Source organism: Ahaetulla prasina, chromosome 7 (genome assembly GCF_028640845.1).
Source record: "Ahaetulla prasina isolate Xishuangbanna chromosome 7, ASM2864084v1, whole genome shotgun sequence".
Taxonomy (NCBI): Eukaryota; Metazoa; Chordata; class Lepidosauria; order Squamata; family Colubridae; genus Ahaetulla; species Ahaetulla prasina.
The window spans coordinates 86647540-86785093 of NC_080545.1; the positions used below are offsets into that span (position 1 = coordinate 86647540).

Sequence of the window (137554 nt, forward strand, 5' to 3'; positions counted from 1 at the left end):
TCCTGTGGATTTACAATTTTCAGCCTTCCTTGTTGATAGTAGCTTGGCATTTCAAATCTTACCTCCTACGTGGTCGCACATTGATAAAATGCCCTGCCTGTCTACTAACAGGCATTTTAAGGTTTCTTTGCGCTAGTGCCTGAAGGGTATGTTAACAGGTTTTGGAAGCACCTGGCTTTTGTTAATCAAATGTTATAACTGCCAAAATGCCTCTATATCGGTGATGGCGAACCTACAGAAGGTGTGCCAGAGGTGGTATGCAGCACCCTCTCTATGGGCACACGGGCAGTCGCCCCAGTTCAACTCTACTATGCATGTGTGCGCACCTCCTGCCAGCCAGCTGGTCTTTGGCTCTCTGCTACATGGGGGGGGGGGGGCAGGACGCATGCGGGGAATGAGATGCACACGGTGGGATGGAGTGCATGTGTGGGGGCCGTGCGCGCATTTCATTTTTGGGGTTTGGATGCACACGCACGCACGCACGATTTGGGAACTTGGTCTGGAAAAGGTTAGCTCTCACTGCTCTATGTAATAATTTGAAAAAGGTGAAGTCGAGCAAGTTGCAGTTGTTAGTGGAGGTTCACCAAGACCAATAACCTTGCAGAAATAGATTGAGAAATGAATATGTCATATACTCCGCTGCTCAGTCTCTGGAAGAAATAGCATCTAAGTGCAAAAGCATACGAAAGTTAAGGAGTTTTGAATAAGGTTACTACTTTAGTAGAAGATCTCCAGAAAATCCCACGGTCATAGGCTAAACTGAGAATGGGTAAAGCATTCCATTTGCAAATTAATTCCAGACTATTGCCCAAAAAACTCTATGGAGGCATTTATGTAGTCAGTGAAACTTAAATTCAGGATTCAATCTGGGTTGGTCACTGGGACTAAAGTTATAGTCTTCTGAGCTATCCTCAGAGAAGTTCTCTCTAGCAGAATTTGTTACATGTATTCTGGAATGTGTAAAACTGAAGATGGGATCCCGCACGAGTCCGAAGATCCAATTCAATCCTGCAACATTATTCTAGGATACATGCCTTTATTCATGAGGCTTAAATTCAGTTTGAAGGAGATGCTATCCTCTCTTTTTATGGTTACAAAAATACATCGGAAACCTGTGCAGGGAGCCTGTGAAATTCCACATTTGGTTAACAGCAAATATACATAGAAAGATTATACAGGTATTCTTTGATCTACGATCATTCATTTACCAATGGTTTGAAGTTACCATTGCCTCCGAAAAATAACTTACAAGCTCTCCTCAAAGCTTTATCTTTTGCACTACCTCTACAGTCATGCGATTACAATTTGGATGTTTGCCAACCGGCTCACATTTATGACGGTTACAGTGTCTTGTGGTGATGTGATCGCCATTTGCTGGTTTCCTCAGCTGGCTTCAGACAAAATTCAGAGAATTGAGGACGCTGGATTTGCTTAACAACCATGTGATTCACTGAACTGTGGTAAAAAAGGTGGTAAGAGCCGTGATGGAGCAGTGGTTAGAATGCAGTATTGCAGGCTCACTCTGCCCACAGCCAGGAGTTCAATCCTGATAGAGCTCAAGGTTGACTCAGTCTTCCATCTTTCTGAGGTCGGTAAAATGAGGACCCAAATTGTTGGGGGACAATATGTTGACTCTGTAAACCACTTAAAGAGGGGCTGTAAAGCACTGTGAAGTGGTATATAAGTCTAAATGCTATTGCTAAAAATGGTTGTAAAAATCAGGTTCAGTCACGTGGTGATTTGCTTAATCACATGATTTATTGTCATTCCCAGTCCGAAAGGATTCTCAAACAGTTTTTCAGGGGAGTGTTTACAAATACCCACATTATCTCCCTTGGAGTGCTGCCAGATAACTAATTACCACACGCGGAGCAAGGCCAAACTGAGAACAGAGTCAAACAGAACTTTTCCAAAGCTTTTACCGACCAGGTGAACTATTTATTTATTTATTTATTTTGTCACAACATCATACAAAAAGATTATATAACATATAAACATATATATGAATAAATATTAGGAGGTATGAGCATATATATATATAGGAAGAAGAAAAGAAAAACAATAGGACAGGAACAGTAGGCACGTTTGTGCGCTTATGCACGCCCCTTATGGTCCTCTTAGGAATGGGATGAGGTCAATAGTAGAAAGTTTTTGGTTAAAGCTTTTAGGATTATGGGAAGAGACCACAGAGTCAGGTAAAGTATTCCAAGCACTGATGATTCTGTTACAGAAGTCATATTTTCTGCAATCTAGCTTAAAGCGGTTAACATTAAGTTTAAATCTATTGGTTGCCCTTGTATTATTGCAATTAAAGCTGAAGTAGTCTTTGACAGGAAGGACATTACAATAGATGATTCTATGAGTTAAACTTAGGTCTTGTCGAAGGCGACGGAGTTCCAAGTTTTCTAAGCCTAGGATTTCAAGTCTGGTGGGATAAGGTATTTTGTTGTTTTCAGAGGAATGGAGAACTCTTCTTGTAAAATATTTCTGGACACGTTCAATTGTATTGATGTCAGAGATGTGGTGAGGGTTCCAAACAGGTGAGCTGTATTCTAGAATTGGTCTAGCAAATGTTTTATATGCTCTGGTTAGTAGTGTGGTGTTTTTGGAAAAGAAGCTACGCAAAATTAGGTTTACAACTCTTAGAGCTTTTTTTGCTATGTAGTTGCAGTGGGCTTTGGCACTTAGATCATTTGACATGAAAACTCCAAGGTCTTTAACGGGATGGGGGTCGTCTGTAAGGTAATGTCCATCTAGTATGTACTTAGTTTTTGGGTTCTTTTTTCCTATATGTAAGACTGAGCATTTGCTGGTTGAAATTTGGAGCTGCCAATTTTTAGACCAAGCGGATAGATGATCAAGGTCGTTTTGAATGATAGAAGTATTGTCTGTGGGGTTAAATAGTTTGACATCATCAGCAAAGAGAACACAATTATTTATTTATTTATTTATTTATTTATTTATTTATTTATTTGATTTTTATACCGCCCTTCTCCCGAAGGACTCAGGGCGGTGTACAGGCAAAAGTAAAAAAAAAAAAAAATTACTTGAGATGTGGTCACAAAGATCATTAATGTATAGTATAAAGAGTGTTGGTCCAAGGACGCTGCCTTGAGGAACGCCACTCTTGACAGGAACAGGATTTGATAAAGCATTGCCAATTTTGACCACTTGTTGTCTGTTAGACAGAAAAGCAGATATCCATTTGTGGAGGGGTCCTGAGATGCCATAGGATGTTAGCTTTAGGAGAAGTTTATCGTGTACTACTGAGTCAAAAGCTTTGCAGAAGTCTATGTAGATTGCATCTATTGATTTGCCTTGATCGAGATTTGAAGTCCATATGTTTTTGCAGTGGAGAAGTTGTAAGTTACATGATAATTTTTTCCTGAAACCAAATTGTTTGTTGGAGAGTAGGTTGTTAGTTTCTAAGTGTGAGGTAATGGATTGGTTGATGATAGATTCCATGACTTTGCAGGTGACGCAGCAAAGGGAGATCGGTCTGTAGTTTTCGACTAAGCTGGGGTCTCCTTTTTTGAAGATAGGGATGACTGTGGCTAGTGACCAAAGTTTGGGAAGAGAACTGGTAGTGAAAGCTTTATCAAAGATAATACTTAGGGGTTCAGCTATATTAATGGAAAGTTTTTTTAACTACTTGCTTCCTGCAAAAGCTCACGTCCCATTTGCTTCTCTTTTATGTCTCATGGGAGGGGCCAATCATCTCCAAGCCTTACTCCCAAGTCGACCCTGTTTTCTTAATTGTTCCTGTCTTCTGGCAGCTCTGTGCATGTGCACACAGGGAAAAGGCTCCCACTGTTCTTCTGCCTCACTGATGTCAGACTCTGGAGACTCCGGAGGCAGCAAAGAACTACCAGATGGCCTTGGCCCCGTCTCTGCCTCCGACTCAGAGCCCTCCTGCGAGCCTTCCCCAGACTCCAGGACTGGCCCACATTCCTCCCCAACCTCCTCACTGTCCAAATCTGTTGCCAGCTCTGCTGGTCACTGGTGGGACACAACAACAGCAGGATTTCTCGCTAACCAAAAAATGGTCAAGGAGAGATACAATAAGAATTCACTGTTCCTGAAATGAAAATAGAGGAAATACACAATTTCCACTATAATGTGCTACTTTTCAAGCTGACTGATTTATGCAGAAAAATATACTTGTACAGGCAGATCATTCAAGGACATCTCCCCAGCAGAGAGGAGGGATCCTATGAGACTTTGAGAGACGTTTTCTCTCTTTGTCAACTAAGACTAAACCATTTTATAAATGCTAATTATTTTTTCCATGGTGAACTGTCACTCAACCACAACTTCTATTACCCATTTGTATTTTAAATAATCAAGTTACTATAGTAATGGCATCGAAAAAGCAACAGTCCTGGTTATCAACTTGGGGTAAATGCAAAACTTGCAGTTCTCTTTGCTTCCAGCTGTATTCTTTCCCACCCACAATTAAATTTTATACAGGAAAATGGCAACTTCCTGTGATGGAAATTAATTAAAATACATAAGAAACGCATTGTAGCCATGACTTCCTTTGCTGCTTCCTGTATTATTGATATATTTAGGCTACAAATTGCTGTTATGGTCAACTCAATATATATAGATAGATAGATAATAAACAGGGCTGGGGTTTGAAGAGCTGGTTCCATCTGACAGTGTTTTGAGCAAAATACCCCTTTGAAGTGGTTTTTCAAAGCAATGCAGACTTTTCTCTGGAAAGCGAAGCTAAAGTAAATGCACAGCAGCCTTGAAGTATTGGAGAAGTCTTCAGAAGGCATTCAAAAGTGTCCAGGGAGTTAAATCACAGCATTGCCATAGTTTGCAAGTACCCGCTAGAATAAATGTTCACATTGACACATCTTGGCGGGCTTCCATTTGTCAGTGGAAATGAAACAGTTCAAAACCCTTTTGAATTCATAGAGAAACTGGAGATGTGGGTGCTGAATCTGAGGTCAAAATCCAGAAAATGTGGTTTAAAAATCTTAACTAAGTCACTGATCCTAAGATAAGCTATGATGGGATACAGAGCAGAAGCAGGTAAACTCAAATAGGGTGATGTTCAGGGGTAAAATGCTCCCGGTTCGGACCGGATCTGGCGATCCGGTAACAATGGCAGCAGGTGGTTCGGAGAACCGATAGCAAAAATCCCTGCCCATGCCCACCCAATGCCTGGTCACCGCTTCCCTGCTTGCCGCTTTTAAAAAATGCTTTTAAAAGGTTAAAAAAAAAAGGCTCTGACAATCACAGCTGAGTCGTGCGATCATCAGCCTTTTTTTTTACTTTTAAAAGCATTTTTACAACCTATTCGGCCGAATAGGTTGTAAAAAATGCTTTTAAAATGTAAAAAAAAGATTGTGCGCCACAGCTGATCACCCCCCCTGCGCGCTGTTTTACTTACCCCATGCCTCCTTTTGGCACGCACTATGCGTGCACGTACCTTGCATTTGGTCGTGGTGTGCATTGTGCATACGTGTGCACAGCGCGCATGCACAACCAGCAAACCAGTAGTAAACCGGTTCAGATTTCACCACTGGTGCTGTTCCAACATAATGTGTCATTCAGTGGCCAATCAAATGTACTTCAGAAGCTCACTAAGGTTTTCCACTGTCACGTCCCAGCAAACATGTATTGAAACATGTGTCCATGGGGAGGAGGGGCCTAAGGACACAAGTGCCACCATGTGCATCATGGTGTCATCATTCAAATGGTATGGATTATGTATGTATTCATACCATTTTCAAGTTACAGTAAATATTACATAATTCACATCATCAAATGTTAGTTACACAATTACTGTTGAATTAGGATATGATGTCCATCATGTCCTCTCATGGGTGCTTGTATGTATTTAAGATACATGGTCTACAATTTTAGGAAGTAGCAAACAACCATCAAGAATATGGAACCAATAATCACCCGGTTCTTTTTCGAAACCAACTGAAATTGGTGTGTAAATGCCAATTTAATGATAGCAATGGTTTATGGCTTAGCCAAATGCATTAGCCAAGCTACTATGGGTCATCCGATGAATCATAATCAAAACAGGCTAAATTTACTATGTAACATATAAACCCAGTTATAATCTCGCTTGCCACTGAAAAATTAAACATGAACAAAACCCACTGACACTTTAGAATTCAAGATAGGATACAAAGACCCACAATAATACCACAAATCTCAATTTTTTGTTCCTACACTGAGCCTAATGTTCCTTTTTCCCTGCTGCCAGAAACTCCAACTAATCCATCTTACAAAAACAATTTTCAGAGCTCTAGCAAGCTCTCCTGCAATTAGTTTTATGTACAGTAGTGGCCAAAATTACGGAAACCTTTCGAGAAAAGTGTATTTTCTAAAACTAGCTAATGACACCACTTTTTTTGGAGTAGTACCATAAAATTATATATCAATGGAAAGATAATTTAATCAAGAATGTAATGCAATCACTTTTATGAAGGATTTGCTATTAGAATAGCAGTTATAGTATAAAGAAGTGAAAAAATGAGATATACAAAAATTATCACTGTAGAAAAAAACGAGACATACAAAAATTATCACCCTGTCAGTCAATACTTAGCTAGGTAACTTTTAGCATGAATTACAGCCTTACAATGTCTTCCCATGGAGTGAATCAAGTCTTTTAGTTCTGCAGCTGTTCTAATGTGAAACCAAGATTGAAGGATTGCTTCTATTAACTGGGTTTTATTGCTGGGTCGCTTCTGACTAACAAGTTTCTTTAGTTGGCTCCATAGATTTTCAATTGGGTTAAGGTCTGGGCTATTCCCAAGCCATTCCAACAGTGGAATATGATTATCTTGAGACTCCAAAAAAAAAAAAAGTGGTATTATTAGCCATCAAATCTCAAAAATACACTTTTCCCAAAAGGTTTTCACAATTTTGGCCACTACTATAAGTAACTATTCAAAATCCAGCTTGATTCTTCTTTAGCATCCTAGAAAAGTCCTAAGAGAAAACACCTGGAGCACCTCGAGTGGCACCGATGTTGGGTAACAGCTCATTATTGTTAAAAGCTCACCTTTTGTTTCAGCAGGACAGCCTCTGCTGAAGAGTCAACTTTGGTATTCCTTGCCAAGGAAACTATCAGACAATTGCGCTGAGAGAAAACAAGTCCCTTGAGAAGATAAACAGCGAGGTAGGCACTGTGAACCAGAGGCTGAAAAGGGGACCGGCTTAATAGATGTCAGAGAGGTGTGTCAGTCCAGATTCTGACATCATTTGTCCTCCCATAATCACATCGTCATCATCATCATCAAGAGCCTGGATTTTGCTCCTCTCTCTCACCAGCAGTCCTGCATAAAGAGGGATTTTGGTCTTCTAAATAGCTCAGACGTGGGAAGTCTTAGAATCAATTTTTTTACACTAACAGTTAAAAAAACCCGGCTGCTGGTGATGAGGAAACGTTCTGCTGAAGACGGAAGAGCTACTACTACCCAGTACCACAGACTGGATGGATAAATCAATAATAGTAAACTAAAGAGGTAAATTATCTGATAAGCTTTAAAGCTGATAGACATGGTATACTTAGCCCTGGATTCCATCAAGAATAACTTACTGGAAGCTGGATTCCATAACATGCTCAATTCAAAATCTACCCTCTAGTTCCCCGAAGCATTTCTAGCTCTCACTAAAGAGGCTTAAGTATTTCTATTTTCGTCTTAGGTGCTCTTGACTAAGTGCAAAAAACTCATTGTTAGGGCTTGGAACGTACCAATTTCCTTCCAGAACAAACCACACTGGTTGTTCTGCAGGTAGGTAATATATCTGTTTGTGTGTTTGTGTGTGTGTGTGTGTGTGTGTGCGTGCGCACACACACATGGAAGGTTTTACAATGCTCTTGATATGGTCCACTCCTGGAGCAGAGTTTTGCACAGTCCTAGTCTTGAATAACTCTAGAATTTCCTTTATCATTTCACCCGGGTGCTGCTGTGTTTCCTATTACATATCCTTCTCCCAACTTTACATTCACCTGGACTGACCCTGCTTTCTGATCTGGGAAAAAACCAAAACCAAACCAAACCATGGAAGGAGCTCCTTTCAGATTTACCAAGGTGGCAAGTCCAGGAGGTTAAGAATGCCAGAGAAATGATTATACAAAGAAAACGTTCTCACAAAACTCTTATGTATTATGGTCAATGCATGTGGTTGCAAACTATTTTCACAACAATAAACCGATGAATTGTTGCTATGGTCAACACATCCCCACCTACGAATGCTTGACTTAAGTGTACTTCTCCTTTAAAAATGAAAATTCAGAAGCCATTTATTTTTCAGCACATTGAATAGGATCAGTGAACCATGCCAAAGCAATATTCAATCCAGCAGTTAAGGAAAGTTGCTTCATGTGCTTTGATTTTACCTTTCTCTCTGCCGTTTTCTGCTAAAACAGGAGAGAATTGGATGAGCACTCATCTCTGTTTTTCAGACTGCCATTATATGGATGCCATGGTTTAGCACAGGGGTCTTCAACCTTAGCTTTGCTGGCTGGGGAATTCTGGGAGTTGAAGTCCTCCAGGCTTAAAGTTGACAAGGTTGGAGACCCCTGGTTTAGCATATTTTCAAGCAGTCAATCCAGAATAAGGTCCATGAGTAGGGGGTTTGTGCAGAGATCCCTGGCTTTAATGGTCTTTCAAATGTCACCCCCACCTTTGGATGGATGTTGAGACAGATGGCTAGGTCGGCATTCCCTCTTTGCAAGTCTGCACAGACCAACTTTCTGAAGCGGGCTTGTAAAGTGGTTGAGATGCACAGACTGGAGTGCAAACGAAGACAATCTCATCCAAGACATGACAAACCAGAAGGTGATACACCATGCCCCAAGGGCCATTTCATAACCGCTTTCCATATTAAATCAAAGAATTCTTATTTTACAAGCTTCTTTGGCTCCATAATTTATTAAGTAAGGATTATTTCAGCATAATATTAAGTTGGTAAACAAAGCTTCTGTTCAAAACGTTTGAAGGAACCAAAGTTAATGAACACTGATTGATTTAACTCTGATATAGCATTTCAGGTAGTTGCATTCCACCACTAGCTGCAACATCTTCTATCCTTTGGACTGACTGGCTTGTATTAAGTCTTGTCTTATAACTCAGAATTTAGAATTAGAATTTTTTTTTTATTGGCCAAGTGTGATTGGACACACAAGGAATCTGTCTTGATGCATACGCTCTCAGTGTACATAAAAGAAAAGATACCTTCATCAAGAATCATAAGGTACAACACTTAATGATAGTTGTAGGGTACAAATAAACAATCAGAAAACAATATCAATATAAATCGTAAGGATACAAGCAACGAGATACAAGCAACAGTCATACAATCGTAAGTGGAAGGAGATGGATGATGGGAACGATGAGATTAATAGTAGTGCAGACTTAGTAAATAGTTTGACAGTGTTGAGGGAATTATTAGTTTAGCAGAGTGATGGCGTTCTGGGAAAAAATGTTTTTGTGTCTAGTTGTATTAGTGTGCAGTGCTCTATAGCATTGTTTTGAGGGTAGGAGTTGAAACAGTTTATGTCCAGGGTGTGAGGGGTCTGTAAATATTTTCACAGCCCTCTTTTTGACTCGTGCAGTATACAGGTCCTCAATGGAAGGCAAGTTATAACTCAGCAGGTCTTCTCTTTAAGCTGTATTTGAAATTAAATGCCTTGGAAGTCTGTGCTATTTTATTAATATTTAATTAACTTAATTTGCTCCTTGGATTGAGCCAGAAGCAACACGAGGGAAGAGTCATGGCATCTCCTGAAAGTTAATTATGTTAACTAGAAATGCCTAATGAATTGTTTGGGCTTTTTCTGCAATGGCTAATTGTCTAGAAATTACCAACCTGCAACAGGATACCTCTTTTGAAGGAATCAACACATTAAAAATGCTTCTACTTGTATCTGAATTATGCAACAGTAAATAGGGGCAGAAGCAGCGAGAATATGACAATGGTCATCCGATGACGGATATGGCACAAGAAGAAGATAAGAGAGAGTGAAGAGGTACTGCAGTTTGAGACTTGCAAGACTGATATCAGTCCTTTGAGGTACCGTGCTTTTCGGAGGATAAATTGCACTTTCCCGCCCCCCCCTCCCCAAAGAGGGTGGAAATATTGGTGTGAATTATACACTGAATACAGCCAGTTTTGGCCTCCGGAAACCGCCCCATGTATCCCGTTTTTGCCAAAAAAAGGCCTGTTTTTTTGCAAAAATGGGATGTGCAGAGTGTTTGGGAGGCCTGCAGAGTGTTCCTGGGGGCTGGGGAGGGCAAAAATGCAATGCATGGAGGGTTTGGGAGGCCAAAAACGGGCCCATTTTTTGCAAAAACACGGTGCGCAGAGGCTTTGGGAGGCCTGCAGAGTGCTCCTGGGGGCCGAGGAGGGCAAAGACTTTTTTTTCTTGTTTACCTCTTTGAAATCTTGGTGCGTCTTATACACCGGTGCATCTTATACGGTAGTTAAGATGCACCAACGCTACCTTTATTATATGGATAAAATAACAGAATCTTACAAGTCGGAAAGTACATTTGTGGGCTAAGCTGCCTCTTATCTGTCTGTTGCCCATTCTGCAGTTTCTCCTTCTCCTCCTCTTCCTCCTGTCTGCCAAGGAACTTCTCACAGACTATGACCAGATTTTCCTGTTGTTCAATACATATGGACAAGACAGATGGGATCATGGTGTACTAATCATATCCATCCCCTTTAATCATACATTAAGGGAAGGATATCAGCCATTTACCGTATAATAATAAAAGGTTGTTTTTCATTCTTCTTGATCTCCCTAGGCACTTTTGTAAAACAGGAAAGTTTCCATCTAGGTATTCAACAATAGGGGATGCGGTGGCTCAGTGTCTAAGACACTGAGCTTGTCGATCGAAAGGTTGAAAGTTCAGCCGTTTGAATCCTTAGTGCTGCGTAATGGGGCAAGCTCCCATTACTTGTCCCAGCATCTGCCAACCTAGCAGTTTGAAAGCATGTAAAAAATGCAAGCAGAAAAATAGGGACCACCTTTGGTGAGAAGATAACAGCGTTCCGTGCACTTTTGGCATTTAGTCATGCTGGCCACATGACCATAGAGACGTCTTCGGACAGCACTGGCTCTTTGGCTTTAAAACAGACATGAGCACCACCCCCTAGAGTCGGGAACGACTAGCACATATGTGCGAGGGGAGCCTTTGCCTTTTTATTCAACAATATTAACCACTTACAAATGTTTTAGCTCCCACGTGGGGCTTCCATAAGAAATAGCCAATTTTGGCAGCAACAACTATTACAGCTTCGCAGCTTAAATGCTCTTTTTGACTGATGTAGACAAAGTCTCGCCTGGACTACTGCAATGCTCTCTACATGGGGCTCCCCTTGAGGAGCACTCGGAGGCTTCAGTTGGTCCAGAATGCAGCTGCGTGGGTGATAGAGGGAGCCACTGGTGGCTCCCATATAACACCAATCCTGTGCAGGCTGCACTGGCTACCTGTGGTCTTCCGGGTGCACTTCAAGGTGTTGGTTATCACCTTTAAAGCGCTCCATGGCATAGGACCGGGATATCTTCGGGACCGCCTTCTGCTACCACATGCCTCCCACCGACCGGTACGCTCCCATAGAGAGGGTCTCCTCAGGGTGCCGTCAGCCAAACAGTGTCGGCTGGCGACCCCCAGGGGGAGAGCCTTCTCTGTGGGGGCACCTACCCTCTGGAATGAGCTTCCCCCAGGACTTCGACAACTCCCTGACCTCCAGACTTTTTGCCGCGAGCTGAAGACGTACCTATTCTTCCGAGCAGGACTGGCTTGATAGGGGTTTTTAATTCGTTTTTAAATGGGGTTATTTTATATTATGTATTTTATATCTAAATTTAGGCCACATTGAATTAGTTTTTTAAATATTTTTTATTGTAATATACTGTATTGTTTTTACTTGGCTGTTCACCGCCCTGAGTCCTTCGGGAGAAGGGCGGTATAAAAATTAAAATATTAAAAAAAAATATTAAAAAAGTGAAAGCACAGTATTTACAGATTTAAGGACAGATGAGCAGTTTCGTGATATTTAAGGCCAAGACTTCTGAAGCCCCGGAGATCAACGTGCCAAAATTCAGCGGCAAATTAGCTAATGTTTAACAGTGTAATTCTGGAGTCAAGCATGATAAAATAAAGATGGAAAAGAGAGTAAGATTTAGGTATGTATATACAGTACATATATTATATTCCCAACCTTACCTCCCTGTCAAATATCCATCTCTAAAAATCCTGATCATTTCACTGGAAGCTTTCTTGAGAATGGGCAGGCATGAGGAAGGTATGTCATGCCTCTAGCTTAGAAAATCTGTACTTCTGTTTCAAACTACGGCTCCATTATCTCTGACCCAATAGCAAGGCTTGTTGGGGCTCATGGGAGTTTTAGTTCACTAAATTGCCTTCCTTTGGACTACAGCAGTATTTTCAACTATGGCCACTAGAACAGGGGTCTCCAACCTTGGCAGCTTTAAGACTTGTGGACTTCAGCTCCCAGAATTCCTCAGCCAGCTTTCATGTTGCTACTAGAAATGGTCTACAACACCACGTGGGTGATTGATTGACTGTATGCTGTCAAGTTCATGCCGATATTTAGTAATCAAATAGACAGATGCATGCAGCTTTGCTGGCTGAGGAATTCTAGGAGTTGAAGTCCACAACTCTTAAAGTTGCCAAGGTTGGAGATCCCTGCAATAGAAGATATGTGGACTTCAAGTCTCAGAGTGCCCAGCCACCACATATTCTGGGAAAGTTTAAATGATTTATGTTTGTTTCTTACAGAAAATTATTTAGGATGAAGGAAGCCAAAGAAGAGGGACATTGTAGATAAGATAGACAGGTGAGATGAAAGGAATTAATGGGATGCCCTTGAAAAGATTCATGTTGCTACTAGAAATGGTTTACAACACCATTTGTGGGTGATTGATTGACTGTGTGCTGTCAAGTTCATGCCGACATTTAGTAATCAAATAGACAGATGCATGCAGTTCTCAGGAGTCAAATCTAACTCATTGATACCTGCTTGCAAAGCATAGAGTAACAATAACCATCTGTTTCAGAACTGATCTGTTAACTTGATCAACGTAGATTAGCTAAAAGTGTCAACTTCACAAGAGGGATTTGAAATAAAAGTTCCACATCTACAGCTACAAGTAGAAACCAAGGCACCAAAAGAGCAGCATAGCATGAGGTTCGCGCATAGATTATCCAAAATTCACTTCTCAGCATTTCCAAAGAGGATTTGGAATGTAGTTAGTTACATCCTGCATTTTTATCGATAGTACCAAATCTTCAGCCTCCAATATCAAAAAAATCACTTTCAAAAGGAAGAAATTATATTGATCTAGAGTAGACCAATTCTCCTAGCCAACCAGGGAATTCTGGAAAGTACATACACCTTAAATCTACCAAGATTGAAAAACACTATCCTAGACCCATGATTCATAGACTTACCAACTTCTAGATATATGGATTAATTCTCAGCTAAGAATTCTGGGAGTTAGTCCCCTATCTGGAAATTGCTCAGGTTGGAACATAGGAACACAAGCAGTGCCCTGCCGGATCACAGCTTGGCCCATCTGATCCAGCAATCAGTTCTCCCAATAGCTGCTGATTCCCATGGTCTCCATGAATTGATTCAAACCTTTTTTTGAAGCCAGACAAGCTGATATCCAGGACATCTTATAGTCAATGGTGGGCTGCTGCCAGTTTGTACCGGTTTGGGCGAACTGGTAGTTCCGACGATCAGCTGGCCCCACCAACTGGCCCTTGCCCTATCCTGCCCTATATTTCCTTCTTTCTGGCTCAACTGATTTCCGTGCCTCTGTTGTTCTACTAACCGGGACCACCTTAGAAGGTGAGCAGCTGAGGTTCAAATTGTTGTATTTTGAATACTGCACGCCAGCGTGTTAGGTGTGCGCGCTCACAGAACTGGTTGTTAAACCGGTTACAGCTCACCACTTCTTATAGTAACCAATTCCGGAGGGTAATCACAAATTACATCTAAAAAAAATTAAAGAGATTTTGTCTCTCCTCATTCTTCAAGGATTCTATTTCATTGCGTGGCTTCTGATCCTTGAACTATTAATCCAGTTTAGGATCTAGCAAAAATCTGCAGGTTGTCTTGGGAAGAGGTAGCCTTATTTCATGTGTTTTAAGCTCTGTAAATGGGCTGGCTATGAATGCCAATGTAAAAATCGATTCAGTTATGAAAGATGTATCTGTATATAGACACAGTGACTTTTTTCTCTCCTTAAAAATGCTTTTAAAACCCAAAATGTAAAACTATTGATCCAAGGCCCTGATACTTGAATACAAAATACCACACTGGAAATTATGCTGATATAATCTTGTTGTGTTTAGGTCTTGAACATTCATTTGCAGGCTGTTAAAGATGCATAAACCACTGTGCCACCAGGAGACCTGGTGGTTAGAATGCAGTATTGCAGGCAAACTCTGCCCACAGTCAGGTGTTCGATCCTGATGGGGCTCAAGGTTGTCTCAGCCTTCCATCCTTCTGAGACCAATAAAATGAGGACCCAGAGTGTTGCGGGCAACGTGCTGATGATTTAACCCACCCAGAAAAGCACTTTGGGGCGGTATATAAGCCTAAATACTATTACTATTGCTATAAACATCAAAATATAATTTAGTTAAGATTACAATATCCTGGGACGTCACTGTATCTTTTAAGCATGGACAACATTCAGAAGGCCACCTCCTATAGCATAGATGACTACAGTAGCTCATCTCAAAAAGGATCCAAACCGCTACTCTGGAGACCATAATTAACCATTTGACTGAATGGATAAACATGTGTCTGAAGTGGTGTAGGGTTTCCTACCTGGGCAGAGGGTTGGACTAGAACAGGGGTCTCCAACCTTGGCAACTTTAAGACTTGTGGACTTCAACTCCCAGAATCCCTCAGCCAGCAAAGCTGGATGAAGAATTCTGGGGGTTGAAGTCCACAAGTCTTATAGTTGCCAAGGTTAGAGACCCCTGGACTAGAAGGCCTTCAAGGTCCCTTCCAACTCTGTTATTATTATTAATTATTATTAATACAGCACAAACTACAATTTCTGTGAATCCTTTTATTATTTCATTTACCCAGTTGCTGCTGCTGCTGTTGTTGTTGTTGTTGTTGTTGTTGTTATTATTATTATTATTATTATTATTATTATTATTATTCCCATTGCCCTGATCAAGCTGGCCAGAAGAAAGAGTTGCAAATAATACAATAATTATTGTATTATTTGTTGTATTATTTATTATTATTTATTAGTATTATTTATTATTGTTATTGTATTATTATATTATAATATAATTATTGTTGCAATAATACAAGAGCAACCAATAGATTTAAACGTAATGTTAACCGCTTTAATCTAGACTGCAGAAAATATGACTTCTGTAACAGAATCATCAGTGCTTGGAACACATTACCTGACTCTGTGGTCTCTTCCCATAATCCCAAAAGCTTTAACCAAAAACTTTCTACTATTGACCTCACCCCATTCCATAAGACCATAAGGTATGACAAATAAAAAATAAATAAATAAAATAAATACCTTGCTAGAACAGCAGGTATTCGTGCTTGCATAAAAACCGAGGTTAATCAGTTCAGCTTTTCTACTCAGGAGAATGAAGATGTCACACGTATAACAGCAGCTCATTCAGCCCCATGGCAACCACACCAAACAAAAGGAGAAATCAATTCAAGGAGTCCTGTTCTTTCGATGAAAAGGACAGGAGGAGGAAGTCTGTCTCTTCCAAAGCCATCCTGTCCAGCGCTGGCTGCCCTCTTGGCCGGCCTGTTTAGGGAGAGGGGCAGTTAATGTAAAGGGATCCCTGAGCAGTAATTGTAGCTGTCAAGCATTTGCCATTTGCCAAATGCACGTTAATTCAGCGGAAAGAAGGAGATACAGCTGCCTATTAAGATTTATTTATTTATTTATTTATTTATTTATTTAGTCACACAGTATATATAAGCATAAGCATGAAATAACTATACAATATATAAGCATATATATGAGTATGGGAATGTAATAACTATATTAATTGGATATAATCAAAGGGAACATTAGGACGGGAACAGGAGGCACACTGGTGCTCTTATGCACGCCCCTTACAGACCTCTTAGGAATGGGGTGAGGTCAATAGTAGATAGTTTTTGGTTGAAGCTTTTGGGATTTTGGGAAGAGACCACAGAGTCAGGTAGTGTATTCCAAGCATTAACAACTCTGTTACTGAAGTCATATTTTCTGCAATCAAGATTGGAGCAGTTAACATTAAGCTTAAATATATTGTGTGCTCGTATATTGTTGCAATTGAAGCTGAAGTAGTCTTTGACAGGAAGGAAATTGTAATAGATGATTCTATTACATTAGATGACGGGTTAGTGGGCTGCTACTGTTTTATGCTGACCTGATTTGCAAGTCATAAGGTGGTTAAGGACCACAGCGGTGTCTAAAACCAGGCTGTGGGTTCAAGTGTGTGGTTAACACTTGAGGTCTGTGGTTTGTGGTAAGTTTACTCGCCTACATCACAGTCATCCCAAGTCAGATGGTCAATTAACTTCTCCTTCGGGTTTCCTGACGGGGAAATGAGGAGAGGTGAAACTGAACGCTGCCATTTGTTTCTTATTTTGGTCGCCATGATGTAAAAAAGATGTTGAGACTCTAGAAAGAGTGCAGAGAAGAGCAACCAAGATGATTAGGGGACTAGAGGCTAAAACATATGAAGAACGGTTGCAGGAATTGGACATGGCTAGTCTTATGAAAATAAGGACTAGGGGTGACGTGATAGCAGTGTTCCAATATCTCAGGCACTGCCCCAAAGAAGAGGGAGCCAAGCTATTCTCCAAAGCACCTGAGGGTAGAACAAGAAGCAATGGGTGGAAACTGATCAAGGAAAGAAGCAACTTAGAACTAAGGAGAAATTTCCTGACAGTTAGAACAATTGATCAGTGGAACAACCTGCTTCCAGAAGTTGTGAATGCTCCAACACTGGAAGTTTTGAAGATGATGTTGGATAACCATTTGTCTGAAGGGGTGTAGGGTTTCCTGCCTAAGCAGGGGGTTGGACTAGAAGACCTCCAAGGTCCCTTCCAACTCTGTTATTCTATTCTATTCTATTCTATTCTATTCTATTCTATTCTATTCTATTCTATTCTATTCTATTCTATTCTACCCTACCCTATCCTACCCTACTCTACTCTACTCTATTCCTGATTCTGATTCTGATTCTGATTCTGATTCTAATTCTAATTCTATTTGTTAGAGTTACATTCCACATTTTCTCCAGAAAGTTAAGAAAGCATACATGATCTTATTTTGCTCTATTGCATCAATCCTGTGAGGTCAGCTTTGCTGAGAGTGACTAGACCAAAGTCATCTGGGCTTGGAACTTGGATGATCCTAAGGCCTAGGTCCAAACCTTCACTGCTATATTACAAGGGTTCTTGATGGTACCATCCAGCTGCAGGATGGCCACTCTCCCTTGGTATTTACTTCCTCATCATCACAGTGTGTTGAGAGTAAAATTTTCAAAATATCCAAATAGCACATCCCCTGATCATAAGTGAGCATTAGGCACCATGGCGAAAGGTGGCCTGGAGTTAGAATGCAGTATTGCAGGCTAATTCTGCTGAATGCCAGAAGTTCGATTCTCACCAGTTCAAGGTTGCCTCAGGCTTCCATCCTTCCAAAATTGGTAAAATGAGGACCCAGATTGTTGGGGGGCAATAGACTGACTCTCTAAACCACGGACAGAGGGCTGTAAAGCACTGAGAAGCGATGTACAAGTCTAAGTGCTATTGCTATTAGGTGCTGTGGTCCCAACATATGGAGATGGTGCCAAGTTTCCTAACTCTGTTTTAACATTGTGCAATTTCCTTCTGGATGAGAACTCTGCAAAGCTGGTTAGTCTGATTATTGCTTCAGGGGTATTGCCAGAGACTGTGATTTAAAAATAAATAAAAATAAAGTTGAGGTAGAATCTTGGCTAAAGCTAGCAAAGAAAAGTGTGGATTTAGGTGGGGAAAGCAAGGGGGCATAGTATTTTATTACTGCTACTTGCAATAGACCTTAATAATACATTGTTCCCTACTCCATGCAAACCAAAGTTTATTTTGCCTATAAAAAAAAACATTTCTTGTAACAGAATAGCTTCTTCTTCTTTGTAATGAAGGAGACACTGAAGTTAGTGAGTTACAGGATTTGCTGGAAAATCTTGCCTTCTAGAGCTGAACTGCACACCCAAGGCCATAAAAGTATTGCTCTATTAAGCAGATTCGTTATCTGCAACATATCCTTGATGCGTCAGCTTACAGACTGATGGCAAAACTTTCCCTTTTCAACCTCTAAACGAAGCAGCATTTTAGCATGTCTCCTTATATAGCAAAAAATGTTGGGAGCTTGTTTGTGTTTGGCCAAGAGACGATGCTAAAAAGCACAACTATGTACAAAAGAAAAAAAAAAGATGAAGGAGAATAGCTAATGATGACAATCAACAGCCGCCTGCAACGTAGGATCATCTGGCCATAATCCAAAGTGTACAAAAGTTTCATACATGCCTTGAGATGTTGCGCTAAGTACAAAAAAGGAGGAGGAAACGCTTTTGATTTGGGAAATAATACAACTTTAGTGCACAGGAAGACATCCGTCTCTGTGAAAACTTTATTAGCTGTTAATTATGTGTGTATGACATACTAGAAGCCCCAAGATCTTCCCCTTGAGTGTTTATAGCTTTATAAGTTGTATTTGCGACTACAAGTGGCAAATTTAACAAGATTTACCAACATTTTCCCTTATGAATGTGTACCTTGGAGTGATAAGGATATTCCGTCTCTTTTATTTAGACAAGTGCTATCTAGCGTTTTATAAATAGATTGGTATTTAGCTTTGTTTGTTTATGGAAAAAATAATAATCCAGCCGCCGAATTCTTTCATGCTACTGAATGAGGAAGAAGAATTCTTTAGAAGTCTATTACTCAATCGGAATAATGAAGAAATTATTCTGAAAGAATTTGGTTGCTGGATTTTTTTTTCTTCCATAAACAAACGTAAATACAACTCTGTCTGAGGTCATAGGTTGAGGACCACCTGGAGATCAGAGTAAGGCAAAGTAAATCCAAGATCATGTGAATTGTTAATACCACTTCATAATGCCTTGGTAAGGCCACACTTGGAATACTGCATTCAGTTTTGGTCGCCACGATGTAAAAAAGATGTTGAGACTCTAGAAAGAGTGCAGAGAAGAGCAACAAAGATGATTAGGGGACTGGAGGCTAAAACATATGAAGAATGACTGCAGGAACTGGGTATGTCTAGTTTAATGAAAAGAAGGACTAGGGGAAACATGATAGCAGTGTTCCAATATCTCAGGGGCTGCCACAAAGAAGAGGGAATCAAGCTATTCTCCACAGCAGGGGTCTGGGAGTTGAAGTCCACAAGTCTTAAAGTTGTCAACGTTGGAGACCCTGCTCCAAAACACCCAAAGGCAGGACAAGAAGCAATGGGTGAAAACTAATCAAGGAGAGAAACAACTTAGAACAAAGGAGACATTTCCTGACAGTTAGGACAATTAAACAGTGGAACAACTTGCCTCCAGAAGTTGTGAATGCTCCAATACTGGAAGTTTTTAAGATGATGTTGGATAACCATTCGTCTGAAGTGGTTATAGGGTTTCCTACTTGAGCGGGGGGGGGGGGGGGGTTGGACTAGAAGACCTCCAAGGTCCCTTCCAACTCATCTATTCTATTCTGTTCTGTTCTAATTCTAATTCTAATTCTAATTCTAATTCTACTTCTAATCCTAATCCTAATCCTAATTCTATTCTGACAGCTAAATTGCCAAGGTGTATCTGTGACACAGATTCAAGGGGAGAAAATCTCCAACCAAACTAAGGCAAAGAGGTAGCTTTGACATTTGTTTTCAGAAATCCAGAGAAACAGCTAACTCTCTAGAGACCAATTAAGCCAATACCAAATCATGTCCAATAGGACTGGAGTTTGTTTATACAACAGCAGTTTACTCTTGGGCATGTGAAAACAAACACCTTTCCTGGCTGCTCGGTTTTGCTAAGAGTGGTCCTTATAACGCAAATATGTCTGGAGACCTTTTCTGCATATCAGAGAGGAAAAGCTGAAAAACTGACTGTTACTTTAGGGCTGTCCTGCTTTTCGTATGTTCAGATATCCCTACGTCTACTGAATTCGGATCTTTCCTCACACATATCTTACACGGATCAGAATGAAAGACTCGACCTTTTTCTCCAGAGGCGCAAATCACAATTCACACTCACCAGGTTATTTACAGATAGTCTTGGCTTAATTGTTGCCCTGTTTACAGACTGTTTGAAGTTATGGTGGCTCTGAAAATGAAACTTTACAACCCTGTTCTCGCACATACAACTTTTGCAGCATCCCATGGACATTTCAGAAGAGGCTTCCAACGAGCAATGGAGTCAATGTAGAAATCAGCATTGAAATTGCAAGGTGTGGTCATATGATGTCTCACTTTATTTATTATTTATTATTTAAATTTCTATACCGCCCTTCTCCCGAAGGACACTTAACACCTGGAGGTGCTTTGCTTAACAACCACAGTGGAAAGTGAGGTCATAACAGAATAACAGAGCTGGAAGGGACCTTGGAGGTCTTCTAGTCCAACCCCCACCCCCACCCCCGCTCAAGTAGGAAACCCTATAACCATTTCAGAGAAATGGTTGTCCAATCTCTTCTTAAATATCTCCAGTGATGGAGCACCCACAACTTCTGGAGGCATTAATTGTTCTAATTGTCAGGAAATTTCTCCTCAGTTCTAAGTTGCTTCTCTCCTTGATCAGTTTCCACCCATTGCTTCTTGTCCTGCCTTCAGATGTTTTGGAGAATAGCTTGATTCCCTTTTCTTTGTGGCAGCCCCTGAGATATTGGAACACTGCTATCATGTCTCCCCTAGTCCTTCTTTTCATTAAACTAAACATATCCAGTTCCTGCAACCATTCTTCATATGCTTTAGCCTCCAGTCCCCTAATCATCTTCTCTGCACTCTTTCTAGAGCCATAAGACCACTGCAATCATGAAACGTCTCACTCAACGATTGTGTCATTTAGTGAGGGAACTGCTGGTTGCAATTGTGCTTGTGAAGTGAGGACTATCTGTACCTTACAGCTTAGTGCTAGGCATGCAGCCATGAACCCGTCTCTCTGCTTATCAAACCAATACAGTCTGCAAAATTTGACACACAGTGACACAGCAGCAATATCTGCACCAGACTTTGTTTGACAAGGCTTTGCTTGATGCTGAGGTTGCATTAAACTAGGAATGAAATATTGTTGTGGCCAAATGCCACATTTATACATTCCGCGGATGAGGGTCAAGAGTTGCAAAGTGGAAAGCGTGTTTATTTATCCATCAATCATTAGATTTACATCCTGCCTCTATTTTCTACAACTCAAGGCAGTGGACAATATGCTCTGTGTCTTTTTCCTCACAGAACCAACTCCATGAGGAGAGCTGGCCTGAGAAACAGGGACTGCCTGAAAGTCAGCCAGGTACGTTTCATCATTAAGGAAGAACTAGAATTCACAGTCTCCCAGTTTTTAACCCAGCACCTGAACCACCACACCAAACTGGTTCCACCTTTATAGGAGCAAGGAGAAGTAATTGGGGTGTTCTTGGTTTGATTTCCAATTCCAATATCCCTATTTTAAGCTAAATGCTCAAGTATCATGAGAGCTGTGGTGGTGCAGTGGTTAGAATGCAGTACTGCAGACTGCTACTGCTGACTGCCGATTACCGGCAATTTGGCAGTTTGAATCTCACCGGGCTCAAGGTTGACTCAGCCTTCCATCCTTCCGAGGTGGGTAAAATGAGGACCCAGCTTGTTGGGGGCAATAGGCTGACTCTGTAAACCGCTTATAGAGGGCTGGAAAGCATTGTGAAGCGGTATATAAGTCTTACGTGCTATTGCTAAGTGCTGTCATAAGTTTCTCACCTCCAAACAACTGGAAAATCTGCTGTCATATTTTAACAATCATGGGGTCCAGAGTGGAAATATTGGGGTTTATAACCTGGGGGCCTCAGGTTATCTGTCATGCCTTAAATCAATTTATTACAAAGCCCAAATTTTAAACCTGCTTCAAATGAGAGGGCATATCAGAGTTTAAGCAATCCTGAACTGTTATTGAACCATGCCTAAAAGGAATGAAGTACCATGCTGGTTAAGCATTGCCCTGCGGTCATATTATTATACATTAACCTGGGATCGGATAGGCAATTCTTCTGCTGGCGTTTCAAAGTTCACTAAGGTCAAAATCAATGCTTTCTGTAGGAAGAAGGCCCCAGTGTCCAGTTTCCAAATGGTATGAGGATGTTACAGATACAGGTACGTAGTCCTCAGCATACGACCATAATTGTGCGCAAAATGTATGTTGCTAAGGGAGAAATTTGTTAAGTGAACTTTGCCCCATTTTACGACTTGCCGTGCCACATTTGTTAAGTGAATCACTGCCGTTGTTAAATTAGTCAAACGATTGTTAAGTGAATTAGGTCCCGTCCTCCCCCCGTTGACTTTGCTTGTCAGAAGGTTGCAAAATGGAGAAGGTTCATATGACCCCAGGACACTGCAACCGTCGTAAGTCTGAGCCAGTCGTTAAGCATCCAAATGTCAATCATGTCACCATGGTCGCAAGTGTGAAAAATAGTCATAAAGTTATGTTTTTCAGTGCCGTTGTAACTTTGAACGATCACTAAGCGAACTGTTGGAAGTCAGTTGTCTTAGGTTGTAAGTCGAGGACTACATCCACTTACCGATGTTCAAAGTTACAACAGCACTGAGAAAAAAAACGACTTACAACTTATTCACACTTACGACTGTCACAGCCCCACACAGTCATGTGATCAAAATTTGGGTGCTGGCATGTATTTACAACCATTGCAACGTCGTGGGGTCATGTGATTGCTGTTTGCGAGATTTGTTTAATGAGCCTGATTTGTTTAATGACATGATTCGCTTAACAACTGCAGTGATTCGCTTAGCAACTACGTTGCTTAGTAATGGAAATTCTGGTCCCAATTGTGGTCCATGGGCTACCTGTAGTAACCACCGGGTTTGGTTTCCAAGAGGAAAACAGGTAGCCCTTCCCTTTGGTACCCAAGCTTGTTTCAGAAGGAAGGAGGGTATGAAGATTTAGTACTGGTGCAGTAGAACATGGAGGAACAAGGGGACAGATTTCATTCACGAGCGTGGGATACAGCACACATTTTTCCTGATTTCCTTGCAAGTTGCTCTGGGTGTGGAAGACATTAGTGTGCAAGGATTTGCATGAACAAACCACCAGACAGCAAGAAGGAAAAAGGAATAAAACTGTGTGGGTTGCTTGGCTTAAACATGGGATCCTTCTGGAAAGTTGCTAACTTGCATTACATAATGAGAAACAGGATATTCTCAGACAGAAGGATGCAAAGACTGCCCTGTTTCAGTTAACTCAGAGGGAGCAAGACACCAGCAGCGGCTTTTAAAACTGTGGCTTCTAGAATACACGGTCCCAAAAGCAGCATTTTTCCATTTGGGGGGCATGGGGATAGCAAGTCAGGCCACAGGCAAAGTAGAGCTTTTTTCAAACTTGGGGACTTGACAATTCGTGAATTTCAACTCCCAGAATTCTTGGGAGCCTAGCGCATTCTGGGTATTAACATCCATACCAGTGGTGAAATCCAATTATTTTACTACCGGTTCTGTGGGCGTGGCTTGGTGGGCGTGGCTTGGTGGGCGTGGCAGGGGAAGCATACTGCAAAATCCCCATTCCCTCCCCACTCCTGAGGGAAGGATATTGCAAAATCTTCATCCCCACCCCACTTTGGGGCCACCAAGAGATGGCATTTGCCGGTTCTCCGAACTACTCAGAATTTCTACTACCAGTTCGCTGAACTGCTCAAAACTTCGGCTACCGGTTCTCCAGAACCTGTCAGAACCTGCTGGATTTCACCCCTGAGCCATACATATTAAAGTTGCCAATTTCGATAAACCTGGTTCTAGAGGTGGGAGAAGTTGAGTTCATGTATCTTAAGACTGCCACGTTGTTTTTTTAAAAAAAATCAGAGATACCAAGTATCTGTACAGATAAAGGAGGACATGGACAATTGGAAAAGGGGAACAAAGGGAAGAAAAAGGAGGAAACACACGAACTTTTAAACTTTCTTAAGAGCTGCAACAAAAATTACAGTGCAAATATTTTTGAAGGAGAGGGGAATTGAGAGTGTGACTAAGTGTGGTGTGACTAGAGATTATAATTTAGGAATTATTTTGGATTATGATTGTTAGTTTTGATACCCTGCATTTTGTTCTGGGAAGTCGGGATGGGGGGTGGGCGGTAAGGGGGAGGGGAATTGGGGGGGGTTTGGTAGAGATGGAGTGATGGTTAATGTACAGGGATTATTGAAGAAATATAATTAATGTAGGATCGGGTCTGCATAGTTACCATTTTAGAACGGTGAGGAGGGAGAAAAGAGAGAGTAGGAGGTAGGAAAGAGGAGAAGAGGAAGGAAGAGGAATAGTAGAGGGAGAAGGAAGGTGTAGGGTGGAGGGAGGAGCGGATGTAGATAAGAGAAGGAGAGGAAGGTTTGGAAAGTAAAAGAAGGTAGAAGAGGGAAGAGTGTTAAAAAGGGGGGTGGTGACTGGGCAAGCCCGACTAATTGTATATAACTGTACATTGGATGAATTATTTGATATGATTGTAAAAATAAAACTTTTTATGAAAAAAAAAAATAAAAAAAATAAAATAAAATTACAGTGCAAAACTGCAACAACAACAAAAAATGTATTTAGGCCAATGTGTATAAGAAATTACTTCTTCCACCATCCAGAAGGACTGGTTTTTCAATCACAATATTTCTCCGCCGAGTCTTTATTTTCATGCTAGCAATAATATAGGCTCAACGATGATGTGCTTTTCAAATTTCACCCTAGAAACGTACGATGAGTCACGAGATCTACGGGATGACAGGGACTGTATCTTGGAAGGGGCTGGGTTGAAGCAGATTGCTGAAGTCGGGAGATAAATTAACTTGTGTAAATGCTGGCTTTTGAGTCTGCTGACAGTTGAGGAAAAGAAGGAAGCAGGCTAAGATCACATACGTAAAAAGTTTGACTCCCTCTGAAAACAATCCAAATAAACTTGCAGATGCTCAAAGAGCCAGGCAAAATTTCCTAAGTTTGCCAGATGGAAGACATGAGGATAAAACAGAGGACATGTCCTCCTTTTGCCAAACATCTGGTAACTCTATTTGGAGTTCTCACCCACCCACCCCCCATTTCTCGAGGGTCTTCCCCAGTCCCTCCCTCATTCTCATGGACTTCATCTCCACCCTCCGCCCTCGCTTTCTTTCCTAGACAGGCTGGACCATTTTCTCTATCGTTAAAACACTTCAGGGAGCGTTAATGTGCTAGCAGAACAAATCTGCTAATGTGCACAGCATCTTTATCTCTACAAAAGTGCCCCTGAGGGACGAAGTGAAAAAAAATAGACATTTAATTTTTTTTAAAAATAAATAAAATAAAAAACCAACGCAGCACCAAACTTGAATGCCTTCAGGGCTGCAAGGCTCTGGTCCTCTGAGGCAGCAGTCACCAACCTTTCAGACTTCAGGGACCACTAAATTCCTAATTTTAAATCCTGAAGACCGCTAATATGAATTTTTTAAAAAGATAAATACGTTTGTAAAATAATGGGCCTCGTGAAGAGAGTGGGCGAGGCCAGCTCAGGAGGCAGCCCTTCCCTTCCCCGGTCATCTCATGGCTGCTTGGCCCCTTAACCGCGGCCGTGGATCAGCTGAGCCAGCGAGGGCCGGGAGTTCTGTCACTCCGGGTGCCTGGAGACATTTCTGGCGCACTCTTGCTAGCCCCAGCCCCGCCTACGGCGCCAGGCAACCTTGCAGCCAAGGGCCCCCCTCTTCCTCAGCTCACCTTGTGGCTCTGGAGCAGGCAACGACCACAGTTTGCACTCTGCCAAGCCTGGAGCTCAGGTGTTACTCAGGCTGCTGCTACGATGAGGCAGAAAGCCATGTGGCCCATCGGAATCGTCCCCCCACCGGTCGGCAGCTCTTGAGAAAAGGACGATTGTGGGAAGTGTGTGCTTACGGTAAACGTAAGAATTCCCTGCTCTCACTGGCTCAGCTGATCTGCGGTTAAGGGAGCAGCCATGAGAAGATCGTGCTCGCTGCCTCCTGCACCTCAAAACACTTAAGACCTCCCCAAAAATAAGCCGAAGTGCTTATTTTCAAGCCTAAAAGAAAATAAGTCCCGGGGAAACATGGTAATAAAACATTAAAAATGCAAATAATGTCCAGATTCTTCTGCAGACCACTAAAATTTTCTCAGTGACCACCAGTGGTCCGTAGATCACCGGTTAGTGACCGCTGCTCTGAGGCATCACTTTTTAAATGAACTATTGAGAAGGCTCTGAGTATTTCTTTTAACTGGAGATAAAAGTGGGGGGAACTACCAGTAGTAGCCTTTGCAAGCTTTGGATCCTATAAGGCAGTGGTGTCAAGAGTCAATTTCATTGAGGGCCACATCAGGGTTGTGTTTGACCTCAGGAGGCCGGGGTGGGTGTGGCCAGCTCAATGTCACTCATGTCGGGGATGCCTGTGATAGACCGAGTGCTCTGCCAGCGACAATGAAGCTCTGTTTTCACTGGCAGAGCATTGCAGGAGGCTGTCACAACCAAAAACAGAGCTCGGGAGCCCGTTTTCACTGGCAGAGGCAACGTGGGTGGGAGTGGATATCACTTTGTTGTTTCCAGGGTGGCTCTACAGGCCAGATCTAAACCCCCCGCGGGCCAGATGTGGCCTGCGGGTCTTGAGTTTGACACCCCTGCTATAAGGCAGCACCGAAATGGGGAAGATTTATTGCATAGAAAAGGAATCGCCCACAATGGCTCCAAGCCTAAAGAACGTAAAACGGCTTACAAATGTCATTGCCAGGATTTTAAAATGCACTTTACGTTCAAAATAAGATGCAACTGAATTTGAATGAAAGATTAAGAATCTGAGAAGTGCTATCACCAGAGGCTGAATTTTTGGGGTTTGGGAGAGAGTCAACAAAAGCCAAATGCAGCCCGAACACATTTACATTAAGGTTTATTTTTGCAAATGTTATAGAAAGTTTGCACCAGGGAATATGGGCGATTTGCTGCCAAATTTCCTTAAAGCAATCTTGCAGGATTCCAGAGTTCACAGAAATGAAGCTATGTGTATGTAATATGTAGCCCAAGCAGACATAAATCATGATTTAGTGCTAAGGGTGCAAGCAAGAATAAGAAACTGAATCAATTCTTATGCTTCTTTAAGCATCTACAGGTATTCCTTGACTTATGACCCCAATTGGGACCACTGTAAGTCATTGTGGTCATAAGTCAAATCAGACTTACCTTTATGACAATTTTTACAGTACTCATTAAATGTTATCATGATCATTAAACAAATCACACCTTTGTTGAGTGAATCAGTGTGCAGTGAGCAGCAGCTGCTAAAAAAGCCAACACAGTTCTGGGCTGCATAAACAGAGGGATAGAATCAAGATCACGTGAAGTGTTAATACCACTTTATAATGCCTTGGTAAGGCCACACTTGGAATATTGCATTCAGTTTTGGTCGCCATGATGTAAAAAGGATGTTGAGACTCTAGAAAGAGTGCAGAGAAGAGCAACAAAGATGATTAGGGGACTAGAGGCTAGAACAGATGAAGAACGGTTGCAGGAACTGGGTATGTCTAGTTTAATAAAAAGAAGGACCAGGGGAGACATGATAGCAGTGTTCCAATATCTCAGGGGTTGCCACAAAGAAGAGGGAGTCAAACTATTCTCCAAATCACCTGAGGGTAGAACAAGAAGCAATGGGTGGAAACTGATCAAGGAAAGAAGCAACTTAGAACTAAGGAGAAATTTCCTGACAGTTAGAACAATCAATAAGTGGAACGACTTGCCTGCAGAAGTTGTGAATGCTCCAACACTGGAAATTTTTAAGAAAATGTTGGATAACCATCTGTCTGAGATGGTGTAGGGTTTCCTGCCTGGGCAGGGGGTTGGACTAGAAGGCCTCCAAGGTCCCTTCCAACTTTGTTGTTGTTAACTTGTTAACATGTCTGTTAAGCAAATCCAGTGGGCAGTGTTTGCCAGAAATCAGCAAAAATAAAGGTTACAAATTGTTAACATGTGACTAGAGCAGGGGTCTCCAACCTTGGTAACTTTAAGCCTGGAGGACTTCAACTCCCAAAATGCCCCAGCCAGCTTTGCCAAAGTTGGAGACCCCTGGACTAAAGGACACTGTAACTAGTTTTTTCCCCCCAATCAGAATAGAGCTGGAAGGGATCTTGAAGGTCTTCTAGTCCAACCCCCTATTGAAGCAGGAGACCCCATACCATTTCAGACAAATGGCTGTCCAGTCCCTTCTTGAAAGCCTCCAGTGATGAAGCACCGACAACTTCTGGAGGCAAGCCGTTCCACTGGTTAATCGTCCCCACAGTTAAGCAAGGGTGCTTCTCTCCTTGATTAGTTTCTATCCATTTTTTCTTGTCTTGCCTTCTAGTGTGCTGGAAAATAGGTTGACCCCCCCTCTTTCTTTCGGGCAGCCCCTCAAATATTGATTTGTTTGCAAATGCAAATTAGTTGCTAAGGTTCTGAATTGTAATCACATAACCATGGAAAGTAGTATAACAGTCGTACAAATTGCAAGTCATCCTTCCCAAGGTCAGAGTAACTTTGAACTGTTATTAAACATATGGTTGTAAATCAAGGACTACTTATATACATGTTTATGCTATAGCTGTGGTGGTGAACCTATGGCAGGTGTGCCACAGGTGGCACACGTAGTCATAATTGGTGGGCACGCAAGCTCAGCTCCGCCAGCTGATTTTCAGGCCTTCTGGCCCCACCAGAAGTAGGGAAACAGGCTGTTACCTGTCTCCAGAGGGCCTCTGGGGTGGTGGGGAAGGCCCGTTTTTTGCTGTCCTCTTTCTAGGAGTCTGGGGAGGGGAAAAACGGCCTTCCGGGGAGGCCAAAAACGGCCTGTTTGCCAATTTCCGCCAGCCTCCAGAGGGTCTCCGTGGGATGGGGAAGGTCATTTTCGCCCTACCCAGACTCCTAGAAAGGCTCTGGAGCCTGGTAAGAGAGAAAAACAGGACTACCAGGCCATCACATACCAGGAGCGTGGGGAGTGTGGGGGGGACATGCACGCATGCACTGGGCGCATAGAATTATGAGTGTGTGGGCACGCGCGCAACACCTCCCCCACACCCGGTCCTGGCACATGATGGAAAAAGGTTAGCCATCAATGTGCTACAGGAATCACGGATGGTAAACCAATTGCACGTTCATTATGAAATAGCATTTGTATCTCTAAGACTTCAATGTTATCTAGAAAAGATCTGAGCTCCTTTCTGAGGGAGAGAGAGAGAGAGAGAGAGAGAGTATGTGTGTGTGTGTGTGTGTGTGTGTGTGTGTGTGTGTGTGTGTGTGTGTCTGTATGTATCTATATCCACCCTTGGTACACAGGGTCACATTATAGCAACTTAGAACACTTGATGATAATACTTAGAACACATGATCCAGGTATATTTGCTTTCTTCCAAGTAATAACCAACTATCTTCATTTGGTTTATTGCTTCAAATTAACCATCCTTTCAACTGGCCCTACATAGGAATGTATTTATTGTATCTGGCACTTCATCTCCATTTACCATCGATTCGTTCATTCATTCATTCATTCATTCATTCATTCACTCCATTGGTATATCCTGAATTTTCCAAGGACTCCAGCTATTTATAGTCACGTTTCAACCATAAAATATCTACAGCAAGTAATAAAACAACAATATGCCAATTAAGGCACTGTAAGAATGACAACACTCGTAATGCAAAAACTTAATATCATAACAATCAGGTCATCATCACGTTGCGAGAGCAATCATTAACCAACATAATGAAAGAATTAACAATGCCAGCAATATGTTACTGAGGTCTTTTTTTTTTTTCCCAGCCGCAAATCCCATCTCTATCAATTTCTCTATTTACAGGAGGAAACACAGGAGCGCCCGTCAAGAAAAGAGCTACTGACAGAGAAAGCTCAGAGGCAGCAGAATAAAACAATCAACTTTTTGTTTCTCTAGTGTAACTCAGGATGCGAATTCAAGAAGCACCCATTTGCATTCCAACTGGAAGCAGAGGAAATAAGATTTCAAAGTGTATAATCTTTCTTTCTCTTTCGCAGGCAATTTGAAATGTAGGTCCTCAGGATTCCTTAATTAGCATTTTAGTTTTAGACATCACGGCATGTCAGTAAATTTTCAGCGGCCTCTCGCTAAATCCCATAATCACAACCAGTGCTTTAAACTCATCGATTCTTGTGCAGCTACAACTGGGTTTATCTATTTCCCAAAGGACGGATTAAGGTCAAAATGCATTTTGCCAGCACCACTTATTAATTCGCTGCTCAGATGCTAACATCAATATGAGCCCTGTTTTTATTTTTATTTTAAATGTTTTTGTTTGGGTGGTTTTTTGTGTTTTTGTTTTTTTGTTTTTTTGTTAAAAGATGGATTTGACCAGCTTAAAAGAAGAGCATTTATAAGATTGGAAATTTAATCCAATATTAATATAATTGGAGAGAAAACTCCAATTGATAGTATAGTAGGGAGAGTTGATACGTGTGCAAGAAAGATATTAGGAGGCTAAAATATATAAAGAACAGTTGCTGGAATTGGGTATATCTAGTTTAATGAAAATAAGGACTAGAGGTGACATGGCAGCAGTGTCCCAATATTTGAGGGGCTGCCACAAAGAAGAGGGAGTCAAGCTCTTCTCCAAAGCACCTGAAGGCAGGACAAGAAGCAATGGTGGAAACTAATCAAGAAGAAAAGCAACCTAGAACCAAGGAGAATTTTCCTGACAGGTAGAACAATTAATCAGTGGAACGACTTGCCTCCAGAAGTTCTGGGTGCTCCATCACTGTAGGCTTTTAAGAAGAGACTGGACAGCCATTTGTCTGAAACAGTATAGGGCAAGGATCAGCAACCTGCGGCTCTGGAGCCGCATGTGGCTCTTTCATCCCTCTGCTGTGGCTCCTTGTCACTGTTTGGCTCCACAATTGATAGGGCTTTTGGTAGGACAGGTAGAGGAAAAAGGATGCTGTGCTAGGAGGAGACTCTATAGTGGGGGAACCGGACTTCCAGTCGGCAGAGGAAAAAGGATGCCACACTAGGAGGAGTCTCTATGGTGGGGGACCTGGACTTCCGGTTGGTTCCAGAATTGAATGGGGGTCTTCCGGTTAGGACCTTTGTGGTTCTTTTAGTGTTTAAGATTGCTGACCCCTGGTATAGGGTTTCCTGGGCGAGCAGGGGGTTGGAACTCTTCCAACTCTGTCATTATGTTATTCTGTTATCTGTGGATAAATATCAACTGAGGATAGGAAGTATGCTCCAGTAATTAGCAGGGATTACGCAGAGCGTTTAAACACATTATATTTGCACCTCTCTCTAGTTCTATTTCCGTGTAACAGAAAACAGCAGGCTCATCACATGTTGTCCATTTTCTTCGCAGATGTCGTATGAGTGACATTGGGAAGGGAGGAAGAATCATTTGAGGCTGGCTCACATCTCTGGTGGCATATTAATATAAGGAAAACATTCAGAAATAAAATAAGCGTATTGCAGAACGCTACAACAAATTGAGCTCATGTGACATGTCAATCTCAAAACAATAAAACAACAAAGAGAAGGACTAGGACTGACATGACAGCAGTCTTCCAATATTTGAGAGCTTGTCACAAAGATGGGGAAGACAACCCCTTCTCCAAAGCACCTGACATCAAGACAAGAAGTAATGATGGAAATTTATCAAAGAGAGATTCAACCGGGAATTAAGAAGAAATTTCCTGATAGAATAGAATAGTATGCTCCAACACTGGAAATTTTTAAGAAAATGTTGGATAGCCATTTGTCTGGAATGGTGTAGGGTTTCCTGTCTGGGCAGGGGGTTGGACTAGAAGACCTCCAAGGTCCCTTCCAACTCTGATATTATTATTATTATTAGAACAGAATTATTTTATTGGCCAAGTGTGATTGGACACACAAGGAATTTGTCTTTGGTGCATATGCTCTCAGTGTACATAAAGAAAAAATAAAATATATTTGTCAAGAATCATAAGATACAACACTTAGTGATAGTCATAGGATACTAATAAGAAATCAAACCATACTAGGAAACAAACAAAAACAATATAAATTGTAATGATACAAACAACATGGATATATCCATAAGTGGGAAGAGATAAGTACTAGTAAGGATGAGAAGAATAAAGTAATACAATCTTAGTAGTTAATTTGACAGAATTGTGGGAATTAGTTGTTTAGCAGAGTGATGGTATTTAGAGAAAAACTGTCCTTGTGTCTTTTTGTTCTGGTGTACAGAGCCCTATAGCATTGTTTTGAAGGTAGAAATTGAAACAATTTATGTCCAGGATATGAGGGGTCTGTAGATATTTTCACAGCCCTCTTTTTGACTCTTGCAGTATACAGGTCCTCAATGGAAGGCAGGTTTGTTTTTTCTGCTGTTCTAATTATCCTCTGAAGTCTGTGTCGGTCTTGTTGGGTTGCAGAGCCAAACCGGACAGTTATAGAGGTGCAGATGACAGACTCAATAATTCCTCTGTAGTGAGAACAATTATTCAGTGGAAAGGTTTGCCTCCACAAGTTATGGGTGCGCCATCGCTAGAGTTATTTAAGATGAGATTGATAGCCATTTGTCTGGAATGATATAGGGTCTCCTGCACGAGCAAGGGATTGGACTAGAAGACCTCCAAGATCCCTTCCAAATATGTTATTATGTATTCTGCAAAAGACTTCTGTACAAAATCTGCATTGGTAGAGTTACCAATGAGACTGTTTTGAAAGAGTCCTTCAATTCAGTGACACTTTGATCGAATCGCCTTCCTTGAAGGACGTTAGGAAATCAAAGTTGGGACCTGCGTCAAAGCAACAAATTGAATTAGTTCATTTTGGAATTTTGCAGATGCAATGGTTTTTCTGGGACTCTTCCAAGCAATATGTCATGCTGCAGCTTCAATTCCATATTTGGAGAAAAAGTTTTTTGGCCATGAAATTCTCTGCCTTCCCGAGTCTTCATGGCATTGGTTTGCATTCACTTTCTCAAGCTTTAAGAAATGTTAACGTAATGATACATGTTGGTGCTGGTTTTGATAACACAACACCTTCAGTTCAGCTCTCAGAATTCTGAATATGGCCTCAATCCAAAATTTGCTCTAGGTTTGAACCTTATTCTCAAATTTTGTGTAACTGGGACAAGATTAAACCCTTCAACAGTGAGTGATCAAACTCTGGCTAATGCTTACAAGAGCTAATCTAGTCTACCCTGCTTTAAAAATAGGGGTGGTGAGTGGCAAAACTCCAAATGACTTTTGCTCTGTGACCTGGCTATTTACGACACTGGTCCATCCTGATTCTGCTAGCTAATAGAATATGACCAGCAAGCCACAATCCTGACACAACTGCCAGTGATGACATGATCATTTTCAAGAGGGACCAACCATACAAGCAACTATGCCAACCTTCTGGGCCAGTATTTCTCAACTTTAGCAACTTTTAAGATACGTGGACTTCAACTCCCAGAATTCCCCAGCCATCTATGAGCTGGGGAACTCTGGGAGTTGAAGTCTACATGTCTTAAAAGTTGCCAAGGTTGACAAAAATTGCTCGGGTCACTTCAAAACCCCCAGTGATCAGAGGAAGTAAAGTTACACTTCCTCACCAGGGCAGGTCAATGAGCATTCTTCAAATCCTGCTCAGAACAAACCAAGATTTGCAAGCTCAAGTCATTCCTGGAAGGTACCTATTTTAATGCAGAACGCCTTGGATTCAATTCATTACACTTTAGCCTGACATCATACTCCTTACCATAGCTTACATCCTGTAGTTCCTCTGCATTGCTATTTCAGCATGGGTATATGCTCCCAATGTCATGTGTGCCTCTCTTTGCAAGGATATGCTAGAATTCAATTGCTAATCCCAATGGAATCTTAAGAGAGGAACTTTTCAATATACAAATGGAAAAACTAGGTTGATTACTTGTGCAATGAAACAAGAGGGGGGAGGGAGGGAGGGAGGGAGGGAAGGAGGGAGGGAAGGGGGGAGAGAGAGAGAAAAAGAGAGAGAGAGAGAGAAGGGTCTCTGTCTCTCTCTCTCTCTCTCCCCTCCCTCCCTTTCAGTGTGTGTGTGTGTGTGTGCAGGTTTTCTCTTTGACTAACACAAAAAAAATAAGACCATTACATTATTTCTGAGATGCTTTAGAAAAGACTCCAAGGACGGCTATCGGTTATAGGGCATAGGAATACCTTTGTATGTGCACAAAACACATCTTCATCCATATTTATTAACTATATCTAGTGCTCCTAAATTGGAATTTAGCAGCCAGAGGAATTTCCATGAAAGCTGAGCTCCCATTTTACCTTTAAACATGTCCTGCGTACACACCAGTTATACCTTTGCACAAAGCATTGCATTCAAAACTTTTTCTTGTTTTCTTTCCTTTAAATAGGAAGAAAGGGAAGAAAAGTTGTCAGGAGGGCTGAGAAAAGAAAGCACAAAAAACATACGTCAGGCAAAAATGTTAAAACAGACCTTCAAAGAATAGCTCAGCTGTTCTATCTGGTTTCATCTGGTCCCATGATCGTTATGCAAACTAACTTTGTCGCAACAGGGATTGATGCATTGAGGAAGTTTACACAAGTCATGTGTTTCTCGCACAGCGGAATCAAGAATCTAAGTTCAAGTACAGAGGCTTGTGAGAAATCAGAGTGCATTTTTATATGCAAGTAGGGGGGGGGAGGGATCAAGTCCTTATGCTTTTTTTTTTAAAGGAGGAAGGCTTTTTCTAATACCTGAACAACCTTTTTCTCACTAAGGTGCATATATTGTATTATCATGGACCAAGGCTGGGAGAGAGAATGTTGCTTTGAAATATTCATACCTGGGCTCAGCACTACATCACCTGTCTTCATTCTTTTAAACCTAAATGCAATCCTTGATAACTTTGGCACTTAAATTCGTCTCCCCCTAGGTTAAAAACGTTCTTACCCACAAGAATGAAACCTCAAACACAATGGTTTCTAGAACACTGCACAGCAATGAACTCAGAGGTTTTATATACACCTATGTTCTATAGCAGGGGTCTCCAAACCTGGTAACTTTAAGACTTATGTCCCAAAGGTGCTTTTTCAAGAAGCAACTGCAGTTTCTGGTTTTTCTTTGAAGACGTTTCACTTCTCATCCAAGAAATGAAACATCGTCAAAGAAAAAACAGAAAGTCCAGTTGCCTCTTGAAAAAGCACCTTTGGGATAACCATGACCTGGATGGCTGAGAATCTTCATAGACATTTAAGACTTGTAGACTTCAACTCCCAGAATTCCTCAGCTAGAGATGCTGGCTGGTGAATTCTGGGAGTTGAAGCCCACAAGTCTTAAAGTTGCCATGACTCCTGTTCTAGGAAGTAAATTCTAGGCTTCTTCTTCCCAACCTTCCAAATTAAGTTCCTTTGCAGTTTGCTTGAAGGCCTTGAAAGCTCTGTCAAGACCTTGGAGTACTCATATCAAATGATCTAAGTGCTAAAGCCCACTGTAACAACATTGTCAAAAAAGGCATTAAGGGTTGTAAACCTAATCTTGCGTAGCTTCTTCTCTGGTAATATTACACTATTAACCAGAGCATACAAAACATTTGCTAGACCAATTCTCAAATACAGCTCGTCTGTCTGGAACCCACACTGCATATCAGACATTAATACAATTGAATGTGTCCAGAAATATGTCACAAGAAGAGTCCTCCACTCCTCTGCTCGCAACAAAATACCTTATGCCACTAGACTTGAAATTTTGGGCTTAGAAAATTTAGGACTACACTGCCTTCGGTATGACCTAAGCATAGCTCATAAAATCATCTGCTACAATGTCCTACCTGTCAATGACTACTTCAGCTTCAACCACAACAATACACGAGCACACAATAGATACAAACTCAAGGTAAACCACACCAAACCCGATTGCAGAAAATATGACTTCAGGAACAGAGTTGTCAATGCCTGGAATGCACTACCAGACTCTGTGGTTTCATCCCCAAACCCCCAAAACTTTAACCTTAGACTGTCTACTGTTGACCTCACCCCATTCCTAAGAGGTCTGTAAGGGGCGTGCATAAGAGCACCAGCGTGCCTACCGTCCCTGTCCTAATGTTCCCTTTAATTGTATTCATTTTATGTATTCAATTCATGCTTATACTTATATATATTATCTAATACGTACTCAACAAACAAAAAAATTGAACTGAATTGAAGGTGGCTGAGAGATGTTTCTGTAACAGCTTCATCTAGTTCAGGAACCATTGGTTTCCACCTCACCAGTCTCAGTCCTTACCACATTCATATCAGAGTTAATGGTTATCAGCTCATGGCTCATACGCTAAACTACAGAGAGACAACATTTTGGGCAGGTGGACAAGCTGGAATTTTGGCCACATTTGGCGGTTACATTCACAAGATGGATACCACTGAAAGCCATTATAAAACATCCATGGACCGGAAAGAAAATTAGTAAGTTACTTTTTGTCAGCTACCATCTTTCCAGTTTACCTTTTCCAGTTTTGTTCTGGATAGATGGACACAAAGAGAATTCTAAGATGTAGCAACCACAACTTTTATTTGGTTATCAAATTATTCATCAGCAGAACTAACAGCAAATCTACAACATTTTCCACTGAACACTTTAACTCTTCCTCCTCTGAAGTGCAGGATGAAATTGCCACTGAATTAGTTAAAAATTTCCTTCGGTACGCCAGAATTTTCATTCCCCAGATATTCTGAATGTGCAAATGTTTCATTTTTGCTCGTTCACTTTAACTGACCTCACACTTCCAAGAAAATCCACACGTTGGCCATCACCAGGACATATAAACCACAAACACATTTTCCAAATAGGGATGAAACGGTTATTGTGAGAAAATATGGAATGACTCAGATTAAGCATAAGGAGACGATGGGTCATCACCAACATGGCAAACACACGAAAATGGAAGGACATCCGTTAGACCTGCTCTCCATCATGGATTCCTATGATCTCTAATGACCCAATACCAAGCTTATGAGGTAATATGTGCCACGATGTTCCGAGAGACTCATAAAATTTCCTCTCCAACTGTTTAGCGTCTCAGAGGATTACGCCAAATTGGAATGAGAGAAAGGATATAAAAAACAACGTATCCAGAATGTTTTGGTCACTGTGTCCTTTCCCTCAGCAAATATAAGTTAATTCAAGGCCAGGTCCTAAGAGAGGAAAAAATAAGCTATCACCAAGGTTTTCAGAATAAACTTTGCTAACCCAAAAGCCACTACAAGCTGATAAATGAGCCTGTCACCATTTGAATGCCAAACGATTAACATTTCTAACAGCAGATGGCCAGTTTGGTCTAGTGGTTAAGACACCCGGCTAGAGACTGTGAGTTCTAGTCTATCCTTATGCATGAAAGCTATCTGGGTGACTTTGGGCCACTCGCTCAGTCTCAACCTAACCCACCTTATAGGGTTATTATGGGGAAAACAGGAGACTGAAGGAAGAAAGAAGGTGTGTTCCCTGTCTTGAGATACTTATACAAAGCAATGAAGGTGGGACAAAGGTCTAATAAATAAATAAAATTGTGTCTCTAAAGATACATGCCCATCAGTGGATATGTACAAACCCTCCAAGAAGTTCAGAACTTGGCTAAGGAAGAGAGACCATAGTTCAGTATTTAAAATGTCATACTGAGGAGACCCAGTTTCGCATCAACCCTTAACCATGGCAGTTCATGAGGTGACTTGGGCCAATCAATCTTTCTCAGCCCAATTAACCCACAGGGTGGGTTACAGAAATGAGAAAGAGAGAGAGAGAGAGAGAGAGAGAAATGCACATTTGATTAAAATCTGTTTATTTTTCAAAATTGTCCAGACCTTTGCAATGTACTTTTCCAAACTGTGTTCCTTGAATGCCACTAAATATCAAATCAGAACATGAATCAGATTCTATGTTACAAACTTCAGAAACCGTTACAGAAACATATGCAACCAAATTAAAACTGAATGCACAAATTACCACACCAAGCAAGAAGAAAACCTTCTACGCACAAATTCCAATCGTGCCTTTTATAATTTTGTCAACAGTAAACTTAAAGATTCAAGATCCATCCCACCACTAAAAGATTCTAACAACAAAGAATGCAATGACGAAACAGTCAAAGCAAACCTCTTCAACATTTTCTTTGGCTCAGTTTTTGTTAACTCCGATAACACATATCCAACATTCCACAAACGAACCAGCAATGACTATGATGATTTAACTCATATAGATTTCACAGAAGACAACGTTGGTAAAGCTCTTCACAACTTAAAACCATCGCTTTCTATTGGACCTGATGGTCTATGTGCATATTTCTTAAAAAAACTTTCCATTAATATAGCTGAACCCCTAAGTATTATCTTTGATAAAGCTTTCACTACCAGTTCTCTTCCCAAACTTTGGTCACTAGCCACAGTCATCCCCATCTTCAAAAAAGGAGACCCCAGCTTAGTCGAAAACTACAGACCGATCTCCCTTTGCTGCGTCACCTGCAAAGTCATGGAATCTATCATCAATCAATCCATTACCTCACACTTAGAAACTAACAACCTACTCTCCAACAAACAATTTGGTTTCAGGAAAAAGTTATCATGTAACTTACAACTTCTCCACTGCAAAAACATATGGACTTCAAATCTAGATCAAGGCAAATCAATAGATGCAATCTACATAGACTTCTGCAAAGCTTTTGACTCAGTAGTACACGATAAACTTCTCCTTAAACTAACATCCTATGGCATCTCAGGACCCCTCCACAAATGGATATCTGCTTTTCTGTCTAACAGACAACAAGTGGTCAAAATTGGCAATGCTTTATCAAATCCTGTTCCTGTCAAGAGTGGCGTTCCTCAAGGCAGCGTCCTTGGACCAACACTCTTTATTCTATACATTAATGATCTTTGTGACCATATCTCAAGTAATTGTGTTCTCTTTGCTGACGATGTCAAACTATTTAACACCACAGACAACACTTCTATCATTCAAAACGACCTTGACCATCTAACCGCTTGGTCTAAAATTGGCAGCTCCAAATTTCAACCAGCAAATGCTCAGTCTTACATATAGGAAAAAGAACTCTAAAACTAAGTACATACTAGATGGACATTACCTTACAGACGACCCCCATCCCGTTAAAGACCTTGGAGTTTTCATGTCAAATGATCTAAGTGCCAAAGCCCACTGCAACTACATAGCAAAAAAGCTCTAAGAGTTGTAAACCTAATTTTGCGTAGCTTCTTTTCCAAAACACCACACTACTAACCAGAGCATATAAAACATTTGCTAGACCAATTCTAGAATACAGCTCACCTGTTTGGAACCCTCACCACATCTCTGACATCAATACAATTGAACGTGTCCAGAAATATTTTACAAGAAGAGTTCTCCATTCCTCTGAAAACAACAAAATACCTTATCCCACCAGACTTGAAATCCTAGGCTTAGAAAACTTGGAACTCCGTCGCCTTCGACAAGACCTAAGTTTAACTCACAGAATCATCTATTGTAATGTCCTTCCTGTCAAAGACTACTTCAGCTTTAATTGCAATAATACAAGGGCAACCAATAGATTTAAACTTAATGTAAACCGCTTTAATCTAGATTGCAGAAAATATGACTTCTGCAACAGAATCATCAGTGCTTGGAATACTTTACCTGACTCTGTGGTCTCTTCCCATAATCCTAATAGCTTTAACCAAAAACTTTCTACTATTGACCTCACCCCATTCCTAAGAGGACCATAAGGGGCGTGCATAAGCGCACAAACGTGCCTACCGTTCCTGTCCTATTGTTTTTCTTTTCTTCTTCCTATATATGTTTATATGTGTATATACTATATAATCTTTTTGTATGATGTTGTGACAAAATAAAAAAAATAAAATAAAATTCTCAGCCATTGCCCACTTGGACTAGATAGAGGGGGGGGGGAACCCTTCAGGTGGATTTTTTCCAGGTGCTGTAACACCTGGAAAAACTGAAAAGGGAAGACATTATTGTGTGCATACCGTGTTCTGTAATCCTGCGCTAAAACATTTTCCCTATAACTTCAAGGATTTTTTTTAAGCCATTAATTTGATATGGTGGAATATTTAAGGTTTTCCCTTAGAGCACCAAGGATTTTAAAGCCATAAATTCAGTATGGGGAATTATTAAAATATCCCTTATCACACAAAGGATTACACGGCTGAATGCGCCACCCTTTAATCCATTCCTCTAAATATAGGCCTGGCAATCACATCATGGAACAGAACGGCAATGGAACATACGGAGGGAGGAGGGGAAAATGACACACTTTTCAGGAGGTTAAAATGTTAAGCCAAAAAGGAAAAAAGAAAAAGAAAAAGAATCAGGGATGTTTGATGCTTCTCTTCCAATGCAGGCGCAGAGTGAATGTCCTGTATGAAAGGTAACTGGTGTATGTGCTGCCAAAGCAAACAACAAACTTGACAGAATAACAATGTTGGAAAGATCCTTGGAAGTCTTCAACTACAAACCCCTGTTCAAGCAGGAGATCCTATACCATTTCAGACCAATGGCTGTCCAGTCTCTTCTTAAAAGCCTCCAAGTGATGGAGCACCAAGAAGTTCTGGAGGCAAGTCGTTCCATTGATTAATTGTTCTCACTGTCGGGAAATTTCTCCTTGGTTCTAGGTTGCTTCTTTTCTTGATTAGTTTCCATCCACTGCTTCTTGTCCTGCCTTCAGGTGCTTTGGCGAATAGGTTGACACCTCACCCCCCCCCTCTTCTTTGTGACAGCCCCTCAAAGATGGGGAGACTGTTGTCATGTCACCCCTAGTCCTTCTCTTCATTAGACTAGACATACTCCGTCCCTGCAAACCATTCATCGTATGTTTTAGCCTCCAGCCCTCTACATCATCTTCGTTACTCTAAGAGTGATTATTTAATTTCAGTTAAACAATTGCACTCTGCCTTCGATGGCTATATGCATTAAGGCAGACAGATGAATGGAAAATTAGGCAAGGCACTGAAAAAAACAAAAGTGCAAATAAATAACCGAGTAAGACCCAGAAAGTCTGCAAGTACTGGAAAGTTCAACAGAACTGGAGTAAATCCAGGGGAAGAGAAAGCAAAATTCAGTCTCCCCCCAACCCCCAGCAACTGTGGACACTAGAGAAGAATAGCCAAACAATTCCTTCCAAGCTCCAGATTAATACAATCTATTAGGAAAACATGACAAATCAAGCAACTTTGCTCTCAGTTATCAAACTTTCAAAGTTCCCAATTTCTGGCTCTCTTCCTCCTGCCCTTTTGCTGCAGAGAGAGAGATGCCAGTCTCTCCTGAGAAGGCGGGACAACCTGCACTTGGGAGTTGCTTATGTAACGGCTTCATAATCGATGTGAAAACCTCTTTTGCACACTCTCAGCAAGGCAGACTTTGCCCTTGGAAGAAAGGCCTGGCAGAAACAACATGCTACTCAAAGCAGAATTAATTAGAAATTAATACCACTGGGAAGGTAGCTTGATTCAGCTCCATTTGAGAGGCTTGTGTCCAGGGAAACTTTCTTTGCATTAAAGAAATGTTAAAGCGCTTCCCTCCCCCCCCTTCTTCCTTCCTTTCTTCCTTCCTTCCTTCCCTTTTCCTTCTCCTTCCTTGCTCTCTTCCCATCTTTTTCTTTGTTTTTCCTCTTGCCCTTTCTCCTTTCCTGTCCTTTCTTGCATGCACAAATGCAAAAGGGAAAACGTTTCTCCTTTTGTTTTGCTTTTTAGTTTGTTTTGCTAGCCAACATCAGGCGGGAAGGGAGGCTGTGGCCAGGGTGTACGTGGCCAGCTCAACCTCACTCGTGTTGGGGGGCACCTGTGGTGGCCAAGTGCTGAGGCAGGACTTCCCTCAGACTGTCCCTCACTCTCATTATAATCTCCTTCCTTCCTTCCTTCCCTCCCTCCCTCCCTCCCTCCCTCTCGTCCCTGGAAAATAAGAAAATATTTGTAATAAGAGGACAAATAAGGGTGTGTGACATTGTCAATGAACTTAAGCAGGTCACCAACTGCACAGATGTTCTTCACTTCCTCACCCCACCCTATAGTTATTCTTAACAGGTAGACACATGCTTGGGTAGAATGCATTTGCTTTCTTCATGTTCATTTCCACCAGAAGTTTGTATAAGAAGACACGAAATACTCATACAATATTAAAAACTTGTTCCAAGGAACTGAGAACGTATTTGCGTTCAAACCCATGTGCTACATGTCGCAAACTTCTAATTAAGGCCATGTGAAATACTACTCAGTTATGGTCAGAGAATATTTGAAGCAAAGGATGGGGAAGGGTGGAGGTGGGGGGTAAATAATATCTTGTTTACTACTCTAAGTACAATAACAGTGAAAGGGTCTCTCTCTCTCTCTCCCCCACTTCCTTCCTTCCTTCCTTCCTTCCTTCCTTCCTTCCTTCCTTCCTTTCCTTTTCCTTCTCCTTCCTTGCTCTCTTCCCATCTTTTTCTTTGTCTTTCCTCTTGCCCTTTTTCCTTTCCTGTCCTTTCTTGCAAGCACAAATGCAAAAGGGAAAACGTTTCTCCTTTTGTTCTGCTTTTTAGTTTGTTTTGCTAGCCCACATCAGGCGGGGAGGGAGGCTGTGGCCAGGGTGTACGTGGCCAGCTCAACGTCACTCGTGTTGGGGGGCACCTGTGGTGGCCAAGTGCTGAGGCAGGACTTCCCTCAGACTGTCCCTCACTCTCATTATAATCTCCTTCCTTCCTTCCTTCCTTTCCTCCCTCCCTCTCGTCCCTGGAAAATAAGAAAATATTTGTAATAAGAGGACAAATAAGGGTGTGTGACATTGTCAATGAACTTAAGCAGGTCACCAACTGCACAGATGTTCTTCACTTCCTCACCCCACCCTATAGTTATTCTTAACAGGTAGACACATGCTTGGGTAGAATGCATTTGCTTTCTTCATGTTCATTTCCACCAGAAGTTTGTATAAGAAGACACGAAATATTCATACAATATTAAAAACTTGTTCCAAGGAAGTGAGAACGTATTTGCGTTCAAACCCATGTGCTACATGTTGCAAACTTCTAATTAAGGCCATGTGAAATACTACTCAGTTATGGTCAGAGAATATTTGAAGCAAAGGATGGGGAAGGGTGGAGGTGGGGGGTAAATAATATCTTGTTTACTACTCTAAGTACAATAACAGTGAAAGGGTCTCTCTCTCTCCCCCCCCACCGCCCCACTTCCCTTGGCCTCCTTAACCAGGGAGCAGTTCTTGGCAGGGACGCCAACTGACAACATACACAGAAACAGGGGTTCGTTGTAGATTAAAGATCCTCTTAAAATTGCCACTGTCTTTCTAAATTTAACAAATGTGAATTAGCAAGGTGCTTGACATTCACCTTTCCACAGCCAGAATAAGATGGAAAAGTCTGTAATGCAATAGTTGACGTAAGGATTTGAAAACGTCATGATCTGAAAAATTGGACTTAAGGGCTGAATATATGACAGGAAGAGCACACTATCTGTAAGCTGGTCTTGCAAGTCAGCATTTCTAGATGATTTCAAGGGTACAAAGCATTTATTTAGCTGTTTGCCATTTATTCCATTTATATGACCACCCATCGATGATTTAATCAAATCATTCTCTTTAAATGTTTGATTCACAGGTTGCATGAAGCAATTAATCAAGATTTAAGGCGTGGATTCGCAAGCCATCATTAAGCTGCCTTCCTCATAAAATATCCTTGCAGCCAGTGGTGGGATTCAAATAATTTAACAACCGTTTCTTTGCCCTAATGACCGGCTGGATGGGTGTGGCCATGTTGGGTGCAGCCAGGGGGTGTGACAGGCAGCACTCAGACTCCTGCATCCCCCCGGGAGCAAAAACGGGCCGTGGGGGGCCACATCGCACCCTCTGCACCCGATTTTGGGTCTAGGAGGCCTCCCTGAAGCCTCATGGGAAGCGAAAACAGGCCGCGGGGAGGGGCGCACCGCCACACACACCCCCATTTTGGGCCTAGGAGGCTTCACTGCACTTACCTGGGAGCCAAAATAGGGTGCATGGGGACTCCTGGAAGGGGCGGAGCAGGGCCAGCCAGAAATTTAACTACCAGTTCGCCCGAACCAGCTGAATCTCACCACTGCTTGCAGGTAAATTATTATTTCCCATAAGGTAGATGTCAGAGTGTGAAACAGTGGCAGAGTTCATGTATTGTGCTAATCCATGACTTCATTAACAATGCTTTATCAAATAAATAACCAGGTTAAGATAACACGAAGTTGTATTTACAAGCTACATTCACACATTCATTTTTAAGGAAAAATCAGATCAGTTGTAGCTCTGTCCTGGTACATCCCAGTAAACCCATAACTTTGTTTAATTTTGGTTAAGTATGTTCAGACAATAATCCAATATTTTATCCCACACTGACAATTTAATACTTTAGCCAAACACTGAAAACCATGGATAGCTCTGCTACCCCTAATCCAGTACTAATTTCTAATGGCAAATTATGTTTAATTTTTTTTTTAAAATATTTACTTATTGGAGGGGGGAGTGGACCCTTACTTGTGGGAAAAGAGGAGGAAGAGAATTCTTTTCTATGTTTTTCCTTCAGACAACATCTGTATCTCTCCTTCCTCTAATTTTTCAGTTCAGTTGAAAGTGACTATTATGCAACCATCTTCTGTGGCTGAGATGGACTTGAACTGAGTTCTCCCAACTTCTGTCCATCTTTAACCATTATACTGTGAAAGTTGGACCATAAGAAAGGCTGAGCGTTAAAAAATTGAGGCCTTTGAACTCTGGTGCTGAAGAAGACTCCTGCGAGTCCCTTGGAATGCAAGGCGGTCAAACCGGTCTGTCCTAGAGGAGATCAACCGTGCCTGCTCTTTAGAAGGCCAGATCCTGAAGATGAAACTCAAATACTTTGGCCACCTAATGAGAAGGAAGGACTCCCTGGAGAAGAGCCTAATGCTGGGAAAGATTGAGGGCAAAAGAAGAAGGGGACGGCAGAAAAATGAGATGGCTGGATGGAGTCATTGAAGCAGTAGGCGTGAGCTTAAATTGACTCCGGGGGATGGTAGAGGACAGGAAGGCCTGGAGGAACGTTGTCCATGGGGTTGTAATGGGTCAGACATGACTTCGCAACCAACAACAGCAAACCATTATACCTCTCCCGCTCTCAAGGTTCCTCTTGTTTAACACACTGAGCCTTAATAAAAGATCTTAAACCAGCTGAAATACAATCTTCAATTTTTAATCAGAAATGTGCATCTTCCTCATAAAAAGTACTGCTGGAGGTACTGGCATTTAGATATATGGGAACAAAGCCAAAATTAACAAGTATCCCATCTCTGCTGATGTCACTCAGTCTCTGATGATGATGATTTATTTAAATGTATTCGATGTCCATTTCCAGGATTCTTCGAAGAAAATCTGCCCCCTCCCCAAATAAAACTTGAAAGCCTACAAATCACACCAACTGCCAATCTCTCTACCCTTTGAAAAATGATATGGGGGGGGGAATTGGCATGATGTTCCTCTGGTATTCTTTACCACTAGCCTACTGTGAACAAGAGCCCCCCAAGTTTGGGCATGTAACATGTCTGCCACACGACTTGCACAAGATGCCAATTTGCTTCCAAGTTCAATGCAAAATATTAGGTCTCAGCATGAAAGCCCCTCATGGCATGAGACCAGGTTACTTGAAGAACTACCCAAAGAACTGTCCCAATTACACTGACCCTTCCCATGGTCAAGGAAGATCATGCTACAAATCCCTTTGGATTTTCACATAAAATACTAATCCTTAATATGATTTGGGTTAGTGTATAGGGATAAGCCAATTCTTTGTAGTTGGAAAAAACCACAATTTATGAATTAGCTTATTATATGAGCCCAATCTATAGATGATTCAATAACTTGTGGTTGAACATGGTTTTATACAATGTGTGCATCTAGCAACTCAGTTCCCTAAATTTGAACATCAGTATTTGACTTCAAAGAACTCATAAGACTCATCACTATCATTCACAGGAGCTGGTTTCTCAATATATTGAATATATTTCCCTTGGATATAATTCTGTGGAGTGCCTTTACTTTGCTGAAAAAAACTTTCAAATACAAGATGATGGAACCTTCAATGTCACATAACCAAAGTCTAGTAAGAGAAGGAATTGGTTAACTGATTGTACCAGTAAAGGGCACATTCTACAATTCCTGATCATGTGCATTATGACATCAACATACAATAATATAAATGACATATACTTCCTTAGGCATATCATGACATCATAAAATAACTGATACAAGTTGTCTTATTGGTCAGACAATATGGGATCTAGGAGGAGGGCCTAAAGTGTTGCCCCATTCTTTGGAACATCTTACTTCCAGAAGTGAAACGAGCCCCCACTCCTTTGGTTTTCTGGAAGACTGTTAAGTCCTGGCTCTGACAATTAGCCGGGGGGAGATGTCTAAGAATATGATGCATTCTTATGACTAATGACTAAAAGGCTCGGGATGGCTGGTGGCTTGAGGGTGCACCCTGGGCCTTGTTTATCTTTTAGTCTTGTGAATTTCTTACCTTTGATTTTCTGTTTTTAAACTTGTAAATGTTAATCTTGTTTTCAATTTCGTTTTCAACCCTGCTTTTATCAAGCGCCCGGGAAATCAGGAGATTCAGGCAGTTCAAATGAGTATAAAGATAAGCTCGCTACAAGAATCTGAACAACTAGTGGTCAAGGGAAATGAGCAGGAGATAAGAGAGGCATTCAAGGTGGGCTGGATTTAGATTGCTTGCAGGCAAGGCAGGGACTCGTGGTTTACAATGCGTTTGACCCCTCCCTCGGGCTCAGTCTGGTATCTTACACCTTTTAATCATTTCTTACATTATTTTAATAGCTTATTTGCAAACTACCCAGAGTCACCTAGGCGAGATGGGTGGTGTAGCAATTTGATAAATAGATAAAATAACAACGAATGTTTTCAAGATCTCAAGAGAAGAAATACCGATGGCTGCTGTAATCCTATACAAACCTAGCCCTAGTATGTATAGACAAGAGCAGGGGTCTCCAACCTTGGCAACTTTAAGACTTGTGGACTTCAACTCCCAGAGTTCCTCAGTCAGCTGGCTGAGGAACTCTGGGAGTTGAAGTCCACAAATCTTAAAGGTTTTTTGGTTTACATTTATATCCCGCCCTTCTCCGAAGACTCAGGGCGGCTTACAGTGTGTAAGGCAATATTCTCATTCTATTTGTATATTTACAAAGTCAACTTATTGCCCCCCCCAACAATCTGGGTCCTCATTTTACCTACCTTATAAAGGATGGAAGGCTGAGTCAACCTTGGACCTGGTGGGACTAGAACCTGCAGTAATTGCAGGCAGCTGTGTTTTAATAACAGGCTTCTTACAGCCTGAGCCACACTGCCAAGGTTGCCAAGGTTGGAGACCCCTGGACAAGAGGATGCTATGAAACAGGCCAGATTTCAAGGATGAAATTTTCCTTTGTTGGAAAAGAGTTGTGCAGGCTTACAATGTATTAACTCTTTGCCAAAATGCCAATGCAAAACACATCTTGTCAATAATTTGAAAAAACAAAATGGCATACATATACGCAAGGGTTCAATCCTTTAAATTAAAAGGGTCCTTATTTTCTTTCTAGACAAAATGTTTAATTTTTAAACTATAAACCGGCCAGAGCCATTCTGGAACCAGGTGACCCCCCTCCCCCAAAAAAAATCTAAAACAGAAATAAATTAGTACAATAAAATGATACAATTCCTACACCTCTAATGGTAGCATCCAAACCAGAAATTAAGCAAACCATGCACCCTGCCATTCTCTTAGAAAAACATCACTACCTCTAGAGTTTTTAGAGGTACGGGCATTTTCCACTACAATCACCAAACAAATAACACAAAAAATAATCCATCTGCAAGCGTGTGTGTGCATTTATCATCGCTTTTAACCCACATTTCATCTAGAGTCTGCGCAACAGAGTGCAGCTGCCAGATGCTATACATGCCTTTAAGCTAGAATTTCCTCCTGCAAAATTAATTTATATACAAGCTGAAGAAGCTGGCAAATTAACATGCATTTGGTTATTGGAGCTAATGCTGTTGCATTCTTTCCAGAGAGCTCTGGGCTTAACGGGCCTCTAATCTCTCTGGCTGTTGTGTACTAACACAGAGTTAAATTAGCTTTATAAAACAGCCCATCACATTTACTCTTCCATTCTTCCACTCCATGACTTGGTAAATGTTGGAGGTATACCATACTTCTCCCCTTTGCTGGGCGAAAAGAAGACTCAGGATGTCTATTTAAATTAGTAAAGGTAAAGGTTCCCCTCGCACATACCTGCTAGTCGTTGCCGACTCTAGGCGGCGGTGCTCATCTCCGTTTCAAAGCCAAAGAGCCAGCGCTGTCTGAAGACGTCTCCATGGTCATGTGACCGGCATGACTCAACGCCAAAGGCGCCCAGAACACTGTTACCTTCCCACCAAGGTGGTCCCTATTTTTTCTACTTGCATTTTTACGTGCTTTCGAAACTGCTAGGTTGGCAGAAGCTGGGACAAGTAACGGGAGCTCACCCCGTTACACGGAAGCACTAGGGATTCGAACCGCTGAGCTGCCAACCTTTCGATTGACAAATTCAACGTCCTAGCCTCTGAGCCACCGCGTCCCCTATTTAAATTAAATTAAATTAAATTAAATTAAATTAAATTAAATTAAATTAAATTAAATTAAATTGAGTCTTTTATTGCCAGCCCCTTTGCAAAAATGCCATGCATTTTCCTGCGTGCAGCTTCAGATCAACTATGAGGCAACCACGCTAAGGCTTAAACACAGCATTGGAGTTAAATGTTTAACGCTTCAGTCTTGCAGTGTCTCCCTTCCACTCCCCACCTCCTCTGAAGTTTCCACTATGAGAGGATTAAAGGCTAAGCCCACAACTTGCTGAGCCTGGAAAACAACTGGCAACCAGCATGGGACTTTCAATATTAAGAATTGACATATACGATAGAATAGAGTCAACTAAGCCAGTAACTCAAAAAAGGCACAATGTGGGCACTCCCCCCCATAAAGATCTGTGGGTCGCTCTCCCCCACCACCAAACCCATTAAAGAATTATCACCAATTGTAAGTTTTAAGATTACAAGGCAAGAGAAACATGGGGAGCTAGAATATTAATGGTATGATCATTTAGTCGGTTTTAATTCAGCTTTTAAAATAAAGTAGGTTTTTTATCTCTTGCTGGCCCTACCCATTGCCAAAGCACAGTCCGCTGACAAATGTTGCATTTCCTTATAAAAAAAAAGATTCCCCTTGTTGCTACAGGCAGACAATACCTATTGGTATCAGGCAAACACCATCCAGAGCCTCTGAGATTTGGGTTTCAACTTTGAGAGCAAACTGAAGCTAAGGGATTCCTATTGGTTTTCCATTCTGTAGTACACAAGTATAAAAGTGAACTTGGCTTGGGAGGAGAGACCTCACAAGGCTATAAACCAGGGCTGGGTTTCAAAAATTTTAGCAACCAGTTCTCTGCTTAGTTGCTTGGTGGGGGTGGACATGGTGGGCATGGCCTACTCCTCCCCAAGCTCCGGAAGCTTTTCTTGAGCTTCCAGGAGGGCAAAAACAGCCTCCCACAGGCTCCCGAGGCCCAGACTTCTGGAACTTCTGGGAGGCCTCTTTTTTGCCCTCCCAGAGTCTCTGTGTGGGCGCTGCACTTACCTGGCATCCAAAATGGGCCGCGTGGAGATTCCTGGGAGGGGAGGGGTGGGACCGGTAGGGCCAGTCAGTCCTTGCAACTACCGGTTCGCCAAACCAGATGTAAAATTAGCATCCGGTTTGCCCGAACTGGTCTGAACCAGCTGAATCCCACCCTATCTTGGAGGACTTATTTATTTTATTTATTTAGTCCATTGTTGGGGCTGCCCAACTCTTTGATAACTCTGGGTAGCTTACACACAAAAGAAGAAAAATCATATGTAGGGAAAAACTCGGCCAATTTAAAGAACAATACACACCAGCCCTAGGCAAACATAACTAAATACAACTAAATGGGGCTCCACAACTACCTTATTCCAAAGCCTGGGAGAACAACTATGTTTTTCAAAAGTTTCCTAAATGTCATAAGGGTGGAAAAGGGACAGATCTCTTGATAGAAATATCAAGTTCCAGAGGGCAAGTACAGAATCACCACGAGGTGACACTGTTCGATTGACAGGACCTGGAGTACACTCCACTCTGTTGGATCATCCTGGATGGGCAGAAGTAAATGGACATTAACCTTAGAGTTCAGCTGTGCAGTTTTAATTTATTTCGATTAGAAGATTTCATAAGGAAAGGGCTGATAAAGACTTTATTTGAACAATAGCTCTGTTGGTAACAAGTGGGTTTGATGGGTCAAAGATCTAACTTGCTGTGCTGATTTTAAACTATGGTTTGCTTAATCAGATTTATTGGCTAAATCACAATTAGCTTAGTTAATCTGATTTACTAACCTATGAGGAGGTACAGTAAGTTATGGCCTTCAGACATTCAAAACATCTAGCATTTTACATGCATTTCTGCTTCTAGAGCAGGGGTCTCCAACCTTGGCAACTTTAAGACTTGTGGACTTCAACTCCCAGAATTCCTCAGCCAGCTTTGCAAAGGAATTCTGGGAGTTGAAGTCCACAAGTCTTAAAGTTGCCAACGTTGGAGACCCCTGCTCTAGAGAACCTGGGCATTGTATTATAGCATCAGCAGAAGGATGGCTGATTGCCCATCTCTGTATTAAGCATACTAGCGCTTAACATGTTCTCAGAACCAGTTAGATATAAACCAACTTTCAGAGAAGAGCAACAAAGATTATTAGGGGACTGGAGGCTACAACATATGAAGAACAGCTATAGAAATTGGTATGTCTAGTCTAGTAAAAAGAAGGAAGAGAGGTGACATGATAGCAGTGTTCCAATATTTATGCGGGTGTCATAAAGAAGAGGGAGTCAACCTATTCTCCAAAGCACCTGAAGACAGGACAAGAGCCACGAAGGAAACTAATCAAGGAGAGAAGCAACCTAGAACTAAGGAGGAATTTCCTAACATTAAGAACAATTAACCAGTGTAACAATTTGCCTCCAGAAATTGTGAATGCTCCAACACTGGAAGTTTTTAAGAAGAGATTGGACAACCATTTGTCTTAAATGGTATAAAGTTTCCTGCCATAGCAGGGGGTTGGAGTAGAACAGTGGTGTTGTTAGGGACACAGTGCCCAAACCGGAAGGCACGTATGTGCGCATGCGTGTGCGCTAGAGCGCCAGAAACCTGATGACCAGCTGGCCAGCACGCATGCGTGCCTCATAAATCCAATGACCAGCTGGCTGAGCTGGGGCGACGGCACGCATGACCACAGAGAGGACTCTGTGTGCCATTTCTGGCACGTGTGATATAGGGTCGCCATCACGAGACTAAAAGATCTCCAAGGTCCCTTCCAACTCTGTTATTCTGACTATGCCCCAGCTTTTTATAACATCAAATGGCTTGTAAAGGTATCGCAAAACAACTCAGAGCAAAAGCTTGCTTAGAGATGCCAAAATGGTGTGGGACCATAATACCGCAGCAAAGATAAATTTTATAACACCAGGGAAGAAGGAAAACCAGTTGGCAGATCTGTTGCTTGAGTTAAAAGAGCAAACTTAACATGGTAACCAGCAGGTTGGAAGAGGATAAATAGATCAAAATTCAAAATCCCTACCTTGCCCTAAAGCTTAGTGACAGATTTTGGGGTCAGGCGCTCTCTCTCTCCCCTCTTGGCAAAATAGTTATGAAGATCAAAGGGGTACAAAGAACTGCACACTATCAAAATTCAAGGTGTTGGTGATCACCTTTAAAGCGCTCCATGGCATAGGACCAGGTTACTTACGGGACCGCCTACTGCCGCCAATAGCCTCCCATTGACCTGTGCGCTCCCACAGGGAGGGTCTCCTCGGGGTGCCGTCAGCTAAACAATGTCGGCTGGCGGCCCCCAGGGGAAGAGCCTTCTCTGTTGGGGCACCTACCCTATGGAACGAACTGCCTCTGGGGCTACGCCTTCTTCCCGACCTCCGGGCCTTTAAGCGCGAGCTCAAGACTTTTTTGTTTCAATGAGCAGGGTTGGCCTAAGAGTAATTTTTAATTGAGTGGTTTTATTTCTTGTTATTTTAATATTCGGCCTTATGGTTTCAGATTTTTAAATTTCAAATATTGTGTTTTAATTTTTGTATATGTCTTTTTAACTTGGCTGTAAACTGCCCTGAGTCTTCGGAGAAGGGCGGTATAGAAATGTAAATAATAAATAAATAAATAAATAAATAAATAAATAAATAAATAAATAAATGGAACCACATCTGCAGGAGGAAGGCAGAGTAAACAAGGCCAAGATGGTGGAAGCCACATCTGGATGCATTCCCTCACCCTTTTGTCTATACATGGACAAAAGGAACAGGGTTAGACATGCATCGCATTGTCGAGCTTGACTTTTTTTTATGGCTTCCTGTGGTTCCAAGTCTTTGAAAAATAGAACTTCAGGATAAATAAAATCAGAATATGCAAAAAAAGAAAAAAAGTTGCATTGCTACAGCTAAGTCAGCCCTTCAAGACCTAGCCAGACACTATTTTGGCTAAGGATTATTGAAATTGAAGTCCACCATATTTTTTTAATCTATCTGGTTGGGGGAGGGGGTGATATAAATGAACAGGCCTTATTATTCTCAGGAAGTAACCTTCTCTATAGTACTATATCCATAAAGAAGATATTTACTGCTAGGTCACAACTGGCTGCTGACAGATTATAAGAGAAAGCTCCCTTAAGCTGGCTCTTTAATCATGACTTCTGGAGCATCGATTTAAGTATCTCGTGCTTTACAGTTAACATTATGGCTTTCATCCAGATGTCCAAAACAGTTCTCAATTAGAAAGAAAGAGATTTCAACACTTTTTAATATACTGTATGTATATTTTAGCATGTTCTTCTCAGATATCAAACCTTCGGAAATACAATACTTCTAATCAGTCATATGTTTTTCTACTCTTTTGGCATCTTCCATTTCTCAGTGCTGTAAATCTAATGCGGAGGTAGATAACTGAAGCTTTGTCATTCTCCCCACTAAGATATCCATGCTACCAATTCTGGAGATACAGTTAGTCCTTGACTTACTAACCATTCGTTTAGTGACCGTTCAAAGTTCCAACGGTATAAGGCAGAGGGCATAACATGGCGGAATCTTCTCCAATGCAAGGGAAAAAAATCCTCGTTTAAGAACTTATCAAGAGAAATTGGCTGAGGTAAAAAGTTCTCCCCAACATATAATTTTCCCAAAAGATCCTTTCCCAGAGCAGTTTAATTCATGCCAGACCTAACTTCCAGTTCAAAGCACATTATGAACAGGCACAAAAGTATGTGATGGGGTTCACAGCGTATGCTAATATGTAATTATTTTAAAAAAGATTTATTGAATGTACAGTATTGGTTGGGTTTAGAATAGAATAGAATAGAATTTTTATTGGCCAAGTGTGATTGGACACACAAGGAATTTGTCTTGGTGCATATGCTCTCAGTGTACATAAAAGAAAGATACGTTCATCAAGGTACAACATTTACAACACAATTGATGATCAATATATCAATATAAATCATAAGGATTGCCAGCAACAAGTTATAGTCATACAGTCATAAGTGGAAAGAGATTGGTGTTAAGTCAAAAGAGATCCGTGTTAAGTCAAAAGTCACATTGTGGTTCAATTTATTAAACCAGCCAAGCCACCGTGGCCTAGTTGACCAACAATGGCTTAGCATTGGCATGATTTAAGCAAAGACTAATCCATACATACAACATGATGTAACAACATCTGTAACACTGTAACAACATTGCCAAGAAGGCACTAAGAGTTGTTAACCTAATCTTGCGTAGTTTCTTCTCTGGTAATATTGTAATACTAACTAGAGCATACAAAACATTTGCTAGACCAATTCTTGAATACAGCTCATCTGTCTGGAACCCGCACTGCATATCGGACATTAATACAATTGAACATGTCCAGAAATATTTCACAAGAAGAGTCCTCCACTCCTCTGCTCGCAACAAAATACCTTATGCCACTAGACTTGAAATTTTGGGTTTAGAAAATTTAGAACTACGCTGCCTTCGGTATGACCTAAGCATAGCTTATAAAATCATCTGCTACAATGTCCTACCTGTCAATGATTACTTCAGCTTCAACCACAACAATACACGAGCACACCTACCATCTCTGTCCTAATATTCCTTTTTTACTTACTCTTTTGATGTATCCAAATTATGTTTATACTTTTACCTGTTATCTTATATATGATTGACAAATAAATAAATAAAATAAAACCACAAATTAACACATTGTCATAGAGTGATATGTTAAAGTGGGTGAGCTCACACATTAAACTGGGTCATAAATCATGATTTACAAACTATAATAGGTAGCTCATGGAATAGTGTTCTGATTTGCATCCTGCACCAACCCATGATTTTCAGGGTCACCTTTTATTGTAAGCTGATGTCTTTTCTTCCTTGTTCCTCTCTATTTAATATTTCTGATGACTTCAAAAATACAAATAACCAGTTCTGACTTCCTTGAAAATCAACTCATCATCTTAAATTCCATTGTTCGTAGGTCAACAGTGACAACTGTTCCAAAGACATAACTTTGTATTTGATGTCCATCTTTTTTGCTACTTGTTTCATGTCCAGAGGTTCAAGTTTTAGGGTGAGAAACGGAGAGCACTTTAGAATGTGAGCTAAACCAGCATAAGCAAATGGGTTAGCACAGAACCAAACTTGGATTTACATTTTATCTAAATTTACGCACATTAAATATGGAGAACGTGATTAGCTCCCCATCTATTTAACCATTTTCTCCTCCTGTTACATAAACATTACACTTCACCAGTTGGTTTTAAGAGAGGTTTTGAAAGACACTTTCAAAGCTTATATATGGGGAATGGCACGCAAATCAGGGTTTTATTTTTATTTTTATTTATTTATTAATCAAATTTTTATACCGCCCTTCTCCCGAAGGACTCAGAAACAAAATAAATACAGAATAAAATACAATTTAAAAAACTGATTCCATTTGGCCCATGTTAAAAACATGGGTTTTTAAGGTTGAGCATTAGTGTTAAAGATGGTTTCCCATAGTCAAATGTCTGCCCTATCTCTTTATTTGCATCAATGAAATGCAGGTTGTTCTAGCCAACAAGTCTGTTGGACTAGATCTCTGCAATTTTAATAGAAATAGCTTGGAGAAACAAGTGAACACACGTAAGCACACCAAGTGATCAGTACTGTTCCCCATCACAAAATGAATCTATTTCCAAACTAAGGAAAATGTTATTTGCCGCATACAAACAGGGAACAAAAGTGCTATTTATGGCCACTGACCACCTCATCTCCATGCTGTTTCGGACAAGCCACATTCATCCAATACTGCTGTGTTAGACTGATAGGGAGGCTGGCTGCATGAAAAGGCCCAGTTGCATTCAGACTCTGGTATCTGCCACGGCTGTATGCTTTGTTGATAAGACAAGAGTGCCCTCTTCTCAGGCCTCCTCTGCCCTGGAGAGTTGATCATTGTATTTCTCAGAATTGCAAATGACTTTGTTGTGCAATAAGCTCATAGTAGACTCTAGATGTCTCCAGTACAATATACTTGGAAGGTTAGAGCTGTCAGCCAAAACAATCATATTCCAATAGAAGAGAATATTTGCAGCTTAGGGTGGAAGTGTGAAGTTCTTGATCATCTCAGAGCTTGGTTGGGTTTTCTTGCAGATATTTTGTTACCCAGCTATTTAACACCATCAGTGTAACAGTGGGATTTGTTGCACTTCCACGTTCACTCATACTGATGTTAACTAGTTGGGTAAAGAAACATTTGCAGGTAAAACAACGGAGCTCAGAACACACCAAGAACTTCACAACATGTTATGTATCATACCACACAATCTTCAGGCCTTTTTCTGCATGAAGAATTTTGAGTGAAAATGGATCTACTGTTGCAGAAAAGTCTGTTTTGGGTCCCTTTAAAATAGCCCCAAAAGCCTGCTACTGTCAAATTCAGAGGAACCCAAAGCAGCTCAAAACATTACCTGAAGATCAGTTGGGTAGAGAAGCTGCTAAGTGTACTCTACTGTTTTCCAACTACAAAAGTCTAGACCAATGTTTCTTAATCTTGGCAACTTTAAAATGTGTCAATTTATGCACATCTTAAGGTTGCCAAGGTTGAGAAAGACTGGCTTGGACAGATGTACCATGGACAATGTTTCTAATAAAACAAGGAAGTCAATCTGGGCCATCAGCAGAGGGGTTGAGACAGGGATGAAATGCTGCTGGTTCAGACCGGTTCAGGAGAACTGGTAATAAAAGCTACCGGTTCGGGCGAACCAGGAATAAAAAAAATGCTACCAGTTCAGACAAACTGGTATTTCTGACAATCATCTGTGCCGCGTGATTTATATTTGCTAGAAAGCAGGAAATCTTGCTTTTGCGGTGCGCACATTTGGCACGCACCGCACATGTGCAGCGAACCGGTAGCAGACCTCGGAGGATTTCACCACTGGGATGAGAAAGTGTAGAGGAGTTATGGTCAAATATATCGGCTTCCATGTAGCAGTTGGGACTTTCCAGAAACTTTCTACACCTAAATTACTTTATACTTAATCACGGTTGGCTGAATGAAACACACTGGATGGGGGAACACAGCATGCTAGGTCTCAAGCTATGGTCTACAAATGACAATAGTCCAGTTTGTGTATGGTGTTAAAGGAAAAGCAAGAAACCACACAGAGGCTTTGCCTGTTTGTGAAGCTAAGCTTTAGACTTTAGATCACGGGTGTCAAACTTGCCACGTCAGTTGCTGTCACCTGACATTTTGTGACGTTTTCCCCCTTCACAGAGCTGAGGTGGCTGTGGCTTGAGCGTGACAAATCTGGCCCATAGGCCACCAGTTTGACACTCCTGGTTTAGATGATGGACTGTTGCCGGCTTTTTGAAAATCTTTAGATTTATTTATTTATTTATTTATTTATTTCGATTTTTATACCGCCCTTCTCCCGGAGGACTCAGGGCGGTGTACAGCCAAGTAAAAATTCAATATATAAACATTAAAAAGAGGTTAAAAAGAAATACTATAATGTGGCCGAAATTTTAAAACCATTTAAAATCTTAAAACATAAATACCCCAATAAAATTTCAATCCAGTCCCGCTTGAATAAATAGGTGCGTTTTCAGCTCACGCCGAAAGGTCCGAAGATCAGGCAATTGACGTAAACCGGGGGGAAGTTCATTCCAGGCGTAGGAGCTCCAACAGAAGGCCCTTCCCTGGGGCCGCCAGCCGACATTGCTTGGCGGACGGCACCCTGAGAAGGCCCTCTGTGTGAGCGTCTGGTCGGTGGGAGGCACAAGGTAACAGCAGGCGGTCCCGTAAGTACCCGGGTCCTAAGCCATGGAGCGCTTTAAAGGTGGTAACCAAAATCTTGAAGCGCACCCGAAAGACCACAGGAAGCCAGTGCAAGCTGCGCAGGATTGGTGTTAAAAGAACACGGAAAAATGGGAACAGAACTAGATAAAAGAACACGGAAAAATGGAAACTTAGATAAAAGAACACGGAAAAATGGGAACAGAACTAGTAACATCAGTTCCTCTCCTCTGCACTGACCATCAGCTAAAGCAGGGGTCTCCAACCTTGGCAACTTTAAGACTTGTGGACATCAGCTCCCAGAATCCCTCAGCCAGCAAACCTGGCTGAGTGATTCTGGGAGCTGGTCCACAAGTCTTAAAGCTGCCAAGATTGGAGACCCCTGAGCTAAAGGAAGTTTCCGGCCTTCTGAAAGATTCAAATTTTGAACTGGGTTTGTATTTCACCAGTGTGTCTACCATTCCTGTCTTACTGTCCCCATTTATCTGTATTTATTTCCTTTGTTCATGTTTATGTTCATACTTATACTTGTTACCTTGTACATGTTTGACCAAATAAATAAATTAAACAAACAAACAAACGACCATGATATGTTTACATTTATTAAACAAGCCACAATTGGCTAGACACTTAGAATGCAGTAATGCAAAACTAAAATAACTACTGTATTTTTCAGACTATAAGACGCTCCGGACTATAAGACGCACCTAGCTTTTGGGGAGGAAAACAAGAAAAAAAAATCTGCCTCTGCCTCCCAGCAATTTGCCTGCCCACCCGCCGGCCCTCGCTCTTTGGCTGCTGCCTCCCAGCAATTTACCTCCTCCCAGCAATTTATCTCCTTGCAGCAAACAGCCTGGTCAGCTTCAGCACAGCCTGATTTAGCATGAGCAGTTGACTGGCAGTTCGATCGGCGTCCCGGAATACCGACAATCAGCTGTTCCAGGCTGCAGTGATTGCCGCCTATCACTGCCTGCCACGCTCTCCATTTTTGACCTCCGCACATCCCATTTTTGGCCCATTCCAAGCGGCGAGGATTGCTGTTGCCTATCGCAGCCACACAGGATGCGTGGAAAACAGGATGCGCGAAGGCTGAAAATGGGGTGTGCGGAGGCGGCGACCCCCAAAGCCTGGAACAGCTGATTGTTGGTATTCCAACCGCCAATCAGTAGCTCATGCTAATTCAAGCTGGGCTGAAGCTGACCAGGCTGTTTGCTGCAAGGAGGTAAATTGCTGGGAGGCAGCAGCCAAAGAGCGAGGGCCGGCGGGTGGGCAGGGCTTCGGCAACATTCACTCCATAAGACGCGGAGACATTTCCACCCACTTATTTGGGGGAGGGGGGAAGTGCATCTTACAGTGCATCTGAAAAATACGGCACTTTATAGATTTGTACCATGTGTGAACTACTCCTAATGAAGTGAGGTAGTAATTTGGCCCCTGAGCTTGAACAAAAGCGATACAGACTGGGTTCGCAGATAAAATTAAGCCGTGGTTTGTTTAATCATATTTTGCGGAATTAAATGCAATAAGCCAGGTTTCTACAACACTGCTAGAAATTGATCTATAAACACAGCGGCTGTGTGTGCATAGTATACTGAGCTGAAACCAAACTGATTATGTGACTGTTTATTTTGGCAAGAGAATGAGGGTTTGTTGTTCTCATTCATATGGAAACACTGTGTACATGGACACTCAGACAGACCCACCCCTAGATTCAATTTCTCCCTCCTCCCAGAGAAGTCAGTGTGAATGTCAAAAATATTGAATTTCCAAAAGGCCAGGTGAGTGCTTTGATAAGGGCAGACCTTGTTAAGACAATGCATCCTAATTGCTTCTGAAATAAATCCGTTTCCTTCACATGTGTGACCATAGCTCAGATTTCTTTTATTTTTTAAAAGCTACAGTCAATGCTGCTTAAAAGTAGACATTCATTTCTCTGACCCTGACGGAGGAGCCTTCTGGCTCTAGAGATATCAGTGGATGTCCTCTTTTGGTTTTTTTTAATTTTTTCGCTCAAGGCTGGGATGCTGATCTGGAACAACCGGGCTAAATAAGTAAGGAAAGAGTTATTCCTTCAGAGAGAAAAGGCATACATCAGTGGTGGTGAACCTTTTACTCACAGAGTGTCGAACAGGTATGTGCTTTGCATGCTTTGCGCATGCATGTGCCATCCACGCTAACGTGCGGCTCCTCCCCAGGCGCTGCACACACAACCGCACCATCTGTGCATTTGCACAACTTTTGCGTGCATCCCATGCACTGCACGCGCAACCACAACATCTACGCATGTGCACAGCTTTTGAGTGCACCCCCACCGTGCATTGCATGCACAATTGCACAATCTGCACATGTGCATGATTTTCATGCATGGAATGCACACACACGAATGCTGTCTGCGCATGTGCATGCTGCACACCAGTATTCCTGCAGGCATGCGCAAACGCGCACACATGTGCAGGAGAGCTCCGAAGACCAGCTGGGTCCCCTGAATCACATGCATGTGCACCAGAGGCCCGAAGACCAGCTGGGGCATGCGCGCATGCGCAGCTGAGTTGGGCGACAGCTCGTGTGCCTGAAAAAATGGCTCTGTGTGCCACTTCTGGCACGCGTGCCATAGATTCGCCATCACAAGCATACATCATCGTCAAGAGGGGTAGGAAATCTTTGCTTGATTGAGCTAAACTCCAGAAAAAACTCCAGACAGAGATAAACCCCTGAGAAAAGTGGAAGACAAACTAGAAAAAGGGCTGTTGTAGCAAGAGTTATTGCTGCCATGTTCCTAAGAGAATAACTCGGAGAAATGTTTCTCAATCTGAGCCACTTTAACATGTGTGGACTTCAACTCCCAGAAAACCTAACCCAGCCATGGATAGTCTGGGAGTTGAAGTCCACAGATCTTTAAAAGGCTACGGTTGAGAAACACTGCTTTGAAGACTAAATCCATGGATGCCCTATTCCAGGGGTGTCAAACTCGATTTCATTGAGGGACGCATCAGGGCTGTGTTTTATGTCAGGGGGGCGTGGCCAAGGGGTGTGGTCAGCTCAACATCACTTGTGTCAGGGCACCTGTGGTGGTCCAAGCGCTCTCCCAACAAAAACAGGCTCACAAGCTCCGTTTTCGGCTGCGACAGCCTCCTGCACCCTCTGCCAGCGAAAACAGAGTTTGGGAGAGCCACAAGCTTCATCTTCTTTGGCAGAGGCACCATGCGCCAGTCCTTCGCTGTTTACAGGACAGCCCCGCAGGCCAGATTTAAGCACCCCGCAGGCTGAATCTGGCCGCCGGGCTTTGAGTTTGACAACCTTGCCCTATTCCAACAGTTCCATGACACTGTTCCAGGGTCATCCTCTTCCACTTTGCTCATTTCAATCCAAGCAAGTCTCACTCCATATTCTCAGAAAGCCTGGATGAGGAGCCTTTTCCGGGAATGGGAAACAGCCAAATAAATCTCTGTGCTCTATTAGTCAAACTGAAAACAGTCTTCACGGAAATCTTGCTTCCAACAGCTCTACAGTACAGTGCAGAAAAATCCATCTTTGAACAAAGTACTGTAGTGACAAAAGTTCCCAGGAGTTAACAGAACTCCAGTCCTCTGGCAGAAACGTTCCCTTTCAAATAATGTCAGCAAATTTTAGGCATACGTTTAAATTACCGTATTTTTCGGTGTATAAGACGCACCTTTTTACCCCCAAAAAGAGAGTAAAAATCTGGGTGCGTCTTATATTTCAAATGTAGCCCCGTCCACCCACCAGCCCCCACCCTTTGGACATTTTTGACCTCTGCGTGTTGCATTTTTGGGCGGTTCCAGGCGGAGGGGATCTGGGTCAGGGCACAGCCTGAGAAACGAGCCTCTTCAGGATGGTCTGGGGGCAGAGGAATCTGCCTGGCCACATCGTCCGAGACCCGCTCGATGGTGGAGATTTTATTCGGGTGCAGTTTTCCCCTCTCTTTCAAATGACCGATCAACACCCCCCCCCCACATTCTCTGCTACACTATGCAAAGCGCTTTCCTCCCCGAATCCAAAAAGTGCGGCTGGCGTTGCCACTTGAAAGTGCTTTCCTCGCTGGTTCACCAAAGCATATTGGAGGGAAACTGCCCGCCGCCTGAAATGCGGCTCTGAATTGCATCAGACCAACGGGCAGAGGTAAAATTCTTTTTCTTGTTTTCCTCCCCAAGATTAAGGTCGTCTTATATTTCAAATGTAGCCCCGTCCACCCACCAGCCCCCACCCTTTGGACCTTTTTGACCTCTGCGTGTTGCATTTTTGGGCGGTTCCAGGCGGAGGGGATCTGGGTCAGGGCACAGCCTGAGAAACGAGCCTCTTCAGGATGGTCTGGGGGCAGAGGAATCTGCCTGGCCACATCGTCCGAGACCCGCTCGATGGTGGAGATTTTATTCGGGTGCAGTTTTCCCCTCTCTTTCAAATGACCGATCAACACCCCCCCCCCACATTCTCTGCTACACTATGCAAAGCGCTTTCCTCCCCGAATCCAAAAAGTGCGGCTGGCGTTGCCACTTGAAAGTGCTTTCCTCGCTGGTTCACCAAAGCATATTGAAGGGAAACTGCCCGCCACCTGAAATGCGGCTCTGCGAATTGCATCAGACCAACGGGCAGAGGTAAAATTCTTTTTTTCTTGTTTTCCTCCCCCAAGATTAAGGTGTGTCTTATATTCCGGTGCGTCTTATACACCGAAAAATACAGTACACTTATGAAGGTAATCCTCAACGTATGACCATGATTGAGCCCAAAATTTCTGTTGTTAAGTGAGATATTTGCTAAGTGAGCTTTCTTGACACATTTTATGGCCTTTCTTGACACATTTGTTAAGCAAATCACCGCAGCTGCTAAGTTAGTAACACGGTTGTTAAGCGAATCTGGCTTCCCCATTGGTCTGCTTGTCAAAGGGTCCTTGAGTGGCGCAGGCTGCTAAACAGCCTGTTATTAACAACAGCTGCCTGCAATTATTGCAGGTTCAAGTCCCACCAGGCCCAAGGTTGACTCAGCCTTCCATCCTTTATAAGGTAGGTAAAATGAGGACCCAGATTGTTGGGGGCAATAAGTTGACTTTGTATATAATATACAAGTGGATGAAGACTATTGCTTAACACATTGTAAGCCGCCCTGAGTCTTCGGAGAAGGGCGGGATATAAATGCAAATTAAAAAAAAAAAAAAAGGGTTCTGAAAGGGGATCACATGACCTTGGGACGCAGCAACAGTCAGGAGCTGTCAGTTGCCAAGCATCTGAATTTTGATCACGTGACCATGCTACAAATGTCACAAGGGTGAAAAACAGTCATGTGTCACCGTTTTCAGTATCGTTGTAACTTTGGTCCTTAAAGGAACTGTTGTAAGTTGAGGACCAGCTATATAAATGGACATTCTACATATTTCTATTGTTCAGGCTGTTCCGTTGCTCATGTGGGCAAAATCTTACATGGGTAGTCTTCATATTACAATTCTTCATTTAGCGACTGTTCAAAGTTACAACAGCATTAAAAAAAAAAAGGTGACTTACAACTAGTCCTCACGTATACAACTGTCGTGGTATCCTCACAATCAACATGATGAAAATGCAGGCGCATGCATCTACGGTATTTGCAGCATCCCTTGGTCATGTGATCGCCCTTTGTGACTTTCCCAGCCAGATTCTGACAAGCAGACAAAGGGGGAACCCAAATTCGCTTAACAACTGCATGATTTACTTAACGACAAAAATGATTCATTTCACAACTGTGCCCCCCCCCCAAAAAAAAGTTATAAAATCACTCTCACTTAATGGCCATCTTGCTAGCAGTGGAAATTCTAATCCTGATTGTGGATTTGAGGACTATCTGTAACGTGTTATGTGCTCATATTTTGTATCAAAACAAAATAAAAAACAGACCAGGGAGAAAACTGCAAGGGACGGATAATTGTAGGTATATTAAAACTACGCCATTCTTTTAGAAATACTGACTCCTACCTTTTGGAGAAAAAAAAATAAAGCTCTAGTCTGTTTTAAAGAAATCGCAGCTCCCACTTTTTCCTCCCAAAAGAATTGGGTACTGTTTGCAAGCTATCTAGTACTCCGCAAGTGGAGATGAAATGTGATATATCTCTCCAAAATCAGTCTGGAGATGTTCAAGCAGTGCTCCTAAAAAAGCAACAATGCTATATTGTTATGAGACAATCATGACAAAATTTGCAGCAATAGCGTCCCTTCCTGAGGAAACCATATTTCAGAGGGACCGAATAAAACCTTGTGCAAAATAAGGAGAAAATGCACAATGAAGACTCCACCTCGATGGATCCAAGTGTTCTATCGGAAATAGAATGGGACAACAGAATAAACCTCACACCTAATGGAACTCATCTCCAAAGTGAAAATTAAAAGGGGTGGGACGGGATGCATTTTTTGATGGGAAGTTATAGGAAACACCAGTTCTGGAGGTTAGGTTCGAAAGTTCAAGAAGGACACGTGAGTAGGCGGAATTGGAGAACTATGGTTGTTTTGTTACTAATATGGATGATAAAAAAGATAAACCAGGGGTGAAATCCGACAGGTTCTGACAGGTTCCAGAGAACCGGCAATGGAAATTTGAAAGTTCAGAGATCCGGCAAATGCCACCTCTGGCTGGCCCCAGAGTGGGGTGGGATTGGAGATTTTGCAGTATCCTTCCCCCAGGAGTGGGGAGGGAATAGAGATTTTGCAGTATCCTTCCCCTTCCACGCCCACCAAGCCACGCCACACCCACCAAGCCACGCCCATAGAACTGATAGTAAAAAAAATTAGATTTTACCACTGAGAGAAACATAACTGAGAATTCACTTGTTTCCCTTGAGTGGCTAGCAGAATTTTAGGCAAAGACACTCCAGGTGGACAGAAAACTGCTTTCATAGGAAATAGATTGCATGCACTACTTTATTCATAATCCCCTAATTATGCGAATCAAAATCATAAGCATCACCCAATACATTTCTCTAAGGACTCAGAAAGAATCGAACACATGAACAACCCTTCCCCACTATGGATTGAGTTTCAAATGTACAAGGCTGATCTTCCTTTTTTGAATGGCAGCCATACATATAAAAAGTACCTTTCAGCTAAAAAAAAAAGCTAATACAATCCTTGGTTGTATAAACAGAGGCATAGAATCAACATCACATGAAGCACTGGTATCGCTTTATAAAGCCTTAGTAAGGCCACACCTGGAATACTGCATTCAGTTTTGGATGCCACATTACAAAAAAGATGATTGAGACTTTGGAAAAAGTGCAAAGAAGAGCAACTAAGATGATTAAAGTCCTGGAGACTAAAAACATATAACGAATGGTTGCAGGAACTGGGTATGGCCAGTCTAGAGAAAAGGAGGACTAGGGGTGACATGATAGCAGTATTCCAATATCTCAGGGGCTATCATAAAGAAGAGGGGGTCAACTTATTTTCCAAAGCACCAGAAAGCAAGACAAGAAACAATGAATGGAAATTAATCAAGGAGAGAAGGAATCTGGAATTAAGGAGAAACTTCCTAAAAGTGTGGACAATTAACCAGTGGAACAGCTTGCCTTCAGAAGTTGTAGGGGATTCATCACTGGAGGTTTTTAAGAAAAGGCTAGACAGCCATTTGTCTGAAGTGCTATAAGGTCTCCTGCTTGAGCAGGGGGTTGGACTAGAAGACCTCCAAGGTCCCTTCCAGCTCTATTCCAATTGATTGATAGAAGCAAAAAAAGGGTTTTGGAAAACAAGAATACAACCGTTGCCATTCAATTTGGAGAATCTGAAAGCTGCTCAGTTTTTCAAAGGCTACCTAATAACTTCTTGAGATCTTCTATCAGTGCAGGAAAGCAGAGGGACTGTGATGTTCAAAACAATTCCAAAACAAGGCCATCAGTCCAGCACATAAAGGAATACTCCATCCAGATTCCTGTTAAGTGTCTCTATGCATTTATTTTATATTCATGTGGAAACTAAGAAACCCATGAAGCATTTACCCACAGTAATAAATTGGATATTTATTTATTTAAATTTATTGGCTGCCCAATTTCAGTCCTTCGGCAGTGACTCCAGCAACAGAGCACCAAACCGTAAGTAAGATAAAGGTTCCCCTTGCACATACATGCTAGTCACTGCTGACTCTAGGGGGCGGTGCTCATCTCTCTTTCAAAGCCGAAGAGCCAGCGCTGCCCGAAGACGTCTCCGTGGTCATGTGGCTGGCATGACTCAACACCAAAGGCACACGGAACCCTGTTACCTTCCCACCAAAGGTGGTCCCTATTTTTTCTACTTGCATTTTTACGTGCTTTCGAAACTGCTAGGTTGGCAGAAGCTGGGACAAGTAACGGGAGCTCACCCCATTTCACGGCAACACTAGGGATTCGAACCGCCGAGCTGTCAACCTTTCGATAGACAAGCTCAACGTCCTAGCCCCTGAGCCACTGCGTTCCTACCAAACTATAGAAGCTGAATTAACAGGGCAATTGATGTAGTGCCGATATAAACACCATTTCTAAAAATGGGGCAAGAAAGCAGGCTGGTGACAGTCAGTTGAACAAGAAAGCTGGTAGAAAAGAAGAAATAAGCAAACCCATAAGACTCCCCCAACTTTATTCAAAGTAAGTCAGGTCTAATCTTGAGAATTTTGAAGGTCTCAACGAACGTGTAGACAAGGGTGACTCAACAGATATTCTAAACTTGGATCCTCAGAATTCCTTTCACAAAGTCCTGTGTGAAAGTTTCTTGAACTAAGTCAGCCATCATGGCATTAAAAAAAAGAAAGGCGTTCCTTTGGATTAAAGAGACAGTTTGGTGTAGTGGTTAAGGCAACAGGCCAGAAACTGGAAGACTGTGAGTCAACTCATTTAGGCATGAAGCCAGATGGGTGACCTTGGGTCAATCCTTCGCACTCAGCCCCAGGAAGAAGAAGAAGAAGGCAAGGGCAAGCCACTTCCAAAGTCTTGCCAAGAATACTGGAGGGGACTTGTCCAGGAAATTGCCAAGAATGAACACTGACTCAAAGGCACATAATTCTCTTGGATTGGCAACTGCGGATAAAGCAGGAGACAGAAGGACTAAATGGGGAATTGTCATCCTGATAAGAACTGGATCCCTGGGATTGGCTCAGGAGATCTGTTACAAGTGGGCGTATGCTGTCAGACACCGCCCCCCCCCCTTAATTGAAAGATGCATTTTTCTGGGCTCACACTGCAATAGGTATACCCTGCAAACTCACATCCACTCTTCAGAGTCAAACGCCATACCGCCCTAATGCACTACTATTAGAATAGAATAGAATAGAATAGAATAGAATAGAATAGAATAGAATAGAATTGAATTGAATTGAATTGAATTGAATTTTTATTGGCCAAGTGTGATTGGACACACAAGGAATCTGTCTTTGGTGCATATGCTCTCAGTGTACATAAAAGAAAAGATACCTTCATCAAGGTATTCTATTCTATTCTATTCTATTCTATTCTATTCTAAATTTCTATTCTAAATGACTATCATTAAGTGTTGTTTTTTTACGTATATATACTTTATTAAACTTTTTTACATTAAAAGCTTTAAAAAAAGGGGGAAAAAAGGCTTATATCATTTAACAGCTTATTTGTGGTGTTTTTCATCTAATAATAATCCATGCAATAATGACAAACATTAAATTATACATATTTGTGTTCTTATTTTATCTATTGATTATGCTTAGTAACTAAATATTCCTATCTCCTTTCCATCCATCCATACCACCGTTCCCATATACCATAGAATACTGATGTCTCCTTATCCTTCAGACTCAAAGTTAGTTTGTCCATTTCTGCGCAATTCATAATCTTTTGTACAATAAGTCTCTCTGTGGGCACACATGGCTGTTTCCAACATTGAGCGAAGGCCATCCTAGCAGCAGTTAATATATGTAGTATTAAATATTTTACACTCTTCACGTATTTTTTTTTAAAGATCCCCAATAAAAAAAGTTCGGGTTCTAGATCCAATTGTTCATTCGTGATTTCTTGTAGCCACTTTTAATTTTTAACCAATATTTACGTGCTTGGGCAAGACCACCACATATGGTAATATGTTCCTCTTTATTTTACATTTCCAGCATATGGGAGACATTTTGGGATACATTTTCGCTAATCTCGAAGGGGGCAGGTGCCACCTATAGAACATTTTATATGCATTTTCTTTGTATGCTGCTGATTTGGTTAGTTTATAATTTCTGTTCCATATTTTCTCCCAATCTGATAAATTTATATTATGTCCAATATTTTGACCCCATGCGATCATACATCCTTTCACTACTTCTTCTTCCAATTCTACTTCTAGCAAATATTTATAAATTTGGGTAATATTTTTTTTGTCTGGCCCTAGTAAAATTTTATCTAATTGCTGTGGTTTAAGATATATTCCATATTCTTTTATATCTTGTTTGTATCGATTTTGTAACTGAAGATAGGCCCACCAGTCAACCCGTAGTCCTTGTTCTTGGAGGTCCTGTAGTGTTTTTAATTTTCCATGAATATCTAATAGATCTTTATATTTTAGCATTTTATTCAAATCTAAATTATTTGGGTGAATCATTGCTTCCATTGTGGATAGCCAGATTGGGATTTTTATCTATCATTAAGTGTTGTAAGTGTTGTACCTTGATGAAGGTATCTTTTCTTTTATGTACACTGAGAGCATATGCACCAAGACAAATTCCTTGTGTGTCCAATCACACTTGGCCAATAAAAAATTCCATTCTATTTTATTCTAATAGAGAAAAGGTTTTTTTTTGTTTTGTTTAAATCCTTGTCTCATGATTTAGAACTTGGGGTCCTAAATTGAAACTGCAGAAAGATCCGGGAGTAATGGAAATACTTTTTCAACCGCAGCATAAATTTAACTGTCACTTTGGCTTCCAGGAATTGTAAGGGTTTGGAGGATCAGTCTAACGCATAATTAAGGGCTGTTTTTCTATCTCTGTGAATACAGGTAGTCCTTGACTTATGACCGCAATTGAGCCCAACATTTCAGCTGTTAAGGGAGACATCTGTTAAGTGAATTTTGCCCCGTTTCACGACATTTCTCACCACAGTTGTTAAGTGAAGCACTGCGGTTGATAAGTTAGTAACCTGGTTGTCAAGTGAAATTGGCTTCCCCATGGACCTTGCTCGTCAGAAGGTCACAAAATCTGATAATGTGACCCCAGGACGCTGCAACGGTCATAAGTATGAACCAGTTGCCAAACGTCTGTACTTTGATCACATAATCATGGGGATGCTGCAAAGGTTGCAACTGTGAAAAACGGTCAGAAGTCACTTTTTTCAGTGCCAGGTGGATAAAAATCAATGTTTTTTTTAAAAAAAAAACATATTTTTTTAAAATTTAATTTTTTTATTTTTATCAAATTTATTTTAATAAAATGTTTTTGGAGTAAAAATCTATCTAAAGATAGTTTTCTATTTAAGATACATTAATAATTTAGCTTTCCTGGCAAATAGATGGGGAAGAAATGGAAGTAGAAACAGATTTTATTTTCCTGGGCTCCAAGATCACCGCAGATGGGGACTGCAGCCAAGAAATTAAAAGACACTTGCTCCTGGGGAGGAAAGCTATGCCAAATCTAGGCAGCCTACTAAAAAGCAGAGACATCCCCCTGCCAACAAAAGTGCCTATAGTCAAGGCTATGGTTTTCCCAGTTGCAATGTATGGCTGTGAAAGGTGGACCATAAGAAAGGCTGAGTGCCAAAGAATTGAGGCCTTTGAACTCTGGTGCTGGAGAAGACTCCCGTGAGTCCCTTGGACTGCAAGACGAACAAACCGGTCAGTCCTAGAGGAGATCAACCCTGACTGCTCTTTAAAAGGCCAGATCCTGAAAATGAAACTCAAAATATTTTGGCTACCTAATGAGAAGGAAGGACACACTGGAGAAGAGCCTAATGCTGGGAACGATTGAGGGCAAAAGAAGAACGGGACAACAGAGAACAAGGTGGCTGGATGGAGTCACTGAAGCAGTAGGCGTGAGCTTAAGTGGACTCCAGAAGATGGTAGAGGACAGGAAAGCCTGGAAGAACATTGGGTCACGATTGGATGACTTCGCAACTAACAACAACAACAACAAATAATTCAGTTTATTCAGCATGATCATGTAGCTTGGTCATGTAGCATGAGGGTGTATATTCTGCAATATTGGGACTGTCGGTGAGTCAACAGCAGGTCAGAGGAGGAGCCACTGAGGGACAGAGGTAACAGTTGCTCTTTACAAATTATAATTTAAATCAACTCGATTTTTATTAGTGATTTAAATCGTGATTTAAATCATGGTTTAAATCGTTGTTTAAATCAACTTGATTTCAATCAAATCCCCCCTGGGGCCACTGTAACTTCAAATGGTCACTAAATGAACTGTTGTAAGTGGAGGACTAACTGTACTTTAAATACAGACTGTTGACAAGCCAATGATGAAAAAGGAGCTACTTCATTCCAATCCAAGCAGGTAGTGAAGTTGGGCCAGCAAAGAACTCCCTCAGATTTTGTAAATTTCCAGAAATCCCAAAGATGGCATCCAATCTGGATCCCCATGATAAGATGGGATGATAAGACTATCTCAGTTAAAGAGCTGGATGGGATGGAAGTAACATAGAAGAAGACCATACTTTTAGGGCAGTGCTTCTCAACCTTGGCAGTTGTAAGTGGCAGTGGACTTCAACAACTCCCAAAATTCCCTAGCCAGCAGGATTGGCTAGGGAGTTTGGGGAATTGAAGCCCACAAATCTTAACAGTTGCTAAGGTTGAGAAACATTGCTTTAGGGCACTGTGCAATTTCAGCAATTGTGATAGACTATATGGTGCTTTAAGAGAGGGGTATAGCTATACTGTACATACACTGAGAGCATATGCACCAAGACAAATTCCTTGTGTGTCCAATCACACTTGGCCAATAAAAATTCTATTCTATTCTATTCTATTCTATTCTATTCAACTGTCCTACCAATTATCTGTACGTACCAATTATTGTACATAAAATTATATTATCAGTTGAAGCTTTTATTTTCTTTCCTAATCACAAGCCCTTATGTAGGAGACAAAACATAAAAATTTCACCCATAAATAGAGGCCAAGAGTATTATCAGGAGGTAGACAAATCTCCAGCCCTGTTTCCACCAAAGTATATCTGCACAACACAAACAGAATTCTATCCATTTTTCTGAATCTATACAACCCACCAAAACATCACCTAATTATACAGAGGGAGTTCACATTGGGCAAAGCTAGGTTGGCTAGCTTGTAGTTTCGTGTGCTGTAACCAGCACACCAGCATCGGTTTTGTGGCACACTGGCTGAACGAAGTGGGACTTGCCATTCAGAATCGCTCTACAGTAAGATGGGTGGCATATAAATTTAATAAGTAAATATTTATTTATTTATTTATAATTACATTTCTATACCGCACCATCTCCCGAAGGACTCAGGGCGGTGTACAGCCAATACTAAAATACACATACCACTATAATATAAATATAATAAATAAACACTATTAAAGTCCCTAGGGAGATAGGGCGGTATAAAAATATGAATAAATAAATAAATAAATAAATAAATAAAAACAATTAAAAGCAAATATTTAGTGGCCGAATCACTAAAACGGTCAAAGACCAATTAAAACCCATTAAAATTTCGCTAAAATACATAAATAAAGTTGGAGGGATGTTTCTGAATTGGGAGATGTTCTCAACTTTAGCCATACAAGTGCATTGAGATCCAGTTTATACAGTTGCAAAAACCAACAGTATGTGCCCATCCTTAATTTTAATAAACCACGATCAGCAACACCTTAAGCTGTCAAAAAGGTTTGCAAACTATAATGACAAGCGTTCACCCAAATAAGAAGCCCCCAACCAAACAAAGCCTATGGAAAACTTCACCTGTTTGGGGGAAGGGAGGGAGAAGATGGATTCCAACCTTGTTACTCGCTTCTAACCCAGATTAGTTGTTCATCAATCACGCCAGGGAAAGATTAGGGAAGCTGAAATCCAGCCCACCTGACGGGCAGGAGTGTCAAGGGCCAAGTGCATCACAGAAGAGGGAAAGTCACGCAAACCCACAGCACAAAGCCAAGCCTTTCTTGCAATAATTATTATTTTATTTACACAAAATGACAGTATACACAGCAGATGAGATAACTATGCTAGATTTTGTATCACAGATCACTAGTCGAACACTTCCCAAGCGTTTAGGACTGCGTGATGTATCAGCGAATTATGCGAGCAGATCCCAGTAAGGTGGCCTTCTGCAGCTGACCAATGGTGATCTTATCAGCGCCAATTGCTTTTAACTGGTTGCCTAAGTCTTTAGGCACAGCTCCCAGTGTGCCGAGTACTACTGGAACCACCTGCACTGGTTTATGCCAAAGTCTCTGCAATTCGATTCTCAAATCTTATAATTATGATTAATAATAATTATATTATTATTATTATTTTTAATAATAATAATATAATTTATTATTTATTATCTATTTCTTTATATTATTTATTTATTTATGGTTTATTATTTTTATATATTATAAAAATTTATTATTATCATTATTATTATTATTACTACTATTATCAATATTATCATCATTATTATCATTATTATCATTATTTGTGGAGAAGAAAAAAGTGTGGATAGTCAACACTGCCATACCTGGTGACAGTAGAATTGACGAGAAACAACTTGAAAAAGTCACCAGATATCAGGATTTGAGAATCAAACTGCAGAGACTCTGGCATAAACCAGTGCAGGTGGTTCCAGTGGTACTCGGCACACTGGGAGTTGTGCCTAAAGACCTAGGCAACCAGTTAAAAGCAATTGGCGCTGACAAGATCACCATTGGTCAGCTGCAGAAGACCACCTTACTGGGATCAGCTCGCATAATCCGCCGATACATCACGCAGTTCTAAACGCTTGGGAAGTGTTCGACTAGTGTTTTGTGATACGAAATACAGCATAGTTATCTCGTTTGTTGTGTATACTGTCATTTTGTGTAAATATAATAATAATAATAATAATAATAATAATAATAATAATAATAATAATAATAATAATAATAATAATAATTTTAAAAAAAACACCAGCAGAACTGCAAAAAACTGCGCTACTTGAAACATCGTACATCTTAAGAAGGTACTTGGTTGATACCTAGGATACTGGCAGCAACCCATATCAACCGTTAACACCAGTCAATGGTATTTGTGATGCCTTTTTGAATGTTCAGTTGACTGAGTTTCATATTTAATAAGGTAAATAATAATAATACTAACAACAATAATATAAAATATTAATAATATTAATATAAATAATAATATTAATATGTTTAATGAATAAAGATAAATAATATAAAAAATCGAGCTGGGTGGACCAGCGACAGGAGAATAGAATAGAATAGAATTTTTTTATTGGCCAAGTGTGATTGGACACACAAGGAATTTGTCTTGACTACTGAATGCACAGGTTACAGAACAGAAAAGCCACAGGTAGCAAATCCCACAGACTCTGGCTTCACTCACACACACACACATCTTGCCCACCCTTAAAATTACCCCCCCCATCCCAACAGCCTAGGTGAGAATCACCAACAAACGCCTCCCATTTTCACCCGTGAGGGTTCACACACACGCATACACACACACAGCCAGAGCAACCTTCGCCCGGGGAAATCGGAGATGGGATCTAAATGGGACCATAGGATTCAGCGCAGCTCCCCACCACCACCATATTGCGCGCGCGTGCAGAAGCCAGCCTTCAACCCGCGTGGGGGCCGGTCTCGGGTGGGTGGCTGGGTGGCTGGGAAAGGCTTACGGGCGACCCCCGAGCCGCGCCGCCGCCGCCGCCGCCTCCTACCTTTCTCGGCTCCCCCGTTCCGCTTCTGCTCATCCACAAGGCTTTTTTTTCCCCCGCCAGAGAGGAGGGGAGGGTGGGAGGCTTCCAAACCGGAGGAAGGCTACCCAACCCGGCCGCTTCTGGCCCGGGAACTGCGGCTGGTGAGCCTCGGCGGAGTCCTTCGCTTCCCGCAGGTCATCGGAGCCAAGCGGAAAAAAGCCGCCGTCGCAGCACAGGGTGTAAGCGAAGTGCAGCTTCGCCTTCCAAAGTGCCCGCCTCTGCCTCGGCGACGGTTTCGGTGGCGCCCGGTCTCCCTCTAGCGACCCGCCAGGGCTTTGCTCGAGCGGAATAGGCCGGCCGGAGACCCCGGTTCACACGTGCCCGCTTTGGCCCAGCCTTGGCCGTTCCCCCTGCGCGGCGCGGCTTGGCTGCGTTCGAGTCCCTTTTGCTGAGGCAGGAAAGCGGGCGTTGCGTTATGGCAAAACGGGGCTGAGGGCTGCGGCGCGATGCCGGGCTTCGTGGGTTTGTAGACGGTGTGCGTGGATTGTGGCTTTGCGGGGTAAAACCCGAGCTGCTGTGGGTTTTCAAGCAGCTGTGATCATGGCTTAGTAAAATGGGCAACACTCCAGTCTTAGTAAGCCACGATTGTGCACTGAGCTATAGCTTAAGTCAGCTTATAGCAGCTACACGGGAGTAAAACGCCTTCCTTCCCATTCAGCTTTCTTCTGAAACTGGGCTTTTCATTACAACACACATTTAACCACATTTGGCTTAAATCACACAATATGTACTAAGCCATCATTCATTGATTCATTCGTAAACCATATGGGTGGGCCCATATCTGTGATTTCAAAGCTACCCAGTTACTCTTCCTGCCTTTTGCAAAATGGTGGCTTTGACCAACATGCTAAATTAAAAACAAGCAAGCTGCTTTATAACAATGGCATCCTATATTTAATAAATCCGGTTATTGTTGTTTATGCTTCAACAGGTACAAACTTAACCTGGTATCTTTTTTTAAGCCAAGGTGTGTTTATTTTAAGTGTGTGTGTTATACAAGGTCAACACTACCCTTTTGTACCCTCCCCAGATTTGGAGCAAAATGAGTGATGTTATACATATGGTACACACACACACAAACACACACATATCTATATATACATATACCATATACATATACATATACTTACATACAGATAGATATACACAAACACACACACACACCAGTGGTGGGTTTCAAAAATTTTTACTACTGGTTCTGTGGGCATGGCTTGGTGGGCATGGCAGGGGAAGGATACTGTAAAATCCCCATTCCCACCCCATTCCAGGGGAAGTTACTATAAAATCTCCATTCCCTCCCCATTCCAGGGGAAGTTACTGCAAAATCCCCCTTACCTCCCAATCAGCTGGGATTTAGGAGGCAGAGAATAGATGGGGGTGGGGCCAGTCAGAATTTTTACTAAGAACTACTCAAAATTTCTGCTACCGATTCTCCAGAACTGGTTAGAACCTGCTGAAACCCACCTCTGGCACACACACAAACACACACACACACAAACACACACGTATGTGCCTTAGCTCTGGAAACTGGATTATTTTCCTTCTTTGTGGTAAGTTTAAAGGACAATATGATCACCTGTGATACCCTCTCCACAGGAGCAAAAATATTAGCCTCCCCCATTTTGGCGACATCATATTTTTGCCCACACCTCCAATTGCCATCACAAGCAAATACATTAGAAGTGAAAATTCCCCCTCCCATCTTCAGGACTATAAATGTTTTACTTTGCGTCATTTGAAACCCATACATAATAAATCACAAATAAAACATAATGACTCTCCTAAATTCAGCACAAGAAAAGCAGATTGCAGTGTGCACAAAGGTTAAAAAAAAGCCAAAATAGCAAAATACAGAAACGGAGAGAGGTCTTGGATTACACTGTTACAGCTGACATCTTTATGATTTTCTTATACTGTTTTTTAATTTATTAATACAAAACACAGGTTGTTACATGATTTGAGTACCGTGGAATTAATAGTGTTGACTGGAGACTATTAACACACTGATGTTTAGATAATTTAAACGCTTAAAGGTAAAGAAAAAAAGTTGGTCAATATTAACTAAGATTTCTAAAATTTAGTGTTGATAAACATAAGGTGGCTTAAATTTTACATCTAAATGTAAATGTGACATTGATAAACAAATGCAGAATACATTAAATTATTTTTATATAAAAAGGTTCCAATGTCTCTGCTGTATGGTTGTTGTTGTTTATGCATGTTAAGAAAAAATAATAGCAATAACAAAGTTTAAAAAGCCCATTTGGTGTCTTAACATCAATGTCTTAACATTGTGATGGCTTTGTTATTTGCATTGTTCTCTGTGTTTTAAACATTTTAACAACTGTAAACCACCGAGTCACTAGGAGTCAGGTGAATTGAATAAATTGAATAAATTATTACTATTATTATTTGGGTCTATCTGTCACAACAACATGAAGTCACGGCTGTGAGTTTTTTAACTGATGTTGACCTTCATTTGCCTTGAGGTCTTCCCAAGAACCTAAGCTGTCATAATGTGTTAGCATAATATCTGTGTGGATCCAAGCAGCGTGGCCTTTTGTGACTGACTGATGGAAATTTTGTCAGTCAATGAGCAGATTTTCTAACTGCCATCCAAGTTAGTTTGGTTGTTATGGTTCATTGCACAGTCAGCTAGATGTCCGAACTGGATTTGGCATTTTTGTCTGCCTATCGAGTCCTTCCCAAAGACTTGGGATAGACAGATGCAGTTGTTTTATGGGGTCACAGGATGTAAGCCATTCCAAATAAGGCTGCGTTTCGCAATTGACTGATGGTGAATTAGTTAATGCTGATGGCATTATTGGTATTTAGTTATTTATTTCTTGGGACCCTAGCAGTTTGCAGTGTTTATAACATTTAGGCCCCTTTGCACACCATATTGCAAGTGTTTATATGGCAAATATAAACCCTATTGAATTTTTTTAAAACCTCCCTTAGGGATACTCGTGATAGGAAACTTCCTTAAATTGAGTTAAATATTACAACTGGCTCTTGTTTAGACCTACTAACATTTTGCCCTGATCTATTTTAAGCACATACAATGCATGATCTCTTGACCACCAATGGCCCAAAAAAACTTTGAGCGAAGGTACCTGAAGAACTTTTAATCATTGCCAAACTGTATCGATTAATGAGATAAATGGGGGAAATCGTGTAATTCAGTACAAGGAGAATAACTATCGTAACTGCATTGACTTTATTTAGTTTGATTCTCATTCATCTGAAATTCAGTTGCAGCAAATTCAGCTTCTGTCCTTGTTCCATCCTTTTCTTGTTTAGCCATGCCCACATTGGTGTGTGTGTCTGTTTGTGTGTGTGTGTGTGTGAATCCTCCATGCACTGAATGGCTTAGGGCAGGGGTCTCCAAACTTGGCAACTTTTAAGACTTATGGACTTCAACTCCCAGAATTCAAAGTTGGCTGAGGAACTCTGGGAGTTGAAGTCCTCAAGTCTTAAAGTTGCCAAATTTGTAGACCCCTGGCTTAGGGTAACCCTGCAGAAAACAGTTGTGTCCCCTTTGATCTAATGCAAGATTGTCTATAGAGAATTAAAAAATGAACCTGAGATACAGATAGTCCTCAACTTACAACAATTCACTTAGTGACCATTCAAATTTACAACATCACTGAAAAAAGTGATGACTTACGACCAGTTTTCAAACTTACGACTATTGCAGCATCCCCATGGTCACATGATCAAAGTTTGGATGGTGGGCGCCTGGTTCCTATTTATGACGGTTGCAAAGTCCCACGGTTATGTGATCCCCTTTTGCGACCTTCTGACAAGCAAAGTCAGTGGGGAAGCCAGATTCACTGAACAACCCTGATACAAATTTAACAACTGCAGTGATTCACTTAACAACTGTGGCAAGAAACGTCGTAAAATCGGGCAAAATTCACTTAACAGCTGTTTCGCTTAGCCACAGAAATTTTGGGCTCAATTGTGGTCATAAATTGAGGACTACCTGTACACTGTGTTACGAAAATGCATTCCTCAAAATCGATGCAACTTTTTTCTCTGCTATGTTTATAAAAGTTTGCTATTGTGGAGCATATTAAAGAAAAGATGTTTGTGAAAAACGAACTCATTTTTTTAATGTCTTCACGAACAGCCTGTTGGACGTGATCCAGTCTTTCCACTCCCTTCTTACCCCCCTGAAATGTACATGAAGTTCCAGCATTGTATAGCGTATGTAAAAAAAAAAAATATTTAAAAACCCCAGAATGAGATATTACTCAACAGCAACAGAAATACAACACAGTGTCTTCTTGAACGCAAATACTATTTTTCCCTCCCATCTCACAAAATGTCCCCAAGAGTCTCAAACTCTCTCAGTGATCCAATCCTGCCAGGAAAGGATATTTTATGACTTCACGTAATTGGTGTTATTCTCTCCGTTTTTCTGCAGTGTTAAAATAAACCAATTCTTCAGCCTCCTGTCTCCTTCAACTTTTAAAATTTAGTGCTTGGTGAAATATCCTTTCGTGGATAGGAAAACATTCATCATCGTCTTTTTAACAACCCAATAATCCCTTGCGGGGTGGAGTCTGGGCAACTGAATGGAGCTGAGTGTTTACTGGCCGGATGCCCTTCCTGTCGCCAATGCGGAGTGATATTCAGCAGATATAACCTCAACATGCCCAGAGAGAGAAATATCTGCTTCTACCTAGGATCGAACTCACAGCCTCCAGATTGTGAGGCGAGAGCGCCACCTCTAGGCCACCGCACCATTCATGGGACTCAATACATTGAGTAGTTTGAATTTCCCACAATGCCATAGTGATAAACTAAAATGGGGCATTGTGGGAAGTGTTCTGATACTTCCGGCAGAAGTTGTGGGTATTGAAACCAAATCTAGAAGTTGCAAAGGTTTATAAAAGGGCTTGATTTTATTTCTTTTTTTTTTTCCTCTCGGTCCTGAAATTGAGAAAGGAGAAATATTTTTATTGAAAGAACCACCCAGTGATGAATTTATAGTCTTCGAGAACCAAACTGCCATGCATAAGATCTTAAGTGCAGCTTCATGCATTTAGACCCTGTTAGACCAGGGGTCTCCAACCATGGTCCCTTTAAGACTTGTGGATTTCAACTCCCAGAGTCCCTCAGCCAGCAAAGCCAAACTCTCTGTGGTGGTAGAAGGTTCACTTTTTGAGTGGGTCCTTGGCCTTCTGCACCACAGCATTTTCTGATGTCACCCTGTATGAGTGGCACAATTCCATTCAAGAAGTTTTCTATAAAAGTCCAATATTCCAACCATTAATGCAGAAGACAGTCTGAAATAATCTTTAGAATAGAGAATAGAATTTTTTTATTGGCCAAGTGTGGTTGGACACACAAGGAATTTGTCTTTGGTGCTGTTCTGTCCCCCCCTCGCCTCCATCCGAGTGATGGCTTAATTAGCCGGCACTATCAGCTCTGGCAGCAAAATAATGAGAGTCTGCCAAGTGTTCCTGTTATCTTCCTCGACGCCGATGAGTCACCCGGGAACAAACTTCAGCTCTTAGTTAATCAATTGATTTGCCGGCTACGAAGAGGCACAGCAGCTCTGGCTGCCTTTATATCCTGTGGGGTGTGGCTCCATGACTCAGCACTTCCTAGGCCTGCCCTACCCCTGCTTCTGTTGTTCCCGCCTCTCCTGCCTATGAAACCTAGGGTCCAGCCAGGCCTGATTGCCATCAGCTGGGTCTAGAAGTGTGGCCTGGGGCGGGGAAAGAATCAGGGGATGGAGGCCTCATTATCTCTTCCACCTGGCCTGCCTCTGACTCCTGGAGCTGAGCCAGGGAAGCCGGTGCTCCCGAGGTAAGTCCTGACGGCCCTTCCCCCTCACTTTCCAAGTCACTTTCTGGCAGGAGGCCTGGCTCGGGGGGCGCAGACACAACAGGTGCCTATGCTCTCAGTGTACATAAAAGAAAAGATACCTTCATCAAGGATTCTAAGGTACAACACTTAATGATAATCATAGGGTACAAATAAGCAATCAGAAAACAATATCAATACTGTATTTAGTAGAAGTTTGCTGGTGCCTTCCTTAGATACTTCAAGGTAAGGACATCCTGTGCTGCAGAGGTGACCCACTGCAATGTTCTCTTAGGACCTGTTTCAGTCCCGTAATTTTGGTGCTCACCATACAAACGGAAATTTTCTCCAAGTAATCCAGTTCAAAAAAATTAATTGCCAATTGTTGGGGGGTTGGGAGGACAAAGCTTGGCTTGGTTTAACCCTCATGCCTTCTTCTGGATTCTGATATTGGCCCCAAGAATGACTGGATTTTGTTTGTAAGAAGCTGGTTGCCGTATTATTTAATGATAAAGTAGTTTTCCTGGAGATACCAGTATTTGTGTAGGTGGGATTGGTGAAACTGAGCTGAACATGTTCTCTCCATGTAGCCCTTGTGGCTTACAGCATGTTGTGCAGAGCCTGGAATATATTCTTTCTTTATTATTTATGAAACAAGTTCATATCACCACACAACTCCCACACGCAGCTTACAACATCAAAAATCCACAATCTTAAAAACCCACAAAACCTTACCCCCATCCCTCCATGGCATCAGCAACACAATCAAATTAATCACTTAAACTGTCCATCTCCATTCATGGACCCCAAGCCCAGGGAGAAAATGATGCCTTTAGGGCTTTCTGGAAAAGCAACGAAGTCAATCATACTGAGGGGTGGGAGTGGGGCAGTGGTGGGTTGCTACCGGTTCACACTGGATTGGGAGAACTGGCAGCGGCGGGAGGCTCCACCCACCCGCCTGGATGCTCCTGCACATGTGCAGAAGCTTCGAGCGAACTGGTAGCGAACCGTGCCCTCAAACCTGTCCCTGGAGTGGGGGGAATAGAGAAGGGGCTAACAGTGAAAAGGCTCTTTTCCACGGTCCCACCAGATATAGATAAGTCCTCAATTTATGACCACAATCGAACCCAAAATGATTTCTGTTGCTAAGCGAGACAGTTAAGTTTTGAGTTATGCCCCATGTTACGACTTTTCTTGCCACAGTCCTTAAGTGAATCACTGCAGTTGTTAAGCTAGTAATACTGTTGTTAAGTGAATCTGGTTTGCTCCTTGACTTTGCTTGTCAGAAGGTCGCAAAAGGGGATCAAATGACCCCGGAACATTGCAACATGTCACAATAGGAGTCTGTTGCCAAGCATCCAAATTTTGATCACATGACCATGGGAAGGTTGCAATGGCTGTGAAATGTGAAAACTGGTCAGAAGTCTTTTTTTTTCCCCAGGGCTGTTGCAACTTTAAATGGTCACTAAATGAATGGTTCTAATTCGAGAACTACCTGTACATCCCTAATGGATGGGACCTGCAACATATCCTGCTCTCCCACCCTGGTATGCCAAGTGGTTATAATAAGGGAGAGACAGTCCTTCACTTGCTTGTCCTGAAGTCATGCAGGTCTTTAAAGGTGATAATCAGCACCTTGAATTGTACCTGGAAGCAGATTGGCAGTCAGTGCAGCTCCTGCAAAAGAGGTGACACATGTACAAGTCTAGCAGGTGTCATAAAAAATAGTGTGGACCGGTTGAAAGACACACCGCCAGCTTAATTGGGTCCCTTGTTCTCCTGCAGTTGCTGGAAAACCCCAACAGATAAATCCACAAATGTTGGTTGAAGTACCAGCTAGTTATCAGTATCGGCACCTCCATTGTCTATTTGCTATAATAGATCTGTTCACAGCTCAATGGGAAATCATTTCCTTGGCCTGCAGAAATTCCCAGGGTGAATTCCTAACTGCCTAAATAGGACATCATATCTTCAAAATAGAGGGACATGGTGGCTCAGTGGCTAAGACGCTGAGCTTGTCGATTGAAAGGTCGGCAGTTCAGCGGTTTGAATCCCTAGTGCCGCGTAATGTGGTGAGCTCCTGTATTTGTCCCAGCTTCTGCCAACCTAGCAGTTCGAAAGCATGTAAAAAATGCAAGTAGAAAAACAGGGACCACCTTTGGTGGGAAGGTAACAGCATTCTGTACATCTTTGGCATTTAGTCATGCCGGCCACATAACCACGGAGACGTCTTCGGACAGTGCTGGCTCTTCGGATTTGAAACAGAGATGAGCACTGCCCCCTAAAGTCGGGAACGACTAGCACATATGTGCGAGGGGAATCTTTACCTTTACCTTATCTTCAAAATAAGGAGAGATGCCAGGCCTGGTTCACGTAAAACAATAGTATATTATGTTTATTTGGTAAGTATTTATACCTATGTGCGGTACAAGCGAACAAAACAGGAATCAAAGTTTAAACCAGTTATAAAACTATAAAGCATGCTAGGCCACTGTGCCCTCAAACCATGCATCAGCCCAATGTCTTATAATGTTGTGGGAGCGTCATCACTGGAAACTTTCAAAAACAGACTGGACTGCCATGTCAGAAGTGGTGTAGGTCAATGGTAGTCAACCTGGTCCCTACTGCCCACTAGTGGGCGTTCCAGCTTTCATGGTGGGTGGTAGGGGTTTTGTCTGATACTGAAGCACTTTCCTTTTTTTAATTTAATTGACATTTTAAAAAAATTAATAGCATTATTTAAAAACATTTTCATTAGGTTTTCATAAAATTCCCCATGACAATTTAAATTTCAGAAAATATACTATTTGTATAAGTTTAGTTCACGTTACGTAAGTGAAACTAAATGGCGCTATAGTGCAACTGTAAACAGAAGAGCCTCGGCCCAGAATAGCTCGCACATTTCCCCCCCCCCACACACCACTCAGCTGTAACAGACAAGCAGAGCTGGTAGCTGGCGCCCCCCCTCTCCAAACCCAATCCACGATGCGCGAGAGGCATGTGCAGACGATGATACACGGCACATTACTGTGGAACCGGTGGGCGGTTAGAAAACTTTACTACTAACAGAGATACAAAAGTGGGCGGTAGGTATAAAAAGGTTGACTACCCCTGGTGTAGGGTCTCCTGCTTGGGTGGGGGGTTGGACTAGATGACCCACAAGGTCCCTTCCAACTCTGTTAATCTGATCTAATCTGAACCACTAGGCCACCGTGCCCCCTAGCCATGCATTAGCCCAGTGTCTTAACCACTTGGCCACTGTGTCCCCTAACCATGCATTAACAACCGTTTATTAACATGACTTGTGTTTTAGAGAATTCTGTGATCCAGTAGTTGTGTGCCAATTTGCCCACCTAAGAAGGCATCTCTGGAGGATACTGAAACTTCAGCCCAACACTGCTTAGTGTTCTTATTTGCCCATTGTCTGGAATTCCCCTAACTTCCTTAATAGAGAGCCTTTAAGATGCTCATAGAGAAGATGGAACAGGCAGATTGCAAGGGGGTTTCTACAGGTCATATTCAAACCAGACACACTCAGGGCATTACCAGTAGTTTCCCTGTGTCTCTTGCCTGGGCTGAACTAAAAAAGGCTGTTGAATTATCTATCACCTGCCCTACCTTCCTTTCCTTGGTCCTGAAAGAGAATTTTTCAGTTTTTAAGAAGCATTTGGCATTCCTTTCCAAATAGAATAGAATAGAATTCTTTATTGGCCAAGTGTGGTTGGACACACAAGGAATTTGTCTTTGGAGCATACACTCTCAGTGTACATAAAAAGACAAGATGCATTCATCAAGAAGCATAAGGTACAACACTTAATGATAGTCATAGCAAGGGTGAAATGCAGCAGGTTCTGACAGGTTCTGGAGAACCGGTAGTGGAAATTTTGAGTAGTTCAGAGACCAGGGAAATACCACCTCTGGCTGGCCCCAGAGTAGGGTGGGAATGAAGATTTTGCAATATCCTTCCCCCTGGAGTGGGGAGGGAATGGGGATTTTGCAGTATCCTTCCCCTGCCACTCCCACCAAGCCACGGCACGTCCACCAAGCCACACCCACAGAACCGGTAGTAAAAGAATTTGGATTTCACCATTGAGTCATAGGATATAAATAAGCAATCAAATCATACTAGGAAACAATCGATACAAATCATAAGGATGCAAGCAACAAAGTTACAGTCATACAGTCATTAATGGGAGGAACTGGGTGATAGGAACGATGGGAAGAGTAATAGTAATAGTAATGCAGACTTAGTGAATAGTTTGACAGGTGTTGAGAGAATTATTTGTTTAGCAGAGTGATGGTGTTCGGGGAAAACACTGTTCTTGTCTCTAGTTGTTCTGGTGTGCAATATGGCAGCTCTGGATTCATAAAATGAGAAGAGATAATTGAAAATTGTTTTTGTCGTGCAAAGAACTCCCAAGTCAAGAGGAGGTGAAGCCTCTTTCCCACTCCATGGTTTGACTGAGGTTTTGTCACATTTAATCTATATTAAGTTCCTGCTTCACGCTTCCCTCCTCTCTCATGGTCGGAGAATGTGGCCTCTTGTTTCTGATTTGTTTTTAATCATCCCAGCTGTCATTCTGATAGTATCTGTATAGCAGTGAATTGCCAGGTGTAAAACACAAAACCATCTTTAGTGAACAGCAACTGTAAAATGTGAAACAGAACCCCTTGGAGATCAGGACACTGCAGAATGCTTGAGGAGGAAATGAATAACAATTTAGGCAGAAAGAATTCCAGAGCGCTTTATGTCATTATGCAAACATATCTGTTAAAAATAAGTCTTGTAAAATTCAGAGGAATCCAGGCTCTGATTTTAGGATAGAGTAGAGTAGAGTAGAGTAGAGTAGAGTAGAGTAGAGTAGAGTAGAATAGAATAGAATAGAATAGAATAGAATAGAATAGAATAGAATAGCATAGCATAGCATAGCATAGCATAGCATAGCATAGCATAGCATAGCATAGCATAGCATAGCATAGCATAGAATAGAATAGAATAGAATAGAATAGAATAGAATTCTTTATTGGCCAAGTGTGATTGGACACACAAGGAATCTGTATTTGGTGTATATGCTGTCAGTGTACATAAGGAGAATAAAATACATTCATCAAGAATAAAAAGATACAATACTTAGTGATAGTCAAGGTTACTAATAAGCTATCAAATCGTAATAGGAAACAAATAAAAACAATATAAATTGAAAGATACAAGAAACATGGTTATAGTAATAAGTGGAAAGAGATAAATACTAAGAAGGAAGAGAAGAAGAATAGTAATACAGTCTTAGTAAATTATTTGACAGTGTTGTGGGAATTAGTTGTTAAGCAGAGTGATGGTATTTGGGGAAAAACTGTCCTTGTGTCTAGTTTATTTATTTTTATTTATTTATTTTGTCACAACATCATACAAAAAGATTATATAGTATATAACCATATAAACATATATAGTAAGGAGAAAAGAAAAACAATAGGACAGGAACGGTAGGTGTTTGTGCGCTTATGCATATATGGTCCTCTTAGGAATGGGGTGAGGTCAATAGTAGAAAGTTTTTGGTTAAAGCTTTTAGGATTATGGGACGAGACCACAGAGTCAGGTAAAGTATTCCAAGCACTGATGATTCTGTTGCAGAAGTCATATTTTCTGCAATCTAGATTAAAGCGGTTAACATTAAGTTTAAATCTATTGGTTGCCCTTGTATTATTGCAATTAAAGCTGAAGTAGTCTTTGACAGGAAGGACATTACAATAGATGATTCTGTGAGTTAAACTTAGGTCTTGTCGAAGGCGACGGAGTTCCAAGTTTTCTAAGCCTAGGATTTCAAGTCTGGTGGGATAAGGTATTTTGTTGTTCTGGTTTGCAGTGCCTATAGCATCATTTTGAGGGTAGAAGTTGAAACAATTTATTTTCAGGATGTGAGGGATCTGTAGATATTTTCACAGCCCTCTTTTTGACTTGTGTGGTATACAGATCCTCAATGGAAGGCAGGTTGGTAGCAATTGTTTTTTCTGCAGTTCTAATTATCCGTTGAAGTCTGTTATTTGTCTTGTTGGGTTGCAGAGCCAAACCAGACAGTTATGGAAATGCAGATGGCAAACTCAATAATTTAATAATAATAATTTACAGGATGCAAATGGATTGCTTTGTTTTTCTTATATGCCTGGGGCATAGTCACCGGCTGTATTCATACTTTTTCATAATTAACTTTACAAAATTAACCCATTTTTGTATAAACCATGGTTCATGTTACCCAGAGATCCATAAACCAAGATCATGGGGTGGATTTACACTTAATGTACTAAGCTAAATTTCTTTGGCTGATTTGTGGCCCAGTGGATATCAGGAATGCTGTTTAACTGTAGGAAGCATGTCAGAAATGGTTTCATAGATCATACCAGGCCCTGATTTCCTTAATCACATTTTATTGAACAAATCACATCCCATCAAGCCACAAACTATGATTTGCAAGCCACTGTTGACTGAATTTAGAGATCCTGCTAAGTCTGAACAGAAAAGCAAAGCAAATGGCGGCTTAAATATATGCCCAATGTTTAATTTCCCATAACAGAAAAATTAGACAGCAGTAGTGATCTATAGCAAATTTGTCCCAAAGGTGAAGAAGTTTTTGGATGAGAAGTAAAACGTCTTCAAAGAAAAACCAGAAAGTCCAGTTGCCTCTTGAAAAAGCACCTTTGGGACAACCATGACCTGGGTGACTGAGAATTTCCATAAATATAACAGATTTGCTGAGTAGAGTGAGAGTGAGGAATTAAAACCTTGATCCAAGTTATTCTGCCTGAGATCTTGTATTTTTTTAAAAAAGAAAATACAATAGATGTAAGGAGCATATATTCACAAGCTACTGTATTTACCCAATGGCAACTTTTTTTGAGCAAGAGGCAAACAACCAAAACAGAGAGAAATAAACTCAACTTGCAGCAGAAGAATTTCAACACGCCAATTCGCTATTCCTCAAAACTGACCCACATTTGTTCTTGTCCTTTTGAGTTATCTCATTCTTTTTTTTTTGCCTTGTCTATGGGGATTCTCAGTCATGGTTGTCCCAAGGGTGTTTTGTTTTTTTTCAAGAGGCAACTGGACTTTCTTGCTTTTCTTTGAAGATGTTTCGCTGCTCATCCAAGAAGAGTCAGAACTGAAGAAGCTTCTTGGATGAGAAGTGAAACGTCTTCCCCCCCAAAAAAGCAAGAAATTCGAGTTGCCTCTTGAAAAAAAGCACCTTTGGGACTAACTTATGCCTAGGTGTTTTCATCACATTACAAAGTGGGAGGACATCAGGACCTTGGACAGCTCCAATGACTTACCTGCTGCCTTCTCTCCAATGGGCCGGCTAATCCTTTCTTGGCTCCACCCTTTTTTCTGAACAATTGAGATGTTCTGGCCCCCTCGCCTCAGTCCGAATGATGACTTAATTAGCCGGCAACTATCAGCTTCTGGCAGCAAACTAGCAAGCGTATGCCAAGTGTCTCTGTTATCTCTCTTGCTGCCGATGAGTCAACCAGGAACAAACAGTACTTCAGCTCTAGTTAAGCAGTTGCTTTGCTTGCCACAAAGGGGTATAGCAGCCCTTGCTGCTTTTATATCCTGTGGGGTGTGGCTCCATGACTCAGCACTTCCTAGGCCTGCCTCACCCTTGCTTCTGTTGTTCCCGCCTCTCCTGCCTACGAAACCTAGGGTCCAGCCAGGCCTGACTGCCATCAGCCAGGTCTGGAGGCGTGGCCTGGGGGGGAAGAGTCAGGGGACGGAGGCCTCATTATCTCCTCCACCTGGCCTGCCTCTGGCTCCTGGAGCTGAGCCAGGGAAGCCGGTGCTCCAGAGGTAAGTCCTGACGGCCCTTCCCCCTCACTTTCCGAGTCACTTTCTGGCAGGGGCCCCAGCTCAGGGGGGCAGACACAAAAGGAGTCTCAACCTTAAAGCGACAGTTCTCCAGTCTGAAAGCCTCCATCCTTCCATTTTGCACTGAATTCCTGAGAAGTCCTGTGTATTCTGATGTTAAGCATTGCAGAGGAACCTGGGTAAGCTGGATCTGACTGTTAAAGATGAAAAATCGTTCATGGGAAGAGAGACCCGCAGTGTGGTCTTTGGACCAATAGTTTCTTCACCGCTTATGGTTTCTTCGCCTCTTATAATACATCACAGTCCTGACAGCTGCTCAAAATCAGATGGCAGCATCTTCCTGGCAGGAAAAATGCTTGATTACAGCAATCAGTGATTGTCTGAAAACTCTTAGATTATCACAAATACTTGCAAGCAAACTGTTTTCAGCTTGGACAGGCATTGATTGCTCTTATGTCCATTCTAGGCCTATAGGTACGCCCCTTTCTCGATTGGGCTTCCTTATGCACAGTCACTCATCCCTTGTTACATCCCGCCTGGACTACTGCAACACTCTCTACATGGGGTTCCCCTTGAAGGGTACCCGGAGGCTTCAACTGGTCCAGAATGCGGCTGCGCGGGTGATAGAGGGAGCACCTCGTGGCTCCCATGTGACACCTCTCCTGCGCAGTCTGCACTGGCTCCCGGTGGTCTTCTGGGTCCAATTCAAGGTGCTTGTTATCACCTTTAAAGCGCTCCATGGGTTAGGACCAGGATACTTACGGGACCGCCTACTCACCAGTAGCCTCTCACCGACCAGTGCGCTCTCACAGAGAGGGCCTCCTCCGGATACCGTCAGCCAAACAATGTTGGCTGGCGACCTCCAGGGGGAGGGCCTTCTCTGTGGGAGCTCCTGCCCTCTGGAACGAGCTGCCTCCGGGACTTCGTCAACTCCCCGACCTCCGGACCTTCCGCCGCGAGCTGAAGACGCTGTTGTTTCGACGTGCAGGACTAGCTTGAACATAGTTTTAAATCGGGGTTTTTAAATTAGGGTTTTAATTGGGGTTTTACTTGTATTTAAAAAAATTTAGGCCATTTATTGAATTAGGTTTTTATACTGTTCTTAATCTGTATTATATGTATTCTGGTTTTATTGGCTGTGAACCGCCCTGAGTCCTTCAGGAGAAGGGCAGTATACAAATATAATAAATAAATAAATAAATAAATAAATAAATAAATAAATAAATAAATAAATAAATAAATAAATAAATGGTTTTCAAACTCTTGGGACACTAAGATCATGGGAAACTATTTTAATTCCCTGAAAATTCCATACCAAACACTGGTATCCATCAAAATTAAAAAAAAACCCAACAACCAAAAGTATCAAGTACCATAAATGGACAGTGTCTAGAGATCTTTTTGGAACTGTTTTGTTTTTAATTCATCAGTTTAAGGCAATCTGGCTATTCAACAGATTATCTTAGCCAAATTTCAACATCATAATTACAGTGTGTTCTTTCCATGGACCTAAATAGTTTTAACTAAAGAAAGGAAACAGTTTATAAAATCAGCTCTTAAATCCTTAACAAACAATTTTGAAAATCTAATGTTGCATAGATAACATTGATATATTATTTTTCTGTTCCTGACCCATCTCTTTTTTTAATAGAATAAGCCCTCAGAGGAAAAATACAGGAAACAGAATCACAAAAGCATCATCACTGTTACAGCATAGGAGAAGAAAATAGCACATGGCTGGAACTTACCCTAAAAACTGTAGTGGAAGCAAGAGAAAGAAAAGAGTAGAAGGAGCCAAAACTTGATTTGGATGTAATTAAAATTAAAAATAGCCTCTATTGGTGGCAGTACTTAACTGACCTCAAAAAAAACAAGCAAAGTTGGAACTGATTAATATTGGGGAAACAAGCCACCAGAAAAACTGGACAATTGGCTGGATTAGGAAATTGAGAAACATTTAATAACACAAAATGAAAAAAAAAACCTAATGCAGTGAAATCATTTAAATTTTAAACTCTTGAAAAATGAGATTGGGATTTGAGAGGATTTGCTAAATATTAAGTAAATAAGGAGCAAATAACAAGTCCGAGGGCAATACAGTGTATGTATGTATGTAAGTAGAGGGACGCAGTGACTCAGTGGCTAAGATGCTGAGCTTATCGATCGAAAGATTGGCAGTTCAGCGGTTCGAATCTCTAGTGCCGTGTAATGGGGTGAGCTCCCGTTACTTGTCCCAGCTTCTGCCAACCTAGCAGTTCGAAAGCACATAAAAAATGCAAGTAGAAAAACAGGGACCACCTTTGGTGGGAAGGGAACAGCGTTCCGTGCACCTTTGGCATTTAGGTGCACATGACCACGGAGACGTCTTCGGACAGCGCTGGCTCTTTGGCTTTGAAACAGAGATGAGCACCGCCCCCTTGGGAATGACTAGCACATATGTGCAAGGGGAACCTTTACCTTATATATGTATGTATGCTTGCATGCATTCATGTTGTTCAAGCAAGATGAGATTCTGACATTGGGGGAGCATCTTCAGGAGGGTCTCACTTGTAGATCTTCATGGCTGGGGCATTTCATAATGGGAGAGGCAATCCTTCAAATACTCAGGCCCTAAGCAGTTTACGGCTTTCAAAATGAGGGAGAGGGTCTCCTTCAAGTTGAATTCAACTGCTGGTGATGTCTGTTCTATGTAGATTTGGTTAGTTAGTTTGGCTCTGCAAACATATAAGACTAGTTTCCTCTGGGATTTTTTTTTTCTTTACTTCTCAATCTCACAGTTTATTTATTTATTTATTTATTTATTTGATTTCTATACCGCCCTTCTCCCGAAGGACTCAGGGCGGTGTACAGGCAAGAATAAAACAAACGGTACAATATACAAATTTAAAATGCAGTTAAAAAACTTATTTTAAAAATTGGCCTGAAAATTAAAATATACAGTGAGCTAAAAACCCCATTTAAAATTAATTAATAAGAATTTAAAAATTTAATAAAATTCAATTTAAGCCAGCCCCGCGCGAATAAAAAGATGTGTCTTCAGTTCGCGACGGAATGTCCGAAGGTCAGGTATTTGGCGTAAACCCGGGGGAAGTTCGTTCCAGAGTGTGGGAGCCCCCACAGAGAAGGACCTTCCCCTGGGGGCCGCCAGCCGACATTGCTTGGCGGACGGCACCCTGAGAAGTCCCTCTCTGTGAGAGCGTACGGGTCGGTGGGAGGCATGTGGTAACAGCAGGCGGTCCCGTAAGTACCCAGGCCCTAAGCCATGGAGCGCTTTAAAGGTAGTAACCAACATCTTAAAGTGCACTCGAAAGGCCACAGGTAGCCAGTGCAGTCTGCGCAGGAGCGGTGTTATATGGGAGCTACGCGGAGCTCCTTCTATCACCCGCGCAGCTGCATTCTGGACTAACTGAAGCCTCTTAGTGCAGTTCTCGGTTTCCAAGTATTAAACAGACCTAGCTTGCTTTTTTCTTTTTTCTCTTTTTTTAGATCAGCCAAGCTTAGCTCAATGCTGCCATCTAGCAGTACTTAAAGCTCAATACCAATGTTTTAAATTCTTCTCTGGAATACAACTGGCAATCAGTATGGATCTTTCATGATAGGCAACAGGTGATCTCTGAACCTTGCACACATGTTTGCACTGCCACTTGTTGCTTAAAAGCGGAACTTACATATGTATTAATGTATAAATAGAGTGTGCAGCCCTAAGAGTAAATATTCCTCTCCCTGATTTAAGGCTTCTTTATTTGCATTACTAAGAATTCAGACGGTCAAATCTTGTGGTTTGAAAGAAATACAGATGCAGCCTTTCATTTGTTGCTGAGAAGAGAAATAGAGTTGATTCATCATATTCAAGTGATGAACACCCCATTTATGCACAATAAATTCCTGCTCATAGAAAGTACAAGTAGTCCTCGACTTACAACAGTTCATTTAGTGACCGTGCAAAGTTACAACTGTTCTGAAAAATGTAACTTAAGGTATTTTCACGCTTACAACCAGAGGTGGGTTTCAGCAGGTTCTGACCAGTTCTGGAGAACCGGTAGCGGAAATTTTGAGTCGTTTGGAGAACCAGTAGTAAAAATTCTGACTGGCCCTGCCCCCATCTATTCTCTGCCTCCCAAGTCCCAGCTGATTGGAAGAAAATGGGGCTTTTGCAGTATCCTTCCCCTGGATTGGGGAGGGAATGGAGATTTTACAGTATCCTTCCCCTGGAGTGGGGTGGGAATGGAGATTTTACAGTATCCTTCCCCTGGAGTGGGGTGGGAATTTATTTATTTATTTATTTATTTATTTATTTATTTATTTATCAAACTTATATACCGCACCATCTCCCGTAGGACTCAGGGCGGTTCACAGGCATATTAAAACAATATAAAACAATGTAATAAATAAACATTTAAAACCCTAAATATTATCAAAGCCTGATCACTAAAACAGTAAGAACCAATAAAACCCCCATTAAAATTTGGTTAAAACATTGTTCTTAGGCTAGTCCCGCACGCTGAAATAATAGAGTCTTCAGTTCACGTCTGAAGGTCCGGAGGTCAGGGAGTTGTCGTAATCCTGGAGGAAGCTCATTCCACAGGGCTGGTGCCGCCACAGAGAAGGACCTTCCCCTTGGGGCCGCCAGCCGACATTGCTTGGCGGACGGCACCCTGAGAAGTCCCTCTCTGTGAGAGCGTACGGGTCGGTGGGAGGCATAAGGTAACAGCAGGCGGTCCCGTAAGTACCCAGGCCCTAAGCCATGGAGCGCTTTAAAGGTAGTAACCAACACCTTAAAGTGCACTCGAAAGGCCACAGGTAGCCAGTGCAGTCTGCGCAGGAGCGGTGTTATATGGGAGCTACGCGGAGCTCCTTCTATCACCCGCGCAGCTGCATTCTGGACTAACTGAAGCCTCTGAGTGCAGTTCTCGGTTTCCAAGTATTAAACAGACCTAGCTTGCTTTTTTCTTTTTTCTCTTTTTTTAGATCAGCCAAGCTTAGCTCAATGCTGCCATCTAGCAGTACTTAAAGCTCAATACCAATGTTTTAAATTCTTCTCTGGAATACAACTGGCGATCAGTATGGATCTTTCATGATAGGCAACAGGTGATCTCTGAACCTTGCACACATGTTTGCACTGCCACTTGTTGCTTAAAAGCGGAACTTACATATGTATTAATGTATAAATATAGTGTGCAGCCCTAAGAGTAAATATTCCTCTCCCTGATTTAAGGCTTCTTTATTTGCATTACTAAGAATTCAGACGGTCAAATCTTGTGGTTTGAAAGAAATACAGATGCAGCCTTTCATTTGTTGCTGAGAAGAGAAATAGAGTTGATTCATCATATTCAAGTGATGAACACCCCATTTATGCACAATAAATTCCTGCTCATAGAAAGTACAAGTAGTCCTCGACTTACAACAGTTCATTTAGTGACCGTGCAAAGTTACAACTGTTCTGAAAAATGTAACTTAAGGTATTTTCACGCTTACAACCAGGGGTGGGTTTCAGCAGGTTCTGATCAGTTCTGGAGAACCGGTAGCGGAAATTTTGAGTCGTTTGGAGAACCAGTAGTAAAAATTCTGACTGGCCCTGCCCCCATCTATTCTCTGCCTCCCAAGTCCCAGCTGATTGGAAGAAAATGGGGCTTTTGCAGTATCCTTCCCCTGGATTGGGGAAGGAATGGAGATTTTACAGTATCCTTCCCCTGGAGTGGGGTGGGAATGGAGATTTTACAGTATCCTTCCCCTGGAGTGGGGTGGGAATGGAGATTTTACAGTATCCTTCCCCTGCTACGCCCACCAAGCCATGCCACGCCCACCAAGCCATGCCACGCCCACCAAGCCATGCCACGCCCACCAAGCCACGCCCACAGAACCGGTAGTAAAAAAATTTGAAACCCACCACTGCTTACAACCATTGCAGCATCTCCACAGTCACGTGATCAAAATTCAGATGCCTGGCAACCGACTCATACTTACGACGGTTGCAGTGCCCAAGGGGTCACGAGATGATCCCCTTTTGTGACCTTCGGACTAAGCAAAGTCAATGGGGAAGCCAGATTCACTTAACAGTTGTGTTACTAACCTAATCGCTTCAGTGATTCACTTAACGACTGTGAGAAAGAGACTCACCAGTCAGAAATTTGACAGAGTCATAAAGCAGTTGATTCCAAACTGTAAAATACGTCCTTGAAAGAGCGGGTAGGCTAACAAGTAGGCACACCAAGGAATACATTTCTTCAGCTTTTTATTCCCACCACCCAAACCACAAATCCCTCCCTGCAGCCTCCTTTGACAAAGACCACAAGGTTACAATCTTCCCGGAACGCCTGTTTCTTCATGAATTTTCCCATGCTTAATCTGTTTCCCCGTCTTTTGCACAGTTCCCCTTTTTCCATACTACCTTTTGTCCCTTTTTTATTTCTTAACCTATAGTTCTTGTTTCCTTACAATCCTTGCAGCATAAGCATAATAAAAAATGGAGGTAAGCGATTAATTAATTTCTCCGCTATATTACTAGAGTCCAGGGGTCTACAAACTTGGCTCTTTTAAGACTTGTGGACTTTAACTCCCAGAGCAAAGCTGGCTGAGGAACTCTGGGAGTTGAAGTCCACAAGTCTTAAAAGAGCCAAGTTTGCAGACCCCTGGACTAGTAATAGCTTTGCTGGCTGAGGAACTCTGGGAGTTGAAGTCCACAAGTCTTAAAAGAGCTAAGTTTGCAGACCCCTGGACTAGTAATAGCTTTGCTGGCTGAGGAACTCTGGGAGTTGAAGTCCACAAGTCTTAAAAGAGCCAAGTTTGCAGACCCCTGGACTAGTAATAGCTTTGCTGGCTGAGGAACTCTGGGAGTTGAAGTCCACAAGTCTTAAAAGAGCCAAGTTTGCAGACCCCTGGACTAGTAATAGCTTTGCTGGCTGAGGAACTCTGGGAGTTGAAGTCCACAAGTCTTAAAAGAGCCAAGTTTGCAGACCCCTGGACCAGTCTGTGCGGTTAAAACTGTTAACTAATCTGCTTGACCAAGCTGACTCACTTATCGGGAAAACAGTTTCTTCCTGTTTTCCAGTCTTGAACTTTTTACCTTTAGTGTCCCAATGTCCGACTGAACTTTTATGCCCACGATTCTTAAAAATTGCTTTCTTTGCAAAAACAACATTATCTCCATCGGTTTCTTACACAAACCGTGGCAGGAAAGGTTGTAAAATGAGGCAAAATTCACATAACAACTGTCTCACTTAGCAACAGAAATTTGGGGCTCAGTTGTGATCCTAAGTGGCTGAGAAGAGAAAGAAAATTGCTCCGCCCAATTGACTGGATCACCAGAATGCATGCACTGGTGACGGGATTCATACAGTAAATCTGTTAAGTGGTGAAGCAGCAACGTAGATCAGCTGCAACAGAGAGAAGTTGTTTTTTTTTTTAAAAAAGGCCAGTATTTCTCACTTTCTTCATTGACTTCAGCCTACCACTCAGGGGTGAAATGCTACTGGTTTGGATCTGTTCTGTCATCCGGGTAGGGAAAATTTTTGACTGGTTTGGAAAACCAGTAAGGAAAATTTTGATTGGCCCTGTTCATCTGCCCTCCCCCTCCTCTCACCTCTTCTATATTCTGTTGTTTATTAGCTTAGCTGATTTTTGCGACAGAGCAATTTCCGCCTAAGAAACAGCAAATGAGTCTTAGTCTCATTTGCCCTCAGCTAGAATAATAAACGGACACTTTCTGCTGCTTTTTTCCTCCCCCCTGCCCTCAAGCAGGGAAAGGAATACTAGCTTTTATGAGATATCTGGGCATTTAGCCAAGAGCAATCATCACCTCTTTAAAATGTTTCGAAGCTGCAAACCACCTTGCCTGAATTGAGAAACTGCCTCAAAAGGAACTGCCTTTTGCCTCCTCTGGAGCAAAAGCAGAGAGCCTCTTCCAGGGAAGATTTCTCTGTTTTCTATTTTTCTTCCACAGCAGAACAAAAAAGGCTTCTTCCTGAGAAGGCTTTTCCAGTTCTTTATTCTGATTTTCTTCTGGAGCAAAAGAAAGCTCTTTCTAGTGAAACAGTTCCACTGTTAATTGTTCTCACTGTCAGGAAGCTTCTCCTTAGTTTTAGGTTGCTTCTTTCTTTGTTCAGTTTCCATCCATTGCTTCTTGTTTTGCCTTCTGGTGCTTTGGAAAATACATTGCCCCTCACTTCTTTCTGGCAGCCCCTTAAAAACTTGTTGCCTATCACACTCTTGGGCAAAGCATGTGAGCCATTTCCTCCTTTCAGTGGTCCATGAAAGTACATCTATAGTATGTAGATAATAAAGTTGAAAAAAAAGATGAACAACATTTTTACAGAACTATAGATATAGTATGTTGATGCTGGGTGTGACAAGGAATGGCTGGGAGGGGAGGGGCCAGGCGAGGCATCCCTTGACGTGAATGACATTGAGTTGGCCACGCTCACCCGGTTACATGAACACCAAGCCATGCCCTACCCACAGAATCTGTAGGGGAAATTGTTAGGTTTCACCACTGCTACCACTGGTCCTGAGACCCTAAAAGACCTGATACCTCCTGCTAAATCTACCGTTCTCCTGTTGGAAGAAATGTCCATCTGGGCTCAGTTCCAAGTGGGGAAAAAGACACTGGGAACATGGAGAAAGCTTGGAAAGATGGTTTTTTTCAATGGTGGACAGGATCACATGCCTCAGAGAGGCTGAGAGTGTCTGAGTTTTATACCCTCTCTGGGCTTTTGAATTTGAGCTTGTATTCTGATTGGTTGTCAGACTCCCATGAGGCCATGCAGGGCTAACTGTAGGCTGTCCTGAGTCCCAGGCTTGGTTGAGCCTTGCTGGGTGATGATGTAATGAAGGGGCTTTGGGCAATTCCTAATATGGCTCTCCCTGAAGGAGGTAGATCTTTGTTAGGTAGAATAAACTAGCCCAGGCCTTAATAGCCCATTGAGAAAGGTGGAAGCCGCTTTCCAAGAGGGTGTTTCTCCTTTTCTCATCCAGGGAGGAATAATATTCTGCCTTTTTAATATTTCCTAGACCATTTCATTTTTCTAGGAGTGGGGTGGATGCTAACTTCCGACACTCCAGCTTTATATAACGTGCTGGACTCCATCCCTTGTCATTCCCAACATAATTTTGGCTGAGAATTAAAGGGATTGCGATGAGTCACAACTGGAGAGTTGAATAAGATCAAAGAAAGTTGAGTTACCAAAGCTCTAGAAATCATCATGTTCTCATTAACACTGCGACTGGTTTTTTCTTTTTTTATAACATTGTTTTTATTCTCTCTCCCCCCACCACCACCATGAAAGTCCATGGTGAAAGATAAACAAAGCCCCACTGATGATTAATTGTTTCAATCTGTTTCACTTATTTCGGTTCTCTGGCTTTTTCTTGTGCAATCTTGTACTCGTACCACAAGTCCCAGAATAATTCCTATTCCTTGTGGATCTCTCTAGTTTGGTTACGAGAGTGGACTTGTATTGTTTCCCCAGCTTCTCAACTTTCCACATCATATTTTAATAATGTGTGCCTATGAATGAAACCTATTTTCCACTCTTGCCCTAAACCAGAGTAAGTAAGTACTGATTACTAGGAAGCAAAGCATGAAAATACACGCACTCTATCAGGAGTGAAATCCAGCAGGTTCTGGAGAATCAGTAGTGGAAGTTTGGAGTAGTTTGGAGAAGCGGCAAACACCACCTCTGGCTGGCCCCAGAGTGGGGTGGGAATGGAGATTTTGCGGTATCCTTCCCCTGGAGTGGGGTGGGAATGGAGATTTTGCAGTATCCTTCCCCTGCCACCCCCACCAAGCCCCATCCACCATAGAAAAAAATTTGGATTTCACTACTGCACTGTACCATAAGTGATGTGCATTTAGAGCCCATATGAGCAATTACAACAGTCTTATCCCATTTCTTTTGGCTTTGTTTGAACTACATTTTGCCCAGGTATGTTTTTGTTGCAATATTTTGCAATAAAATATTCATCGGGCTAGTTCAGGGGTCTGCAAACTTGGCTCTTTTAAGACTTGTGGACTTCAACTCCCAGAGCAAAGCTGGCTGAGGAACTTGTGAAGTCCACAAGTCTTAAAAGAGCCAAGTTTGCAGACCCCTGGGCTAGGATGAGAACCCGTGATCCTTCAGATATTATGGAACAACCTGTAGTCATTCCAGACACATGCTAGCATTTGTTGTCCATTTTAAGATTACAAATATCTAGAGTACCACTAGGTGACAGGATTAGTAGAGTTTTTGATGACTCTTTGCTTAGATATGTTATGGTCCAGATTTCTCTTAGGTGCCCTTTGGTGTAAAGTCTGTGATTGGATTCATGAAACCCATTGAACACACTTCATGGCAGGTTGGCATACTTTGTGAATCAGTCTTAACTCCAACTGAAAATTTGTTATTGATACCATCTTTCAATGGGCTGGATGACATGGAGCTATCTATTTCAAATGTTGCTAATTGAACAGTTATTTAGATCTCATGGCAATGTATTCTCAATATTGGCCATACAAACAAAATTCTTGCTAGAGTTGTTAAGGCAATCTTTAGTAGTTAAAAATGGATCTTAGAATTGTAGCGTAGGTTAATAAATTGCATTAAATTACAATTGGCATTGCTCATATGATGTTATTAAGACAGTGGTGAAAGCCCAATTTTTTTAGTACCGGTTCTGTGGGCTTGGTGGGCGTGTTGGGGTGTGGTTTTTCCCTGGTGGGCTTCTCATGAAATGAGCCAAATAATGAGGGACACCACACAAGGTTTCCTCGGGATGAGAGCCCAGAGTCAAATCCAAAGCTCCCTTTTATTATAATTCATACAAGGGGATACATACATGTAGCATCATGATAGGTCAGCGAAGATGCATGTACAATAAAACAATATATGATTGGCTGAGGTGCTGCCTATTCAATGAGTGCTAAGCTGAGATAGATACCTGCTATGATAGAAAATGATTTCTGCTGGTACCAGTGTGTGTCAGGGTCTTCCCAAGGGCAGAGATTCCTTGGGGATGAGTCATAGATAGAGACTGATTTACATGGTCCGGCTGTAGTGGTCTGCCATCTAGTGGTCAGCCATCTAAACAACCTGCATGTATATGAAACTGCAGACGCCGTTCTATTCCCACAGTGGGGCTTGGTGGGTGTGGCAGGGGAAGGATACTGCAAAATCTCCATTCCCACCCCACTCTGGGGAGCCAGCCAGAGGTGGTATTTGCTGGTTCTCCAAACTACTCAAAATTTCCGCTACCGGTTAGCTGAACTATTCAAAATTTCCACTATCGGTTCTCCAGAACCTGTCAGAACCTCCTGGATTTCACCCTTGTAATTAAGCCATAAACTAAATAAACCTTTTTATGGTTTTAGTGTAATATGCAAATCTAGCCACAGGTTTGGAAGGGACCTTGGAAATCATGTGGTCCAAATCTCTTTATGTCTTTATGAAACCAATCAAACCAAACTTTCAAAATCAATGAACAAATATGGAGCTTTGCCTAAGGTAAGTATGTTAGAACTCTCAGAGGAGGATGGAAGATCTTCTAATTTTTATTTCTTTGTTTTATTTCTTTATTTGGCTGAATAGGTTGTAAAAAAAATGCTTTTAAAAGTAAAAAAAGAAAAGATTGCGTGCCACAGCTGATCATCCCCCCCCCGCACGCTGTTCTCCTTACCCCATGAGTCCTTTTGGCGTGCACTGCGCACATACGCACCTCGCATTTGTTGCACATTATGCACTTACATAGTATAGGAAAAGAGAGAGAAGATATATCATCTTTTGATAGGGCTTGCAGCTGAGAATGGAGCCAACTTGTCAGGAGCGAAGGTTCAGGGTCATATGCTGTTGCAGTTTAGTTATTGTTCACGAATTTAGTTAACTAAAGTTCGATACTAAGCTGGCCCCAGATAAGAGTCATCAGAATTCAGGAGGGGCTGGACTTGGACCGTTTGTGGCAATGTAACAATTCTAAGCTGATGACACACTTAACTCTGCCCCCAGCTCTGCCTGCTGTTCTCCAACATCAGCTGATGGAAACCCCTAGCACATACTGTACGCCTGCCTAAAGTAGGCAAGCAAGTGAAATGAACTCCAGTCTATAAAACTGGAGGGATGTAAAACAAATTAGTATGCCCTGAATAATTTGATTCTATCTACAAAATCTGGATAGTCAAGAGGAAGAGCAAGTGTATGACTTCACCCTGTCGAGAAACGACCTCCCCATCAGTGGGTGGGATTCAAATTTTTTTACTACCAGTTCTGGTAGGTGTGGCTTGGTGGGCGTGGCAGCAGAAGGATACTGTAAAACCTCCATTCCCTCCCCACTCCAGTTGAAGGTTGCTGCAAAATCCCCATTTCCTCCCGATCAGCTGGGACTCGGGAGGCAGAGAATAGATGGGGGTGGGGCCAGTCAGAAAGTGGTATTTACCAGTTCTGAGAACTACTCAAAATTTCCACTACCGGTTCTCTAGAACTGGTCAGAACCTGCTGAATACCACCTCTGCTCTTCAGCATCCTGGCTGGATAAAGAACTATCTGCGTGCAAGATGCCAAGTTGCACAAGATACCAAGCCTCCTTCTTACTCCAGTTTTCTCTGCATAGGAACGTGCTTTGCAAAGAGGTGTAATCAGGCAAAAGTCAAGATGCTCTTGTATCCCCTTACTTATAGGCTGGTATGGGTAAGGCAAAAGGACCATATGCTTGCTAATGGTTCTTGCTACACCAGCTGCCCCGGCCCATTACAGAGATTAATGATGCAGAATCTCTCAAGCAATAGCTCAGTTTTTTTCTTAGTGCAATTATCTTGTGATTATCCAGGGCTAATCACCATTGAGCCGTCTTAAGACGGGTCCTATCATGGCTGTAAAGAGTGTCTTTTATAGAATGTAACCTGATTGGACATCATCATCATCATCAGTCAGATTCTATAGCAGAATAGAAATCCGGACTTTTTCAGATTGGGATCAACATGTTGAACAAATTCCTCCCTGTGAATGCTCTGTGCCATCCACACCTGCCCAAATTCCCAGATAGCATGGCCCGTGGATGTTGCCAGGCCAACATTCCAGGAATTGCATTTCCAACAGTGCAGACTGAATAGAGGCCTACCTATCAGAGGTGGGATTCACATACGGTAGCAACCGGTCCGTCCAGCACCGAAAATGTAAGCACCCCATCCGCACATGCGTGCGACATCAAACGCAGCAATCTGCAAGCACGCTCCATCCGTATATGCATGCGGCGTCAAAAACACAGTGATATAGGACAAGATTGCACCTGGGTGGGTGGGTGGGCTCACCTGCAGGTCGCTACTACCAGTTCACCCAAACTGGCTGAATACCAGCTCTGCTACGTATCCATTTCTTTCTCTCTTTGGACTAAAAGCCCCCCTTGCTCTAAGAACAAGGAGACAAGCGCTCTCTCCCTCTCTTTCTCTCCCTCCCTCCCTCTTCCCCTCCCTCCCCTGTCTCTCTCCCTCCCTCTCTTTCTCCCCACCTCTCTCCCTCCCTCCCTCCCTCCCTCCCTCCCATGGCCCACGAGTTCTCTATCTGTATCTGCCTTCGATCTCAGTGGGAACATAGGTTTAACCAAAGGAAGAGCCATATTATTAGACCTGTTCAGCAGATAAAAAACCTGCCAAGCTCATATACATGTACTCATATACCCTTAGTTTCCCTGAAAATAAGACCCAACATGATTTTTCAGGATGCTGGTAATATAAGGCCTACCCCAAAATAAGCCCCAGATAAGATTGTCAGCCAGATGGATGCATTTAGTACCATATTTCCCCCAAAATAAGACTTAACCAGAAAATAAGCCATAATGCGTCTTTTGGAGCAAAAATTAATATAAGACCCGGTTTTATTTTCGGGAAAACACAGTACATATACACATACTTATTTACTGGCCGTTCAAAGTTATAAGGGCACTGAAAAAAGTGATGCATTCAGACTTATGACCGTTGCAGCATCCCCATGGTCACGTGATTTACATTTAGATGCTGGACAACTGGTTCCTATTTATGACGGTTGCAGTGTTCTGGGGCCATGTGATCCCCTTTTATGACTTTCTGAAAAGCAAAGTCAATGGGGAAGCCAGATTCACTTAACAACCGTGTTACTAATTTAACAGTTACAAGGATTCTCTTAAGAAGCGTGGCAAGAAAAGTTCTAAAATGGGGCAAAACTCAGTTGGCCAATTTCTCACTCAGCAACGTAAATTGTGGGTGGTAAATTGTGATCATAAGTCAAGGACTATCTGTAGTTGGTGGTCAGCAAGACAGGAAAAAAAAATCTCCACCTAGTGGCAAAATGTGGAACTTCAAGATTATGAATACTGTAACAAGAGGGCCAATCTGGTGTAGCAGTTAAAGCATCAGGCTAACTAGAAACGGGGTGTGTGTGTGGAATCATGAGTTCTAGTCCCACTTTAGGGCTGAAGCTGATGGGTTTTCCTTGAGCCAGCCACTATCTCTCAGCTCTAGAAAGGAGACCATGGCAAAACCACTTCTGAAATCTTGCCAAGAAAACTGCAGGGACTGGTCCAGGCAGCCATCAGGAGTCAAGCCTGATTGGACTTCAATATCATCACCCCAAATGCTTCTCTGCAGTCTCCCAGAATGGTAATTTCCATGTAAATCAAGTGTGATAAAGTGGATACTGGCAGTGGCTACGGGGAGCCTATGGGGGGGTTGGTGAAGATTGGTGGCAGATGGACTGATGGGATGTGCTACCTTGGGACCTTAGAGGTGAGGCCGATAATGGGATTAAAGTGAAGAAGAGAAAGATTTGGAAGATTATGCGAGATATGAGCAAGAAAGCTACTGGGATACACCATACTGTGAATTCTTAAGTTGGAGGAACAGAGGGGCCAGTGCATACTAGCTTTGCTTTTGCTCATTGCTCTGTTAAGGTAACAGATGCACATTTCCCACTTGAGTCTATTAAAATTGAGAGTTTCAGCTATTTGAAAAGGTAGATTGAAGGAGGCAGGAGCCCGTAGAATGAATACACAGAAATGAACCAGAAAAGTCGCACTATGTCCAGGGGTGAAATGCTCCTGGTTCGGAACGGATTGCTGATCCGGTAGCGATGGTAGCGGGTGGTTCGGAGAACTGGTAACAAAAATCCCTGCCCCCCCCCATGCCCAGCTGAGCCGTGCAATCATCAGAGTTGTTGGTTTTTTTACTTTTAAAAGCATTTTTTCTTCGGGTGACAAAATGCTTTTAAAAGTTAAAAAAAAAAGCTTCTGATGGTCGTGCAGCTCAGCTGGGATCATCAGAACCCTTTAAAAGCATTTTTTTACAACCTCTTCGGCTGAAGAGTTTGTAGAAAAAATGCTTTTAAAAGGCTCCTCTGGCGATCCCAGCTGAATTGCCTGATCATTGGAGGCTTTTAAAAGCATTTTTTTACAACCTCTTCGGCCGAAGAGGTTGTAGAAAAAATGCTTTCAAAAGTAAAAAAAAAAAGTTGGCCATGCCCACCCAGTCACATTACCTCCCCACCAAGCCACGCCCACAGAACCGGTAGTAACAAATTTTACATTTCACCCCTGACTATGTCCAATGTTTTTAACTGTATATTTAATTAAAAACTTTTAAAACAAACAAACAAACAAACAAATAAAAAGAATGAATGAATACACAGAGATTTTGATTTACTGGAGGGAAGAGAGTTTAGCTCTGGCTGCAATACCAGCGGACAAAAGTCACAGAAGACAAACAGTAACTATCCATTCATTAAAGTAGAAGGAAGGTTAGCTTCACCAAGGATAATTCTAACAGGAACAAACTATTTCAATGACTAGAGATGACCTCTGGCCGTAGGTGGGCAAGATGCAGCTCTACTTTTAAACAGGTTGAGATGTGAATCCACAGGATGGCTCTGCTGTAGGATGACCTTTGTTAAGTTCCAAGTAAAGGGAGGTTCCAGGGACATGGTCAAGAAACCTTGATACCAGAGGTGGGATTCACATAATTTACCTACTGGTTCGCCCAGCACCAAAAAAGTGAGCGTATGTGCACACCTTCCACGCATGCGCCCGGCCTCAAAAACGTGCCTAAATAGGACAGGATAGAGCACGTGGTGTCAGACTTCCAGAAAACCCCTCCTGCAGAAAAGACTCAGAAGCAAACATCTTTCAAAGTTCTTTTACTAGCATAGATAAACTGGCACAGTTGGTTGAAATCCGAATCTGGGGATCCAGGTTCCTCCCTCAGTAATACAAACTCCAAAATCCCCACCCTCATGATCCCTCTGCCGATCACATGCTCCAATCTTCAACCGTCCCATGTCGAGACATCACTCCGGCCATTCTTTCTCCAGATGTGAGCTCAGCCTGACCTTGACCGGCAGGAAGAATGTTGTTATGTCTAATAGCTCCTTGTACCCTCACCTCCCTCTCCAACTTTCCCACACAAGAGAAAGTGGCAGTGTGTGGAAGCCTTCGGCCTAGTATGGCTTCCAAAGCTGACACGTGGACAGGCCCACCCGTGATTTCCATTAGCGGTTCGCCCAAACTGGTCCAAACCGGCCTGAATCAGCTGAATACCACCTCTGCTTGATACGCCTTGACAATTCCTGGTGGGATTAAAAGGACTGGATTGGGAAGAGCTGATTCTGAGAGAAAGTCATAAATCTCAGCATCTCACATAGTGTTTTTGCTGTCCCTCTCTCCCAAATTTTGTGCCTGAATGAAATACCACGAGACAGAAGTGGAACTTTTAGAACTAAATGCATATGCTCAGTGGTGGGATTCAGCCAGTTCGCACCACTTCGGGAGAACTGGTTGTTAACTTTCTGAGCAGTTGGGTAAACTGGTGGTTGGAAGAAATCATTTGGGCAGAGAACCGGTTGTTAAATTATTTGAATCCCACCTCTGGATATGCTATTTCTGGAGAAAACCAACACAACAGGAACCTCATGTCAAGTGATTAGCATTAAGACAGTTGTGTATCATTTGACGATACCTAGAATCTTAGTAGCTTCAATTCATCATTAAAGGATGCATGAATTCTACATTACATCAGAATTCTACAACACAACACCAGGCCATGGTTTTATCAGCTGAAGCCAAGAGGAAATAGATCATGGAATAAGACAGTGATCCAAGCAAGTATATACTGTAAGAGACCAGATGAAGAAAACTCATTGTTTTAGAATGGCCTACTCAAAATCCAAACCTAAAATACTATCTAAACAAGCAATTTATACTAGCAAACCAGTGGTGGTTTCTACTGGTTCGCACTGGTTCGGGCGAACCGGTAGCGGCAGTGGGGGGAGGCTCCGCCCACTTGCCCGGACGTCATCATGGATGCTCTGCGTATGCGCAAGTGTGCTCCCGGTTCCGAAGCAGTAGTGAATGTAAGAGGAACCCACTACTGTAGCAAACCATCAAATATTGCTGACTTGAACTATATTGCAATGGAAAATCGGCCAACTTCTCCCACAGTGTTGAGAAGCTGATTATTTTATAGGAAGCGTTTGGTAGAAGTTATTGCTGCTAAAGGCTGCCCAACAAGTTACTGAAATTAAAGAGGCAATTAGTCGTGTACTCTGGTACATGAGATCTTGGATGACTTTGTTTATGAATAAAACAACAAAAGAAGACAAGCTTTAGCATTCTTTATTCCCTCGTGAATAGTGTGTGTGTGTGTGTGTGTGTGTGTGTGTGTGTGTGTGTGAGAGAGAGAGAGAGAGAGAGAGAGAGAGAGTGAGTCTTGGTAACTGCTTGCAAGAAATCCTTACAATTTTCTTGGCAAGATTTTCAGAAGTGGTTTGCCATTGCCTCTTCCAAAGGTCTGAGAGGGAATGACTGGCTGAAGATCACCAAGCTGTCTTTGTGCCTAAGATAGGACTAGATCTCATGGTTCCTAGCCTATTGCCTTAATTATTACAACAGATTGGCTCTCTTGTTTATTTACTGTACTTAGCTTCTCTTCCTATATTAATAGATCCCAGATGAAGCTCTATAATACACAATATCAAAGATGTCAGCAAAATTCAGAAAATTCCAAAGAAGGTAAATAACTTTGCATAGAATGGGATGTGAATTCTAATTTCAGCCGCAATAAGGCATCCCAAGGGTGGGATTCAGCCGGTTCGCTTGAACCGGTAGTTCTGACGATCAGCTGGCCCCACTCACCTGCCCACTACCTATCCTGTCCTTTATTTCTTGTTTCTAGCTTATCTGAATCACACGTTACAGCTGATTTCCGCCCCTCAGCTTACCGGGGCTGACTTAGAAGGTACGCAGCTCAGCTTTAAAAACCTCCAATTTTAGTGTTCCATCTTACCGCAGAATTTCCTTTTTCTTTTCTATCAGCATGGATGCACTGGAGAGGAAACTTAGAATTGCACCTAGCACTTTTGTTTTCTCAAAGAAGAAAGAGGAGGAAGAGAGGAGAAGAAAAAATAATAACAACATTGGGCTAAATTTGGGAGGCCTTTTATACTGTGGATTCTAGACCTTGCTCAGTAGTTCAACTCTAGAACTTACTTCCAAGTAAGCATAGGACTGCAGCCAAATTGCAGGTCCCGCTCTTAAAAAAATCAAGTCATTTGCTGCACGTTCTTTGCCAAGTTAGATCCAAGTCGGGACAGCTGTTTGCAAAATTGCAAAGAGGAATCCTATCAAATTAAACAGTAATAGCATCATTTTAATAGGCTGAAATTAGCTAAATAGGTGTGGGGTTTGCTGTATAGCTCAATGTTAATAGCCCTGATCTCTCCAGGGATTTTGCCAGCTTCAAGTTCCCAATGTCTTTGTGGTATTTATGACTTTCCTTTAACTATTAGAATGTTTATGTCTCCCCAACTGGATATCAACTGGATTTGCTTTGCATAAAGGGCAACTTATAGGCCAATTGTATAAAAAAATTAAATTAAAAACTGAGAGCAGGGAACAATAAAGTGAAACGCTTCTCAAGAGCACAGCTTGTCTGCACATTTCCACGGCAATTCAAGCTGTATGGATATCATTTCATTAAATACAGTCCAAGTTTTTCTACAAAGCCAACTTTCTTCCAAGGTTTTCTACAAAGTCAACTCTGGTAACCTTGGATTTTATTTGTCTTTATCATGGGCCGTACTACCCATCTTTTCATCACAATCAACTCAGGATCCTTTCAAAAAAAAAATTTTTTTTAAAGTTCTCTTAATTAAGTCAGATGAGATGGTCCTTCAAATCAACACAAATAGATTACATTTGCCAAGAAGCTCAAGAGGGCACTGGAATGGAAATGCTTCCCATGTGTACGCAATAAATAATAAGTGATAATGGAAAGAAAAGCTTAAATGCATTTCTTACAGCAGACTGCCACTCAGGTCTATTCAGAAATAAATCACAATAAATTAATTCCAGACAAGTAGGCAGTGGACAATAGCTTCTGAAAGTTACAATTCCAAGATGACTAAAACAAAAAATATTTGCAATACCATCTTGCACAAAAGTCTGGTATGAAGGTCAACATTTTAAATGGATAAAAAGATAAAGACTTTGAAAGTTATATATACTCATTGCCTTTATTAGGATTGTTCTCTGAAGGCATACAAGTGCCTAAACTAATAATTAGAATAAATAGAACTATTTCATAAAATGAAATGTAGTAAGATGCCAACATTCCAAGTAATGCAACCATTGAAAGCAGAACCCCTTGACATAGTGTAAGCCGCCCTGAGTCTTCGGAGAAGGGTGGGATATAAATGCAAAAAAAAACAAAAAACCCCCGAGGCAGGTAGATTCCTCAAAGGACAATTTATTGGGTACATCTATTGGCACAATTAGTGAAAACCGACTCTGCAAGTTTCCATGGTTTTCATCTAATTAAAAAATGAAAGTTCCCCCTTTCCCCCAAGTCATAGTCACATTGTCCAATAGAGATGCTGGCTGGTTGCTTGGTTACTCTGCTCCTCCTCTTCCCAGCCACCTTTGAAATGTCCTTGATTCCCACAGGAATTTTTTTTTACTACAAATCCACAGCTAACTATTTTCCTCCCTCCCTATCTTGTGGCAACCCTGAAGCTATAAAGATGGCCTCAGCCAGGTTCGCTTCAGGGTTGACAGTAGACATGTTTAACCCTATTCCATCTGGTGTCTGATGTCTGATTCCAGGACTGTATCGATTAGCTCTCTTCACATTTTCTAATCTTGTATGGTTTCTTTTGATTATTTTATGTTTTAGCTGGTGTCAGCTTTGATGGTGTCTATTTTATATGGCTTCTGGCAGCTTTTACTGCTGGCCATTCTGAGAATAACTACCTTTTCCAGGGAGTTTGATCACATGCTGTGGCAGAAATAATGCAGAATTTCAAAATAATTTGTTTACATTAGTTCATCCTGGCTTGGATAGAAATTAGAACTCTTTTATGTCTAATAGATAAATTCAAAATCTACTCTGAAACGGACCAAGTAACTCTCAATAAACGATACATTTCAAGATAAATTCAGTTTTACAACTAACTGTTTCTAGATAATATGAAAATGAAATGTATATAAAACAATTTTACTAGAAAACAATCAGTTAAAGCTATGAGGTGGGATATTTCCTGGAGTTTCTAACATGAGCTATTTTCTTTAATCTAGGCATAGCATAATTTACAAAATCCAGTGGACCAATAGGTGTACAGAATCTCTCTTTCCTGATAACTTTTGAGTTATTTAAATGATCAAAGAAATGTGTCTTCTTTTTTAGGGCATTTGTCCTTTGCAGTAGTATCCCTTCAGAGATAGCAATAGCACTTAGACTTATATACTGCTTCATAGTGCTTTTACAGCCCTAAGCGGTTTACAGAGTCATGCTATTGCCCCCAACAATCTGGATCCTCATTTTACCCACCTTGGAAGGACGGAAGGCTGAGTCAACCTTGAGCCAGTGAGATTTGAACTGCCAAACTGCAGCTAGCAGTCAACTGAAGTAGCCTGCAGTACTGCACTCTAACCACACCACCACCTCAGCTCAAAAACACCTCAGCTCATCGATACATAAAACTCCGTCCCTGATGATATTCCCAAGGTCTTTGCAAACCCGGTTGTAATCCCAGGTTTTGGGGCAGGGTGGCTGTTCAGCCCTTGTAAATCATTTTTTGTTATTTGGTTTGATTTTTCTTTTCTTTTCTGGAGGTCTGTAATGTTTGTTTTTATTCTGCTTGCTTTTCAGGCACAAGTTGCCCAGTCTTTTGAGGGTCAGCAGCCTCTTAAATAAAGACAAATTGGTAGCCTATTATTCTATGTTCTATTACTTAGTAAATATAACTGCCTATAGTATATCACCTTTATTGGTAAAGTATTATATTGTCGCTGTTGCTATTATTAGCCTGAATCTGCAAAATGGTTTCTTGCAGATTACGGTATTATTTACCCTACTGGTCCAGTTGGTGTAGACAATATTATAAACAGTTCAGGTCTGCATATGGAGCTACCCAAACAACAACTTGAAAGCAGCAAATTTTGTACCAGTCACTCTCTCTGCCCAACCAAACCTTACATAGGCACGATAGGATTAAAGGAAAATCCTCCAATATAATTTGCCTAACAAGGTGGTGGTCCTGTCACAGATATACTTCCAGGGAGCAACTTGCTTAAAGCAGAAACTGGGAGACTGTGAATTCTAGTCTCATTTTAGCTACAAAGCCAGTTGCAAGGCCTTGGGCCAGTCAGATTTTCTCAATACTGTGAACTCCAAACTACTTTTTCTTGATGTGTGTGTGTGTGTGTATATGTACACACACACACACACACATACATATATACACATACATACCTACATACATATATATACATATATATACACACATGTTGTGACCTAAGTCCAAGTAGGTAGTAATAAACTTAGTCCGTGGAAAAACAAACTTTATTTGAACAGCTGGGAATTACTTCATTCTCAGCGTCCTTCAACTCAAAATAAAACAAATGCCTCCCAACACAAATTCCTCAGTTATCTCACAAACCTTGGTCCAATTAGGCAAACTCCCAAAGGCACTTCCTGGCAAATGTCCAGAAGCCACAAAAACAAAGACGTAGACAAAGCAGAAGACGAAGCAGAAGGCACAGCTACAACGTTGTTTTCCTGCAAAGCTCAAATGCCATTGCTGGTCTTTTAAGCCTTATGGGAAGGGCCAATCATCTCTTGGCCCTACTCCCGAGTCGTCCTCTTTGCTTGAGCTACTCTTGCCTTCTGGCAGCTCTTCTCATGCGTGCATTAGGAACAGGCTCTTCCTGTTCCTTTGCCTCACTACTATCAGTCTCTGGAGGCTCTGGAGTCCGTACCTCACTCCCCGATGGCCCTGGCCCCACCTCAGCCTCATCACTGTCCGACTCCGTTGCCAGCTCCATAGGCTGCTGACGGATCACAACACATGTATGTATACATATACCATACATGTGTGTGTGTACACACGCACACACGGTGAAATCCAAATTTCTTTACTACTGGTTCTGTGGGTGTGGCTTGGTGGGCGTGGCAGGGGAAGGATATTGCAAAATCTCCATTCCCACCCCACTCTGGGGCCAGCCAGACCCCGTATTTGCTGGTTCTCCAAACTTCTCAAAATTCCGCTACTGGTTCTCCATAACCTGTCAGAACCTGCTGGATTTCACCCTGATACATACACACATTCGCTTGGGCAGTATATAAATAAATAAATAATTAAATAACCTTCTAACTAAACTTGTATCCAATGGGAGATCAAGCCTGGCCTCTCGGGGGCGGGGCCGGAAAGAGCCCTCCTCTTAAAGAGACAGTCCCTTTTTAAAAACCCTCCTCCTCCCCCCGCCCCGAAAGAAGCGCCGCGTTCTTTGCTATCGCGTTTTCTTCCTTTCCCTCCTTGAAGAGAGGAAGAACTTGCCAACGGACAGCTCGAACGGCACTATTTGGAAAGCATATACGGCGATCCTTTCCCTCACGTGCGGCTCGGGTCCAGTGGGGAAAAGGAGCCCCTGAGAAGGAAGCGCCGTGAGCGGGAAAAAGAGACGGGCCCGACCCTTCCCGGAGTCTCTATGGTAGCGTCCCCTGCGACGTCGCAAGCCCTGCGCCAATGGCATCCCGATCCGGAAGTGATCATAGAGCCGAGAGGGAAAGAGCCCCTCACGGAGAGGGAGCTTCCGGCAACGATTATTCTTTCCTCTCCCCCTCCCCTCCCATTTCCGGCCGCCGGTCCCCTCCGTCCCGTCACCAGGAGGCCAGGCCGCTCGCGTGGCCCTGGGCGACCGCTGCCTCCCCTTCACCCTCCCGGCCTCCCCCAGCCGTTGCTTCCTCTCTCCCGACCGGCGCCATGGCGATGAAGCAGACCCCGCTGACGTGCTCGGGCCACACGCGGCCCGTGGTGGACCTGGCCTTCAGCGGCATCACCCCCTACGGCTACTTCCTCATCAGCGCCTGCAAAGGTGAGCCTGGAGGGGCGTCTCCCTTCGCGGGGATCGCCGCCCCTCAAGCCCTCCCGCGACCCCCCGCTGGGGCTCCTCCAAGCCCCGATCGGGGCTGCCCTTCGAGGATCGGGGCTCCGCTTTAGGGCATCGGCAGGAGTTCTCCGCCTGGGTCACATGGGGCCACACCCCGAAAGTGCTTTTCCCAAAAGGAAACTTTTGGACTTCCCTGGGTTCCCTCCCCCCGCCCCCCCCCCCCCCACGTCCTTAGCAAAGGTTTCCCTTCTCATCCAGCGGAAGAAGCTCCTTTGGATGAGAAGGAAAACGTTCTCCAAGGAAGGGAAAAAAGATAACATATAACATAACATAACATCAGAGTTGGAAGGGACCTTGGAGGCCTTCTAGTCCAACCCCCTGCCCAGGCAGGAAACCCTACACCATCTCAGTCAGATGGTTATCCAACATTTTCTTGGTGTGGAGCCTTGGAACTGTTGAAAGGACTGTGTTGTAGATTGGAGATAAATGATGACTTATCCCCCCCCCCACCTCTTGTTGAGAGTGGGCTGTTCAATTTTGACCTAGATGGCCTCTTGCAAACCAGCGGTCCTCTCTGTCCAAAATATGGACTTCCGTTGTCTTCAAAAGAATGACCTGTGTCTTAAAGAGGGGTGGCTAAGGGACACAGTGGCTCCGTGGCTAAGATGCTGAGCTTGTCGATCAAAAAGGTTGGAAGTTCAGTGGTTCGAATCCCTAGTGCTGCCGTGAAATGGGGTGAGCTCCTGTTATTTGTCCCAGCTTCTGCCAACCTAGCAGTTCGAAAGCACATAAAAAATGCAAGTAAAAAAAATAGGGACCACCTTTGGTGGGAAGGTAATAGCGCTCTGTGCACCTTTGGCGTTGGTCATGCCGGTCACATGACCACGGAGACGTCTTCGGACAGCGCTGGCTCTTCGGCTTTGCAACGGGGATGAGCACCGCCCCCTAGAGTTGGGAACGACTAGCACGTATGTGCGAGGGGAACCTTTACCTTTACAATGTGAGAAGTCTATATACTGTAAGGAAGGATAAAGAGGAAGCAAAAAATAGGATGTACGTTAGCAAAATGGATAGATTCAATTAAAATAGTAATAGGTGCACTGTTGGAAGATATGAAGAACCAAGCTGGGAATATAGTGTCCCAGAGACTATTTCTCTGTGGTTGCTCAGAGTTGACATCAACTGGAAGACACGTAGTTAAAATATATTTGTTCTATTTGTCTATTTGCGAAGAGTGGTTGTGCGGTTATGCAATAAGTAGACAAGCTGCCATATGTTGAATTCTTGGATCACAGCTGAAAAAACGACCCAAGGCAGTTTTTGTAAGACTTTGTTAAACATTAGAATTCCGTATTAATCTACATGGGGCTTTCTACCACTGGTAGTCCTCGACTTACAACCATTCATTTAGTTAATGGCGCTGAAAAAAGTGACTTACGACTGGTCCACACGTGTACAACCATCGTCGCATCCTCATGGTCACATGGTCACAATTCTGGTGCTTGGCAACTGGGAAAAATACTTGTGACGGTTTCAGTGTTCCCGGATCACCATTGCAACCTTCCCAGACAGCTTCCAATAAGCAAAGTCAGTAGGGGAAGCCAGATTTGTTTAATGACCACACGATTCGCTTAACAACTGCAGGGATTCACCCAGCAAGCGTGGCAAAAAAAGGTCATAAAATCAGGTGCAACTCATTCAATCGCCTTGCTTACTAACAGAAATTCTGGCCCCAACTGGGGTTGTTAGTCAAGGACTGCCTGGATACTCTGTAGCCTCTTTCTGAATTTATAAATACCTGTGAACCATTAGATGCTATGTACTTGAGAGTGTCTTATGTTTCTCCCCACTCCTAGATGGCAAACCGATGTTTCGACAGGGTGACACAGGGGACTGGATTGGAACATTTCTTGGTCACAAGGGAGCAGTCTGGGGAGCCACGTTGAATAACGATGCCACTAAAGCAGCTACAGCCGCTGCAGATTTTACTGCGTAAGTGAGAGTTGTTGGATATGAAAATACTTGCAGCAACTTTAAGCTTTTATCAGGTTTCAAATCATTAAGTCAAACAATAGCTAACAATTTTGGCCAAAGGAAGTCTGTATCTGGAACATGAAAATACCATGTCATTAGCTGAGTCTTTTTTTTTGTTTCAGCAAACTGTGGGATGGTATTTCAGGAGATGAACTACTCACGTTGGCTCACAAGCATATTGTCAAATCAGTGGACTTCACTCAGGTAAAAAGAAGAAAAAAAATACAAATGTCTTTTTGTCCATCTTGATTTTCAAGAATTTGCCTTTGCTTTTCTGAAGATAGTCAGCATATCACTAATTTTACTGATTTTTTTTTAAGTTATAAGATTTTAAAAGGTTGGGCATATAACCGAATTTCTTAATAAGTAACAATGCTAATTTTTTCTTCTAGGACAGCAATTATTTGTTGACAGGTGGACAAGATAAATTGTTACGTATCTATGATTTAAACAAGCCAGAGGCAGGTGAGGGTTTTTTTTTTATTCCTATGAATCAATAAAATGAATACGAGAAGTTGCAAATATTTCTGTGCTAATTTGAAGGCCCAGCAAGCTGACTTTTTCCACCTGATTTTAATATTTTTTTTTATTTGTAACTGGCCAGAATATCTGAGAGTTGGGGTGTCAAATAAACAAACAAATAAGAAAACTGTGATTAAGAAAAACCACAGATTCAGACAAAAATGCGTGCAAAATCTTCAAATCAGCAAACAAAATACAGGAAAGGACAGAATGTCTATGGAGATTCTCAGTCATCCAGGTCATGGTTGTCCCAAAGGTGTGTTTTCAAGAGGCAACTGGACATTTTTCTTGAAGACGTTTAGCTTCTCATCCAAGAAGTTTCTCCAGTCTATAGTCCTTTCAGCAGTTCCAAGAAGGCTCCACACAAATTTGCACTGTTCAGGTGACCCTGAGGACACAGATAAACCTCCAAGTGGCCTCAAGGACTCTAAAAGGATGCAAATGACCAGCTGTCTGTCCATCCAGTCAGAGCTGAAGAACTTTATTGGATGAGAAGCGAAATGTCTTTGAAGAAAAACAAGGAAGTCCAGTTTCTTCTTGAAAAATTATCTTTGAGAAAGGACAGAATGTGATCCTGAACTTGAGTGCAAACACACACACACACTACACACACCTTTGAACAACTAATTTAGTTAATGTTGTAAATAAATTTGGTGGGATTTTAGGACAGGAGTCAATGGAATAGTAGTAACTGCTCAATAGTAATAACTGTGAGAGGGATCTTGGAATCCTAGTGGACAACCATTTAGTTATGAGCCAGTAGTGTGCAGCAGCTGCCAAAAAAGCCAACACAGTTCTGGGCTGCATAAACAGAGGAATAGAATCAAGATCACTTGACCACTTTATAAGGCCTTGGTAAGGCCACACGTGGAATATTGCATTCAGTTTTGGTCGCCACGATGTAAAAAAGATGTTAAGACTCTAGAAAGAGTGCAGAGAAGAACAACAAAGATGATTAGGGGACTAGAGGCTAAAACATATGAAGAACGGTTGCAGGAACTCGGTATGTCTAGTTTAATGAAAAGAAGGACTAGGGGAGACATGATAGCAATGTTCCAATATCTCGGGCTGCCACAAAGAAGAGGGAGTCAAGCTATTCTCCAAAGCACCTGAGGGTAGAACAAGAAACAATGGGTGGAAACTAATCAAGGAGAGAAGCAACTTAGAACTAAGGAGAAATTTCCTGACAGAACAATTAATAAGTGGAACAACTTGCCTGCAGAAGCTGTGAATTCTCCAACACTGGAAGTTTTTAAGAAAATGTTGGATAACCATTTGTCTGAAATGGTGTAGGGTTTCCTGGGCAGGAGGTTGGACTAGAAGAACTCCTTCCAACTCTGTTATTATGTTATGTTATGAATAGGCAAGGGAAGAAATGAAAATGGCAGAACTGGCTTATCACTTCCTGAAGTAAGAAGGGTAAATGAATATAGTCATCTAAAGAGGACTTTTTTTAAGCCCAAAGCTGACAAAGGAATTTAGCCCCATGAAGTTACCTCTTTTGGGAGCAAGGAGAAAACATGATATATTCTTCATCTATTTTTCTTGAATCTTTCACTTGCATGCATGGGAATATCCCGAAATATCCGAACCTGCATTGTACGCTCTAATATACAATAATTACTTCTTTTATTTTTATTGGTTAACCACAAATGTAGTGGGAAATACGACCTTACTGAAATGTAAGAAAAGAGGTTTTCATTTTAAATACAAAATATTTCCTCTACTTTTCAGAACCTGAGGTGGTCAGTGGTCACACGTCTGGTATTAAAAAGGCTCTGTGGAGCAGTGATGATACACAGATCCTTTCAGCAGATGATAAAACAGTCAGGTAAGAAATACTCAGTGCTTCTTCCCTTAGTGCTATATAAGAAATGGGTGGTCCGGTTATCATCTTCACTATAAAACTATGTTTTGAATTTGAGCATACATGCTTGGCTTTCCACACATTGGGCTTTATCATGCGAGTCAATGTCTTTCACTGTAGGCAGTTCTGGACTTAAAATTGTAATTGAGTTTGGAATTATGTCATACGTTGTGGTGGTCCATTTTATGCAATTGTGTCTGTCTGATTTTATGACCTTGGTTGCAGCGGTTGTTCAATGAATCCATTTTATTCAATGACCGTTCTTTTCTGGAAACCAGAAGTTGTTGTTAGTTGTGAAGTCGTGTCTGACCCATAGCAACCCAATGGACAATGTTCCTCCAGGCCTTCCTGTCCTCTGCCATCCCCCAGAATCCATTTAAGCTCACGCCTACTGCTTCAGTGACTCCATCCAGCCACCTTGTTCTCTGTCGTCCCCTTCTTCTTTTGACCTCAATCTTCTTCAGCATTAGGCTCTTCTCCAGTGAGTCCTTCCTTCTCATTAGGTGGCCAAAGTATTTGAGTTTCCTGTTCAGGATCTGGCCTTCTACAGAGCAGTCAGGGTTGATCTCCTCTAGGACTGACCGGTTGGATCACCTTGCAGTCCAAGGGACTCGCAGGAGTCTTCTCCAGCACCAGAGTTCAAAGGCCTGAATTCTTTGGCGCTCAGCCTTTCTTATGGTCCAGCTTTCACAGCCATACATTGTAATTGGAAACACCAGAAGTAAGCACTGGCAAAAAACCTCCAAAAGTCATGATCATGTGACCACAAAGATGTCGCAAATAGCTGTAAATGTGAGCCGGTTACCAAGCGTCCAAAAGATGATTGACCGGGGGTGGGGGGGCAGGCCCATTCTGGAACTCCAGAAATGGGTCTTAAGTAGCTCTGGGGAGATGCATTGTAACTTCAAATGGTTGCTAAGCAACTGGTCTTTAAGCGAGGGCTACCTATACCGTGATTCAGGTTCAATTTGATTTTTACCTGGATTCCGGTATCCCTCAGTTAGAGCCAAGTGCAAAAGACTGTTGAGGAATCAAGAAGAGTGGTGTGCAGTATTTAATTTTAAGAAGCAGAGTGCTTGCGCATGTTCAAGCTGGAATTTGTTTTCTTTAGAACAGCTGACCTCAGCTTTTTTCATTTTCCTTTCTTAGTTTGCTCCCAAATTGCATTCATCTATCTCATTTTAAGAAGCAAGTCTTACCATGTTGTGTTTTTACCGGTTGGGAGATGAGCAGTCCCTGATTTATTGCAGTGCTTCTCAATCTCAGGGCCTTTTAAGATGTGTGGATTTCAACTCCCGGAATTCCCAGCCAGCCATGCTTATAAGCAGAGTTTTCATAAGTGATCACACGTTTAGTACAAATACATCAAAAATTACAGAAATATGGTCTACAATTGAAGAGTACGTTCATATGCTTAAACCCTACTGATCTTACCAACATGGGGGATCTTAAACAAATGGTTTGTATGTATCACATGCACAATTCTCTATTTAATTTTCAGCTTGACAGTCAATCTTAAATATTCCTTAGGGTATCCAGTAAATGGAAAACATATTTTCGAATTGATAGTAAGAAACTTTTTGGATGTGTTTTTATTATACTAATAGTTGTCAGTATTGTTTCCCATATTGGAAATTGATTTCAAACAAAATACTTCTAAAAATTCATTTCCATTGTACACTCTGTTAAAATTGAGCTGGGTTGTAACTGAGATGACCATGGAACATACTGGCATATGGTAAAACCTTGATTTTTACAGATTTCTGTCCAGCTAACAATGCAATCGATGAAACTGTAGCTCAGATTTCACTCCCCAGAACCATACCGTTGGAGATAAATTAGATGATAGGAGTAAAGTTGCATGATTCGTGTAACTTATATGAGTGATCTTAACAGTTTCATATGGCATAAATTATTTCAATTCCGTAATTGTGGAAATGATGTTAGTTTAACACAGAGGTCTTCAAACTTGGCAGCTTTAAGACTTGTGGACTTCAACTCCCAGAGTAGCATAGCTGGATGGAGAATTCTGGAAGTTGAAGTCCACAAGTCTTAAAGTTGCCAAGTTTGGGGACCCCTGGTTTAACAGGTATTCCATCTATCCAAACGACCCATAAAATCATATTATATAGTTTGAATTGTGTTTAAGTCTGAACTTGGGATATTGGTTAAAACGGTATTTCTCAACCTTGGATACTTGAAAAATGTGTGGACTTCAACTCCCAGAATATTTGGCTGGGGAATTCTGGGAGTTGAAGTCCCCACATCCTTAATTTGCCAAGGTTGAGAAACACTGGGTTAAGACTTCTGGTTAAGACTGCTGGAAAAGTACCATGTTTTCCCGAAAATAAGATCCTGTCTTATATTTTTTTGAACCCTGAAATAAGCGCTTGGCCTTATTGCCATGCGCTCAAAAGCCCGATTGGGCTTATTATTGGGATGTCTTATTTTGGGGGGAAACAGGGTACTGTTGATCGTTTTATTTCTTTGTTAAATTTCTGTGCCAGCATTTCCCCTACAAGGTAACTCTGGGCAGGTCATACAGGAAGTTCTCAACTTACACCCACAATTGGAACCAGAATTTCTGTTGTTTAAGTGAGTCGTGCCAATTTTACAACTTTTTAAACCTTGGTTGTTAAGCAGATCACTGCCATTGTTAAGTGAATCACACAGTTGTTAAGTGAATCCAACTTCCCCAATTGACTTGGCTTGTCGGAAATTGGTTGGGAAGGTCACAGATAGAGATCACATGACCCCAGGATTCTGCAGTGGTCATAAGTCCATGCTGGTTGCCAGTGCCTGAATTTTGGTTATGTGTCTCTGGTGATGGTGTGATGGTCATAAGTGTGAGGACTGGTTGTGAATCACTTTGCTCAGTGCTCTGGTAACTTCAAATGGACACTATACGAATGGTTGTAAGTTGATGACTAACTGTGATGTTGTCAGGTAGTTTTGTTGATGACCCATTAAATATTAAAGTGATTTACCATTTAAGTTTCCTTTTAAGAGTTTGTTGCTCTTCCATTATCAATCAGATGTTAGAATTACTTCCAGTATGTAGGATTTCTTAGATTAAATACGACTCATTTTCTCCCTCTTATTTTCCACGTTCAGTGGGTTCTGCATTCATTCACACTCAAAGTGGGTGAATGCATAATCGGAATAAATGTAAAATGTTTTTCTTTTTGTGTAACAGCAGTGACAATTAAAAAAACAAACTTGATATGCCTGAACTATACTGTAAGTCAGTTGAAAGATTATCATGGTAGTTAAGAGCATTTTATCCAGGAGCGTTTGGCATTTTGATTTACCGGATTATAATTATGAATTAAATACCTTTTACTCGTCTCTCCACTTCAGGCTCTGGGACAGAAATACCCTGACAGAAGTGAAGGCGATCAACGTTGCCATGTCCGTGAGCAGCATGGAATACGTGCGCGAAGGGGAGATAATAGTCATCACCTATGGCCGGACCATTGCCTTTCACAGTGCAGAAACGTATGTTTGTTTGTTTTTTTTATAATTTTTTTTATTTCCATTTCCCAACATCATATTTATGTACAAACTGTTATCCATCATTTATCATTAATTTTTATTTATTGCTGATTTGGGCCTGCCCGACTGCCACTTCCTTTCTTCACAACCTCCCTCTCTACCCTCTACTACTTTCCCCTCCTTCATCTCCTTCACTTTACTACTTCCTCTCCTCCTTCTCCACTCCTCCCTTCTTCCACCCTTTCTAACCTTCTTATTCCACTCCTCCTCCTCCTTCTCAACTCTTTCCTACCTACTTTCTTCCCTCCTTCTACTCCTCTCTCCCTTTCTTTCTGAAATGGCAGTTGGGCAGCCCCAATATCATTTCAAATTTTAATTTCATATCTTCAATCATTACTGTACATTAATAACCAATCCATGTATCATTTTTCCCCCCTTTCCCCCACCCTCCTCCCTCCTCCCACTCTTTAAAACATTAATATAGAAGTGTCTTGCTTTCATAACTGTACTAAGAAAATACTTTTTACCTCTAAAATTCACTGACAAACCCATTGGAACTTCCCATCTAAAATATATCTGATGTTTCTTAAACTCATCCACTAAAAAAGCAAATTCTCTTCTCTTTCTTAACATTTTAGGAGGAATTTCCTTCATCATTTTTATATCTTGTCCCAATATTTGAAATTTATTTTTATAAAAGGCTTGCAAGATTTCATACCTAACCTTTTTAGTTGTAAAATAAATAACCACATCCCTCGGTAATCTGTTTTGTCTTGCCCACCAAGAATTAACACGATAAATTCTTTCAATATTAATCTCAAAGTCTTCTGGCTCCACACCCTTTATCTGAGCAAAGGCTTGCGTAAAAATCTCTTTTAAATTTTCCTTCCTACTTTCCCTCAACCCCCTCACCCTTATAGCATATTCCATTAATCTATATTGTAATATTAGATGAAGAAAGAGTAATATTACGTATGTTTGTTTTTAACATGTGTGTTTTATTCATCAGGCCACACAGACAAACTGCTCAAGCGTAGAATAGCTTGTAGAGACGGTGTGCCTGTCATGCCATCAGTCTTAAATAAAATTTCTATACTTACATTAGTACATGCATTCAAACCTACTTGTTTTTGTCAAAAAAGAGAAAGAATGTCTAGTTGCTAGTGGGGAAGATTTTAAAATTTATAAATAGGATTATACCAATGAAGAACTAGGTGTGGGATTATATTTAAATGACCTTCAGAGCATTTTTTTTTCTTTGCTTAAAAAAAAGTTGTAGTTGTTTCCTGGTCTATGTAATAATAGCACTCAACCTCCACTGTCTAGGTTACAGTGCAAAAGAAACTATTTTATTACTGCCGCCCCTGGCATTTTGTTGCTCTGTTGGTGTGTGTGAATGTGTATGTGTGTGTATCTATCTGTATATAAGGGAAAATCCCTGCATCTGATTGCAAATGATAACTACAATCTCAAATGTTTTTATAAGTGGTTCATGTTTGCTTTTTGACTACAGAAGTTTCCTTCCTTTCAAACATGCCTTATTTTTATTGTGCAAAATATATTACAAAAATAAAATCACAGTCCTCTAAAAATGGGCTCTCTTTTTGCTAACAAGCACTCAGCTTTCGAATAAGTGAATTTCATTTAAATAAGAAACCCTCCTGATAGTGTTTTCTTCTTTGACATGTTTTTAGTGTTTTGTTCAGTATAGGAATTTCTTTTTAAAAAAACAATCGTCGTTTTGTTTTCTCTCCATAGTCTGGAACAGATTAAATCGTTTGAGGCACCTGCAACAATCAATTCTGCGTCTCTTCATCCGGAGAAAGAATGTCTAGTTGCTGGTGGTGAAGATTTTAAACTTTATAAATATGATTATAATACTGGTGAAGAATTAGGTACGTGGTATATTTAAATGAATTTCAGGGCATGTTTGGATGAATTTCGTGGCTGTTAAAAAAAAACCACAACCAGTTTAACTGCTAATTGTAGAAGTTTAAACTTGAAAGTTTTGGGGGGAATTAGCAGTGATAACAATCCTATCTCATAATTATCAAGTTGGTACTGTACTCCTATTTCATTACACTGGACCTTGAATTGTGGCTTTAAACCAAAGGTGTCTAAACTTGTCAACTTCAAGACTTGTGGACTTCAACTCCCAGAATTCCTCAGCCAGTTTTGCTGGCTGAGGAATTCTGGGAGTTGAAGTCCACAAGTCTTAAAGTTGACAAGTTTGGACACTCCTGCTTTAAACAGATGATGATGTTTCTCCAACTGCATGTGTTTATATCTCATCGTGTTTAAGTCACTTTTGCATCGCTCATATTGCAGACTGATATATATGCTTGCATATAGTCCCAATTATAATTAGCAGAATACTGTGTGCTCATGTCTTTCTATGGGTGAGATATAGAAGATAAAAAATAGACAAGAGTAAGACTCCTAATTCCTTTTTCTTATAGCTAGCCGATAACTCAATTCTTTAAAAAAAAAAGTCACTCATCTGGATGGCTCATTCATCTTCAAAAGCCCAACACTTTTGAGAGCTGAAGCAGCTGGAGCCAAACATGGCGCCGCCATTTTGGGAGAAAAAAAACAACAACCCACCTCACACCATTTTTTTTCCAAAAATCGAGGGCAGAAATATTTTTTCCTGTGGCAGGAAAGATAAGAAAATTTTAGAACTCCTGCCATTAGGTATTAAAAGTTTGGGCAAGATTGCAGGAGAAGGGATATTAATAGATAGACTGAACCAAAACAGATAGAAAATGGCGCCTTAAAAAGCTGAAATGTATTCAGTATTTGAAAGCTATTGGTAAAGCTGGATCTTGATCGTGGAAAAGTTCAACGGTCACAAGTATAGGTATAATTGGTTCATTTTGACTGGACTGGATCCATACTAATAATCCTTCAGCCAATAAAACAGAAACCTAGTAGCTCTAATACAGAAAGTTGTTTTTTATTTTTTTTACTTCCTACGGCTTTTGCCAATGTTCTCTTGGTAGTTTTGCTGGGAATATCGCAAATTTCCCTGTACTGCTTCCATGGCAGAGAATATTTATCACTCTTTAATTATTAATCCTTGACCCTGTGTTTCTGTGACCCATCTGGGCATAGAGGTAATGGATAATTCATTCATTAGAGTCACATCCCATTCTTTGTATATAGGAGCTCTGGGTGGCATATATGCTGCTCCATCCTCCTGTTTCTCCCTACAGCAGGAAACCCTGTAAAATAGGTTGGGCTGAGTCAGAATGACTAGCCCAGGGATCTCCAAACTTGGTCCCTTGACGACTTGTGGATTCAACTCCCAGAGTCCCTCAGCCAGCAAAGCTGGCTGAAGAACTCTGGGAGTTGAAGTCCACAAGTCTTCAAGGGACCAAGGTTGGAGACCCTGGGATTAGCCCATATTTCCTCAAGAGGAAGCTTTGGTGGCTGAGGGGGAACTTCAGTCTGGGCCTTCCTGCTTCTAGTCCCACACTTAACCCACTACATCAGGAGTATCAAACTCGGTTTCATTGAGGGCTGCATCAGGGTTGTGTCTGACCTCGGTGGGCCGGGGTGGGCATGGCCAGTTCGATGCCACTCATGTCGGGGGGCGCCTGTGGGGATCCAAACGCTCTGCCAGCGAAAACGGGTTCCCGAGCTCAGTTTTCGGCTGCGACAGCTTCCTGAAACCATCTGCCAGCGAAAATGGAGCTCAGAAAGCCGCCCACAGCCCTTGCAAGCTCCGTTTTCGGCTGCGATGGCCTCCTAAAATCCTCTGCCAGCAAAAACTTAGCTCAGGCGTTCCCGAGCTCTGCCCTCCCGAGCTCCGTTTTTGCTGGCAGAGGCAGTTCAGGCTGGTCCTTCGCTGTTTCCAGGGCAGCCCCGCGGGCCAGATCTAAGCACCCATCGGGCCTTGAGTTTGACACCCCTGCGCTATACTATACTGGCTATTTAGATCAGGGAGACATTGATATTGAATTTTGAGTTTCTCATCCTTGCAGTGAACCCTCTGCATCCCTGAACAGGGATAGAAATAATGTTGAGTGTGAGCTGATGTGGTTTTTGTCTTCACTTTTAAAAATAATAAAAGTCTTATCTGCCTCTGGTTGCTGCAGTACTCCCAAATCTCATCTCTTTCCTGGTGGCAAGTTCACATCCAGGCCATCAGAGGGCCCTTCCGTTACATCCTACAAGCGATACTTTTCTAAAGTTTGAGGCCTCCTTAACGTTGCTCCACAAGAGAAGGCAGATTTTTTTCCGCTTGAAGCCCCATCGCAGGGCACAGCACTCTCTCTCTCTCTCTCTCTCTCCCTCCCTCTCTCCGTCCCTCCCTCCCTCTCGTTTCCTGAAAAGCTTGAGCTGAATCCTGTCGACAGTAGCCTTACTGTCGTGTTACAATTTCTTTGCAGAATCCTACAAGGGGCACTTTGGGCCGATTCACTGTGTCAGATTTAGCCCAGATGGAGAGTTGTATGCAAGCGGCTCAGAGGACGGAACGCTGAGGCTGTGGCAGACGACAGTAGGGAAAACATATGGTCTCTGGAAATGTGTAATTCCTGGTAAGAAGAGTTTTTTTCTATTGGGACCCAAGCGTTCTAGCTAACTTGTTTGTTCTCTGATTTACGAGGTAATTACTACAGAATTCTACCGAAGTGGAGGCAGTTTTGTGACTTAACGACCATTCATTTCAAACTTCATTTGAAGTTTGGTTGTGAAAAAAAAGTAACGCAATGTTGGCATTGCTCTGAACAGTCATATGATCAAAAATTTGGGTCCTAGGCCACTGGTAACATATTTATCACAGCTGCAGCATCCAGCTGCAAGGGGCACCTGGTTGCCAGCTGCAACCTTCCCAGTTGGCTTTTGATAAGCAGAAACAACGAGGGAAGCCAGATTCGCTGAATGGCCATGCGGTTCACTTAACGACCGTGGTAAAAAGGTTATAAAATTGGGCACGGCACACTTAACCAACTGCCTCCCTTGGCAACTGAAATTCTGGTCCCAAATGTTGCCATAAGTCAAGGATTTTGGCTTCGCTGCTTAGTAACTCATCGACACCTGATCGGATTGTATATCAGGAAAAGATCGGGCAGTGTGTTTTAATTGAAACTTGCCATTCAAATGCCAATCCTGTATTGGACTGTTTTCATCTGGCCCCATTGGGGTTAGTGATGCTCTGTGTGAAAGAAACAACCTAAAATCATCCTTTGAGAACAGAATAAGTTTTTCTTCGAGCATCAGGGATGGGGTAGACTAAAGCAGGTCTCCAACCTTGGCAACTTTAAGACTTGTGGACTTCAACTCCCAGAATTCCTCAGCCAGCAATGCTAGCTGAGGAATTCTGGGAGTTGAAGTCCACAAGTCTTAAAGTTGTCAAGGTTGAAGACCCCTGGACTAAAGGCTATTCAAAAGGGGGTAGATCTAACTGCCATGGCCCCCTGAAAGTAAACACTTTTGCTTTTCTAAGGCTAGTAAATTGTAGTTGGTTCACACTCTATGTAAGAGAGTAGATAGATCGTCCCCAGCTTAAACCAGGCAGCCTTATCTGGAGGAAAATCATATGAAACAGCCCTGGAACATGTTTAGTGCCCGGCGGAATGCTGCCTGTTATGCAAATGTTTATGAAAGTGACAAGTTGAATGGCGTAAAATTATGGCTTTATGCTTTCTAATTCTCTTTCTCCAGAAGAAGAAGGTGGAGAGCTGGCTAAGGCTAAAGTCAACCTTCCGGGAACTGCAGAAGAAGAATTAGGTAATGATCGAATGGTAGAATCTAACCTTTGGTGTGTAGGATAAGGTAGCAAGTAGGAACTGAAGAGATATAGGAGATCCAATATGAACCACAGGAAACAGTGTTTGTCAAACTTGGCAACTTTTAAGATGGGTGGACTCATACTCCCAGAATTCTCCTGGCAATTAAAAGTCCAGCCTGTGAAAACTGAGGATACACTATGAAACTATGATTATTTTCTATCTCGTTTCCATTAAAATATTTTAATAGAGATAGTCCTCTGCTTACAACAGTTCATTTAGTGACCGTTTAAAGTTACAACGGCACTGAAAGTGACTTACGACCGTTATTCACGGTTACAGCCTTTCCAGCATCCCCATGATCATGTGATCAAAATTCAGATGCTTGGCAACTGGTTTCTATTTTATGACCGCTAGTGTGTTCCAAGATCACGTGATCCCCTTTTGCGGCCTTCCGACAAGCAAGGGGGAAAGCCAGATTCACTTAACGACCGGATTACTAACTTACCAGCTGCAGTGATTCACTTAACTGAGGCCAGAAAGGTGGTAAAATGGGGCAAAATTCATTTAGCTGTCTCACTTAACGACAGAAATTTTGTGGCTCATTGTGGTCATAAGTCGACTACTTGTAGCACCAATATTTTAACTGGTCTTTTTTTGGGAAAAATCTCACAATGTGAGGAATCATCTGGAAGATAATGTTTCTTGTTCTTGGGCTTGAGCAGGGTGTTGTTGCTTGGAAGATCACAAGAGGGAGATTCACACTAGCCTACAGGCTTAAAGTTAAAGTTAAGTTAGGGATGTGGTAGCTCAGTGGCTAAGACCCTGAGCTTGTCGATCGAAAGGTCGGCAGTTAAGCAGTTTGAATCCCTAGTGCCACTAACGGGGTGAGCTCCCATTACTTGTCTCAGCTTCTGCCAACCTAGCAGTTCGAAAGCACATACAAATGCAAGTAGAAAAATAGGGACCACCTTTGGTGGGAAGTTAACAGCGTTCTGTGCGCCTTTGCCGTTTAGTCATGCTGGCCACATGACCACGGAGGCGTCCTCGGACAGCGCTGGCTCTTTGGCTTTGAAACGGAGATGAGCATTGCCCCCTAGAGTCAGGAACGACTAGCACATATGTGTGAGGGGAGCCTTTACTTTTACCTTACTAGTTTAAAAGGCCAACTGTGACCAGACACTTCTTCCAGGTGCAAACCCAAGGATCTGTAGACTGGAATAGATACTGAGTATTGGTGAAATACAGGCATGGCAATACATATATTTTTAAATTAACCTCTGCTAAAAGTTAACCGAGGATTTTTCTTCTTCTTCTTCCCTCATGCTCAACTTGACAGAAGACCTTGGCTCTGAAAACACAGATTCCATCTATAGCACACCTCCTGAAGTTAAGGCTTGAGCGTCACGGCCGTTAAGGACGACACACACGAACTCGTTGAGATTCGATCCCAAAAAAGAAAAAAAATGGAAAAAACAAACAAAAAACAACAGTCATTATGCAACAGCCTCTCCCGGGGTGGGGGAGGGGCGGGGTGCAAAGTGAATCGAAGGCAAATAGAGAGGCAGTAGTTGATGGGAAGGCATAGGAACAGGTTGTCAAGAAAGATGAATAGAGACAAAAAAAAAGTTAACGGTTTGGCTGTCTTTTAAGCATCATTGCCTTTTGTTAAAGTCTGAACATTACCAGGCGCCGAGATACTGTTTTTTTTTCTCCAGGGTTAAGATTAAGTCATTGTAGTGTTTTATTATTGAGGAGAAATGTAACGGTATCTTGGTTAGAGTATGTTCTCTGAAAGTGGGGAAGGGGGACAAAAGGCGGGGGGGGGGTCATTTGGTTAAATAAAATATTTGTGGTTTAGGGGGTTTTTGCCCTCCCACTTTTATTGTACACTGCTTCTGTTTCCAAATCATCTAAATAAAATGCTCCTACGATCGCACTCCTAGAAAATGTTATAAAGCGTACCAGGTTCATTCATCTGTTCCTGAACAGTACTGAATAGCCTGGGGCTTTGTATTTTTTTTAAAAAAGGGAGGGAGGGAAGTAAGATTTCGGGGTGTGTTTTGCACGATAGGTGGCTGAATGCCCTGCTGCTTGAAGCTTGTATATTCTTCTCCAGTAAAAACTTCATAATTCAAAATTTATCTCTAAAAAGGTAACGGGAAGGAGCATCCCTATATTAATTGTCTCTGGTCGAAATTGTTCATATGCTATCTGAATTTACACTATGTCAAAACATACCTACTTAGCCATTGTATTTCTCCTGGCCTTCTTTTAAATGGAAGCAGTTGTTTCTATATGATTTTTAATGTGTGTGGTTTTTTTTTTCAAAAACAAACTCTATGTATACATCAAATAATTCATATGCTGCATAGGAATAAAATGGTGGTTTAAAGAGTCATCTGCATTAACTGGAGACTAAATATAAGATCGGGCATTGATGTTTAGAAATGGCAGCGTGTGTTCAGAACATATTACATCCAGCATCAAAAGGAATACAAGCCCATTATTTTAGAATAGCCTTTCCCATCCTCTTCCTCTTTAGGTATCCGTTGAGTTGCAGTAAATTGTCTTACACTCATATCTATGATCTGAACGATGCAGTTCAGCAAATCTGGCAAATCTGTTGAAAAAGATTCTAACGGAGCGTTCGGCCAGTGCAAGGGGAGCCGAGAATTAAGATGAACTCTGTGACACACTGATTCTATGGAGGTAGTAAAATACCTGAAATATTTTAGAATAGAATAGAATAGAATAGAATTTTATTGGCCAAGTGTGATTGGACACACAAGGAATTTGTCTTGGTGCATATGCTCTCAGTGTACATAAAAGAAAAGATACGTTCATCAAGGTACAACATTTACAACACAATTGATGATCAATATATCAATATAAATCATAAGGATTTCCAGCAACAAGTTATAGTCATATAGTCATACAGTCATAAGTGGAAAGAGATTGGTGATGGGAACTATGAAACGATTAATAGTAGTGCAGATTCAGTAAATAGTCTGACAGTGTTGATGGAATTATTTGTTTAGCAGAGTGATGGCCTTCGGGAAAAAACTGTTCTTGTGTCTAGTTGTTCTGGTGTGCAGTGCTCTATAGCGTCGTTTTGAGGGTAGGAGTTGAAACAGTTTATGTCCAGGATGCGAGGGATCTGCAAATATTTTCACGGCCCTCTTCTTGATTCGTGCAGTATACAGGTCCTCAATGGAAGGCAAGTTGGTAGCAATTATTTTTTCTGCAGTTCTAATTATCCTCTGAAGTCTGTGTTTTTCTTGTTGGGTTGCAGAACCGAACCAGACAGTTATAGAGGTGCAAATGACAGACTCAATAATTCCTCTGTAGAATTGGATCAGCAGCTCCTTGGGCAGTTTGAGCTTACTGAGTTGGCGCAGAAAGAACATTCTTTGTTGTCCTTTTTTAATGATGTTTTTGATGTTAGCTGTCCATTTGAGATCTTGCGATATGATAGAACCCAGAAATTTGAAGGTTTCTACTGTTGATACTGTGTTGTCAAGTATTGTGAGAGGTGGAAGTATGGAAGGGTTTTTCCTAAAGTCTACCACCATTTCTACAGTTTTGAGTGTGTTCAGTTCCAGATTGTTTTGGTTGCACCACAAGGCTAGTCGTTCGACCTCTCGTCTATATGCGGATTCGCCATTGTCTCGAATGAGACCAATCACTGTTGTGTCATCTGCGAACTTCAGTAGCTTAACAAATGGATCATTGGAGATGCAGTCATTGGTATACAGAGAGAAGAGAAGTGGGGAGAGCACACAGCCTTGGGGCGCCCCTGTGCTAATTGTACAGGTATTTGATGTGATCTTGCTTAGCTTCACCTGCTGCTTCCTGTTTGTTAGGAAGCTTGTGATCCACTTACAAGTCTGTTCCGGTACCTGTAGCTGGTTTAGCTTAGTTAGAAGAATGTCTGGAATGATGGTATTGAATGCTGAACTAAAGTCTACAAAAAGGACCCTTGCATAGGTCTTTGGAGACTCAAGATGTAGGATGTAGTGCAGAGCCATATTAACAGCATCATCTGTTGATCTATTTGCTCGGTATGCAAATTGCAAGGGGTCTAAGAGCGGATTCGTGATGGTTTTCAGGTAGGAAAGCACTAGCCTTTCAAAGGTTTTCATGACTACAGATGTTAGAGCAACTGGTCTGTAGTCATTCAGTTCCTTGATGATGGGCTTCTTCGGCACTGGGATGATGGTAGAGCGTTTGAAGCAATGCAGTTATTAATGCAGTTATTAGGATGGATCAATTAAAAAGCATACTCTCCACCTTTAGTGGAAAAGAATGTGAAAAAGATGAAAAGGTATCCCCATAATCTACAGTTATATAGGACCATACATTTAGGAATATGGCTTTTAGGAGAAATAATAACATTACTGCATTTTGAATACAGATTACAAAATCAAATAATACAGGAAGAATAATTGTAGCCTAGCCTTCGATACTGGCTTTTTTTTTTTTTTTTTTTGCAGATGGTCTTTTTCTAGTGGGAAGGTCTGAGAGGGTTAATTTTCCCTCCGCTCAAAACAAAATTTGAATGAATTGGCTGATTCTAGAGAACCAACTCTCTTGGTTGCTTATAAATACAGTAATTTTTTCCCCCCTGTATCTTGGTGCTCCATCTTTTTTTGCATTCATTTCTGGCAGACATTTTTGCTTGAACTCTCCATCTGTATGCAAGCACATGGATACGATAACCTGATGCCATTAGCTATGTGGTAGAAAAACACAGGATGCTCATGTTCCTATAAGAAAAGGATTTTCCATTCTGTGTGTGCTTCCTATTGAAATGTTCAAGGGTAGGTCTTGTAGATTACAGGTAGACCTCCACTTACAGTTATTCATTTAGCAACCATCCAAAGTTACAACGGCACTGAAAAAAAAGAGACTTATAACCGGTTCCTACTCTTAATTCAGCATCCCCACTGTCTTGTGATAAAAATTTGAGCGCTTGGCAAACAACGCGCACTTACTACAGTTGCAGAGTCCCAGGGTCATGTGATTGCCATGTGTGACCTTCCCAGCTGGCTTCCAACAAGCGAAGTCAGTGGGAGAAGCCCGATTGGCATAACAATTGCACGATTCACTTAACGACTGCAGTGATTCGCTTAACAATTGTAAATTGTAAACAGTTGTAAATGTTGTACCTTGATGAACGTATCTTTTCTTTTATGTACACTGAGAGCATATGCACCAAGACAAATTCCTTGTGTGTCCAATCACACTTGGCCAATAAAATTCTATTCTATAAAACATACCTGGCAAGTAAAGTAAAATCGGGCATGACTCAATAACTGTCTTGCTTAGCAACAGAAAGTAGTCCCAATTGTGGCCATAACTCTTGACACATGCATAGCCTTCAAATTTACCACATTCTGAAATACCTTGTATTTTCATTATGAAAAAGTGTTTGTAGATGGTTAATGCAGCAATGGTTTTGGAGCTTCATCTTGGAAGCAATAAAAGAAATGTCAGGTTTATTGGCACCATTGGTTTCTGTACATACACGTGCAGAGTCACTAACCTACTCTATTCCACGATGGCCGGCCTTTTGTTCTTAGCTGATAGAGGGTTATGGAGCAGGGGTGAAATGCTCCTGGTTCAGACTGGATTGGCTGATCCGGTAGCAATAGCGGTAGGTGGTTCGGAGAACCGGTAGCAAAATCCCTGCCCATGCCTGCCCAATCACCTGTTTGCCGCTTCTTTTAAAAAATGCCTTTAAAAGGTAAAAAAAAGGCCCTGGCGATCACAGCTGAGCCGTGCGATTGTCAGAGCCTTTTTTTAACTTTTAAAAGCATTTTTTTACAACCTATTTGGCCGAATAGGTTTTAAAAAACGCTTTTAAAAGTAAAAAAAAAAAAGATAACACATCACCCTTCCCCCGAGCACGCTGTTCTACTTAACCCATGCCTCCTTTTGGCGTGCACTGCGCGTGGGCACCTCACATTTTGATGCACGGTGCGCAATGTACATGTGCGCTTGCAGCGCGCATGCGCAGCCAGCAAACCGGTACTAAACCGGTTTTTAAATTTTTGTAATTTTATCGGGGTGTATGTTATTTTAATATTTGGGCAAATTTAAATCAGTTTTTAAGGGTTGTTTTAATTATTGTGTATATCTGTATTTTATCTGCCTGTTCACCGCCCTGAGTCCTTCGGGAGAAGGGCGGTATACAAATTAAAATATTCATTCATTCATATTCATTCATTCAGATTTCACCACTGTTATGGAGTGTTATTAATCCTTGCTTGCAATTCAAACTGTTTTGCAAAGAAAGATGAGGGACGATCCTGTAAACTCAAGACATCCTGTAATCAGTTGCACCTTCCAAAATATGCAGCTCCCCTTGTGGCTTCCTTCACCCCATTATCTGCTCCACATTTAAGCCAAGAGGTACCTGAAAAGCTAGGATGTAGATGGATTCCAAGCAAATACCATTTTTCATTGGGTGGAACTCAGTGACACCTCTAGTGAAGGTTAGAACTTTTTCATTATGAAACTTGAAGGAGGACTTTCTGAAGCAATAGTATTTACTGCAAGAAGAAAACCTTTTGACCTCAAGAACAGCAGCCTGTTGTGGTCCGCCAGCAGCCTGCAGAGCTGGAGTCAGACAGCAATGAGGCTGAGGAAGAGCGTGGGCCAGTCCTGGAGGCTGGGGAAGTCCTGGATGAGGGCTCTGCATCAGAGGCAGAGGTGGGGCCAGGGCCATCGGGGAGTGAGATGCGGATTCCAGAGCCTCCAGAGACTGACAGTAGTGAGGCAGAGGAACAGGAGGAGCCCGTTCCTAATGCACGCATGAGAAGAGCTGCCAGAAGGCAAGAGCAGCTCAAGCAAAAAGGACAACTCAGGAGTAGGGCCAAGAGATGATTGGCCCCTCCCATAAGGCTTAAAAGACCAGCAATGGTGTTTGGGTTCTTTGCCGGAAAACAACGTTGATAGCTTCGTCTTCTTGCATTTATTTTGTATCGGTGTCTTCTGAACTTTTGCCAAGAAAGGCCCTTGGCAATTTGCATAATTGGACCAAGGTTGGTGATAGGACTGAGGAATTGTGTTGGGAGGAGTGTCAGCCTCCACTCCACTCGTCATTTACTTTTAAATGATTATATCAGTAGATAGAATGTAAAATGTTTATTTCTGTATTATAAACTCTTAAGATCATGAGATGTATCATACCACCGTCCGGGGTAAGGGAAAGGAGCTTATTAAGAGTGTCGGCTGACATAACAGGGAGGAGGGATGATTAATGATTGAGTGTTATCAGCGCGCGCTTTTCTAACCGACACTGCATTCCTGAGTTGACTGACATCCAGAGACCTGTGGAAGAAGATTACCACGAGGGGCCGTGAAGGAGTTGGCATTGGACCAGACCAGCCTGACCTCCTGGAGGAGGAGGGACAATTGGGGGGATATGATATGTTTGCCATATTTTGTCTCAGTTCCAGCTTTGCTTGGCTGCTATCAAGACTGTAAAAGTAAAAGTACTTGTTTTCATTCCAAATGGAGTCAAGGTGAATTCTTTCCTATTTACCGTCGGAGGTAGCCTGACATTAAGCTGGAACTCACATCATGTCTACCAACCAGGATTGCAATCGCAATACCGGGGAGAAACCCAAATGTGATGGAAGGCCTGCTGCCGGCTGAGCTGGGGAGGCGTCCGGAGGAATTTCTGCTGACACTTTTAACCCTGAGCTGGAAGATTGCAGAGCTCGGTGGGCAGAGCAACTAAAACTGGAAGAGGAAGGTGGAAACCAAGCACCAAAAGCTTCCTCTGGAGTAACTAAAAGGAAAAGAAAAAGGAAAAGAAAACTTTCGGAAACAGAACAAGAGATAAGGGACAAGCTCCAGTTGGAGGAAGCCTTACGCCTGTTCCGTGAAGTGAAAGTGAGGCAAGCAGCTCGCCAAAGGTATGAATCCCTATTCGGTCCTCCAGGTGGGAGGAGAAGAGGAGGAAGAGAATACAAAGGGGCCAGCTAAGGTGATTTCCAGGGTGGTGAGATTTCTGAAGAGCCAGGGCTGGAAACTCTCCCAGAGGAAGCTGAATTGGATGAGGGCGGGCGCCACCTGCTGACCAAGCAAGGCCGAGGGGAAGGAAAAGCCAAAATTCCCCCCATATCAGAGAAATTTGATGGAAATGCGAAGGAGTTGGGACTGTTCCTGGCGAAAGTGAATGACCACATGATAGACTGGGGGGAAGATTATTGGTCACAGGCAGCACAAGTGAGAGCTGTGACCCATAATTTGACCGGAAGAGCAGCTGCGTGGTATGTGTCGTTACATACAAACCACTCCCCCTTACTGCAAAACTACGAGCATTTTATGACTGCACCGAGGAGGAGGTTTGAGGACCCCCTGGCAGAGCAAAAGGCCAAAGGTCGGATGAAAACCATCAGGCAAGGGAGGAGGCCGGTGGCTGATTATAACCAGGAGTTCAGTGATTTAGTTCCCTTGATGAGAGGGTGGTCGGAGGTGACCCTTGTAGACATTTTCAAAGATGGTCTGAATGGAGATCTCTATGAACTGTGTCGAGCACGAGCCTCTCCAACTACGCTGTATGGCTGGTACACCCTGGCAGCAGAGATGGAAATCGAGTTAGTGAAGGACCGCGGCAGAAGACAGCGCATTGGAGGGCCATCCCTTGGCCGTTTCCAGAAGGAACTTATAGGGACGCCCTAGATGGGAGGGAGGAAGCCCCCGTTCGTCTCCGTGCTACAGATGTGGAAAAGAAGGCCACCGAGCAGCCGACTGCAGGGTTAAGTTGATACCAAGCGCGACCTCTGGTGGTGAAAAGGAACCAGTGAAGCCAGCAGCTAAGGCGCGTAAACCAGCAAAAACGTGGGGAGGGCGTTGCCAAGAAGGGCACGCCCATCAAGGAGGATGGCGAAGTGTCGGCTGATACTGACGACAGCAAAACCACGTCAGAGTCCGATGAAGACCTTCTGGTGAGTTGGGCACGGGGCCCCTTGGACATTCCAGTTAATCTACATGTACCCTCTTCGGGTAATAAGGGGGAACTGCTAGCACTACTCGATTCTGGATGCACTAGATGTATGGTCAGTCCCGAACTAGTAGAAAAAATGGAACTAAGGTTGAGAACCTTAAGTAGGCCCATAGCGTTTGCCCAGTTAGATGGCTCTGTGGCAGGGGGAGGGCCCGCCCATTTCGTAACGGAACCCATAGAAATGATAATAGGAGACCACCGAAATTCTGAACTTCATAGTAGCCCCAGGAATGGACCAACCCCTGTTGTTAGGCTTGTCATGGTTGCGGAAATGGAACCCCCATATTAACTGGAGAACGGGAGTCCTACGTTTCCGTTCCAAAACCTTAAAAGGGGAAAAGGGGAAACCCAAGAAGGGACCTACCGTGACCTTGCACCAGGATAAGTTAGGGGCAATGATTGAACGGATAGACGGGGAAGAGAGAATACCCAAGGAATACTGGGACTTGCGAGAAGTCTTTAGTGAGAAAGCATCAGACGATTTCCTCCCCATAGGCCTATTGACTGTGCCATAGACATCCTTCCGGGGGTAAAGCTTCCAAAGCCAAAAGCTTATCCCATGACCCAAAAGGAATTGGGAGAACTACGTAAATTCATAGACAAAAACCTAGAACGGGGCTTTATCCAACCGGCTAGGCCTCGCGTGGCGGCGCCAGTGATGTTCCGAGAAAAGAAAGATGGCTCCTTTCGTCTTATAGTTGACTATAGGAACCTAAACGCAGTGTGCGTCGAAAACATATACCCCATGCCACTCATGAAAGACATGTTAGCACATTTAGCGAAGGGAAAATTCTTCACCAAACTGGACCTGCGAGAAGCCTACTACAGAGTTCGTATAAAAGAGGGGGATGAATGGAAAACCGCTTTCAACTGTCCACTAGGATGTTTCCAGTTTCGAGTACTGCCATTTGGACTGCAGGGGGCGCCCGCAGTTTTTATGCAACTAATAAATGAAATACTCCATCAGCATTTGTTCAAAGGAGTTCTTGTCTACCTTGACGACATACTTATCTATACAGAAACAATGGAAGAACATATTAAACTAGTAAGAGCTGTACTCAAAAAGTTATTATCTGCAGAACTATATTGCAAGCTATCCAAATGTGATTTCCATCAAACCAAAATAGACTACCTAGGATATCGCATCTCGGCTGATGGGTTAGAAATGGATCCAGGAAAAGTGAAAGCTGTTTTGGAATGGGCCCCCCCACGCACACGCAAACAGCTCCAAAGTTTTTTGGGATTTGCAAATTTCTATCGTCAATTCATCCCCTCCTTTGCTCAAATTGCTTTACCAATCACTAACCTCTTAAAAACTAAAGGAGACACGAAACCCAAACCATCATTACCCCTCGAATGGACAATGGAATGTCAAGCAGCATTTGAAAAATTGAAACGACTCTTTGCCGCCGAACCTATTTTAAAGCACCCTGACATGGATGTTCCTTTTGTAATACAAGCTGATGCAAGTGATGTAGCAGTCGGAGCCGTCTTGCTCCAAAACAATACTGATGGTAATTTACAACCCTGTGCTTTCACTTCTCGAAAATTGACTGAAACCGAAAGACGATGGGCTATTTGGGAAAAAGAAGCGTTTGCAGTTCATTGGGCTCTACGGACATGGAGACAATTCTTAGAAGGTTCAAATCATCCTTTTGAAGTTTGGACTGATCACAAAAATCTAGAAGCGCTAAAGACTCCTAGAAAACTTTCGCCTAAACAAGCCCGTTGGGCTCAATATTTTAACCGCTTTAATTTTACTTTACATTATATTCCTGGAGGAAAACTTTAGCAGATGCTCTTTCACGTTTACCCCAATACAATTGCACTCGCCCGAGGTGGTTCAACCAATACTTCCTGCAACAGTTGGCGGCCCCAGCAATAACTAGAAGCCACCCAAAGCTGACCCCTCACTCCCAGGTGAACTAACCAAATCGTTTAAAGAAGCTTTAAACACCGATGACTGGTACTTAACGCATTCCCATGAATGCACACTCCGTGATGGACTAGCTTGGATTGGAACAAAACTATATGTTCCTCTATCACTCAGAGAAACCATCCTACAACGATGCCATGATGCCAAAATGGCAGGGCATTTTGGATTTGTGAAAACTTTGCATCTTCTTAAAAGACAATTTTGGTGGCCAAGTCTTAAAAAAGACATTCAAGCATATGTAGCAAGTTGCCCGGTCTGTGCATCATCCAAAAGGCCTCCGGGAAAACCTCCTGGACTACTACAAACGGTAGCCAGACCAGGAACCCCATGGAAAGAAATATCCATGGATTTCATAGTAGAATTACCTGAAAGTTCAGGCAATACTGTTATATGGGTAGTGACTGACCTTTTCTCCAAACAAGTCCATTTTATTCCATGTTCAAAAATACCCTCCTCAAAGACTCTAGCAAAGTTGTTTGTACAACACATTTATAGACTTCACGGAGTGCCTGATCGCATCATTTCAGATCGAGGAGTTCAATTCACTTCTAAATTTTGGAAAGAATTTTTACGACTCATTGGTTCCGCCCAAGGATTAAGCTCCTCCCATCATCCTCAAACTAATGGAAGCTGTGAACGTTCGAACTCTGTACTAGAACAATATCTCCGATGTTATGTTAACTACCAGCAAGATAATTGGGCTGATCTCTTACCTTTTGCTGAAGTTGCCTACAACAACTCAATTCATAGTAGCACGGGATTTACTCCCTTTAAAATAGCTTCAGGCCAAGATTTTGTTCCTATCTCGGAACTCCCACAGGAAGAAACTACTGTTTCCTCTTTATCAGAATGGATAGATCAAATACAAAGCACATGGAAAATGACTCGCAAGGCGATCGACGACGCTCACCGTGCGCATAAAAAACAAGCAGATAAAAAAAGATCCCCTGAGAACGAATATCAAGTGGGCGATAAAGTTTATCTTTCCACCAAATATCTTCAAACCACTCAGAAATCTAAGAAACTTGGACCCAAATATGTGGGACCTTTCCCCATAGTAAAAATCATCAACCCCGTGACGGTACAACTAGATTTACCAAAAACACTTAGGAGAATCCACCCCGTTTTCCATGTGAGTTTGCTGAAACCTGAACACACGTCTACTTTCCGTCCTAACCATACACCCCCTCCTATACCAATTCTCATAGAGGGAGAACAACACTTTGAAATAAAAGAAATTTTAGACTCAAGAAAACATAGAAATAAAATTCAATATCTTATTTCCTGGAAACACTTCCGTTATCCCAAGCTGAATGGGTGAACAAAGAAGATATTCATGCATCGGAAAAAATAGCACAATTCTATAAAAAATATCCTGACAAACCCTAACTTCTTTTTTCTTTCTAGGACTGACGTCCTTGTTGCAGGAGGGCCGAATGTCAGCCTCCACTCCACTCTTCATTTACTTTTAAATGATTATATCAGTAGATAGAATGTAAAATGTTTATTTCTGTATTATAAACTCTTAAGATCATGAGATGTATCATACCACCGTCCGGGGTAAGGGAAAGGAGCTTATTAAGAGTGTCGGCTGACATAACAGGGAGGAGGGATGATTAATGATTGAGTGTTATCAGCGCGCGCTTTTCTAACCGACACTGCATTCCTGAGTTGACTGACATCCAGAGACCTGTGGAAGAAGATTACCACGAGGGGCCGTGAAGGAGTTGGCATTGGACCAGACCAGCCTGACCTCCTGGAGGAGGAGGGACAATTGGGGGGATATGATATGTTTGCCATATTTTGTCTCAGTTCCAGCTTTGCTTGGCTGCTATCAAGACTGTAAAAGTAAAAGTACTTGTTTTCATTCCAAATGGAGTCAAGGTGAATTCTTCCCTATTTACTGTCGGAGGTAGCCTGACAAGGAGTTTGCTTTAATTTAGTTGAACTAGGCTGAGAATAAAGTAATTCTCAGCTGTTCGAATAAAGTTTGTTTGTTTTTACACTGAGTTTCCTACTACCTACTTGGGCCTGGGTCACAACACGGCCAATGCTATTGGCACAGCTTTAAAAACAATTGAAAAACTGCAGTTCTTAATGCTTCCGCAGGGAGAAAAATGACTGCTCTCTGACCCCCGCCTAAAACTTTTGTAAGGCCAGAGGCCGCTTTGTCAAAAACCCAATAAATTCTGAATTGCTGAATTTAGCTTTCTTGCTGGATTCCAAAGGTGACATTCCTTTCCTACCTTTTCTCTGAGAAGGTAAGATGATGGACTCTTTCCCCCTCATTTTATCACTGGTGCCACATGCCTATCTTATTGGCTGGAGGGAGGGGGAGCAAGGCCTACATTTAGCCCTTAAACTCCGTGACTG

The 137554-nt window shown here is 42.0% G+C and overlaps 1 protein-coding gene and 1 long non-coding RNA gene across 2 annotated transcripts; one reads left to right on the top strand and one right to left on the bottom strand.

The window, feature by feature from the left end:
* Nucleotides 1-408: 408 nt before the first annotated feature.
* LOC131201787 (uncharacterized) lies at nt 409-73835 on the bottom strand. Its single transcript, XR_009156002.1, has 3 exons — nt 73490-73835; nt 15581-15823; nt 409-1455 (listed from the first exon to the last, which is right to left on the bottom strand). It is a non-coding gene; the product is annotated as an uncharacterized LOC131201787 (long non-coding RNA).
* A 36451-nt stretch (nt 73836-110286) lies between these two features.
* Nucleotides 110287-126622, top strand: STRAP (serine/threonine kinase receptor associated protein). Its single transcript, XM_058190925.1, has 10 exons — nt 110287-110555; nt 112427-112562; nt 112727-112808; nt 112997-113069; nt 114861-114957; nt 118354-118491; nt 120247-120383; nt 122883-123032; nt 124159-124224; nt 125563-126622. Exons 1-10 carry the CDS (start codon nt 110444-110446, stop codon nt 125622-125624), a joined length of 1053 nt encoding a protein of 350 aa, XP_058046908.1. The 5' UTR covers nt 110287-110443; the 3' UTR covers nt 125625-126622.
* Nucleotides 126623-137554: the final 10932 nt, after the last annotated feature.

Bases quoted from the DNA above. Each gene is read 5' to 3' on its own strand.
- STRAP (XM_058190925.1), top strand. From the start codon at position 110,444: ATGGCGATGAAGCAGACCCCGCTGACGTGCTCGGGCCACACGCGGCCC. The intron at 112,809-112,996 runs GTAAAAAGAAGA...TTTTTCTTCTAG, and splicing joins AATCAGTGGACTTCACTCAG to GACAGCAATTATTTGTTGAC. The intron at 120,384-122,882 runs GTACGTGGTATA...ATTTCTTTGCAG, and splicing joins TAATACTGGTGAAGAATTAG to AATCCTACAAGGGGCACTTT.